Source organism: Ahaetulla prasina, chromosome 6 (genome assembly GCF_028640845.1).
Source record: "Ahaetulla prasina isolate Xishuangbanna chromosome 6, ASM2864084v1, whole genome shotgun sequence".
NCBI lineage: Eukaryota > Metazoa > Chordata > Lepidosauria > Squamata > Colubridae > Ahaetulla > Ahaetulla prasina.
Window position 1 is genome coordinate 24,159,630 of NC_080544.1, and position 144,179 is coordinate 24,303,808.

The 144,179-nt window shown below is 42.2% G+C and overlaps 2 protein-coding genes across 2 annotated transcripts; one reads left to right on the forward strand and one right to left on the reverse strand.

Annotated features, from left to right (window-relative positions):
• Positions 1-36,282: 36,282 nt before the first annotated feature.
• Positions 36,283-52,726, forward strand: PCBD1 (pterin-4 alpha-carbinolamine dehydratase 1). The gene is made up of 4 exons (XM_058187916.1): positions 36,283-36,433; positions 48,807-48,938; positions 50,235-50,315; positions 52,312-52,726. Exons 1-4 carry the CDS (start codon positions 36,431-36,433, stop codon positions 52,408-52,410), a joined length of 315 nt encoding a protein of 104 aa, XP_058043899.1. The 5' UTR covers positions 36,283-36,430; the 3' UTR covers positions 52,411-52,726.
• A 2,663-nt stretch (positions 52,727-55,389) lies between these two features.
• On the reverse strand, positions 55,390-118,819 carry SGPL1 (sphingosine-1-phosphate lyase 1). Its single transcript, XM_058187915.1, has 14 exons — positions 118,629-118,819; positions 100,568-100,733; positions 92,586-92,653; positions 85,119-85,266; positions 83,945-84,024; positions 81,692-81,820; positions 72,212-72,300; positions 68,722-68,827; positions 68,432-68,530; positions 65,770-65,919; positions 64,064-64,302; positions 62,701-62,847; positions 59,912-60,032; positions 55,390-57,826 (listed from the first exon to the last, which is right to left on the reverse strand). Exons 1-14 carry the CDS (start codon positions 118,629-118,631, stop codon positions 57,680-57,682), a joined length of 1,692 nt encoding a protein of 563 aa, XP_058043898.1. The 5' UTR covers positions 118,632-118,819; the 3' UTR covers positions 55,390-57,679.
• Positions 118,820-144,179: the final 25,360 nt, after the last annotated feature.

Below are 144,179 nucleotides of genomic sequence, written 5' to 3' on the forward strand. Positions count from 1 at the left end.
GGCAACAAAATGTGAAACCCAGCGCTGCAGTCCACCTTGTCTCCAAGATCATTGATTTGTTGAATTTAACCTTTGGGTAACACTTCCTCACCTGCTGAGAAAGCTCTAACTTCATTCCTCTCTGCCTTTAGACCCGTTATGGAGAACTTATGGCACGCGTGCCACAGGTGGCACACCGAGCCGTATCGGTGGGCACACGAGCTCAGCTCCTTTTCAGGCCTTCTGGGCCCACCGGAAGTAGGGAAACTGACTGTTTCCTGCCTCCGGGAAAGGGCCTGGGGTGTGTGAGGAATGTCCGTTTTTTGCTCTCCCCAGGCTCCAGAGCCTTTCTAGGAGTTTGGGGAGGGCGAAAATGGTCTTCCCCATCCCACTGGAGGCCCCCCAGAGGCCAGAAACAGCCCATTTTCCGACTTCCGGTGGGACTGGAAGTCAGCAAACAGACCATTTCCAACCTCCAGAGGGCCTCTGGGGGGATGGGGAAAGCCGTTTTCGCCCTCCTCAGGTTCCTAGAAAGGCTCTGGAGACTGGGGAGGGCGAAAAACAGACCTACTGGGCCCACCATGCCATCACGTGCAAAAAGTGGGGGGAGCGCGTGCATGTGGGAGATGGGGCACATAGAATTATGGGTGTGAGCAAGCGTTGCCCCCACTTGCACATGATGGCAAAAAGGTGCCACATCATGGCACATCATGGCAAAAAGCTTAGCCATCACTGATCTAGACAAAGCAGGTTAAACAGGGGGGAAATATGTGTTGTATGATACTGATTATTTGAAAGTGATTCCATTTTTGAAAGAAGTTGTTCATTGGCAGCTGAACAAAAATGGGAGGCAGACATCTGGCCCAGAGCCATCATTCAACCCCTCTCTGGTTCTGGACTCAGAGAGTTAATGAAGACAGATGAAGCCATCCTTACCGCTGACCTCTTGGTGCTAATGAAAATTATTTAATGGTCAAGCCCTGTCACTAGAAAAATAGATTAATTAGTGAAGGAAGCAAAGGGAAAGGCACTCTAATGTCTTCTTGGCTTCTAATAATAGAGTTGCAATCAAGTCAGGTAACCTATGAGCAAAGATGCTGATAGAAGAGGGCAACTTTGCAACTCACCTTCATCACCAGTCACAATGGCAGCAAATGCCCTCATCACCACCAGATGCTCTGCAGAGGGACTATGGCCAAAACAAATTGCTGTCTTCCCTGAAATTAAGTTTAGCCATATGGTTGGACACTTGAGCAAAAGATCTAGTAGAGGCATGCAAGGGGAGGGAGGGAGGGAGGGAGGGAGGGAGGGAGGGAAGGAAGGAAGGAAGGAAGGAAGGAAGGAAGGAAGGAAGGAAGGAAGGAAGGAAGGAAGGAAGGAAGGAAGGAAGGAAGGCTCTTTCCCAGAGCAGAAAAGGGGCATGAGGTGACTCGGGACAAGGCATAAAGGCCACACAACCAGCTGAGAGTTCAAACTCCCCTTTAGCGCTCCAACTTTCCCCCAAATGCTCCCATGTTATGCAAGTCCCGGAGCAAAGCGCTCATACACAAACACAGAGCAGCCTCTGGCTGCGAGTAGTCTGGCAAAACACTGTTAGCACAACAGCTTCAAAGCAAGAAGTCCAGCGAGGCAAAGGAACAAGGAAATGGAACCACGAAGCAAAGAATAAGGTAATGAGTCCACGAAGCAAGGAACAAGACAACGAGTCCACAAAGCAAGGAATAAAACAATGAGTCCATGAAGCAAGGAAAAATGCAAGCAGTTCTGCAAATGCCAGATATCGGCAACAGCACACAAAACAAATTCAGTGTTTGTTCCGACAAACGCCCCTCCCCGCAGCGTCTCCCTAAGTCTCAGTCCCCAGGTGTGCCTTGTGAAGAGAGGTGGAGCACTCTCCTCCTGAGTTGCCAGAGTGCTGTTCCTGCCTCCTGTCCAGGAGGGGGAGAGGCGGTCTTTGCTCATCGGCTGAGCTCCATCACTCCTCACTTCCACTACCTGCCCTCTCTCAGTCATCCTGCCCAGGGGTGAAATCTAAAAAATTTTCCCTACCGGTTCTGTGGGCTTGGCTTAATTGGTGGGCGTGGCTTGGCGGTCAGATGGCTTGGTGGGCATGGCCAATAACAATAAATAATAAAAATAATAAACAAAGTCTAAAAAAACAATGAGAGGTACCAAAAACCAACTTTCACACTTTAAACACACACAACACAACACAACTGACTCACACACAATGTAAAAGCAGCTGCACTTCACACTTCACATAGCCACAAAAAGCTCAAAAACCAACTTTCACACTTTACACACACACAACTAACACACACACACACACAATATGCCACATACAGCTTTCTGAGATTTTGTGTGTTTGTGTAGTTAGAGTGAAACACTACAGAAACACACCAAATCTCAGAAAGCTGCACAAATATTTTATTTTATTTTATTTTATTGTGGACTTTAAAACATGTTTTCTACAAGTAAGAGTACAAGTAAGGTTCTGCTGTTTTTTATTTTTAAAGGCCTGTTTCGGCTGAAGCAAAACCGGATTTTAAAAGTAAAAAAAAAAAACCCTCTGCAGATGGTGCGGCTCAGCAGAAGTAGGGGGGCGGGGCCAGGGATTTTTGCTACTGGTCCTCCGAACCAGCAGCCGCCATTGCTACCGGATCGCGCGATCCCGTCCGATCCGGGAGCATTTCACCCCTGATCCTGCCCCCATTCATCCCTGCTGGCAAGCCATTCCAAGCCTGAGGGGCCCAGGGTTGCCTTGTCCTCCTCCCCACATTCCTCCAAAGTCAATGAGGCTGCCCCCTCGATCACCGTCAGCCCCAGCTCTGCCTCGTCCTCCTCCGAGGATTCAGGTTCCAACGAGGGCATGATAGGACATTTGAATGGCCAATGCAAGGATGAAATGATGCACGAAATCCTTGCTGTATACAAACCAATGAGGCTCTGAGTCAACAGGAGTGACATGCAGATCGATAAAAATGTATTCCTTAATAATATCTGTAACAGAAAAACATAATTTCTGGAGGAAAGTCAATCCAGAATTTCTACTTTTTGCAGGGCATCACCTTTCTCAATCCCCAGGCCGCAGTCTCTTACCAGGAATCGGGCCATGCAATCAGAGTGAAGCAGGGGTGAAATGCTCCCAGTTCAGACTGGATCGGCCAATCCAGTAGCGATGGGGGCAGGTGGTTCGGAGAACCGGTAGCAAAAATCCCTCCCACCCACCCACCCATGCCCCCCCAATCGCCCAGTCACCAGGTTGCCCGCTTGCCACTTCTTTTAAAAAATGGTTTTAAAAGGTAAAAAAATGCTCTGATGATAACAGCTGAACTGTGCGATCATCAGAGCCTTTTGTTTACTTTTAAAAGCATTTTTACAACCTATTTGGCTGAATAGGTTGTAAAAAATGCTTTTAAAAAGTTAAAAAAGGCTCTGACGATCACAGCTGAGCCACATGATCGTCAGAGCCTTTTTTTGACTTTTAAAAGCATTTTTTACAACCTATTCGGCCGAATAGGTTGGAAAAAATGCTTTTAAAAGTAAAAAAAAAGATTTTGCACCACAGCTGATCACACCCTCTGTGCACTGTTCTTACCCCATGCTTCCTTTTGGCGTGCACTGCATGTGCGCACCTCGCATTTGGTGCATGATGCACACTGTGCATGTGTGCACACGCAGCACACATGCGCAGCCACCGAACCGGTAGTAAACCAGTTCAGATTTCACCACTGGAGCAAAGCTTCATCTATTCACGCGCAGAATCTAGGTTGCCTGTGAAACCATCCCTGTGAGAGGGGCTTTGGAGTCCTAATGGATGATCACTTGAATATGAGCCAGCCGTGTGCAGCAGCAGCCAAAAAAGCTAATACAATCCTGGGTTGTATAAACAGAGGCATAGAATCAAGCTCACGTGAAGTATTAGTGCCGCTTTACAAAACCCTAATAAGACCACACCTGGAATACTGCAACCAGTTTTGGTCATCATACTACAAAAAAAGATGTTGAGACTTTGGAAAAAGTTCAGAGAAGAGCAATTAAGATGATCAAAGGCCTGGAGCCTAAATCATATGAAGAACGGCTGCAGGATTTGAGTTTGGGTAACCTAAAGAAAAGAAGAATTAGGGGTGACATGATAGCAGTATCCCAGTATTTGAGGGACTGCCACAAAGAAGAGATGGGGGTCAAATTATTCTACAAATCACCAGAGGGCAGGACAAGAAACAATGGTTGGAAACTAATCAAAGAGAGAAGCAACCTGGAATTAAGGAGAAACTTCCTAAGAATGAGGACAATTAGTTTGCCTTCAGAAATTGTGGGTACTCCATCACTGGAGGTTTTTAAGAAGAGACTAAACACCCACTTATCTGAGATAAGTGATCTAAGAAATGATCTAAGTGCCAAAGCCCACTGCAACTACATAGCAAAAAAAGCTCTAAGAATTGTAAACCTAATTTTGCGTAGCTTCTTTTCCAAAAACGCCACACTACTAACCAGAGCATATAAAACATTTGCAAGACCAATTCTAGAATACAGCTCGTCAGTTTGGAACCCTCACCACATCTCTGACATCAATACAATTGAACGTGTCCAGAAATATTTTACAAGAAGAGTTCTCCATTCCTCTGAAAACAACAAAATACCTTATCCCACCAGACTTGAAATCCTAGGTTTAGAAAACTTGGAACTCCGTCGCCTTCGACAAGACCTAAGCTTAACTCACAGAATCATCTATTGTAATGTCCTTCCTGTTAAAGACTACTTCAGCTTTAATTGCAATAATACTAGAGCAACTAATAGATTTAAACTTAATGTCAACCGCTTTAATCTAGATTACAGAAAATATGACTTCTGTAACAGAATCATCAGTGCTTGGAATACTTTACCTGATTCTGTGGTCTCTTCCCATAATCCTAAAAGTTTTATCCAAAAACTTTCTACTATTGACCTCACCCCATTCCTAAGAGGACCATAAGGGGCGTGCATAAGCGCGCAAACGTGCCTACCATTCCTGTCCTATTGTTTTTTTCTTTTCTCCTTCCTATATATATGCTTATACCTCCTTATATTTACCCATATATAAATATGTTTATTTACTGTATAATCTTTTTGTATGATACCTACATATATTGTTGTGACAAAATAAATAAATAAATAAATAAATGAGATAATATAGGTTCTCCTGCTTGAGCAGGGGGCTGGACTAAAAGACCTCCAAGGTCCCTTCCAGCTCTATTTTATTCACCTTCACCATCCCCATCCCTGATCTACGGAAGACAATTTTTCTTCTGAAACCGGTCCCTGGTGCCAGAAAGGTTGGGGACCGTTCCTATAGATAGAAAATAAAGTTTTCCTTGAGTTAAGCCTGACAAGGAGATGACATGGACACATCCTTGCAGTTTTCTAGGTGACAGGGCAGGAATGGGGTGATTCTGGTTTCTTCTGCCATTTTTATTCAATTTTCCAGTCTAACCTACAATGTAGGGGCCAGTGGTGGGATTCAATTTTTTTTTTACTACCGGTTCTGTGGGCGTGGCTTGGTGGGCGTGGTATGGCTTGGTGGGTGTGGCTTGGTGGACATGGCAGGGGAAGGATACTGTAAAATCTCCATTCCCTCCCCACTCCAGGGGAAGGATACTGTAAAATTCCCATTCCCACCCCACTCCAGGGGAAGGATATTGCAAAATCCCCATTTTCTCCTGATCAGCTGGGACTCGGGAGAAAGAGAATAGATGGGGGAGGGCCCAGTCAGAGGTAGCATTTACCAGTTCTCCAAACTACTAAAAATTTCCGCTACCAGTTCTGCAGAACTGGCCAGAACCTGCCCATGTCTGGTTTTGGGGCGGGGGGTCCTAGTGGTTTCCCATCCTGGGATAAGCCAGGAGCAGTTTGATTTGTTTTAAATGTCAATTTCTATGAAAATGTATATTTTATCACTGCCGTGAATATATTATTTTTAAAATCCAGCTATTCCTAATGTATTCTTTTGGTATAGAATATTTTTCGGGTTATATTCTCTTTTCCAGTAGACGTTATTTAGTGCAGATTTCTGAGAGAGAATGATGGGGACCAGCAGCTTCATTCCCTGCTGCTATTAATGCTAATCTGTTTTGGCAAATTGCCCCAGACTATCCTTTTAAAAAAATCATGTGGGGATATATTTGCATCTCTTGGCTAATGATGGCTGCCCAGAAAAAAAAAATTGGGGTTGCAATGAAGAGGTGTACAATCTCTTCTTTCTACTGGAAAAGGCTAGATTTCATTTTAAGACTGTTGGAAGACCATGAGTTTATATACAAATCAGTAGCTATTGACTATGATGCTGATGTATTAACTCTCCTTCACACAGGCGATATGACTCTGAGTCCCAGTTGCTGCTGTACAATAAGTGGGAAAGAGCTACTCTACTCATATCTTGCTTGTGGGCTTCTTGGAGAACCTGCTCTCTGCTGTATGCTAAGAGCTATGTTGGATAGTTAGGGTTTGGTCTGCTCCAATAAGGCTACTCTTCCACTAAAGGAAACAAACCAAATATTTTATTCCTAATGTTCCCATTTCTGGAATAGTGTGATCCATTACATATTGCCAGCAAAGAAGAAATATACCAACCAAAAGAAGAGAGGAGATGAATCGGCATAAAACCTGCGTATGCCGCTATGTAGGTTGAGATACTCCATTAGATGTGTGTGTGTGTGTGTGTGTGTGTGTGTGTGTGTGTGTGTGTGTGTGTGTGTGTGTGTAGGTCTTGGCGTATTCAGGTCTTTTCCCGTGTAAGGTTGAGAGTATCTTGGCGACTTTTCGACGAGGTCTCACTCATCATCTTCAGGCTGCTGCTTACGGCTTCGTGCTTGTGCGAGCAAAGCAATTAAATTAATTTAGCCTTCCTCTTCCAATACTCTTCACCTTTGACCTCAGTTGCCTTGTGGTCATTTTATGGAAACTGGATGATCATTGGGTTGGTTGGTTGGTTGGTTGGTTGGTTTTATGTATCTTTCTGCATAACTGTAGTTCCCTGAGCACTTTCCTTTGATGCCCCAGTACATGAGAGATCACAACAGCAATTAACAGCAATAACCTTGAGTGGGAGAAAAATGTGTTATGTTTAAATAATTTTCAGTGAAAGATTGTGGAGAGAATTTAATAGCAGTGCTAACAAAGTTTTATTTATTTATTTATCCTGCCTTTATTACGTTAGAAATAACTCAAGGCAACAAACAACACTCTTTCGTCCTCCTCTTTTTCCACACGACAGCCCTCTGAGGTGGGTTCTGATGAGAGAGACAGAGAGAGAGAGACAGAGAGAGAGAGAAAGAAAGAAAGAGACAGAGAGACAGAGACAGAGACAGAGACAGAGAGACAGAGACAGAGAGAGAGAGAGACAGAGAGACAGAGACAGAGACAGAGAGACAGAGAGACAGAGAGACAGAGACAGAGACAGAGAGAGAGAGAGAGAGAGAAAGAGACAGAGAGACAGAGACAGAGACAGAGAAACAGAGAGAGAGAGAAAGAGACAGAGAGACAGAGACAGATAGACAGAGAGAAACACAGAGAGAGAAAGAGACAAAGAGACACAGAGAGAGACAGAGAGAGACAGAAAGAGAGAGAGAAAGAGAGAGACAGAGAGAGACAGAGAGAGACAGAGAGAGAGAAAGAGACAGAGATAGAGAAAGACAGAGAGACAGAGAGAAACAGAGAGACAGAATAGTCACTCAGCTGACCATCATTTCTAAGGCAAGACTAGAATTCACAGTCTCCTGCTTTTTAGATCAGCACCTGAACCGCTACAATCAAATAGGCTCTCAGTTTTAAGACTGCCAAGACAAAAGTCAAGTTCATTGGAACTAATGTACCATCTCACTCTCACCTAAAAAAATAGATTTTTTTTAATGTGATGCATCACCTGCATTTGAAAAGTCATCAGGTCAGCCGCATGATAAACCTTTCAATATATATCCCTATGGATTTCAGATTTTATTCTGTATTTGTTTGATTACTCAGGGGAGCTCACTCCATTTCTATCCGAGATGTCCTTTAAAAGCCAATAGCTGAAGAAAATCTGTTACTTGAAAAATCTATCAGATGCTATGCCAAGATTTCATCTGCACAGGTTTCAGAATAATTGCTGGGGATTTGTTCCTGGGTACTAATGATATATTTCTCATTAATAAACTGTGCCAAACACAGCTCCCAGTGAGGATTCGTGGAGAACTGGACTCCCTGAAGGCAAAGGGACAGCAAGAGGCAGAATTCCATCGGAAACAGCGGCTAGACCAGATGGATCATCAGGTTTTTATCGTAAATGTTTTGATGATGAACTTCTACAACCTTTACAAATCAAGGTGAACTCTATCTTACAGGGAGGAAATAGGCCAGAAAGTTGGAAAGAGAAATATATCATTAAGTCCTTGAGTGGCTCAGACTGCTAAGACAGTCTGTTTTTAACAGCAGCTGTTTGCAATTACTGCAGGTTCAAGTCCCACCAGGCCCAAGGTTGACTCAGCCTTCCATCCTTTATAAGGTAGGTAAAATGAGGACCCAGATTGTTGGGGGCAATAAGTTGACTTTGTATATAATATACAAATGGATGAAGACTATTGCTTGGCATAGTGTAAGCCACCCTCAGTCTTCAGAGAAGGGCGGGATATAAATGCAAATAAAAAAAAAATACCCAAAGAAGAATAAGGTTTGACTCAAATGTGAAACTACTGACTGATATTGTTGTTCAGTGCTGATTACAAGCAGGGGTGGGCTTCAGATCTTTTACCAATGGGTTCGCTGCCCCGTTTCTGAGTGGGCGTGGCCATGATGGGTGTGGCCTAGTTGACCGCCTGCACTATGGCAAGGGGGCTTTTTCGGCTTCCCCAGGCTCCGGAGGCTTTCCTTGAGCCTCCAGGAGGGCGGAAACAACTTCTCCTGGAGTCTGAAGGCTCTCTGGAGGCCAGAAACAGGCCCTTTTCCAAACTTCAAGAACTTCCGGTAGGCCCATTTTTTGCCCTCCCAGATTTACTTCCTGCACTTATTTTGAATGATGAACTGGCCGCGTGGAGATTCCTGGGAGGGGCGGGGAGGCATGGCCAGCCGGGGGGGCATATGGGGATTCATCGAACCCTGGCGATCCTTGGCTAGAGGATCGCCCGAACCCTGACAAACCCCCAGGAGCCCCTGACTACAAGTTGTTCACAACAATTCTAGCTGAGAGATTGAAAAAAACAATCTTCAGGAATTTATTCATGAGGATCGATGTGGCTTTTTACCTAAAAGAGATATAATTTTATCATATTTTATTTATCTATATATTAAATTATTGTATTTTATTCCAATTTTGTTTTAAATCGTATTTTATTCCAATTCTATTTTAAATTGTTTTTAAACAGATTTTAGTAATAATTTGTGTCTAGAACTCTGCACTTTGATATGGCCCAAGGGCTAATCAATAAAGCAAACAAACTAACTAACCTCAAAGACAGTTAAAAGATACAAAATGTGTTAGATATTTTGGAATATTTGGAGCAATACAATAAAAAAAATAATAAGCCACGTTGATTTTTTTTTTTTTTTAGAAGTAGAATTTGATCATTTGAACTGGGGTTCCTTGTTCAGAGTTTTGGAAGATCTAAATTTTGGAGAGAATTTTATAAAACAGGTAAGATACTTTATAGAAAGCACAAATAATGGTTAATGGAGACCTAATAAAATCAATGAGATACTGAAAATAATAAGCGCGGGATGACCACTATTTTCTGCCGTGTTTATTTTGGTTCCTAAAATACTGAATAAAGGTATAAAACAAGGATTGTGGAAGTAAAGATTTTAAAAGATTCTTTTAAGTTAAGGGTTTTGCTGGTGACTTGGTGCTGGGTTCAGTGATGAAATGTAAAATTTGTTACTACTGGTTCTGTGGGTGTGGCTTGGTGGGGGGATAATGTGACTGGGAGGGTGTGGCCAACTTTTTTTTTAACTTTTAAAAGCATTTTTTTTCTACAACCTCTTCGGCCGAAGAGGCTGTAAAAAATGCTTTTAAAAGGTTCTGACAATCCCAGCTGAGTTGCCTGATCGTCAGAGGCTTTTTTTAAAAAAACTTTTAAAAGCAGAAAAAATGCTTTTAAAAGTAAAAAAAAAAAAAAACCTCTGATGATCGTGCAGCTCAGCTGCGCATGCGAGCGAGGGGCAGGGATTTTTGCTACCGGTTCTCCGAACCACCTGCCACCATCGCTATCGTATTGGGCGATCCGGTCTGAACTGGGAGCATTTCACCCCTAGCTGGGTTCCAACCCTCTAAGGCGGGGGTGTCAAACTCAAGGCCTGCAGGCTAAATCCGGGCCGTGGAGTGCTTAGATCTGGTCTGCAGACTCACCCCGGAAACACCAGCCTGCAGTGCCTCTGCCAGTGAAAATGGAGCTTTGTTTTCGGCCACAACAGCCCCTTCCAACCATCTACCAGCAAAAAAGGAGCTTGGGGGAGCCGCACACAGCCCGTTGGCAGAGGGCTGCAGGAAGCCATTGCAGCCGAAAACGGAGCCTCAATGAGTGACGTTGAGCTGGCCACACCCACCCTGGCCATGCCCACCCAGCTCCCCAAGGTCAAATACAACCCTGATGCGTCCCTCAACGAAATCCAGTTTGACATCCCTGCTCTAAGGGAATTGCAGCATTAATGGGGAATTTTTTTAAAAAATGGATACATAAGCAGGTTTCACTCAGACTTCAAAACAGGGATGAAATCCTTGGGGGATTGTGGGCGTGGCTTGGGGGGGTCCTGTGACTGAGTGGGACTGTGAGTGATGTTGGTCACGCCCACTCAGTCACAGGACCCACCCACCACACCAAGCCACGCCCACAGAACCGGTAGGGAAAAATGTTTTAATATCATCATTGCTTCAAGAGGGCTCTGCCATGACAGCTCTGCCACAAGTGATAAGGAAGCCCCAAAGCAAAGTGTTGTGACCCAGGCCCAAGTAGGTAATAGGAAACTCAGTCTGTGAAAAAACAAACTTTATTCAAACAGTGAGAATTACTTCATTCCCAGTGTAGTTTAACTAAATTAAAGCAAATTCCTCCCAACACAAATTCTTCAGTCCTATCGCAAACATTCGTCTAATTAGGCAAACTGCCTTTCTTGGCAAATGTTCAGAAATCACCAAAAGAAAAATAAATGCAAGATGTAGATGGAGAAGACGACGAAGCAACTACGTTGTTTTCTGGCAAAGCCCAAACACCATTGCTGGTCTGTTTTAAGCTTTATGGGTGGGGCCAATCATCTCTTGGCCCTACTCCTGAGTCGTCCTCTTTGCTTGAGCTGTTCTTGCCTTCTGGCAGCTCTTCTCATACATGCATTAGGAACAGGCTCCTCCTGTTCCTCTGCCTCACTACTATCAGGCTCTGGAGGCTCTGGAGGCTCTGGAGTCCACACCTCACTCCCCAATGGCCCTGGCCCCACCTCTGCCTCATCGTTGTCCGACTCCGTTGCCAGCTCCGCAGGCTGCTGGCAGACCACAACACTAAGTATCTCTGACTAGAAGAAAAAAGATGTAACTTGGATTTCACACGCCGGCTCAATTGTCCTGCACAAATGTACACTAACTCTGAAGGCAGCATGGTCAACGTCTCCTTCTCCATCAGTATCAATATAGGAAAATATAGGAGAAATGCAAAGCTCTGTTAGGCGTCAATGCTGACCAGCACGAGGAAGCAGATCAGGTAAATAAAATCCCATGCAGAATTAAAGGGCGTGCATAAGTGCACCTCTGTGCCTACCGTCCCTGTCCTAATATTCCTTTTTAACTTACTCTTTTTATGTATCCAAATTATGCTTATACTTTTACCTGTTGTCTTATATATGATTGGCAAATAAATAAAAGAATAAAAATAAAAGAATAATTCTATTCGATATTTGCATTTGAAAGCTGGTACAATACTTAATGTTGGTGTTAGCATTTGAATGCATCACATTGTATTTATTAACAAACCCCCGAATGCTCGCTGTGAAGCTTCATTGCTTGACTTCTTATAATGATTCACTGAGTGTGTATTGTCATGCGCTGCCTACTTTGGGGAGATGATGAGATCATTAAGCATTTGGAAAAAGCTTTCAAGGATGCAAAGCACTTTTGCCTACATTATCTGAGTAATGTTTATTTGAAACCACCGGGTTACAATTATGCCATTGATGATAGAGGTTCAACTTCTCCCATCAGTTCCAACCAAAGTTATGGGAGAAGGAAAAACTTGATCCACACACAGTCCAGATCATCATCATCATCATTTAATGACCCCATAATCCCTTGCAGGGTGGAGTCTAGTCAACTGAATGGAGCTAGCACAGTGTTTAATGGCCGGATACCCTTCCTGTCGCCAACGTGGAACTCGGTTCAGCAGATATATTTGTTGTGGCCTGATAGTGGATCTGGCAGCAGAGTCAGATAGTAAGAAGGTTGGGGAAGAACATGGGCCAGTCCTGGAGTCTGGGAAAGGCACTGGTGAGGGCTCTGTGTCTGAGGCAGAGAGGGGGCCAGAGCCGTATGCTAGTTATCAGCTCCCTTTGGAGTCAGACATCAGTGAGGCAGATGAACAGCTGGAGCCTGTTCCCAGTGTGCACATTCGCAGAGTTGCCAGACGAAGGGAACAGCTAAAGAAGAAGGGTCAACTTGGAAGTAAGGCCACAGGTGGATGATGAATGGCCCCTCCCAGAGGGAATAAAAGAGTAGCGAAGGGGGAATGTAGTTTGTAGGAGACAATTAGTTCATTACTGCATTCTTGCCAAGTATTGTGGCCTCTGAAAGGTATTGTCCTGGCCACTCTCCAAGCCTGATAAAGGTCAGTAAGTGTGAACTATCTTGAAAGACTGTGGGAGAGGAAAGACTTTGCTGGAGAGGAATTCACTGTAAATTAAATAAAAGGGGCTTATTGGGACGAGGACTTCGTGCTGCTGGGGAAGCCTAGAACAATATTCTCATTGTGCCCAGAAAGAGAAATATCTGCCTCTACCTAGGATCGAACTCACAGCCTCCTGATTGTGAGGCGAGAGCTCCACCTCTAGGCCACCACACAAATCTACACAGTCCAGATGATTGGGCTGTAATGATATGCGTACTTGCCCAAGTGTCACTTACACTGTTTCATGTCCTTCTCAGTAGACTGACAACAGAATTGAGATCGTGTGAAGTGTTAGTACCACTGTATAATGCCTTGATATTATATGCATCCAGTTTTGGTGGCCGCAATACAAAAAAGATGTTGAGACTTTAGAAAGAGTGCAGAGAAGAGCAACACAAATGCTTAGGGGATTGGAGGGTAAAACATAAGAAGAACAGTTGCAGGAATTGAGTATGTCTAATTTAATGAGAAGGTGACATGATAGCAGCCTTCCAACTTTTGAGGAGCTCTCACAGAGAAGAGGGGGAGGGTCTCCAAAGCACCTGAAAGCAGGATAAGAAGCAACGGATGGAAACTTATGACAGAGAGATCCTAGAAATAAGGAGAAATTTCCTGACACTGAGAACAATTAATCAATGGAACAGCTTGCCTTCAGAAGTCGTGGGTGCTCCATCATTGGAAGTTTTTAAGAAGAGATTAGACAGCCATTTGTCTGAAATGGTACATGGTCTCCTGCTTGAATAGGGGGTTGGACTAGAAGATCTCCAAGATCAGGGGTGAAATCCAGCAGGTTCTGACAGGTTCTGGAGGACCGGTAGCGGAAATTTTGAGTAGTTTGGATAACCAGCAAATGCCACCTCTGGCTGGTCCCAGAGTGGGTTGGGAATGGAGATTTTGCAATATCCTTCCCTTGGAGTGGGGTGGGAATGGAGATTTTGCAGTATCCCTCCCCTGCCATGCCCACCAAGCCAAGCCACGCCCACAGAACCGATAGTAAATAAATTTGGATTTCACCACTGCTCCAAGATCCCTTCCAACTTTATTGTTCTTTTCTTTTCTGTTCTGTTCTGTTCTGTTCTCAGTTTATGTTGCCAGAAACAGGTTTAATGTCCCCTGGTTCTAATCCTACGTTAGGCATCAAGCCAGCTGCAGGGGTGAAATCCAGCAGGTTCTGACAGGTTCTGTAGAACCGATAGCAGAAATTTTGAGCAGTTTGGAGAACCGGCAAATACTACCTCTTGGCTGGACCCAGAGTGGGGTGGGAATGGAGATTTTGCAGTATCCTTCCCCTGCCATGCCCACCAAGCCACATCATGCCCACCAAGCCACGCCCAGAGAACTGGTAGTAAAAAAAATTTGGATTTCACCACTGGCCAGCTGGGTGGCCTTGAGCCAGTCATTCTTGCTCAGCCCTAGGAAGGAGGTAATAGCGACCCATTTGTGGAAAAATCTTACCAAGAAAACTGCAAGGACTTGTCCACGCAGTCATCTGTCTGTTGCAGTCATCACGCACTGACTCAAAGGCACGTACACCCATACACACCCAGCAAACAGGTTGAGACTTTGAAACTTTCCCTGCATCACGTAGCATATTCTCCCCCCGCTGAGTAAAAAAAATAAAAATAAATCAACATCTTATGAAACTTTTTACTTTTGAAATGTTCTATGCTTTCTGAAGTATCTGCAAGTCCTCATCTTAATATTGCTTTATTTAAAAAGTGCTTGCAAAGAGAAGGGGTATTTGTTCCAAGGACTTGCCTCACTAGAAATATGTTCGTATTTCCCCCCCCCCCAAAAAATTTTTTTTTTATTTGATCTTATAATAAACCTCTGTTTCTGTCTCCCATTTGGCTTCAGAGCAAAAATACTCAGGAATCAGGTTGGCAAGGTATTTATTCGAGAAAGTAATCAGGATCTTTTTAGGTTGCTAAAGTTTATTGCTTCCCCAAAGTGCTGATGAGAACGTTAGATAATATATCATGTCACTCCCCCACATCCCTAAAAGATATGTTGTAATACACTGACAGAAAGTTTGAATTGTAAAACAGAATTGCTTACCAACAATAATATTAATAATAATTTTGCTTTGGATTCCAGCTTGAACTGACCAGTGAATTGCTAATATTCACGCCTTTTCCCTTCATTCTCCTTTTATAGGAGATCCCACTATAACAAACTTCTCTAGCTTTTGACTGACCCCTTGTGGCAAAAAAATAGTGTTGCAACATATTCAGCAGGACAACCCCACACAATTTATGATCCATCAAGCCAAGCCACCGTCCATCAACTGTCTTGCAGTCTAACGGGTTCTTGAGTATTACCACCTCATTTTTGCGATCCCAAATAGGAAGCAAAATCAGACATGGAAATCATATATGCAATTATATGTGCCATGTATGGTTGTGAAAGTTGGACCCTAAGGAAGGCTGAACGCCAAAGAATTGAGGCCTTTGAACTCTGGTGCTGGAGAAGACTCCTGAGAGTCCCTTGGACTGCAAGGCGAACAAACAAGTCAGTCCTAGAGGAGATCAACCCTGACTGCTCTTTAGAAGGCCAGATCCTGAAGATGAAACTGAAATACTTTGGCCACCTAATGAGAAAGAAGGACTCACTGGAGAAGAGCCTAATGCTGGGAAAGATTGAGGGCAAAAGAAGAACAGGACGACAGAGAACGAGGTGGCTGGATGGAGTCAGCGAAGCAGTAGGCCTGAGTTTAAATGGACTCCAGAGGATGGTAGAGGACAGGAAGACCTGGAGGAACGTTGTCCATGGAGTCGCGATGGGTCGGACACGACTTTGCAACTAACAACAACATGTGCCATGTGGGGCTGCATTGGAGTTTAGGACAGTCTTCCCACCCACCGGTGTGGGCCCTGCAATTTCGACAATTCCCAGCTTGCTTGTTCCTGCCTACCAAGGCAGTACACAAACTGGTTGCCTTTGTCAGGATTTGGAAGTTAAGAGGGTTAAGCTAGAACTTTCCACTTTGCGGTCTGCGGTCTGCGACCATAAATTGAATAAATAAAAATGAAAGATGATGATGAGAGACCACTAAGGAGCGACAAGACTGTGGAGCACTTGTAAAGTTGCAAAGAATAGAATAGAATAGAATGGAATAGAATAGAATAGAATAGAATAGAATAGAATAGAATTCTTTATTGGCCAAGTGTGATTGGACACACAAGGAGTTTGTCTTGGTTCAGGGCCGGTTTAGCTCTGCCTGGTAAGGCCTGTTATTAAGAACACAAGGGAGACTGTTATATTTTCCAGCATAACTTTGCCCCATGCTGTTTAAAAAGCTATAAATTCCAGGAGAATTTGAACAGGAGCATTTCCCTACATCAGACCAACACCGTGTCGTAATTTGCATGTAAATTCTTATAAAGGCTTGGAAGATCTTCTGGATCAAGGATCTACTTCACAAATTAATATATTAAAATAAAAGGCATGGACACCTGACCTTCTTGCGATGAAAGGAAATAATGTGCAAATATGGCCTGATATTTTAACCCACTTATTATTCAGTGGAGAGAATTTCTACATCTGTTATATTCATAAGCATTAGGGTAACTACAGTTGCTGTGGCGGTTCTACAGGGTCATTTCAACAACATTACAGATCCTGTAAACCCGGATCTTATAATAAACCTCTGTTTCTGTCTCCCATTTGGCTTCAGAGCAAAAATACTCAGGAATCAGGTTGGCAAGGTATTTATCCGAGAAAGTAATCAGGATCTTTTTAGGTTGCTAAAGTTTATTGCTTCCCCAAAGTGCTGATGAGAACGTTAGATAATATATCATGTCACTCCCCCACATCCCTAAAAGATATGTTTTAATACACTGACAGAAAGTTTGAATTGTAAAACAGAATTGCTTACCAACAATAATATTAATAATAATTTTGCTTTGGATTCCAGCTTGAACTGACCAGTGAATTGCTAATATTCACACCTTTTCTCTTCATTCTCCTTTTATAGGAGATCCCACTATAACAAACTTCTCTAGCTTTTGACTGACCCCTTGTGGCAAAAAAATAGTGTTGCAACATATTCAGCAGGACAACCCCACACAATTTATGATCCATCAAGCCAAGCCACCGTCCATCAACTGTCTTGCAGTCTAACGGGTTCTTGAGTATTACCACCTCATTTTTGCGATCCCAAATAGGAAGCAAAATCAGACATGGAAATCATATATGCAATTATATGTGCCATGTATGGTTGTGAAAGTTGGACCCTAAGGAAGGCTGAACGCCAAAGAATTGAGGCCTTTGAACTCTGGTGCTGGAGAAGACTCCTGAGAGTCCCTTGGACTGCAAGGCGAACAAACAAGTCAGTCCTAGAGGAGATCAACCCTGACTGCTCTTTAGAAGGCCAGATCCTGAAGATGAAACTGAAATACTTTGGCCACCTAATGAGAAAGAAGGACTCACTGGAGAAGAGCCTAATGCTGGGAAAGATTGAGGGCAAAAGAAGAACAGGACGACAGAGAACGAGGTGGCTGGATGGAGTCAGCGAAGCAGTAGGCCTGAGTTTAAATGGACTCCAGAGGATGGTAGAGGACAGGAAGACCTGGAGGAACATTGTCCATGGAGTCGCGATGGGTCGGACACGACTTTGCAACTAACAACAACATGTGCCATGTGGTGCTGCATTGGAGTTTAGGACAGTCTTCCCACCCACCGGTGTGGGCCCTGCAATTTCGACAATTCCCAGCTTGCTTGTTCCTGCCTACCAAGGCAGTACACAAACTGGTTGCCTTTGTCAGGATTTGGAAGTTAAGAGGGTTAAGCTAGAACTTTCCACCTTGCGGTCTGCGACCATAAATTGAATAAATAAAAATGAAAGATGATGATGAGAGACCACTAAGGAGCGACAAGACTGTGGAGCACTTGTAAAGTTGCAAAGAATAGAATAGAATAGAATAGAATAGAATAGAATAGAATAGAATAGAATAGAATAGAATAGAATAGAATAGAATAGAAAACAAAAAAAAAAAATGTGCTCTCGGTGTACATAAAAGAAAATAATCAAGAGTCATAAGATACAACACTTAATGATAGTCATAGGGTACAAATAAGCAATCAGGAAACTCAATATCAATATAAATTGTAAAGATACCAGCAACAAAGTTACAGTCATACAGTCATAAGTGGAAGGAGATGGGTGATGGGAACGATGAGAAGATTAATAGTAATGCAGACTTAGTAACTACATAGTAACTAGTAACCATCATTTCCATGTTGTCTCTAAAAAATTTTTAAAAAAGGAAAAAGAAACAATGTCAGTGAAACTGCCATAAATATAGCTTAACTCAAGGGAGACTGTTATATTTTCCAGCATAACTTTGCCCCATGCTGTTTAAAAAGCTATAAATTCCAGGAGAATTTGAACAGGAGCATTTCCCTATATCAGACCAACACCGTGTCGTAATTTGCATGTAAATTCTTATAAAGGCTTGGAAGATCTTCTGGATCAAGGATCTACTTCACAAATTAATATATTAAAATAAAAGGCATGGACACCTGACCTTCTTGCGATGAAAGGAAATAATGTGCAAATATGGCCTGATATTTTAACCCACATTATTCAGTGGAGAGAATTTCTACATCTGTTATATTCATAAGCATTAGGGTAACTACAGTTGCTGTGGCGGTTCTACAGGGTCATTTCAACAACATTACAGATCCTGTAAACCCGGATCTTATAATAAAATGAGACACTGAAAATTCTGCACCTAAAGAAAAAATAACAGTGACAACTTCATAGAAAGACAAAACCCAAATCCTTTTGTCTTGAAATTTCTTACGGGATACCTTTGATTCAAGTTTCTGGGAAGCAAGAGCATATTTTTCCGCCTATTTTTTTCCTATCTAAAATGGACAGCTAAAACGTCATCAAGAAAGCACGACAAAGAATGTTCTTCCTGCGCCAACTCAAAAAGCTCAAACTGCCCAAGGAGCTGCTGATTCAGTTCTACAGAGGAATTACTGAGTCTGTCATCTGCATCTCTATAACTGTCTGGTTTGGTTCTGCAACCCAACAAGACAGACACAGACTTCAGAGGATCATTAGAACTGCAGAAAAAACAATGGCTACCAACCTGCCTTCCATTGAGGACCTGTATACTGCATGAGTCAAAAAGAGAGCTGTGAAAATATTTACAGACCCCTCACATCCTGGACAAAATCTGTTTCAACTCCTACCCTCAATGTTATAGAGCACTGCACATCAGAACAACTAGACACAAGAACAGTTTTTTCCCAAATGCCATCACTCTGCTAAACAAATAATTCCCACAACACTGTCGAACTATTTACTAAATCTACACTACTATTAATCTCATTGTTCCCATCACCCATCTCCTTCGACTTATGACTGTAATCTTGTTGCTTGTATCCTTACAATTTATATTGATATTGTTTCCTGTTTATTTGTACCCTATGACTATCATTAAGTATTGTACCTTAGGATTCTTGATGAACATATCTTTTCTTTTAGGTACACTGAGAGCATATGCACCAAAGACAAATTCCTTGTGTGTCCAATCACACTTGGCCAATAAAGAATTCTATTCTATTCTATTCTATTCTATTCTATTCTATTCTATTCTATTCTATTCTCTAATGTTATTCATGTAATGGTTGACTTGCTACACAGCCCTAGTTGCAACCAGACAATGGTAATGGTGGGGGGGGGAGGGAAGGCCTTGGAAGCTAAGGGAAGTTTGGGAAGAAAATTTGGAATGCAAGTCTACCAACTGGAAGCCTGAGACAGACCCAACACCTCCAGGTCACCAGCTGGGGAAGTCTGAGGCAGACAGACCATTTTCAAAACAAAGAGAATGCAAATGATTGGTGGGCAATGGCCAAAATAGGTATTTCAAAATATCTATGTTGAAATAAGTAAAGGTAAAGGTTTCCCTCGCACATATGTGCTAGTCGTTGCCGACTCTAGGGGGCGGTGCTCATCTCCGTTTCAAAGCCGAAGAGCCAGCACTGTCCAAAGATGTCTCCGTGGTCATGTGGCCGGCATGACTAAATGCCAAAGGCGCACGGAACGCTGTTACCTTCCCACCAAAGGTGGTCCCTATTTTTTCTAGGGATTTTTACGTGCTTTCGAAACTGCTAGGTTGGCAGAAGCTGGGACAAGTAACAGGAGCTCACCCCGTTACACGGCAGCAATAGGGATTCGAACCGCTGAGCTGCCGACCTTTCTATCAACAAGCTCAACGTCCTAGCCCCTGAGCCACCGTGTCCCTTCCTATTTTGAAATAGATATCTATAATTCTGTATTAGCAAATGTGCAATTAACACAAATCTGATTTTTTAATGATGTGCAGACAGACTTACTGGTACCTTATATTTTGCAACCACTACCAGGGGAGGGGAGAGAACGTTTTCCTATGCTGTTTTCGCGCAAAATAGTTAGAACTGGCTTTTCTACTTCTGTAACTATATGGAATTTTCCGTAAAGTTATACTCTTGGTAAAACAATGTCCTAGGAATTTCTTTTGCTATCTGTTACCAAGTGGGACCGTTGACAATTCTATTGTACTTTTGGGTGTGTTTTTTTACTTCTGATTTTGAAAATCAGAATCCAGAAGCAAGAAGAAATCAAAGCAGGGGTGAAATCCAGCAGGTTCTGACAGGTTCTGGAGAACCGGCAGCTGAAATTTTGAGTAGTTTGGAGAACTGGCAAATACCACCTCTGGCTGGCCCCAAGTGGGGTGGGAATGGAGATTTTGAAATATCCTTCCCCCAGGAGTGGGGAGGGAATAAGGATTTTGCAGTATCCTTCCCCTGGTGTGGGGTGGGAATGGGGATTTTGCAGTATCCTTCCCCTGGAGTGGGGTGGGAATGGGGATTTTGCAGTATTTTTCCCCTGGAGTGGGGAGGGAATGAGGATTTTGCAGTATCCTTCCCCTGGAGTGGGGTGGGAATGGGGATTTTGCAGTATCTTTCTCCTCCAGTGGGGAGGGGATGGGGATTTTGCAGTATCCTTCCCCTGGAGTGGGGTGGGAATGGGATTGTGCAGTATCCTTCCCCCTGGATTGGGGTGGGAATGGGAATTTTGCAGTATCCTTCCCCTGGAGTGGGGTGGGAATGGGGATTTTGCAGTATCCTTCCCCTGCCATGCCCACCAAGCCACACCCCGCTCACCAAGTCATACCCACAGAACCAGTAATAAAAAAAAATTGAATTTCACCACTGGATCAAAGTGTGGAAGCTCAAAGTATAGTTTACTTGATGTGTCCAGGAGTAGATTTATAATGCTATTTATAATGGAGCGGAAATTGAAGTTTCCTGAATCAAGTGAGGTCAAAAGCATAGAACAGCGTTCAGTTGAATAATACTTGGCTTATCCAAAATAATATATTCTGTAGTAGCACAGAAGCAGCATTTAAGCCAATAAAAGGCGGGCCATCTGCCTGAATGTTGATAGTTAGACAAGCAGAGCAGTCCTACATTTGAACGTGTTTTATAAATAAAGACCTTGCCAACATTTGTTTAAAGATATAAAGGTCTCGGGAGAAAGCATAATGCAAGTTTACTTGTCCACTGTCTAGCCCACTAAACTGAATGTCAGTGGCGGCTGTTATTTTGAAATAGACTTTTATAATTGTGCATGATCAAATGTGCATTTAATGCAAACCTGATTTTTTTTAATGATGTACAGTCAGTCTCATTGGTAGCCTTATATTTGGCAACCACTACCAAACCAGAAATTACTGACAGATCTACTATCGTCTATACAATTGATGATTACAAGGTTATTTACGTGTGATATGGCTGGTTTCAAATCACACCCTAATAATTAATTTTCTGTTTTCTTTACCCAATTCATTCTACTTGAATCTATATACAACTGCCTGGAAACAAATCCGCTATTTTCCATAAACTTTATTGTCCAAGGATGTAGAATTGGTGGACTTTCAGATATTGGTAAAGATCCTCCTTAGTGTTGCAACTAAATACCAACTAGGGGTCTCCAACCTTGCCAACTTTAAGACTTGTGGACTTCAACTCCCAGAATTCCTCAGCCAGCTGGCTGAAGAATTCTAGGAGTTGAAGTCCACAAGTCTTAAAGTTGCTATGGTTGGAGACCCCTGAACTAGAGGGCTAAAGATTGCCCATTCCTGTCCTTTGGTAAAGAGGTCATAAATATGAACCAGTTTTCAAGCATCTGAATTTTGATCACATGATCATATGACCACAAAGGTCATAACTGTGAAAAATGGTCATAAGTCACATTCTTCAGTGCCGGTCACTAAACAAACTGCTGTGTCAACGACTACCCATAATGGCTGAAAAGCTGTCACACTGAAGTTATAGCAGAGTTGTCTGATGCTGTTTTACAAGATAGGACTGAAAACAAGGGATAGAAAACAGATTCAATGCTATACTACAGTGGTAGCTGTCATGTGGAGCTTTATTTTTTTTTAAGGCTGACACATCTGGACTGCAAAACTCCATACTATCGAGAGGTGGCAGCCAATTGAATGAAGTTCTTTTTAATATCCTTTTGCTGCCATCTAGTGGTCTTCGACATTGCAGCGGACACAAATAATAGCCCTTTTTTTCTATACAGCACTGTTTTTAGGATTTATTTATGAAAAGACATGGATTACAATGGTGTGGGGAAATGACTTTGGGAGACAGGAGGAAGGGATGCTGGCTAGGGAATAGTCAGGAGCACTGAGTGTTGTACCTTAGAATTCTTGACGAGTGTATCTTGTCTTTTTAGGTACAGTGAAAGCCTATGCACCAAAGACAAATCCCTGTATGTCCAACCACATTTGGCCAAGAAAAATTCTAGTCTAGTCTAGTCTAGTCTAGTCTATAAGATGTGGGGAGCCCACAGCTGCATAATGGGTAGAAGAAGAAACCAGAGGTGAAATGCTCCCAGTTCAGACCAGATCGGCCGATCCGGTAGCAATGGCAATGGGTGGTTCGGAGAACCGGTAGCAAAAATCCCTGCCTCCCCCCCCCTCTGGCCCATGTCCAGCTGAGCCACATTGTCAGAGCCTTTTTTTAACTTTTAAAAGCATTTTTTATACAACCTCTTCGGCCAAATAGATTGTAAAAAAACCTTTTAAAAGGTAAAAAAAAGGCTCTGATGATCCCAGCTGAGTTGCCTGATTGTCAGAGCCTTTTTTTTTACCTTTTAAAAGCATTTTTTTTAAAGGTAAAAAAGCTGAAGCCTGCTAGGGAAAAAATGGGGGGGGGTTGTTTTTGAGAGAGAGAGAGGAAGGAAGGAAGGAAGGAAGGAAGGAAGGAAGGAAGGAAGGAAGGAAGGAAGGAAGGAAGGAAGGAAAGAAGGAAGGAAGGACTACAAACCTGGCACTAGACGCAGCTTCAGAGGATAATCCAGGGCTGGAAGGGACCTGAAGGTCATCTAGTCCAACCCTGCTCCAGCAAGACATTGTTAGTGAGTTTCTGTCATTTCATCCCCCCAGTCACATAGTTACATAGCCACGCCCACCCAGTCACATGACCCCACCAAGCATACCCACCAAGCCACACCCACAGAACTGGTAGGAAAGAAATTTAGATTTCACCGCTGGAAGAAACTCAGAAAGGAACCTCCCTAACTTACTAAGCTGTAAAAAGAGAGGCAAGAGATTTGTAACTATCAGATTTCACAGTTCTGTTAATGTTAGCCTTACAATAAAGTAGAATTAGCTCATCTGGTCTGTTTCCTGTCTTGTCTATCTGTTCTGAGCCAGCTTTAGCAGAAGCAAGAAACAGGCTCCTTGTCACGAAAAACACTTTTTTATTTACCTCTTGTGAATTAATGGCATTCATCCACTGAAAAGTCCAGGCGATAGTCCTTCAAGGAATTAACTGCAGTAACAGATCAGTTCCTTGCGATAATTAGAAGGCCCTGAGCTCCCAAACGAAAGGCTGCAAATTAAGTCCTGGCAAGCAGTCTTTGTGGCACAAAACACAATGAGCAAAATCTCCAGAAATACGAACTGTTGTCTCCTACGACAACCACTCCCCTTTCCTTCTATTTATTCCCCAGCCAGGGAGGGGCCATTCAGCATCCACATGTGCTTTGCTTCCCGAGTCGACTCCTTGTCCTCCTTTGTTCACCTCTCCTAACTGCTCTGCACATACGTGCATCTGGAACAAGCCCCAGCTGTTCTTCCTCCTCACTCATATCAGCCTCCAAAGGCAGCTTCCTCTCCAGTGGCTGGGAAATGTCAGACGGCCCTGGCTCTATCTCTGTGTCAGATGCAGAGCATCCATCAGAACCTTCCTCAGACTCCAGATCTGGCCCAAGTTCCTCCCCATCCTCCTCATTGTCCTAGGCAGGCCACAACACTATCTGAAAGGGCTGAAACTTATAACTGATATAGTATATAAACTCTATCAAGTTGCACTTTGTCCTGACAAGGCAGTCCCACCTTACAAGGTCCTTCCTAATCCCCTTTCTTTACTTTTCTCGAGACCCTCTATAATTTTCAGTCAGTTTTGTCCGGTCACTACCAAGACAAGGAAGAACAACCAATGGTAGATTTCAATTTTTTTTACTACCGGTTCTGTGGGTGTGGCTTGGTGGGCGTGGCATGGCTTGGTGGGCGTGGCAGGGAAAGGATACTGTAAAATCTCCATTCCCACCCCACTCCAGGGGAAGGTTACTGCAAAATCCCCATTTCCTCCCGATCAGCTGGGACTCGGGAGGCAGAGAATAGATGGGAGTGGGGCCAGTCAGAATTTTTACTATCGGTTCTCCGAACTACTCAAAATTTCTACTACCGGTTCTCCAGAACTGGTCAGAACCTGCTGAAACCCACCTCTGAGAACAACATATGTGAAGGAGATCATTAATGTCTGACTCCACTCAATTTCCTATAAATCGTTGAGTATGAAATAGAATAGCAGGGAATGGAAATGGTTGTTTTTTTTTTGGCTAAATGAATTTAATGCTCCTTCTTCCTTCATTTCCCTCAGGGATGGTCACAGATGCTTTTCCATTGGGGAACTCATCAAATTTGCAGATGACACTAAGCTGGCAGGAATAGCCAACACCTCCGGAGACAAGCTGAGGAGCCAAAAAGTTCTCGACAGACTTGAACAATGGGCTCTATCCAACAAAATGAAATTTAACGCGGAGAAATTTTTCTTCACACCTGGGAAGAAAAACAAAAACAAAGGTACAAGTACAGATTAGGCAAAACCTGGCTCAACCACACTAACTGTGAGAGGGACCTTGGAGTCCGAGTGGACGATGACTTAAGTCAGCCGTCAGCAGTAGCCAAAAAAGGTTAATACAATCCTTGGTTGTATAAACAGAGGCATAGAATTAAAATCACGTGAAGTGTTAGTACCGCTTTATAAAGCCTTGGTAAAACCACGCCTGGAATACTGCATTAAGCTTTAGTCATGTTACAAAAAATGATGTTGAGGCTTGGGGGGTGGGGAAATGTGCAAAGAAGAGCAATTAAGATGATTAAAGGCCTGGAGACTAAAACGTATGAAGAACAGTTGCAGGATTTGGGTTTGGCTAGTCTAGAGAAAAGAAGGACTAGGGGGGACATGATAGCAGTATTCCAGTATTTGAGAGGGGGTTCACAAAGAAGAGGGGGTCAATTTATTTTCCAAAGCACCAGAGAGCAGAACAAGAAACAATGGATGGAAACTAATCAAGGAGGCAAGCAACCTGGAATTAAGGAGAAACTTCCTAACAGTGAGGACAATTAACCAGTGGAACAGCTTGCCACCAGAAGTTGTGGGTGCTTCATCACTGGAAGTTTTTAAAAAGAGACTGGGACAGTCACTTGTCTGAAATGGTATAGGATCTCCTGCTTGAGCAGGGGGCTGGACTAGAAGACCTCTAAGGTCCCTTCCAGCTCTATTCTGATTCAGTTCATTGATTCAATGTTACACTAAGATCTAACAATTATCCCAGTGACTTCCTGTATTGTATTGGAATGGAATGGAAAGGGTACCATTCTGTCCTGCATCTCTTCTTGGTTCTTGCAGAGAGCATCAGATTCTATTTTAAATCCTAAAGCAATTAATAAGAAAAATAATCTGGAATCCTCATCAGGGCATATTTGGAACTTCAAGCTATTTCTTGCCAGCACAAACCCTATACCAGGAGGGAATTCTAAATGGAGAAAAAGCAGCCAGAGGAATAAACTGTATTAGGAGAAAATTGGCCATTGACACAGCATCCAGCTTCTCTCAAATCAGAATTTCTCCTGGAGCATTTCTCCTTAAAACCACTGTTGAATCAACAGAGAGGTTACGCGTTGTTTTCATTCACAGCTTCCTCTGCTCCTGAGTGAAACAAAGATATTAAAGCAGGGGCAGAGGTTTTTAATATATTCATTTATTTTAATCAGAACAACTACCAGCAGGCTGATAGAGAGCAAAGAGCTCCCAGAGTTAAGGAGTCAGACTGAATCTCTTATGCAAGCAAACATAAAGTAACCCAATTCAACATTATGACATGAAAACAACTCCCAAAAAATGTTTTCTAACAAGATAAATATTTTATGTACAATTTACACTGAACAAAATACATTACTAAGGAACTTTTTTTCTTCTTCTAAAAATACAAATGCTTCCCTCTGAGTGTATCTTAGTTCAGATGCAACCAGGAATCCCGTAGATGATTATCAGAGGGAAAAGATAAAAATGAGACAAGACATTATCTCTAAGCTTATTACCCAGGTTAGAAAACGAAGGTATGCTGGTTTTTATCCAAATGTGTAGCTAACAGGATTGATCAGATGGGAAGTCAGAGAGAGGGAGTAGAGGAAAGGCAAAAAAATCATGTGTAAATACCTTTTAAAGTTTTTATGCAAATTATATCAGATAGAAGAGGGAGGGAGGGAGACAGAGAGAGAGAGAGGTGAAAGGTGGGTGGGTGGATGGATGGATAGATGAATGGATGGATTAGATAGATAGATAGATAGATAGATAGATAGATAGATAGATAGATAGATAGATAGATAGATAGATAGATAGATAGATAGATAGATAGATACAGACAGACAGAGAGACAGACAGACAAATAATGGATAAATTAGAGGGAGGAATGGAGGGAGGGAGGGAAAGAGGGAGAGAGGGAGGGAAGGAAGGAAGGAAGGAAGGAAGAAAGAGAAAGAAAGAAAGAAAGAAAGAAAGAAAGAAAGAAAGAAAGAAAGAAAGAAAGAAAGAAGCAGAGATATGCCAGTTCTTATGCAATTTTTCAAGAAGGCTAATCACTGCTTCAGAGATAAGGAATTTGAAGACATTCTTTTTGATTGCCATTGTGGCAATCTTAGTCTTAGATATTCATCACTCATACATTCCTCAAACAACTCTTTTTTAATTTTATCGCTTTAATATAACAAAGGAAAAAAGTATGAGAAAAAACTATAAAATAAGCATAACTACATAAAATACAACAGACAACCATATAGGTTTAAACAAGGTGGAACAGCACAATTTTTCAGCAACAAATTAAGGCTTGACTAAGTAGAATTCAATTGCCCAGTCTTTACATTGCTTGACTAAATAGAATTCAGTTACCCAGTCTTTACACTGCAGTGATAAAGAACTAATTCAAAGTCTAAAAATACATTTTCCTGAAATATTCTTAATTCAATGTTGGCATGAAAACACTGGCTGTGTCTGCAAATCATCATTCATATTTACTGAATGTTGAGTGTTGAGTGTTTACTGAATCACAAATAGAACTTCGACTTTAAAAAGGTTTTGGAAACATGCAGTACTTTCAACTGTATCAAGTTGCAGCATAGTTTGGAAATTGGGGAAACGTATAGTAAATTCTCATTTCTGTGCAGGTTGATAGAAAATGCTTCTGCAATAGCAGTCATAATTCTGTTAAAATTCTGCTCATGGACCCTCAAGCCTTGCAATTTGTCAAAGAGTCAATAAGAAAGCAAACTTGAGCCACACCACAATCTGATACTATTTTAAATTCAAGAAGCACTTCACTAAAATGAAAAAAGAGTCTCAAGAGTCACTGATTATATTCCAGGATTGTAAAACTACTCAAGGTGTTGATTTCAACAGCTAAACATAATGCCGTCTGACATACCCAACGGCTGTCTGACACATTTTTCAATAATTGTGTTCCCATTTTCTTCGTACAATTCAGTGAAACATAAATACACAAAGGAACTTGATGAAAACACATATACTTGTTATAAAGAGATCTACATTTTTACAACTACTGTGTTTCCCCGAAAATAAGATCCTTTCTTATATTTTTTTTGAACCTTGAAATAAGCGCTTGGCCTTATTGCCATGTGCTCAAAAGCCCGACTGGGCTTATTATCAAGGGATGTCTTATTTTGGGAAAAACAGGGTATCAACTTGTCACGTTCAAGTCTTGGTGGTAACAATGAGCACCAAGAGTTTGTCTCACCATTTTGCTTGCAATACTGTGCCACTTAAGAGTTGCGTTCAATCATATAAAGAGATTGTATAATGTGTTGCTTGAAATAGATTCGGAAAAGGATTTGGTAAAGGATTGTATGATAAAATGGGCACAGAATATTCAGGAACCAATAATGTTGGAAACATGGGAGAAAATCTGGGTTAGAAATGTTAAGTTTACACAAGCACAGAATTTAAGGGAAAATTTTTATAAGATGTTTTATAGATGGCACTTAGATCCCAAAAAATTATCACGTATGTATCCTAATATCCAAGCGAAATGTTGGAGGTGTGATTGTGATGATGCTACATATTTTCATATTTGGTGGACTTGCAAGAAAATTAAGGTCTTTTGGATAAGAATTTGGTGGATTATTCAAAATGTACTGAAGAAGAAGATAAAGTTCCTGCCACAATTTTTCCTTTTGGGAATTATAACGGATTGTACAGGGATTGAGACTAAATTGATTCTGAATTTAATAACAGCAGCAAGACTGTTGATTGGACAATACTGGAAGAAAGAAGAGATACCTACAATAGAAGAATGGATATTGAAAGTTATTAATTTGGCTGAGATGGCTAAAATCTCAGCTTTTAAAAGACAATACGCAGGAAAGATATTTAATTGAATGGAAAAATGGATTGATTATCTACAAAACAGATATCAGATTAAGAAATATCAGATTGCCTTTGAATAATTAGAAAGTTATTTTATGTAATGGGGAGGGGGTTGGGAGACGAAAAGCTTTGGATGAGGTTATTTGGATTGGGAAGGGAAAACTTTATTCTATGTTTGGTTTATGTATAACAATACCTTGTGATTGACCCAGGAAGCCGGGGAAGGGAGGGGGAAGGGGGTTTTTAGGAGGAGGGGGAAAAAGGGGGGAAATGTTTTTGTTTTTTTTAAAACTCTTTCAATAAAAAAAAAAAGAGTTGCGTTCAAGGTTGCGTTGTCAATGTCCCTGGCTTGCGGTACGCAGGTTTTTGTATCTCTGCCACAATAGGCTAAGACCGTGATGACTAACCTTTCCCGGACCGAGTGCCCAAAGCGCGCACCGGAACCCCAAAATGCAATGCGTGCGTGGCCCCCCATATGTGGCTCACCCCCCCGTGCATGCATGGCAGAGACCTGAAGGCCAGCTGACCAGTGGGAGGCACACACGCATGCGTGGTGGAGCTGAGCTGGGGTGATGGCTCTGTCGTGTCCCACTCCTCCGCTGACGGCCGGGTCAGGGAAATCCGAATCAGGCATGCCTCTGCAGCTCTGCCAAAGTCCTAGCAAAGTTCTCAAGGCAGGCAGGAGACCAGAAAGTGACTTCAGCAATATAAGGTAGACTTTGCCTGACTCAGAGAATGCCAGAAAGCAGATCCTTTATATAGGCCATGGGGTGTGGCTCCATGACTCAGCACTTATCCAGGCCTGCCCCTCCCTTCCTTCTGTTGACGCCGCCTATCAATTCTCCTGAAGCGAGGGTCACTCCAGTCTCCAGCTGTTGGTAATTGACCTTCCTCAGGCTCACATGCTGTGGGGGAGGCGGAGGGGTCTAGTTGCGCCGTTTGCCTGGGCATGGAGCCAGGGCTGGGGGCTGGAGGCACTTCTTCTTCCTCGGCCTGTCTGGGCATGGTGCCAGGGCTGGGGCCTGGAGGCATGCCAGGATATTCCTCAGCGTCCGGAAGGAGATAAGAGGGGCCCGGCTGCGGGGAAAGCGAATGAGACACAACAGGCTCGCATGTCCACAGAGACGGCGCTGCGTGCCACCTCTGGCCTGCGTGCCATAGGTTCACCATCATGGGGCTAAGATGTTCTTTATAAAACTCATAAATTAAACAGTACCCAGGGACAAATTGGTCAAACACATTCCCACTGTAGCAACAATGGAGAAGAACTGATATTTCTTCCTGCAAAGACAATTCCTTCAACAATTAATGCGAAAACTTTTGTCTTCCTGGGAAATCAATTCTAAAACCATTCAGCTCAAAACACCTCCTTCATTTTTAATTGAACCATTCCTTTAAGTGTTTTTCCAGTGAGACCAGTCAATCAGTACAACCTGGTCTACCCAAATATGGGACGGAGGATACTGCTTCTGCTTCTGCCTTTCAGCCCCAATCCAGGAGCCTTTGCAGGCAGTCGCTTTCGCGACAAACTATTTTTGTGTTGGATTTATGTTTACTGACAAAGAAATAAAGGGAGACTAGTATAGATCTATTTCAAGCTAATTAGCTGTCATCAGCTAGCCAACCCCGTCTGGGATTCTGACCCAGGCTACTTTCATATTAGGTGTATTAACCTCTAAGCCGCAGGCTCTCCTCGCTTTGTCGGCTATACCAGGGGAGAGATAGTTTTTCCGGTGAGACTGGTCTATCGGGCAACCTGATGAGGGATGGGCTTCAAATATTTTAGCAAGGGGTTCTCTGCCCAGTTGCTGGGTGAACAGGGCCATGGTGGGCGTGGCCTAGTTGGCCTCCTGCACCATGGCTGGAGGGGCATTTTTCCCCTCCCTGGGCTCCAGAGGCTTTCTTCAAGCCTCCGGGGGGGTGAAAACGGCCTCCCCAAGCTCCAGAGGCCATCTGGAGGCCAGAAATGGGCCCATTTCTGGCTTTCCTGAACATTTGTTAGGTCTGTTTTTTGCCCACCCAAGCCTCTGCATGTGCCCTGCGCTTACCTGCATCCAAAACAGGCTGTGTGGGGACTCCTGGGATGGGCGGAGCGGGTGGGCTGTGCCCTGCACTTACCTGCGTCCAAAACAGGCTGTGTGGGGACTCCTGGGATGGGCGGAGCGGGTGGGCTGTGCCCTGCACTTACCTGCGTCCAAAACAGGCTGTGTGGGGACTCCTGGGATGGGCGGAGCGGGTGGGCTGTGCCCTGCACTTACCTGCGTCCAAAACAGGCTGTGTGGGGACTCCTGGGATGGGCGGAGCGGGTGGGCTGTGCCCTGCACTTACCTGCGTCCAAAACAGGCTGTGGGGACTCCTGGGATGGGCGGAGCGGGTGGGCTGTGCCCTGCACTTACCTGCGTCCAAAACAGGCTGTGTGGGGACTCCTGGGATGGGCGGAGCGGGTGGGCTGTGCCCTGCACTTACCTGCGTCCAAAACAGGCTGTGTGGGGACTCCTGGGATGGGCGGAGCGGGTGGGCTGGTCCATCCAGGAATGGGATTTGGAGGTTCTCCGAACTGCACAGAGTCTTAGCTAGAAGTTCTCCTGAACCGCTGCGAACCCCCAACAGCCCACCCCTGCATCTGGCCTACCCAATTATGGGACAGCGCATACTGTTTCTGCTTTCCAACCCCAATCTAGGAGCCTTCGCAGGCAGTCACTTCCACAACAAGCTATTTTTGTGTTTACCAACAAAGAAATAAAGGGAGACTAATATAGATCTATTTCCAGCTATTTAGTTCTCATCAGCTAGCCATGCCCTTCTGGGATTTGAGCTTAGAGGTTAATACATCTACCTAATATGCATGTAACCTGGGTTCATATCCCAGAAGGGTATGGTTAGCTAGCTGATGAGAACTAAATAGCTTGAAATGGATCTATATTAGCATTTGCATGCTTTCAAACTGCCAGGTGGGCAGGAGCTGGGGCAAGTAGCAGGGGCTCACCCCATCGCACAGCACTCGGGTCTTGAACCCGTGCTGTTGGCTTTTCAGCCAACAAGCTCAGCATGTTTAACTGCTGAGCCATCGCACCACACAAGATTAAGTATTGTAGACTAAATTCTGGGGTCATGGTTTCCAATTAGCTGCATGCAAGAGTTCAAAAAGGTTTCCTTCTTTGGGATTCATCCACTCACTTTCCAAGTGTCCAGATGGAGTAATTTTGTGGTGCTTTGTTCAAAGGTGAACCGGAGTAGCCATTTAACGGGATTTCTCTTTCCCAATTTCTTTAGGAACAACACTTCAATGGGCTAAAACTGTTACAGTTATGTGGGAAGGACCTTGGGAGACAGAAGGAACAGCTGCACACTGGTCACCTGGTGTAAAGATATCACAGCCCATAGAAGGAAGGAAAGCACCCTTCCTAGTTTCCAGGAAAGGGAGGGGAAAATGCTTGCAGCTTGCAAATTCTTAACATTAGTAGAACAGAACAGAACAGAATAACAGAGTTGGAAGGGACCTTGGAGATCTTCTAGTCCAACCCCCTGCTTAGGCAGGAAACCCTACACAACTTCAGACAAATGGTTATCCAACGTCTTCTTAAAAACTTCCAGTGTTGGAGCATTCATAGCTTCTGGAGGCAAGTTGTTCCACTGATTAATTGTTTTAACTGTCAGGAAATTTCTTCTTAGTTCTAAGTTGCTTCTCTCCTTGATTAGTTTCCACCCATTGCTTCTTGTTCTACCCTCAGGTGCTTTGGAGAATAGCTTGACTCCCTCTTCTTTGTGGCAGCCCCTGAGTTATTGGAACACTGCTATCATGTCTCCCCTAGTCCTCCTTTTCATTAAACCAGACATACCCAGTTCTTGCAACTGTTCTTCATATGTTTTAGCCTCCATTTCCCTATTACTCTTTCCTCAATTGTGAAATTCAAATTCTTTTACTACTGGTTTTGTGGGCATGGCCTGGTGGGCGTGGTGTGGCTTGGTAAGTGTTGCTTGATGGGCGTGGTTTGGTGGGCATGATTTGGTGGGCATGGCAGGGGAAGGATACTGCAAAATCTCTGTTCCCACTCCACTTCAGGAGAAGGATACAGCAAAATCTCCATTACCACCCCACTCCTGGGAGAAGGATACTGCAAAACCTCCATTCCCACCCTACTCTGGGGCCAGCCAAAGGTGGTATTTGCCAGTTCTCCAAACTGCTCAAAATTTCCGTATCCGGTTCTCCAGAACTTGTCAGAACCTGCTGGATTTTACCCCTGGTTTGAGCCTTCATTCTTCAGTCCCCTTCATTCTCTTACAATGAAGATAAGAGCTAGTACTCCTGGTTGTGCTTCTTATCTGGACTACCTCACAAAGTTTAAAAAAACAGAGCTTCCTTTGCCTGTTTGCAATCATTCCCAGCTACCATGTAGCCTTCACAGTCTGCATCAAACTTCTTCCACTTCCTGTACCCCTTGCAAGTGAACACAATCTCATTACTACTTGCATACTTTCCAGTGGCAACCAGCAAAGCCACACCCAGCATTTTCCAATGTGCTGAATTCCAACCTAGGATAAAGTTCCCACGAGGCTGGAATACACCGTGACTTGCCAAATTCTGTTGGGAGATTCTGGAGCGCTGGCTTTGATCCATAGAACTTTAATGTTTAGACTGAACAAGGTCACAAGGTCCAGACAGTATAATTTGCACATGCTTTGGGCAAGAGCATCCATACACAGCATTATTTTCTGCGCCCCATTCATCTTTGCAAATATCAGAATTCTGTCTCCCATGAAATGTTGCTTCTTGGCGTAGAGCATTTGAAGAAACTCCCTGGATACCTCTGTCACATCAGCCAGGGGCTTGTCCAAAAAAACAAAATCAGGAGAATGACTGCAAATATACAATTGAAATCCGGCCGACTGTTTAAATGTGCATTGCATGTATTGGAAGAAATGTCCTTCTGGGTTCAGTTCCAAGTGGTGAGAAAGACACTGGAAACATGGTGGCTGTTTGGAGAGATGTTGTTTAATGGTGGACAGGACCACATAGTTTGAGATCCTGGGCAAAATAGGCACATGGGAGAGAGAGAGAGAGGGAGGGGGTGGGGAGAGAGAGAGAGAGAGAGAGAGAGATTGATTTATACCATCCGTTGGGCTTTGAATTTGAGTTTGTATTCTGATTGGTTGTCAGACTCCCTTGGGGCCATGCAGGGGTAACTTTGTAGGTTGTCTTTTGAGTCCCCAAGGCTTGGTTGAGCCTTGCTGGGTGATGTAATCTCCCCAGGTGCCATGTAGTGAGTTCTGTTGCTAGATGGGTAGAGGGCTAATTCTACCTTTGTTGGATCTTGGGTGAGGGCATTTGCTTATGAATAGACCTAGCTATCTCTTTATCTCTTTAAGTGCTGACATCTGCTGTGGGCTCTTGAGGAGGGTGGGGGCTATTGAGAGTGAGTCTGTTTCCTGCCTTAAAAACATGTTTCTCCATTTCTCATCCAGGGAGGTATAATATTCTGCCTTTTTAATATTTCCTAGAACATCTATTTCCATTCTTCTGGAGAGGGGTGGATGCTAACTTCCTACACATGTTTTCTTGACTTTTTGAAAAAGCCCTGGGCATTCCTCTGAACTTCAGAATTTTTTGAGGATTTTTGATACTGGGTGGAACTGAACTAGATATCCAAGAAAGAAATGCTTGGGACCCAGCCAAGCTGCTCCAGTGCCCAGGACTGTTTGGGGATTTTTTTGTGTGTGGGCGCGGGGTTGTTTTCCATCAACAACTGCTTGGCTCAATCCCTGCACTTTTTGGGGTGTTTTTTTTTTGTAAGACATTAAAAGTGATTTGCAATCTTATCAAGATTGCAAATCACTTTTAATGTCTTACAAAAAAATAAATAAGTGATTTGATAAGATTGTAAAAATAAAACTTTTTTATAAAAAAAAAAAAGTGATTTGCCATTCCCTCTTTCTAGGGGCTGAGAAGGAATGACTGGCCCAGGGTCACCAGTCGGCTTCATGCCCAAAGCGGTTCCTATAGCCAGACCGCTTAACTACTAGTGACTCTATCTTCCTGCCTGGAAGAAAACGAGGACAATTCAAGCCCCTTTGGAACGGTTGCCAAAAAAAAAAAAAAAACACCCCAACCCACAAGAGTTGTTGAATTTGCCCCCTTCCTCTTTTGTGTTCTTTTTTTTAACTAAGTAAATCCTAATAGAATAGAATAGAATTCTTTATTGGCCAAGTGTGATTGGACACACAAGGAATTTGTCTTTGGTGCGTACACTCTCAATGTACATAAAAGAAAAGATACCTTCGTCAAGGTACAACACTTACAACACTTAATGATAGTCATAGGGTACAAATAAGTAGAATAGAATAGAATAGAATAGAATAGAATAGAATAGAATAGAATTTTATTGGCCAAGTGTGATTGGACACACAAGGAATTTGTCTTGGTGCATATGCTCTCAGTGTACATAAAAGAAAAGATACGTTCATCAAGGTACAACATTTACAACACAATTGATGATCAATATATCAATATAAATCATAAGGATTGCCAGCAACAAGTTATAGTCATACAGTCATAAGTGGAAAGAGATTGGTGATGGGAACTATGAAACGATTAATAGTAGTGCAGATTCAGTAAATAGTCTGACAGTGTTGAGGGAATTATTTGTTTAGCAGAGTGATGGCCTTTGGGATAAAACTGTTCTTGTGTCTAGTTGTTCTGGTGTGCAGTGCTCTATAGCGTCGTTTTGAGGGTAGGAGTTGAAACAGTTTATGTCCAGGATGCGAGGGATCTGCAAATATTTTCACGGCTCTCTTCTTGATTCGTGCAGTATACAGGTCCTCAATGGAAGGCAAGTTGGTAGCAATTATTTTTTCTGCAGTTCTAATTATCCTCTGAAGTCTGTGTTTTTCTTGTTGGGTTGCAGAACCGAACCAGACAGTTATAGAGGTGCAAATGACAGACTCAATAATTCCTCTGTAGAACTGGATCAGCAGCTCCTTGGGCAGTTTGAGCTTACTGAGTTGGCGCAGAAAGAACATTCTTTGTTGTCCTTTTTTAATGATGTTTTTGATGTTAGCTGTCCATTTGAGACATCAAAGTAATCAGGAAACGATCAAAATTGGCTCGATTCCGTTGGTATTTGTTTCATTATCATTTCATTATCATTAAGTGTTGTACCTTAGAATTCTTGATGATCTTTTCTTTTCTGTACACAGAGAGCCTATGCACCAAGCCAAATTCCTTGTGTGTCTATTCTATTCTATGCTATGCTATGCTATTCTGGCCAACAAAGGGAGAGTAGGTCTCAAAGCCCGTTGAGCGCTTTGATCTTCCCGCGATCCCTCGGGATTGCAAGATCCCTTCAGCATCCACAGGCGGAGACAGGCGGGGTGGGGGGCAACCTTCTCATCCCAGCACCCGCACGCGCACACACCCAGTGGTTCGGCCTCTCTTCTATGGAGTACCCGCCCCACCTCCGCTTGCTCCGCATTGGTCCGAGGGCGGCGCCCTCCGCCTTCCGAGTTGCGCTTGGAAATCACCGGCGCTTCTTGGCTCTTTGCGCGCTCCGCGGTTGCCAGCCATGGTGAGTTCCTGAAAAGCGCTGGCGGTGCTGCGGTGGGGAGAGAAAGTTGCAAGCCCCCCCCCTCCACGCCCTAGAGAGGCGATGGGGCTGGGTTTGAGGGTGGGGGTGGGGGGAAGAGTTAGAATGTTCGCAGTTCTGAGTTAATTCTTAATCCGAACTCAGCCCGCTTGAAAGGGAAAGTGATTTGAGATCGAGTTTGCGCTGGTCGCGTGCGCCTAGCCGTCTGTCTGTCTGTCTCTCTCTCTCTCTTCTTTGCTATCATTTCTGTCGGTCGGTTTCTATCTCTCCCTGCCCAAGCTTCGTGAGGTCTCTCGCAAGAGCGGCGCATCTCCCAACTACGACCTTACTCCGGTAAGGCAAGAGGGACGGAGGGGAGGGCCGACTAGCAAGCGTGGAAAACGCACCGGGAGGAAGCGTCCTATCAAATCGCAGCCGAGGAGATTAATTAATTTGGCAGGCAGGTCTAGGTTTTTTTATTAGTATTAGTATTATTTACTGTTTTCATTAAACATGAAACTCAAAGGCTACTGAACATTCAAAAAAGCATCACAAATACGATTAACTGGTGCTAATGGTTGATACGGGTTGCTGCCAGTATCCTAGGTATCAACCAAGTATAATTTTATATTATTATTATTATCATCTTTATTCATTAAACATGAAAGTCAAATGAACATTCAAAAAGGCATCACAAATATCATTGACTGTGCTAATGGTTGATACGGGTTGCTGCCAGCGTCTTAGGTATCAACCAAGTACCTTCTTAAGATGTACGGTGTTCCAAGTAGTGCAGTTTTTTTGCAGTTCCGCTGGTGTTATTGCAGGAAGATACAATTTGTTGATAAAAGATCATATAAAATTTCTGGACATGGTACCAAGTGCCCCGATGACAATGAGTGTCACTGTTACATGTTTCATCCAGAGCCATGTAGTTTTGATGGCCAGGTCGAATTATTATCATCATCATCATCATTGCAAAGGGTCTATGGAGATTCTCAGTCATCCAGGTCATGGTTGTCCCAAAAATGTCCCCCCCCAAAAAAAGACTTTTTTTTTTTTCAAAAGTCAACTGGACTTTCTGGCTTTTTCTTTGAAGACGTTTCGCTTCTCATCCAAGAAGCTTCTTCAACTCTGACTGGATGGTGAGGAATGGAAGGATTTATACTCTTTGCAGACAGCTGGACCACATTTTCAACAGGGAGGACAGCTGGTTTGATAGAGGGGCCAAAGAGGCCATCTATGTCAAAAATGAACAGCCCTCTCTCAACAGAAGCAGTGGGATACAACACCATCTATCTCCAGTCTACCACACAATCCTTTCAACAGTTCCAAGACCATTTGCACTACCCAGGCGATCCTGATGACATAGATAAACCTCAACAACTCACTAAAACAGGGGTCACCAACCTTTCGGACCTCAGGGACCACTAAATTCAAAATTTTAAATCCGGTGGACCACTAATATGATCTGCCTAATGACCGGCTGGGTGGGCATGGCAAGGTGACTGGGTGGACATGGCCAACTCAATGTCACTCACATCGAGGGGGATTTTGCCAGCCTCTACTCGCTACTCCTCACCTTCCCGCCCGGGCTCTTTAGGGCCCCAACGGGAAGCAGTTGTTGGAGCTAAGCAGCCACCATGAGAAAAGAGTTTGCAAAACAGCTGGCTCAGTTCAAATTGGATTGAGCGAGAAAGAGGCTCAGTAGAGGCACCTCACTGAGGACTACAAGCATAGGCTTTCTTTATTCAAAAAGTTTTTATTAGTCAAAAAAGGTTTATACAAATACATATCAGGTATGGTAAATTTTCAGTTTTCTTATCTAAAATAAGAATTTTACTCAAATTTTTTAACACATACAACAGCCATATGGCAAGCAGGTGACACGAAGTAGCTAAATTTACAAATTTTAAAAACGTAATAAAGAAGAGTCAAGAATAAACAGAATATCGTACAAAAGAGAATAAGGAAAACCAACACAATCCCAAATATCTTTATCACTTCCTAGTTTTGGATCTCAGAACTCTGGGTTCAGCCTGACCCAACTCCAGGGCCGCAACAGCGGCAGCCGCTTCCGCCCCATGATCTATAACCTCCTTCTTCAATTCCTGGGTCATCTGATTCCAGGAGGCTTTGTGTTCCTCCACATAGGCCGTAGCCTCCGCAATTGTACTGATTTTTTCGTAATGCCCTCCCGAAAATCATCAATCCTCTGGCATCAGCCATCTGAAGCCCACTCCTTCTGGTACAATTTGCTTGACAAAAATAATATTTCTTTCTTTTTCACGTACCTGTCTGGGAATCTGCCTCAGAATGGCTATCTCCTGCCCCTGTAAATCAGTGCCCCACTCCTATGTTTTCTAAGAATTTCATCTCGCCTCTTCTCACAAATTTGACATGAACCTCTCTGGGAACTGCATGCGTGCATATTGCAATTAACTCTATAAACTCGATCCACATCCCAATTCATGAAATCAACACCTCTCCCAAGAAATTCTCCCAACAATTTAGTCACAACATCTCTCAAGTCTTCTTGGTCCACTTCTTCCAAATTTTGAAACCTAAGGAAATAAGACATTTTATCCATCTGTAGTCCAAGCACAGCATTGCCTGTCGTCTCCTCTCTTTTCTGCACTGCTCGCATCTCACCCTCAAACCTTCCACTTTCTGCTTGTTTTCTGCTGAAACTTGTTGAGTATCCTTTAAATCCTTTTGGATAGTCACAATTTCTGCTCTTATTTCATCAATTTCTTGTCCATATTAGATAACTTTTCCAAAATTCTCTCCATCTCTCCAGCAGTTGGTCTCTGACCTTTTGCCATTAAGGAAAAAAAAATACAAAATCCTCAGGCAGGCACGGTATCCTTGTAATTTCCTCCGGATCCACCAGGGGGCACTCACAGGAGCAACGAGTCCAGAGTACAGTTAGTCAACCAGGAAGCCGAAGGGAAGTGATGTCATCAAAATTCTCATAGTGAAGGCGGAAGCTGGACGCCACCACTGTTCCCCAGAAGGAGGGGGGGCCTCAAACCTTCCCTCCTAAATTTCTCCATCACCTCTTCTCTCCAGAGCTCCACAAAACCGGTAATCTTCTTATTTTAAGTTCTCCTCTCTCCAGAATAACTCGTGCTCCTTCCAACCGCAGGGGAGAGAAAACCCCCCCGCACTCCGGAGCACTCCACTCACGTTTACCGATATTCCCTTCCTTCTCCTCCTCAATTCTTCTCCGTTCCTGTTCACCACCAGGCTGCTGCAGTTATAAATCAATGCCCGGTGTCACCGGGCACAGCGGCCCAGGCGACGACCAAAATAATGGCCGCGGCCTGTGGCCTCCGAACCCCGCCAAGCCTAGGACGCGCCAGCATCGGTCCCCACAGTCCTGTATGTCGGCTGGGAGACCCCTGGCGAGCCGTCCGTGCGGCAGGTGTCCTTTTCGGAACACCTGGCCCCTGAGGGCCTCGGCGGCGGCCGGATTCGGGCGCTGGAGGCAGGAGAAGCCTTCCAGACGTCCGTTGCCGCTGGACACCGGAAGTCGTCCTCCCAAGCATAGGCTTTCCAAGCAGAGGGAAGACTTGCGGGAATGCAAGGCCAGGTACCAGTGCCTGGAGGCTCAGTGGGTTGAGATGGTCAGCCAGTTCCAGGCCATGAGGCAGTCCCACTGGAACAAGACCCGCCGGCTCTTCGCCACCAGCAGCACTTCCCTCCAGCCTTCGCCCAAAGCCCCACACTAGGAGGCTGAAGCAGACCCCAAGTCGGAATTTCTGACCCCCTCTGCCCCATACAAAAAGATCCCGAAGGGGGAGACTCTCTGCAGCAACACAACCATTCATTGCACGTATCCGTCCCAGGAGCCATAGTTTGAGGACCCCTGATTTAGTGCAATATAAAAAAATGCAAATAATTTTTCTGTGGACCACCACGGATCACCAGTTGGTGACCGCTGCACTAAAAGAATGCAAATAACCAGCTGTCTGCAAGGAGTATAAATCCTTCCATTCCCCACCATCTGGTCAGAGCTGAAGAAGCTTCTTGGATGAAAAACAAAACTTCTTCAAAGAAAAAAACAAAAAACAGAAAGTCCAGTTGCCTCTTGAAAAAAAGCACCTTTAGGAGTTTTATTGCAAAGCTTCCAGGAAGAACCAGCTGTTTTCTAGGATGGGGTTGGGGGGGGGGGTCAGAGATATGTTCAGACCTACAGAGTTTAAGGGAGATTGGTAACATTAACGCTGCTCCCTCTGAAGCCAGAAAGGAGTTGCTATACTTTGGGTAAAATTCCAGTTGTTTTCTCCTGGATGCAGCAGCAGATGTTTTGGGCCTCTGTTGCTTTCCTCTCGGGGGTCTGGTACCTACAAAACTCTATCCAGTCTTGGAACTGGTCTCCTCCCTGCTTAACTCTTTTTCTGCAGCTTACTGTAATTGGTTGCATGAGTCCTTTTAAGCATCTGTGCAATATTTAGTGGCATGTGTTGTCATCAAAGGCACATATGGTGAAATGTTTCAGACTCTTTTTTTTCCAAAAAAAATAATAATAATATTGAAATCTTAACCAGGAAAACGGTGTTGGAAGAAATGTCCATCTGGGTTCAGTTCCAAGTGGAGAAAAAGACACTGGAAACATGGAGACTGCTTGGAAAGATGGTTTAATGGTGGACAGGATCACATGGTTTGAGTTCCTGAGCAGAAAAGGGGCTGAGATGCTGAGAGTGCCCTCTCTTGGGCTTTGAATTTGAGCTTGTATTCTGATTGGTTGTCAGACTCCCAGAGGGTGGGGGTCTTAGCTAGCCTTGCTGGCTGATGTAATCTTCCCAGGTGCCATGTGGTGAGTTTCTATTGCTAAATTTTGTTGCAAATGATGGTCCATTGGCAAAGGGGGGGGGGGAGAGGCAGGAAAGTGGGAGCTGCTTTGTCTTTAAAACATGTTTCTCCATTTCTCATCCAGGGAAATATATTCTGCCTTTTTAATATTTCCTAAAATATTTCATTCTTCTAGGAGAGGGGTGGGTGCTAACTTCCTACAATGGCAGCTGGATTGGATGGGGGGGGGAACTAGGTTGTGGCTATTAGCATGGGGCATAAAGCAGTTTTGTGATGAATTTTGAGTCTGCAAAAAAAAAAAAAAAGTAAAATACTTCTCATTTTGGGACCCCACGCAATTCAAATGCCTGTTCACTACATTTCTGGGATCAGGGATTGGCAACCTGGCGACAAAGGCTGTAGGCTTGTCAAAGGATGGCGGACTCGGCAAGCAAATTATAGCAGCCAGAAAACCTTTCACGTCCCAGAAGAAAAGACAAAAGAAGAAAAATGGAATTTCAGTCATTGTTCGTGCTGTATGGAGAATTGTGGGACAACCTTGGGTGGAATAACAGAGTCAGAAGGGACCTCGGAGGTCTTCTAGTCCAACCCCCTGCTCAAGCAGGAGACTCTATGTTGTTCATTGCCGAACTGAGGCGTGTGGAAATCTGATCACACAGTTGGCTTAGCAGCCCAGAATGGGAGCTTTACTCATTATGGGTTCCTAGCCCAAGTTTATATTGAGACTTGGGGGTGCCTTCCAGGTATCTTAGACCAGGAGTCCCCAACCTGTGGGCTGTGGGGGGTTGGCAACCGGGCCACAGAAACAGCCGGCAAACGCGCAAGCAGGCATACACATCCTCACTTGTGCAAGCAGCGAATGGAGTTGCACGCACACACTTGCTGACCGCTCATTCAGAACCATCCCTCCCCACCACCACCAGCACAGCCAGTTTGGTCCTTGGTAGACACCGAAGATAAAAAAGACTCGCTGATCCTATATTTAGGGCAGGGGTGTCAAACTCCATGGTTCGCAGGCTGGATCCGGCCTGGGGGATGCTTAGATCTGCCCTGGAGACAGCGAAGGACCAGCCCATGGTACCTGCTCTGCCACTGTGCGGCCCTCCTGAGCTCTGTTTTCGCTGGCGGAGGGTTGCAGGAGCCCGTTTTCACTGGCAGAGTGCTCGGACTGCCACAGGTGCCCCCGACACATGCCCCCCGCCCCTCCCATAGAACCATAGTAAAAACAAGCCATTTGCCAAGTGGGGAGCGGGTGCTGCAATGATCATGACAACTGGTTCTAAGTCAGTGATGGCTAACCTTTTCTGGACCGAGTGCCCACCGTGTGCACACACAAATGCAAGTGTGCCCAAACCCCCAAAATGCAATGCATGTGCAGCCCCGCGTATGCACCCAACATACCCCCACGCATGTGCATGTGGCCCCCTGCCCACATCATGCCTCCCCGTGCATGTGTGTGCAGCCCCCCACATATGCCCCATCTCCCCATGCAGCCCCCCGCACCCACTCCACCCCCATGCACGCATGGCAGAGACCCAAAGACCAGTTGGCTGGCAGGAGGCACATGCGCATGAGCAGCAGAGCTAAACTGGGGTGACGGCTCACGTGCCATCAGAGAGGGTGCTACACCCCAGTTCTAAGTCATGTTTGTCAATGCTGTAACTTGGGGGAGGGGGAATTGCTAAATGAACGGTTCTAAGGCGAGGACTACCTGCATTAAATTGCTTTAAAACTAATAAAACTGAGTCAAGAAAAAACTGCAGCATTTAATATGTGCAAAGATAAGATGACCAGGCTCAAATGGTTATATATGACTGTCTAGAAGGCAGTGACTTCAATCTTATTCTGAGCACGATTGTGAATGTGATCCATTCTTATAATATTAACTCTCCATTATTATTTTTTCCCCATTGCCCTGCTTTTAGTTATCCAGTAATAAAAGTGTGGGTGAGATCACTGGCGGACATAAACCTTGTCTGTCTCTAAAAGCCTTATCAGTGGTCGCTAAGATACCAGGAACACGTTTATCAGGTGATCTCAGTAAAAGGGCAGTGGCTGGAGGTTTATTGTGCTGCGCAGTGTTTACTCAGTGTGGCTTCAATTTGCTGAAGTGCTGCTGCATGTAGCATCCATTAAGCACGATGGAAGTGAGGTTTTAAGAGAAACATCCAAGGAATTCTTTTGGGGAACTCCCAGAATATTTTGTAGGACACTATAAAGTTAAAGGTTCCCCTCGCACATATGTGCTAGTCGTTCCCGACTCTAGGGGGCGGTGCTCATCTTAGTTTCAAAGCCGAAAAGCCAGCGCTGCCCGAAGATGTCTCCGTGGTCATGTGGCTGGCATGACTAAATGTCAAAGGCGCACGGAACGTTGTTACCTTCCCACCAAAGGTGGTCCCTATTTTTCTACTTGCATTTTTTTATGTGCTTTCGAACTGCTATGTTGGCAGAAGCTGTGACAAGTAACGGGAGCTCACCCCATTACGCGGCACTAGGGATTCGAACCACTGAACTGCCAACCTTTTTGATCAACAAGCTCAGCGGCTTAGCCACTGAGCCACTGCGTTCTCTGGGACACTATAGAATAGGTCAATAAAAGATTCCATAGAGGCCTTCTCTGAGAAATGTGAATGGAGCTTCTTCACTATAATTATGCATTGCTTTAAATCAGGGTTGTCAAACTCAAGGCCCGCGGGCCACATCTGGCCCACGGGGTGCTTAGATCTGACTTGCGGGGCCGCCCTGGAAACAGCGAAGGACTATCCTGCGGTGCCTGGCAGATGATTGCAGGAGGCTATCACAGCCAAAAGCCGAACTCAGGAACCTGTTTTCACTGGCAGAGGGTTGCAGGAGGTTGTCACAGCCGAAAACAAAGCTCAGGACCACAGCACCCCCCCCCTCCCTGACATGAGTGACATTGAGCTGGCCACACCCTCCCTGGCCACGCCCCCCCAGGTCAGACACAACCCTGATGCAGCCCTCAATGAACTCAAGTTTGATACCCCTGCTCTAAGTCTGCAGATGTTCCAAATGCCTATTGGTGCCTTACTATTACTTTGAAACCATATTTATGTTATATTAAGTATAATACAACATAATGTTATGTAATTGATACGATAGTGCAGGCAGTCCTCAACATACGACCACAACCGAGCCCAAAATTGACGTTGCTAAGTGAGAAGTTTGTTAAGGGCGTTTCGTCCCTGTTTATGACTTTTCTTGTCCCGTTCGTTAAGTGGAAGGCTCAAGTGGTTAAGTTAGTAACATTGTTGTTAAGTGAATCTGGCTTGCCCGTTGATTTTGCTTGTCAGAAGGTCGCAAGAGGGGATCACGTGACCCTGGGACGCTGCCACCATCATAAATATGAAGTCAAACATCCCAATGTTAATCACATGAAACATGGGAGATGCTGCAGTCGTAAGTGTAAAAAATGGCCGTCAGTCACTTTTTTCAGTGCCGTTATAATGTCGATCGGTCACTGAATGAACTGTTGTAAGTTGAGGACTACCTGTAATACAATATAACGTTGTACACACATACACAATTATTTTGCTAGGTGGGTTATAGTAGAGTGACTCTATGCCAGCTGCAAAGACCAAGATGGGAATAAAATCTTTTCAGCTGGAGATTCTCAGCTCCAGAATCCTCAGGGAAGAAGAAAGTCACATAATGTTGTGTTGGAGCCAGACTGAATTATTTTCCCTTCAATCCCATTTTCTTTGCTTTGCATTAGCAGTCATCCAAAAAGTTTTCCAAAACTGTTGCGCAATTGTCCTTCCAACTTGACGGTACGGAAACCAGTCGAGAGCTGCTGGCATATTCCTATTTGTCAGCATGTGCTCCTCCCAATATCCACAAAAGTTTAAAGGACGGGGATTAATGATGCAATAGCCTTTAACCATTAACTAAGAAAGAAGCTGCTTATTAAGATGTGGTTTCTGCCTTTTAGATAAATGTGGGTGTCTTCTACTTAGCCATTTCTCTGGGAGGAGCACTCTGCTTTTAATCAACGTTTTATTTAACATCCAAGTCCATTGCAGCCAACTTCCAAATTATATAAAATTATCAGTATAAATTATCACAGCTATTAATCATGAAGTTCCGGAGTTAGAATTTAGCATGGCCAGAGAAAGGTATTCTCTGTTGGTAGAATTGAGCAATGAACATGATTAGTCAATTATTTTTTTTCTGCTGCATGGGAAATTTAAACCTTCTACAGGTAGTCCTTGACTTACAACCGTTTGTTAAGCAGCCATTCAAAGTTACAACAGTACTGGGGGGGAAAAAGTGACTCGTAACCAATGCTTGGCCTTATGACTGTTGGGAGCATCCCCGCCCATCAAGTGAAGAAAATTTCGGTGGTTGACAACCAGCATGTATTTACGACGGCTGTCATGCAATCGCAACTTGGGACCTCCCCAGCTGGCTCCTGGCAAGCGAAGTCAGTGGGGGAAGATGGATTCATGAATGTCTGCATGATTCCCTTAACACAGTGGTTCTCAACCTTTATAGTGCTGCGACCCCTTTAATACAGGACGGAGGCATTAAAGAGGAGACTCCTCCCCTTTTAAGTTTATGGCGCCTGAAGCCAGATTAGGCTAGCGATTGGGATTGATTGCAGCTGGCTTGAGAGGGAGACATCAGAGCAAAGATTTCTCTCTTTTTTAGTTCATCGCCCCTGAAGCCGAATTCGGCTAGCGATTTGAAGAGCCTGCAGCTGGCTTGTGGAGTCAACCATTGGAGCGCGATTCTTCGACTCGCAAGTATACTTCCCATATTTCCAATGGTCTTAGGTGACCCCTGGCAAATCATCATTCGACCCCCAACGGGGTCGCGACCCATAGGTTGAGAACCGCTGCCTTAACAACTAAAAGGTAGTACAGTTGGATGTGATTCTCTTTAACAACTACCATGCTTAGCAACCAAAATTCTGGTTGCAATTGTGATAGCAAGTGAGTCGCGGTGGCGCAGTGGTTAGAGTGCAGTACTGCAGGCAACTTCCGCTAACTGCTAGCTGTCTTGGGCTGAAGCTACTGTTGAGGCAGGGTAAAAGAAAACAAGGCAGAGGTGTCATCTTTTGGAAAGCGAGTGATGAAAAGGCATTAAGATAGAATCTTCTTATGAGCCTCAGTGGTGAGAATGCAGTACTGCGGGCGACTTCTTCTGACTGCCGGCTGACTGCAATTTGGCAGTTCAAATCGCATTCAAGGTTGACTCAGCCTGCCATCCTTCCGAGGTGGGTAAAATGAGGACCCCAGATTGTTGGGGGCAATATGGTGACTCTGTAAACTGCTTAAAGAGGGCCGTAAAACACTATAAAGTGGTATATATAAGTGCTAAGCAAGTCAAAACCTATACTGAATGACATATTTGGCATCAAATTAGCAGCAGTGTTTATATCATGAAGAGACCCCCCCCTAACAAAGTTGTCTAGCACATAGTAACTGCTTCCAATAAAAGACTGTAAATTACGGGATGGTTTTAGCACTAACACAAACCACCTTGGATATATTGTTCTTCCCCGAAATAAGAAACTGCTTATGTTCTGCTTATAATAAATGTTATGGATAATAACGCAAATGGATAGCTGAACAAAACGGGACGTGGGTTCCCCCTAAATAGGAATGCAACAGTTTGGGTCATGTCAGCAAAGGAACACTTTAATGTGCCGATGTTTGTCACAACCTGCATTTAACTTGAACAAGAGTTGGAGGCAGCAAAATCAGGCCAGGATATGCAACATGCTGTGTGCAGCCAGTGCAGGAGGATAGCTTTTCCCCAACTTGTGCCTTCTCTGTGTGTTGGGACTACACCTCCCATCCTCTTCCCAAGCCAGTCATGGAACGTTGGAGTGCCGTAAGCTTGGCATGCTCTATATTTCTCTAAGTAGCTGTTTACAAGATTGACCTCTGAAGAATTTTTTTTAAAAAATAACCCCCACTAGATCTGATGCTTTAGATCAGGGGTGTCAAACTCAAGGGTCAGATCCAGTCCACGGGGTGTTTACATCTGGCCCACCCTGGAAACAGTGAAAGACTGGCCCACTGTGTCTCTGCCAGCAAAAATAGACCTTGTGTTGTGTCCTCCTCGCCTCCGTCCGAACGATGGCTTAATTAGCCGGCTCTTATCAGCTCTGGCAGCAGAAGAATCAGCGTCTGCAAAGAGCCCTCGATAGCTGCCAAGACGCTGGCGAGTCACAGCCTTCAGCTCTAGTCAATCCGTGGATTTGCCTGATACAAAGGGACACACCAGCTCTTGCTGCCTTTTATATTATCCTGTGGGGTGTGGCTCCATGACTCAGCACTTCCTAAGCCTGCCCCTCCCCTGCTTCTGTTGTTCTCTTCTCTCCTGCCTACCAAACGATTGAGCCAAGCCTGATTGCTGTCAGCTGGGTCTGCAGGCACGGCCTGTTTGGCCTGCTTCTGGCTCCTGGAGCTGATCCAGGGAGGCCGGTGCTTCCGAGTTAAGTCCTGATGGCCCTTCCCCCTCACTGTCCACGTCACTTTCTGGCAGCAGGCCTGGCTCTGAGTCACTTTCTGGCAGTAGGCCCTGCTCCAAGGCACTTTCGGGCATGGGGCCAGGTTCGGGGGCCCTCCCACCTTGGGAGGGCCGTGCGCAGCTCTCCAGCCTCCGTTTTTGGCTGGGACAGCCACCTGCAACACTCTGCCAGCAAAAACAGAGCTGGGCGGGGAGGCAAGTGAGGGCTGCAGGAGTCTGTTCCAGCCAAAACCGAGGGCCAGGAGGCCATGTATGCTGGCCCCCGAGCTCCATTTTTGCTGGCAGAGGGCTGCAGGAGGCCGTCACGGCCAAAAATGCACGTGGCCCCTGAGCTTCATTTTCACTGGCAGAGGGCCACGTCCAGCCGAAGCCGAGTCACGCCCACTCCTAGGTCAGACACAACCCTGATTTGGCCCTCAATGAAATTGAGTTTGACATCCCTGCTCTAGATTCATCTGAAAATACCGTATTTTTGGGAGTATAAAACGCACCTTTTCCCCCCCAAAAAAGGGTGAAAATCTGGGTGCGTCTTATACTCCGAATGTAGCCCCACCCAGCTTCTCAAAGGGAGGTTTCAGAGGCTGAAAAAAGCATCAGAAAAGAAGCTTCAGAAAAGAAGCCTCCAAACAGAGCTTCAGAAAAAAAGCCCCCAAACAGAGCTTCAGAAAAGAAGCCCCAAACAGTTCAGAGGCTTTTTTTCTGAAGCTGTTTCGGAGCTTTCAGAGGAAGAAATAAAGTTTTTTCTGAAATAGAGTTTCAGAAGTTTCAGAGGCCAAAAAAAAAAAAGCCAAAAAAAGCAAAACACAGAGCTCACAACCAAGGAACCCTGTTGCTAAAATTCACCTCTGGGAACAGCTGATTGGGGGTATTCCAGGAGGCCAATCCACCTGCCAATCAGCTTTTTTCTTATTTTCCTCCCCAAAATCTAAGGTACGTCTTATACTCCAGTGCATCTTATACTCCAAAAAATACGGTAGCTTCTTCGTAGACGTGTTGTACATGCTTAAGAGATAAGTTTATCTAGATGTTTGCTACAGAGGCTTTCTCCATTTTCTCCTAGGCAGGAAAAGCTCACCGACTGAGCGGCGAAGAGAGAGAACAGCTCCTGCCAAATCTAAGGGCAGTAGGATGGAATGAGGTGGAAGGCAGAGATGCTATCTACAAGGAGTTCCATTTCAAGGACTTTAATCGGGTAAAAAAAGCACTTATCTATATTTTATTTTGAGAAAGTCAGGCTTAGGCATGGGTTGGGAACAATGATGGTCAGACCTGCATCTCTATACACTGATTAAACAGTAGGCTCAGTTAAGATGCAAATCCCTGGACACGACAAGCGGCAAAGATACTCAATTTCCTAACCCTGCAGTGGCTTACTTGGTTTTTTGGTTTGAAAAGGTTTTGCTTCTCATCCAAGAAAAATCTTCAGAACATTTTGGGAACAACTATGACCTGGATGATTTGAGAATCTGCATAGACATTCTTTATGTGGGATACCAAGATTGCTTCAGTCCTCGTGTGGTAGAATAAACGGGAGCATAGCTCTGCCTGTTGGTGCTACAATAGCTTTGTAGAGAAAGGAGCTGCAAAGAGTGGCTCTGAAATCCAACTGCATTCGCTGTCTGAATGTTCCTTGGATGCCAATGCGAATAGCCTCGCATCCAGCACTAATTATTTTTCCACTCCATCCCCCAAAAGTTGGAGAGGATACCAATGCTTAGAATCAAGAAAGTTGCATGGATTTTCCATTTTTCTGCCCTGCTTGTCAGGAAAAGACCAACTCAAAACATCTGCTTGTGTCTGGCAGTCTCATCACTTAACTTGTTTGCCTTTTCCCAGTAGTGGAATTCAATTTTTTTTTACAGTCACTTCTGTGGGCATTGCTCGGTGGGCGTGGCACCGAGGGTATTGCAAAATTTCCATTCCCTCCCCACTCCAGGGGAAGGATACAGCAAAATCCCCATTCCCACCCCACTCTAGGGCCAGCCAGAGGTGGTATTTGCCGGTTCTCCGAACTACTCACAATTTCCCCTACCGGTTCTCCAGAACCTGTCAGAACCTGCTGGATTTCACCCCTGCCTTTTCCTTGACAAGCATGGACGTAATAATTGCATAGCATGAATTTTCCTTTGGAGATGAGGAGAAAAGGATTGAACTCCTCCCTATACCAACTGCGATCCTAAGAAGCAGCACTCTGGCAGAACTGCAGATGTTACGGAACTATAACTCCCAGCTGCCCACATCAATGGCCATGGAAGCTGGGGGTTTCACTTAATCCTAAACCTGTCTTTCTGCATTTTTGCATAAAACATGAGAAACTAAATGCTGTCCTTGGAGAATGTATTGAGGTATATCGATAGACCCTTAATTATGTGATTTGTGCTGTGTACCTTTCAGTTGTGGCAATATTGACAAGTAGCTTATATGCCTTATTTGTGGAGTCTGTGTGGAGTTTGTCTTTTTCTAAAATCTTCTTTCATCTTCTGAATAGGCCTTTGGATTTATGACCAGAGTAGCTCTACAAGCAGAAAAACTGGATCATCATCCTGAATGGTTTAATGTTTACAACAAAGTAAGAGATAAGAGTTGTTCAAGCCATTTTTATTTTTTATTTTTTGCCTTTGATTGATTCTTGCAATTTTCTTGATAATTTTGCTTGGAAGTAGAGTGGTGCGGTGGCCCAGAGGCGGAGCTCTCGCCTGACAATCAGGAGGCTGTGAGTTTGATCCTAGGTAGAGGCAGATATTCCTCTCTCTGGACACACTGAGAATATATCTGCTGAACAAAAGTCCGCATTGGTGACAGAAAGGGCATCCGGCCAGTAAAACATGCTGCTTGCTCCATTCAGTTGCCCAGACTCCACACCGCAGGGGATTATGGGGTCACTAAATAGAGATGATGATTGTTTGGAAGTTTTCCATTGCCTTCTTCCTAGGTCTGAAAGAGAATGACTAGCTCCAAGTTGGTTCTGGTCTCCCCAACTTCTTGTCTGATGTTTTATCAAAACCCCAGCCTGGCTCTCTGTTCAAGCTTAGATAAAGTTATGTTCACTATATAAGGCAATTGTAACATAAAGCCCATTAAATCTATAGTGTTTTGCGCCTTTCTACGTGCCCAGGACCTAAGGAGCACCTAGAAAGGTGTCCTATAGGGACGGGGTGGCTCAGTGACTAAGACGCTGAGCTTGTCGATTGAAAGGTCGGCAGTTCAGCGGTTCAAATCCCTAGTGCTGCCCTGTAACGGGGTGAGCTCCCGTTACTTGTCCCAACTTCTGCCAACCTAGCAGTTCGAAAGCATGTAAAAAGTGCAAGTAAAAAAATAGGGACCACCTTTGGTGAGAAGAAAACAGTGTTCCGTGCGCCTTTGGCATTTACTCATGCCGGCCACATGACCACGGAGACATCTTCAGACAGCGCTGGCTCTTTGGCTTTGAAACGCAGATGAGCACCGCCCCCTAGAGTCGGGAACTAGGACATATGTGCGAGGGGAACATTTACTTTTAGGTGCCCAAACCTATAGCAGATATTACATTTGTGCAAACAGCTGGTGTGGTGTCTGTGGGGGATATTTAAGCCTTATCAGAAGTTGCTTATTCTGATACAATGATAAATATGATTAAGCAACTACCAGTCTTATAATGCGGCAAGAGGAGGAGAAGGGTATAGATTATAGATTGATAGATGGGTGATAGATGGAGCCCCTCGTGGCTCCCGCATGACACCCATCCTGCGCAGACTGCACTGGCTACCTGTGGCCTTCCGGGTGCGCTTCAAGGTTTTGGTGACCACCTTTAAAGCGCTCCATGGCATTGGGCTGGGTTATTTACGGGACCGCCTACTGCTACCGAATACCTCTCACCGACCCGTGCGCTCTCATAGAGAGGGTCTCCTCAGGGTGCCGTCAGCGAGGCAATGTCGTCTGGCGACGCCCAGGGGAAGGGCCTTCTCTGTGGGGGCTCCCACCCTCTGGAACGAACTACCCCCCGGACTTCGTCAGCTTTCGGACCTTCGGACCTTCCGCCGCGGGCTTAAAACATACCTATTTAATTGTGCAGGACTGAGCTAGATTTTAAATTTATGGGTTTTAATTGGGTTTTATTTTTATATTTTAATAACGGGCTTATAGAATAAGTTTTTTAATTGTTTTTATATTGTATTTATGTGTTTATGTGTTTTTTAAGTGCCTGTAAACCGCCCTGAGTCCTTCGGGAGATAGGGCGGTATATAAATATGATTAAATAAATAAATAAATAAATAGATTGGCTCCCAGTTGATATGGAAGTTCGTAGTAGTGTCTCAATCTAGCAATTGCAATGTAACTTTTTTTTTTTTTTAAAAAAAACCTCTTCTACACCAAAGTGACCGACTTTCCTAACACTGATGGGACAGAGTGTTTTAAATTTCACTGCTAAGCACTGAGGCCAGCAGTGAATGACGATACTGAAAACATCTATTATTCCAGATTTTTTTAAAAATGATCTTTTAGCTCTTTCAAGTACTTGCTGCTATGCGTTCTCATAACTGCTGTTATTAACTGGGCATGTTGTGTTTTTTTTTTTTTTTTCCCAGGTTCACATAACCTTAAGCACGCACGAGTGTGCTGGCTTATCTGAACGGGACATCAACTTGGCCAGTTTTATAGAGCAAGTTGCAAACACACTGGCCTAAAGTGCTCATCTCATCTTTGTCTGTAAAGGTAGCTCCTGCATCTTAACCTGTCGGAAAGTATCGCAACAAATTTAATCTAGCCTCTGTATCCAGCTAATATGGGAGAGCCCATCTTTTTTTTAAAAGCTTCACACATAGGGTCACACATTGCAATGGGCACCAGTGCTGTGAATTCATCTGTTATCCATGATAAATCTGTCTTGTGTCAATAGCTGTCTCTAGGGTTCTTTCTGTAACCCTGTTTAGCAGTATTAAGTAGGTGCAGAGAAGTCCGCCTCTGGTTGTCAGTTTTAATAAAGCCTCCTCTCATACACAATCTATTGGAAATTTTTTCCGTGTGCATTTCTCTTCTGCGCTGTTTCTTGCATTGCCTGACTTCATGGAAAGGGTAGACAGGGAAATGCTGGAATCGCTTAATCTTCTTTTAAAGGGACACGGTGCCTCAGGGACTAAGATGCTGAGCTTGTCGATCGAAAGGTCGGCAGTTCAGCGGTTCGAATCCCTAGAGCTCCCGTTACTTGTCCCACAGGGTGAGCTCCCATTACTTGTCCCAGCTTCTGCCAACCTAGCAGTTCAAAAGCACGTAAAAAATGCAAGTAGAAAAATAGGGATCACCTTTGGTGGGAAGGTAACAGCGTTCCGTGCGCCTTTGGTGTTTAGTCATGCTGGCCACATGACCACAGAGACGTCTTCGGACAACGCTGGCTCTTTGGCTTTAAAACGGAGATGAGCACCGACCCATAGAATCAGGAACGACTAGCACATATGTGCGAAGGGAACCTTTACCTTTACCTTTTAGGCAAAACTTTGGATTGGCAATGTAGAAGCCTGTATACTACAGATTGCAAATCATGGCTGTTTTTCTTCCTTAGGATAGCTTTGCCCTTCATGCAGTACAAAACCACACCCAGTTTAACCTAGGCTAGTACAGCAGAAGATAGGAAATTAAAATCACTCACATGTTCTGTCAATCAACATTTTTAAAAGAAAGTTAGGTTTTCATTTGTCAACATACCAGACAGCATGTGATAGGGTCATCCCTTCGGTGTGGTGGGCTCAAAAACTTCAAGATGGCAGCTGTGTCTCTGCCATGCCTCCTTTTTACATTCATTATCCTTGTACAATAATGGATTTCAGTCAGAATTGAAATTACTCCAAAGATTCTTGAGAGTTGTTAAGTGAAGGGAAGTGTTGTGACTCTGCCCCCTGAGCCTGTCCTCATGGAGGAGAGTGACTTGGAGAGTGAGGGAGAGGAGCCAGCAAGGCCTCCCTCGCCAGGACCCTCCTCGCTGGCACCGCCCCAAGTTCCAGCTGCAGGCCAGGAGGAGGAGCTGACAAGGCCTCCCTCTCCCGCACCCTCCTTCTCCCTGGCAACGCCTCAAGTCCCAGCTGCTGATGATCAATCCTGGATTGATCCGAGGTAGCGACGAAAAGATAAGCGTGTGCAGCAGAGGAAAAGGTGTGGCAGGCTCAGAGATTGCTGAGTCACTGAGCCACACCCCACAGGGTATAAAAGTGGGTGGAGCTGCCATGTGGCCCTTGTGATGGACAAAAAAAGCTACCAAGGGTGCACTGTAGCTCGGTTGCTGGAGGGTTAAAGGACTTTGTCAGTGAATTTTGGCAACGGATCTTGGACATGAGATAACGGACTCAGAACTTGGCAGGCCTTTGCACGGTCACTGCCAAGTATTTCCTCAACTGAAGAAAATCAGGTCTGTAGCAAATAAAAAGACTGGGAGACACGCGTCTTTGCGTTTGCTCTGTGAAGTGGGGAGGGGGAACAGAACATCAAGTAAAATTCTTACAATAAAAGAACTTTGGTACAGTAGTGACCAAAATTGTGGAAACTTTTTGGTAAAAGTGTATTTTTGAGATTTGAAGGCTAATAACACCACCTTTTTTTTTGAGTAGTCCATAAAATTATATAGCAATGGAAAGATAATTTAATCAAGAATGTAATGTTTTTCAACCTTTGTTTGAGAGATAAAAGTGGCCTTTTTTTTGGTGGAATTCTAGATTTTAGGCCAAATTCCTGCAGTCTGTGCCAAACAGTTCTTGCACTCAACTTCACATTCCATTGCGCTATTTCATCTTGTATACACCCAAATGATTTTCTTCTGTCACATAGGCACAGCCTCTTAATTCTTCTATCATCATTTGCTGTTGTCCACCTTTTCCTGCCTTTACCAGGTTTTGTAGTTATACGTCTTCAAAAACTGAGAAATGCCACCTTTGGTTAAGTTTCCACCAATTTTTCTTCTAATTTCTTTATAACTGTAGCCTTGTTCACTTAATAATACTATTTTACATCGCTTTCTGTGTGACCAGTCAACTCTTTGCACCATTACTTTAATTTTATTACATTTTACAAGCTCACTAGATGAAAGAACAAAAAAAAAAAACCCAACCAACTTGATAGCGATCACACAACACACTGACAAAATGTCCTCCTCTCAGCTTCAATACATGACATCAATAACTGAATCCTACTGTGATCTGATTGGCTCATTCCCAAAACAAGATGACACCCGATTGGCTCTCTAAACACTCATGTTCATTGGATACAATCAGATGAAGGAAAGCCACCTGGTATCAACCTAAGCAAGTTGTGCTTCCTTTTTCTGGTTATTTGGCTATAACTTTTTATAAAATACAGATAATTGAACAAACTTTGTCGCATTGCATTCTTGATTAAATATCTTTCCATTGATATATAATTTTATGGTACTACTCCAAAAAAAAAGGGGAGTGTTATTAGCCATCAAACCTCAAAAATACACTTTTCCCAAAAGGTTTCCACAATTTGGGCCACTATTGTAAGTTCTTTTATTGCCACTTTGATTTTTTTTTTTTTTAGCCATCTCAGTGCTCCTAGCTTGCCAGAAATTTCAGAGATGGAGTTCCTAATCATCTTGGTGGCTAAGGTAAATTTGATCAGTGAAGTCGGCTTTCCAATAAACAAACTCTTTAAGACAGGAAAAAGCTACCTTCCAATATTTTAAACCTGGAAGTTGAGGAAGAAAATAATATTTATTTTAAACCCGAAAACATGTACAAGATGCATGACAAAGTATACATGGGTTAAGTGTTGAAACAAAGCAGTTTTGAACATGTATCAGGATTAAACTGAAATTAAGATCTTACAAAATTAACATTCCGTTCTAGAACATGAATGAAAACAGTTCCTTAAATTACATAGGTACGAGGGATGCAATCGAGTTTTCCTTTCTTAATGTAATTTGGAAACGGTATCTGTGTATCCGTTCAAACTAGTCAATACAGATACTCATCTTAGGCAATTAACCATCAAATTATTTTGTATTCACTCCATTCAAAATTGAAATAGAAAGATAAGCCTTGAAGAGATAGATAGATGATTAATCCAAAGATTCACAAAAACGTAGACCCTTGAAATCATGAAGTCACAAAGGATTGTACAATAATAACTGAAAGGAACATGAGTCTATACCACTAAAATATTATATTCTATGCTTTTTTTTTATTCAGAGAACTACTGCTGACTGAATGTAATGGGACCTTGACTGATCTAGCAAAGTACCTACTTATCTATAGAGGAAGTTTAAGGCAGAATGGAACTCTTCTCCATTCACCTCTGTAAATCTAGGCTGGTGAACCTAGCTTTACACCTCAAACCTTAGAATAAAAAGTTAATGTGCCTGCCATTTGGCCCACTGAATGGCTCGCTGATGCCACAGTTCCTTCTAAAAGCAAACTAAACAATGGGATAGAAGCAGTATTAGAGGTCTAATACCCAGTAGAAGTCAAGCATCTAGACCAGTGGTGAAATGCAGCTAGTTCTATCCGGTTCGGGTGAACCGGTAGCACCTGCGGCAGGAAACTCCACCCATCCGCCCAGATGTCGTCATGACCCGTTTTCGATGCTCTGCGCATGTGCAGAAGGTCCTGCGTATGCACAGAGGTGTTGTGCGCAAGCAAAGCGAGTGCGCACACGGCTCCCATTTGCGAACGGGTAGCGAAGGTAAGTGGATTGATTAGTGTTCTAGACCAGGGGTCTCCAACCTTGGCGACTTTAAGCCTGGCGGACTTCAACTCCCAAAAATCTGGGAGTTGAAGTCCGCCAGGCTTAAAAGTCGCCAAGGTTGGAGACCCCTGGTCTAGATAATAGGTATCCCCATTGCAGTTGCAAAGTGCTATCTACAGGTGGACTGAACTGAGACGTCATGAAACACTGAAGAAGAGGATTATATGATACCTGAGGTTGAGATTATTTTCAGTGGTAGTACCATAACGGAGGTGATCATCTGCTGACTGGATCATCTGCTTGGCTTCTTGAGTAGAGATGCTCTCAGCCTTTAAGGCAAATCTGTGTGTGTGTGTGTGTGCTCTCTTGAGAATGGGTCTGATAAATCGGTGCAACGCCTGGAAAGGAGCACCGAGTCCTACAAATAATTACATTCTGTGTCACCGGTTCTTTTTTGAGTCCATAAAGGCGCTTAACAAAATGACAGAACTAGGAACTGGAACAAGTTGAAGAAGCTGAACTTCTCGAACCGTGACGCTGAAAGAAATGCAGTTTGCCTGGCCCTACTGTAGCTAACACAGAATGTAGGACAAAACATGTGGAAGAACCGTTTTATCCTTAGTACCTTCATGGATCTCCATGGCTCAAAGACTAAAGGCGGGGGGGGGGGATGTTGTTGTTGTCACAGTAAAAAAAAAAATTCTAGGGAAACAGAAAAGCACCCCGAAGGTACAAGGAAAGAAGAACGTGCCCATTTTTCCCTTTGATCCATTTCCTCTCATTCGGAACAAATTCCCACTGAGTGAACCAAACAGTCACCCTGACTTTATCCTATCATCAGTGAAGGATGCGCAACCTTTTGTTGAATTCACTGCTCAGTGTGAACGTCAACCAAGAGATCTGTATCCACTGAAGTAATTTGAAACACCCGAGCATAAGCAAAGATGGAACAGACGCGTGCTGCCCTGAAGCCTGCCGTTTCTTGGACGACTAGAAGCAGCAGTGAGTCGTCATTAGAAATACAAATAATTATCAGAAGTTAAGGGAGAAAAAGAGAGAGAGTATTCCTGAAGTTTTCACAGATCTGAACAGCCAATCTAAGCTAGGGGGTTGAACCTGGGTTTAACCTAAGGGGGGAATGTTATGCCAACAGATCAAACTGCCTTGTGAGCTGTATCTGCAGAAGAAAGGCTTCCAAGTGATATTACCTTTCCTTTGAATTGTTTAGTGTGTCTTCATCCAACAACTGAGATAGCTGACTAAAAATCAGTGGGGGCTTGGAGAACCATTCATGTGCGTATCAGTCAAGGGGGACTCCACACCTGTGCTATAGAGGCTGTCCAAATAACCACCAACAATTTCCGAAACCAGGTTTCTGTCAGGAATGGTTTGTGCCAGACCATAGATTGCACTCTATAAATTGAAAAGGGAAAAAAAAAAAAAAAACAGAACACCAGGATCAGCTAAAGTTTATCCCATGCAACATTACTTCTGAAATGTGTTACTTGCATTTGCATAAATAATGCCCAGATTAGGTAATGATAAAATCCAATGCTTATGAAATAAAACAACCACAAGCCATATAAAAATCAGGAGCAGATTAAAATGAAAGCCCATTTAAAAACATTAATTCATTTTTTTTTTAATTTTAATTTTTAATTAAAATTAAAAAGATGAAGAAGTGATAGGAAAAGTTTTAGAAGGTGTCAAAATGGACAAGTTAACAAAAGAAATTAAAGAGAAAGAAGAGACAGATTACTATATAATCTGGAACAAATGGTCTGAATGGCTTGAGATTAGAAATAAAGGGAAAAAAAATAAAGGGGAGAGATTAGAAATTTACAATATGTCAATAATAAATATGTAAGAATCTAGAAAAATAAAGCTATTATTATTAGATAATTTAATGTAAATAAAGAAAATGAAATAAGAAAGAAAATAAAATAATAAATGAGATATGGGGGGAAAGGTATAAAAGCGAAAGACCACTAAGAAACATTGTTTAAAAATAGAGAAATTATATGTTATATGCTGGGTGTTTGTCATATTGTGTATCACAATAAAACAATAAAAAAGCTTTTTTAAAAAAAAAACATTAAAATCGAGCAGATTATCTTAGTTATCAAATCCCTAGGTATAAAGGGGTTGTGTAGTAAGGCCAGGCCACCTACAGCAGGGTTGTCCAAACTTGGCAACTTTAAGACTTGTGGACTTTAACTTCCAACTCTGGGAGTTGAAGTCCACAAGTCTTAAAGTTGCCAAGGTTGGAGACCTCTGACCTACAGAAATTCTAAAGAAAGCTGAAACATAAAGATATAGCAGAAAATGACAAGTGAGATGCTTATACACAGAGATAATCTGAAAAAAGCCCTTTATTGAATTTTCATCCAGTGCGCACCAGATTGTAGCGCACCCAGATAAAGACTTCTCTGAAAAACCTCCAGGCTAACACTAAAGAAGGAAGTTCCCCCAACTTGTTTATATTCAAATTATTTATTTCTTTAATCAATTGCATGATTCGTACCTGGAAGGGAAGGGCAGCCCAAGTCACTATGCTAAGCAAAGAAATATTCTGCGTCCAAACTAGTCCTGGTCAATAGCTTAGTATTCACTGGGCATATTCAACTATAAGCTAAAGTAAATGCAGTGCAATTACCTTATTTTTCGGACTATAAGACGCACCGGACTATAAGACGCACCAAGATTTTCAAAGAGGTAAACGAGAAAAAGAAAAGTTTTTGCCCTCCCCGGCCCCCAGGAGCACTCTTGCAGGCCCTACCAAACCCTCTGCACGTCCCGTTTTTGCGAAAAATATTTTTCGCAAAAACGGGGCCTGCAGAGGGTTTGGGGGGCCTGCAGATTGCTCTTGGGGGCTGGGGAGAACAAAAAAGCTGTTTTCTCAAAAAAACAGGCTCGTTTTTGGCCTTCCAAACACCCCACGTCACGTTTTTGCCCTCCCCAGCCCCCAGGAGCACTCTGCAGGCCTCCCAAACCCTCTACAGGCCCCGTTTTTTTGGCCTTAAACCCTCTAAAGACCTGTTTTTTGGTGAAAACAGGATGCACAGGGTGGGGTTTCAGGGGGCCAAAAATGGCTGTATTCGGTGTATAAAACACACCAACATTTCCAGCCTCTTTTGGGGGGGGGGGAAGAGTGCGTCTTATACTCTGAAAAGTACGGTAATTAGTAAACTAATTAAGATGTAATAAAGGAATGTGTGAATTACAATCTGACCTGACATCTCTTTGAATGAATCTAGCAGGCTCGCCAGCCTCGACTAAATAAAAATACTTGGCCCCTGGCTGAAATATAGGTATTACAGGATCTTTGGTGTCAACTTAGCAAATATCCCCAAACTTCCCCAATCTGATTTTTCAGGCTGTGTCTAGGGTTTAAGTCATGTTCTCTGATTTGCTTTCTACCAACTGTAAGTGTCTTTGTCTCTCTCTGTTTCCATAATAGGGAACGTCCAAAACAAATATGCAAAATTTCTTTTTTACCATGCCAGTGGTCTTTTCCTTTGGATTCTTCATGATCTCAGAGACACACTCTCTGATATCCTTCACCAGTTGTTCAGCCACCCCAGGTTCTGTTTGTAGCAACGTTACGCAAAAATGGATGCTTGGAAAGAGATGGAGAAAAGTAAAACGTTAACTTTTCTTCAAAATCGGAACCTTTTGTTTCTTGATCAGAACTGGGAAGAGCATGAGAAATCATGTTGATTCACTAGCTGCATATCACATGCTTATTACAAATTAACTAAAGGTTCTCTATTTTTGCAACATCTGAACACACACTTAAGTTATTGCTTACCATCTTTCTTTCCTGTATTATAATGAAGTGTGTACTTTCTGTAGGGAGTGGATATTTTCTTTCTGCATTTATTATGCAAATTATACACAGGAGACCCTGTGAAGGTTTTAAATAGTAACATCATTGGCCCATTATATTATGATACTATAATTTCAGCTTTCTGGAAAGCCTGTTTCAATTCATGTCATCTTAAACCCTTAGCCAGGGTTCTGACCCAGCCTTAGCAAAAGCAAGAAACAGATTCCTTTTCCTGAAAAACCCTTCTTTATTTACCTGCTGTGAATTAATTGCATTCACCCACCGAAAAGTCCAGGCAATAGTCCTTTAAGGAGTTAACTGCAGTACAGACCTTATCAGTTCCTTGCGATAATTGCAAGGCCATGAGCTCCCAGACGAAAGGCTACAAAGTAAGTTCTGTCAAGCAGTCTTTGTGGCACGAAACACAATGAGCAAAAACTTCAGAAATACGAACGGTTGTCTCCTACGACAACCACTCCCCTTTCCTTCTATTTATTCCCCAGCGAGGGAGGGGCCATTCAGCATTAACGTGTACTTTGCTTCCCGAGTCGACTCCTTGTCCTCCTTTGTTTACCTCTCCTAACTGCTCTGCACATACATGCATCTGGAACAAGCCCCAGCTGTTCTTCCTCCTCACTCATATCAGCCTCCAAAGGCAGCTTCCTCTCCCGTAGCTGGGAAATGTCGGATGGCCCTGGCTCTATCTCTGTGTCAGATGCAGAGCATCCATCAGAGCCTTCCCCAGACTCCAGAACTGGCCCAAGTTCCTACCCAACCTCTTCATTGTCTGAGTCTGCCGCCAGTTCCACTGGAAGCTGGCGGGCCACAACAGGTTGGGCATAAAAGAAATTTCATAATTCTCCAACAAATTTATAGGCAAAGTGGAAGCAGAGACACAATTTCTTGTCAACAATTTCTTAAGGGCAAGATCTCTCTTATTGGTAAACTAACAGCACTGTTGCTAAAAAAAAGCACAATACCCGAATTCTTTGTATCTTCTGTTGAGTGTTCACTGAATTAGGGGAAATCAGAGAGAAGCTGCAGACTATTGGAGAGATAACTGTACAATGAACCACAGGCCGTTCATAAATAACCCTTGGCTATTCTCAACAGGTGTCACAATACCAAACATCATCCACAAGAACTTCTTAACAATAATATTCTCGCTTGAAATGATTTCTAAAGCCAATTCTCTTTCAATATGTTTGAAATTGACTTTAAATTTAAACTGAAATTTGACCAAGTTCAATATAGGTAATCCTCAATTTATGACAAGTTGCTTAAGACAGGGGGCTTCAACCAGTGAGCCACGAGGGGTTTGCAACTAAGCCGTGTAAACCAGGGGTGAAATCCAGCAGGTTCTGACAGGTTCTGGAGAACCGGTAGTGGAAATTTTGAGCAGTTCGGAGAACCGGTAGTGGAAATTTTGAGTAGTTTAGAGACCTGGCAAATACCACCTCTGGCTGGCCCCAGAGTGGAGTGGGAATGGAGATTTTGCAATATCCTTCCCCCTAGGAGTTGGGAGGGAATGGGGATTTTGCAGTATCTTTCCCCTGGAGTGGAGTGGGAATGGAGATTTTGCAATATCCTTTCCCCAGGAGTGGGGAGGGAATGGAGATTTTGCAGTATCCTTCCCCTGGAGTGGGGTGGGAGTGCAGATTTTGCAGTATCCTTTCCCTGCCACGCCCACCAAGCCACACCACACCCATCAAGCCACACCCACAGAACCGGTAGTAAAAAAAATTTGGATTTCACCACTGGTGTAAACGCCCGATGAGTACACATGCATGTCCTCACTTGTGCTCCATTTAAGTGAACGGCAGGCGCACATATGTATGCTGCTCATGCCAATGGAGCTGCACACGCGTGCTTGCTGGCCACTTATGTCAACCATCCCCTCCACCCTCCCCTGGTCTGCAAAATTGTAATTCTGAATGAGAAACCACGCAAAATAGCTAAAGCTAATGGGAGAATGTATCTCTCTTTTCTTTTGCATGGTTTTTCAAAAACTGATAAATTCAATATATGTCCTATAAGGATAGATGTGGGAAAGGCATTTCCTGATACGGAGAAAAATTTCCCCCTCCCTTTCTAATAATTATGGAAGCCCTGTCTAGATCCAGTGGAAGCCCACCAACATAACTGTAAAACAAATTAAGACAAAATCATGGAGGATTAAGGCTCTCGAAGCTATGTATGCTTGACAGATGTGTATCCGCCCAAGATCAGAAACAATCGATCTCTGAATTCCAGCTACTGAGATGCAACAAAACATGGAAGTTTTGTCTTGAACCCCTCCTTGTGAGTTTCCACAGACTTCTGACTGGCCACTGGGGGGACAAGTGGTCCAGATTAGCCATGAGTCTGCTCAATCCAAGAATTTTAGGTGCTTGACCAGTGCTCTGCTTCCCTCAGCTGAAAGTGGTAGAGGAAAAAAAAATAAATCCCAGAAACTCACCTTCGAGGGAACTGCAAAATATTAAGATTCCATCCTCTGGCTATTAACAGGGTTGACAATCGGTAAATGTCAAATGAATCAGACTTGAAAGCGAAGACAGAAACCTCTGGTTTGCCAAGGATACAGATGTGCTCCATTTTCCGCAACCTTAAACAGAAACATATTAAAAATATGTTCGATTTAGTCCATGGTCCTCTAAGTTACATTCAGTGCTGTAATTTATGCCACTATCAAAAGTTGTAATTTTAGCATCTGTCCCTTTTTTGACCCAGGAATCAGTTAGTCTTAACAGAGAAAATTGGGCGACTGAGGGCAGGTTGTTTTCTTTATTATTATTATTATTTTCTTTCTTTACAAAATATGTACCTGGACCTGTGGTTCTGCGTATGTATCCACAGAACAAGAGAACAAAACATTGTCCAAAACAACATGAAATATTATCACTTTATAAAACAACTTGACTTTAAATGAAGAGTTTGCAAGAAGAGGCCACAATTAAGCGCAGGGGCCACATCCGAATACAGAATGTCATCTCATAATTTAATTCAATGTAAACAAAAAAAAATAAAAAAAAAAAATCTTAAGTACTGAGCCACCACGTCGCACACAGTCCTGGCCAAATGTACCATATAACCCTTTAGCAATTTAGTTAGTTGATATTTGATTAAAAATAAATTCCACTTTTAATTAAAATATTACTTCATGGAGCTTTGTTGAGAGATATTCCAAATCTCATCTTTCTTCTAAATATGAAAAATGTCTTGGAAAAAAGGAGATGGAAGGAGTAAGCGTGAAAGTCTTCTGAACTGTACATATCTAATTTCTACTCTTTCAGTCAATACGGCTCTTCTTTCTACCAACCACAAACAGAGAGCCATGTAAGAGTTATCTTTAAAAAGTTAAAAGTTCCCCTCGCACATATGTGCTAGTTGTTCCCGACTCTAGGGGGCGGTGCTCATCTCTGTTTCAAAGCCGAAGAGCCAGCACTGTCCGAAGATGCCTCCGTGGTCATGTGGCCAGCATGACTAAACGCCAAAGGCGCACGGAACGCTGTTACCTTCCCACCAAAGGTGGTTCCTATTTTTCTACTTGCATTTTTGATGTGCTTTCGAACTGCTAGGTTGGCAGAAACTGGGACAAGTAACGGGAGTTCACCCTGTTACGCAGCACCAGGGATTCGGGGAAAATAAAGTTCAAAAATACTCAGCTCAAAAAAGGACTGGTTTTTCACTAATGTTCCTAAAGGAGAAGGAAGGGAAGCAAAGCTGGCTGAGGGACTCTGGGAGTTGAAGTCCACGGGTCTTAAAGGGACCAAGGTTGGAGATCCCTGATATAGAGAATAAATAGGAAATCGTATACGTACTCAGATACGATGAACCGTGTCGTTGAGATGATCTTCCTGGTGGCTTCCACATAACCTTGTTCTCCTAAGTGCACCATTGTTGCCCAGCAAGCTGCAATAAGGCATCCAGGTCTGGAACCAGCAATAGTGGGCGAGGGGTAAATTCCTCCTTGCCAATCAGGAGCAACGAAGAACTGGTGCTGTCGGTATTTCACATCGCTGTACAGTATCACTGAGGAACCCTTTGGAGCGTAGCCGTACTGTAAAGAAAGGGCCAATATTCAAGTTGCAAAATAATCCCCCACCAAAATCACCCTTGACAGCTTCTAAGACCCTTTTAACAGGAATTAGAAGATTTGCTAAATTAAATCATTCTCTATTGATTTATCAAATAAGAGATGTGCTGTTATCACTGTTCGCGAAGCCTTACCACTGGTTTTTGGTTTTTTTTTAATTAAGAGGTATTCAGAATTCTTCCAAAGAGTAATTCTAAAGAGTAAAGTCATGGAAACAAATTGTGTCTTGCGCCAAAGGTGGAGAATCCCACATGCTCTCAATAGCAGACAAGTATTTGATGTTTAACAGGAATCATTCTCATTGATGTACTTTGGTGTAGGGCTGCAATTTTAAACAAACTGTCATGATCTATTTAATTCTCTGGGGGCTTTTTTGTGTGTGTATTTCATTTATTCTATTGTTTAAGCTGCCTCGAGTCGCCCCAAAGGTGCTTTTTTCCAAAAGGCAACTAGACTTTCTTGGGTTGTTGTTTTTTTGTTGTTGTTGTTTTGAATAAGTTTCACTTCTCATCCAAGAAGATTCTTCAGTTCTAACTAAAAGTTCAAACTGAAGAAGCTTCTTGGATGCAAAACAAAATATTTTCAAAGAAGAACAAGAAAGCCCAGTTCTTTATCATCATCATCATCCTTTTAACAACCCCATAATCCCTTGCGGGGTTGAGTCTGGGCAACTGAATGTTTACTGGCCGGATGCCCTTCCTGTTGCCAATGCGGAGTTTTTGTTCAGCAGATAAATTCTCAGTGTGCCCAGAGGGAGAAATATCTGCCTCCACCTAGGATCGAACTCACAGCCTCCTGATTGTGAGGCGAGAGCTTCATCTCTAGGTCACTCACAAGAAAGTCCAGCTGCCTTTGGAAAATTTACCTTTGGGGCAACAATGGCCTGGATGATTAAGAATCCCCATAGATATTCTGCTTAGAGTCACATAAAAGTGAGATGGGTGCCTATATAAATCAAATGAAGAAACATTTTTTTTAAAAGAAATGAAACTGTTTTGGAAACAATTTATAGAGGAAATATGCCTGATTCAGTTTAGCACAGTTTCAAAGCAACTCCAGTCAGAATCATAATCATAATCATAATCATAATCATAATCATAATCATAATCATAATAATAATAATTTTATTTGTATACCGCCCTTCTCCCGAAGGACTCAGGGCGGTGAACAACCAAATAAAATACAAAAACAAACACATACAATATTAAGAACAACCCTTAAAAAACTTATTCAATTGGCCAAAAATTTAAAATACAATTACACCCTATAAAATTACAGAAATTTAAAACCCATTAAATTAAATTAAAATTTTAAAAATCAAGCCAGTCCAGCAATACGAAATAAATAGGTTTTAAGTTCGCGGCGAAAGGTCCTAAGGTTAGGCAATTGTCGAAGTTCAGGGGAAGCTCATACAAATCTTCCTTGGCTCACCTTGTGCGTATCTGCAGAAATGCTTGTGACTCCTTTCACTCGGAAATCAAAACGCTTCTCTAAAGGAAACCCGGCCTTCTCCATGAAGACGATGAGAAAGCCTCCCAGGCAGGCATCCACATGGAAGGGAATATCGTATTTCAGGGCAAGCTGCATCAGGACAGAAGGAGAACTTAAGTCATTTTTTTCCTGGGTCGCAGAAGTGAACTACCAGTAGAGCTTGATGCTTGCTAAAACATATTCCTTACAGATAGTGCTTGGCATTCGGGCACAATTGAGCTCGAAATTTCTGTAATTGTTAAGTGAGTTTTGCCCAGTGGTGAAATCCAAATTTTTTTACTACCAGTTCTGTGGGTGTGGCGTGGCTTGGTAGGCATGGCAGGGGAAGGATACTGCAAAATCTCCATTCCCACCCCACTCCGGGGCCAGCCAGAGGTAGTATTTGCCGGTTCTCCAAACTACTCAAAATTTCCACTACCGGTTCTCCGAACTACTCAAAATTTCCACTACCGGTTCTCCAAACTACTCAAAATTTCCCCTACCAGTTCTCCGAACTACTCAAAATTTCCGCTATCGGTTCTCCAAACTACTCAAAATTTCTGCTACTGGTTTTCTAAACTACTCAAAATTTCCACCAACGGTTCTCCAGAACATGCTGGATTTCACCCCTGGTTTGGCCCCATTTTATGATTTTTCTTGTCACATTTGTTAAGTGAATCACTGCAGTTGTTAAAGTTAGCAACATTAAGTGAATCTGGCTTCCCCGTTGACTTTGCTCGTCAGGTCGCTAAAGATCGGGACACTGCAACCGTCATAAATACATGCCCAGTTCCCAAACGTCTGAAATTTTGATCACATGACCAAGAGGATTCTACAACAATGTTCCTAAGCGTGAACAATGGTCATAGGTCACTTTTTTCAGTGCCTTTTTAACTCTGAATGGTCACTAAGTAAATGGCAGTAAGTCAAAGGATTACCTGTATTTAGGCAATTTCAGGTATTGTCTAGAAAAATCTATTCAATGCCATCACCTTTTAAATTAGCACAACCCAGACTTTTGGCCATGGCTAACAAGAGTTGGAAGGTCATCTAGTCCAAACCCTTCTGCCCAAGCAGGAGACCCTACACTATTTGTGACAGGTGGCAATCCAGTCTCTTCTTGAAAGTTTCCAGTGATGAAGCTCCCACAACTTCTGACGGCAACTTCTGTTCCACTGGTTGATTTGTTTCTCACTGTGAGAAATTTTCTCCTTATTTCCAGGTTGAATCTCTCCTTGTTCAGTTTCCATCCATTATTCCTTATCTGGCCTTCAGGTGCTTTGGAAAATACCTTGACCCCCTTCTCTGTGTGTCAGCCTCTCAAATATTGGAACACTGCTATCATGTCTTCCCTGGTCCTTCTCTTCACTAGACTAGCCATGACCAGTATTAAAGTGAAATATTATTTCATGTGAATAAAGTCATTTACCAGCATTTATCTTTGGAACTCAAAGATAAGAGCGAAACAGAATATTATGAAATCTGGAATAAAGTTGAAAGATTAGAAATCTGTAGGTTAGTTCTCTGTGAGCATTAGCGAGAGATTGGAATGAAACTGTAACTGATGTAATTTTCACAGATAAAAGAATTTACGTGTTTGAATTGTGATAGATAGTATATATACTTGTATAGTAAAAAGGAACTGTATTTATCACAAGGTGTAACTTGATGGAAATGTAAAAAACGTATATCAGTATACCGTATTTTTCAGAGTATAAAACACACCTTAGTTTTGGGGGAGGAAAATAGGAAAAAAAAATCCGCCTATCAGATATTCATCTGGCTAGCATCCTTAGCCTGATCAGCTTCAGCACATTAGTTGGTTTTGAGGTTGGGGCTGGTTGGGGCTAAAAAACAGCTGCTAAAGAACAGCTGATTGTCGGAGGGAGCAGCAATTAGAAAAGCAGGCAAAGCAGGGAAGATCACTTAGCTCAGGTTGGGGCTGAAAAACAGTTTTAAAAGCACAGCTGATCATTGGAAGAAGTTCCAGCGGGAAGGGTAAGAAAGCAGCAGCTGTTCCAGGTAGCCATTTTGGGCACTGCACATCGTGTTTTCAGCCTTGAAAATGTGTCACGTTTTCGGGTGGCGATCAGCGGTGATGTGCTTTGGCGATCCCCACAGCCTTGAAGGGCTCTCAAACAGAGCGTTTGGAGGCTGAAAACACGACGCGTGGAGCCCAAAAACACAAGCCATTGTTGGTGGCAATCTCTGCAGCCAGGAAGAAGACATGAAGAGATTAAGGGGGCAAGGGGTGGCAGGTGGGTGGGGTTACATTCGGAGTATAAGATGCACCCAAATTCTCAGCCTCTTTTAGGAGAGAAAAAAGTGTGTCTTATACTCCGAAAAATACGGTAAGTCTAAGTGCTATTGCTATTGTCCTGGGATCATGTCATTGCCATTTATAACCTTTCCACCTGGTTTCTGATGAGCAAAGTCAACAGGGGAAAAGCCAGATTCAGTTAACAGCTGCATGATCCACTTAACATAGTGATTTACTTAACAACTGTGGGAAAAGAAAAGGTTGTAAAACTCACTTAACAACTGTCATGCTTAGGCAACGGAAATTTTGGGCTCAACTCCGGTCGGAATTACAGCATCTTTGTTATCAATGCAAAAATATTACCTTTGCTACTTCCTCAATGGAGTCAACACTTCCATGAGGAAATTGTGGGGCTGAACAGACCATCATGGCTGTATTCTTGGTAATGGCTTTCTTCATTGCCTAAAAAAAATTAGGACAAAGTCATTAGGAATCCACATAAAAACCTGTGTACAAACCAAGGGATTAAAAGTGAATCATGTGAAGAACTCCTTGTATTAATTTACTTCCTTCCACCCACCCATCTCTCGCAAAGTTCCATCATTCCGTTCAACTCAAATGTATTGAAAATGCCAGTGAGGGTGGGTGATTACCTTCACATCCACCTGCATCGATTCTGTCAACGGAATATGTACAATCTTAATCCTGAAATAATGGGCAGCCTTGTGAAATGCTGCATGGGCACTTAGTGGCAGCAACCTGAAAGACAAAACCAACACCGAAAAATAATACATTTCAGGAAAAATTAGCCGCACGCCAGACCAAACTCCTTTCCTTTCTTTTCTGGACTGGTAGAGATGAGACTAATGGAGAAGAGGAAAAATCTAAATTAATAGGCACGCCCAGTGGTAGAATTCAAATAATTTAACAACCGGTTTTCTGCCCTAATGACTGGCTGTGTGGGCGTGGCCATGGTAGGCGTGGCCAGGGGATGTGACAGGCAGCACTCGGCCTCCTGTGCCCCCCTGGGAGCAAAAACAGGCTGTGGGGGGAAGGGTGCACTGTCCCCCCTCATGCCCCATTTTGGGCCAAGTAGGCCTCCCTGCAGCCACCTTGGAGCAAAAACAGGCTGAGGGGGAGAGCCCGTTTTGGGCCTAGAAGGCTTCCCTGCACTTACCTGGGAGTCAAAATGGCGTGCGTGGGAACTCTTGGAAGGGGCGGGGAGAGGGGCGGGGCCTGTCAGCAATTTAACAACCAGTTCGCTTGAACCGGCCTGAACTGGCTAAATTAGGCCCACCCCCATAGAATCTCCAAGACGAGTTCCATCTTTCTGCCTTTAATCTTTAAGCTACATCTTTAATAATATTATTGATGGAACCAACAGGCAGATAATATCTCAAATCAAGAGTCACTTTTCCCAACACAATCCCCTCAGTCTGTATTGGACAATAATGCCTATTATCTTCAGCCTTCTGGCATTCTACAACATTGCAAATTTCACCCTGCCCATCTGCAGCAAAAGCTAAAGATTTCCTGGCAAGAGTTTACTCATTGTAAACCATGTTTACTAGGTTTGCAAATGTTAACTTTTGCTGGAGGAAGTCACCAAAGTGAGATAACAAACAGAATTCCTGGATAGAATTCCTAAATGTTTGGGTGAATCCAGAGAAAGCTTCAGACTGTGGCTTGTAATATTTGCCCACCTATAATGATTATTATTGTTGTGGCAAATTAAAAAAACAGGGACAGTAATAAAAACAAGCAGAACCACCCAAACGGTTGGCCTCACTTCAGCTGTTGTGTTGAGGACCAAAAATTGTAGATATCTTGTAATTCTTAAGATAACTAGTAAATGGCATGGCCAGAAACATTATTATATTTTCATGACATTGCTTTTCCATTTTGGCATAAAAAGAAATTATCCCGTGTCAATTACTCACATAAAATAACAACAACAAAAAAGTACACTCCACAAATTATCTTCCTTCAAGAACGCGAATTAAAACTGACAAGAGCATTTATTTTAGAGGTTGAGTACTAGCTACAATGTTCTTGAGAAAATTAAAACTAGGGATTAAAGAATAAAGCAAGGTTTATTTGATCGAGATTAAAATTGATAAACTGACCTCTGGTAACCCTTATGGACTTTTGCTGATCAGGGCTGAAACAATGAGGCTTTAAGATTTTGTTTATAGATAAGAGATGGGATATGGGAAAAAGAGATTATTTAAGAAAAGGTGATCAGTCCCTAAAATTGTTTGAATTATGATAGTGAAAGGGGAAGTCATTTTCTTTTTCTTACTGTATTCTTTTTCTTCCTATTCTTCATTCCATTTTTTCTTTTTCCCAGAAAAGACATTGGATCCAAAGAATTTCATAACTATCAGTAAGATCAATAAGACTTGATCTTATATTTTGGGGTGCTCCAAAATAAGCACAAGGACTTATTTTCGGGGAAACATGATTTCAGGGTGATTAGCCAGAACTGGGCACTTCCCCCGCCCCCTGGCGCAGGCACAAGAAGCAAGAGTGCAGGGACCGATGGTATCTGTCAGCAGCTGCAACTGGCCAGCCCCTTGGCCGGCGCACTCTGGGGTTGCATAGCCCATACAGTGCAGGTGAGCTGATTCCCTGTCAGACAGCAGACAGAGGAAGAGAAGTAGAGTGGGGGGGAGAGGCCGGCGAACCGGACACTCTATGGGAAAGCTGAGAGTTGGTGGGCCGGAGCAGGTGGACAGCTCGTCTTCTCACGATGGCACCGGCAGTAGATGGAGGCAGAGGTGACGGACAGAAGGCAGGCTGCCTCTCGCGGCTACCTGACCGCTCCAGCCCACCAACTCTTGGCTTTCCCAAGGCCCGCACAGCACGTCCGGATTGCCTGCCTCCCCCGGCCTCTGCCTCCATCTGCTGCTTGGACAGGTAATCAATTCACCTGCGCTGCGCAAGTTGTGGCTGCTGCCGGATACCCTCGGCCCATGTACTCTCACACCTTCTGAGCTGGCCACACCCACCCCATTCATCTAGGGCTTATTTTTGGGACAGGACTTATATTAGTTGCACACTTAAAAATCAGGCTTGAGTTTATTTTCGAGGTAGGTCCTATTTTCGGAAAAACACAGTAGTTCACTGTACTGAGATTCACAAGACAGTAGTCTTCAGAGAATTAGAAACCAACTTTGAAAATCAAAAGTATTTCCATACTTTATATTTTGCATACTTTATAGCAAAATATAGTGCCTATTCAAAGGCACAGAGAAGTTCTTTAGATTTATAGACACCTCAAAGAGACTTTGTCCATCTGAAATTATTTTTATAAAAGTAAACTAATGAAATTTTAAGAGCCAGATTCACAGTGACAGAGAAAATATGGAAAAGGATTTAGTATCTGATAAATTCACGGACTCCTCACTTCCCTCTTCTTGTATGGCATTATTGCAAGAAGACAGAATGCTTTCACTTCTCTATAACTCAGGGTGCTTTCCAACTTTAAATTGTCACTAAACGTAATGATGGTTTGAGGCAAGTCAGCCTCATAATCTATACCAGTGATGGCTAACCTTTTTGCCATCGCATGCCAAAAGCGGGAGGAGCGGGGAGGTTGCTCGCATGCGTGCTCACACCCATAATTCAATGCACCCCCCTGCATACGAACCCCTCCCCACAGTCCCCCCACTTTTGGTACACAACGGCACGGTGGGCCTGGTAGGCCCGTTTTTTACCCTACCCAGGCTCCAGAGACTTTCTAGGAGCCTGGGGAGGTGAAAAAACGGGCCTTCCCCACTTTCCCAGAGGCCCTCTGGAGACCAGAAACAGCCTGTTTCCCGACTTCTGGTGGGCCTGGAAGGCCCAAAAACCAGCTGGCCGGCACGCGCATGGGCGCAGGAGCTGAGGCAGGGCAATGCTCGCGTGCCCACCAATATGGCTCCGCGTGCCACCTGTGGCACGTGTGCCATAGGTTCGCCATCATGGATCTATACTTTCCAATTGGCTTGTTTTAAACTCTTGGTTATAATAATTTGTTTCTGTTTCTGTTTTCTTGAGGTCATGCCAGAAAAAAAAGCAAGGAATGTGCTACTTAAAAATAAAACTAGTTCCCGTCATAATAAACCCACTGCGACAGCCAAAGAGACAAGAGGAACATACATTTCTGGATTTTTAATCCCTTTTTCAAAAGCCAAATCTCTGTAGGCTTTACAGGCCAGCAGGATGCTCTCTGTTCCTCCAGATGTCATCTATAACAGAAGAAATAAAAACACAAGTGACCACAGGAAAGCCATAATAGAACATACACTTAGTTAGTCTCTATTTTTAAAAAAACTTTTAAAATGTAAATTTTTTTAAAACATAATTTTAAAAAGAAACTTAAAAAAATAAAACTGACCAACACAGATTGGATCCTGCAACATTACCCTGGTATATATATATATTTTCCTTTGTTCATAAAACCTTTTTATCTGTTTTTTTCTCACACTGGGCAACTTTAAGAGGCATGGGCTTCAACACCCTGCATGCTGGCTAGGGAATTCTGAGAACTGGAAGTCCACACCCCTTAAAGTTGCCAAATTCTTCTAATTAAGTAGTTAACATCAGTGTAGAGTATATTTATGGAACTCTTTAATCTTTACATGTTACAGCAATCCTAATAAATCTTAACAAATGATCTCTTGTGTCCTAAGAACTCTTCTAATTCAAACTGAAGATGCGTTTAAATATTGGGTAGCAAACATTTTAAGCAAAGTTTTGTTCTTGTTGCTGGACTGATTCAATAGACAAATACTGACAGACAGTGAATTATTATAATAATTAAAGAATTTATTTTTATTTATTTATTTATTTATTTGATTTTTATACCGCCCTTCTCCCGAAGGACTCAGGGCGGTGTACAGGCAAAAATAAAACAGATAATACAATGTACAATTTAAAATGCAATTAAAAAAACTTATTTTAAAATTAGCCTGAGAAGTAAAAATATACAATAAACTAAAAACCCCATTTAAAATTAATTAATAAAAATTTAAAATTAATAAAAATTCAATTTAAGTCAGCCCCGCGCGAATGAAAAGATGTGTCTTCAGTTCGCGACGAAATGTCCGAAGGTCAGGTATTTGGCGTAAACCCGGGGGAAGCTCGTTCCAGAGTGTGGGAGCCCCCACAGAGAAGGACCTTCCCCTGGGGGCTGCCAGATGACATTGCTTGGCGGACGGCACCCTGAGAAGTCCCTCTCTGTGAGAGTGTACGGGTCAGTGGGAGGCATGTGGTAACAGCAGGCGGTCCCGTAAGTACCCAGGCCCTAAGCCATGGAGCGCTTTAAAGGTAGTAACCAAAACCTTAAAGTGCACTCGAAAGGCCACAGGTAGCCAGTGCAGTCTGCGCAGGAGCGATGTTATATGGGAGCTACGCGTAGCTCCCTCTATCACCCGCGCAGCTGCATTCTGGACTAACTGAAGCCTCCGAGTGCACCTCAAGGGGAGCCCCATGTAGAGAGCATTACAATAATCCAAGCGAGAGGTAACGAGCGCATGAGTGACTGTGCACAAGGCATCCCGATCAAGGAAGGGGCGCAACTGCCGAACCAGGCGAACCTGGTGGAAGGCCCACCTGGAGACGGCCGTCAAATGATCTTCAAACGACAGCTGTTCATCCAGGAGGACACCTAAGTTGCGCACCCTATCCTTTGGGGCCAATAACTCGCCTCCAACAGTCAGCCGCAGCTGCAGCTGACTGAATCGGGGTGCCGGCATCCACAGCCACTCCGTCTTGGAGGGATTAATGCCCTCAGCCATTCTGCTTCACAGGGCTGTTGATTTGGAGGAAAAATAAGAACAGAAATAGAATAGAATTTATTGGCCAAGTGTGATTGGACACACAAGGAATTTGTCTTGGTGCATATGCTCTCAGTGTACATAAAAGAAAAGATACGTTCATCAAGGTACAACATTTACAACACAATTGATGATCAATATATCAATATAAATCATAAGGATTGCCAGCAACAAGTTATAGTCATACAGTCATAAGTGGAAAGAGATTGGTGATGGGAACTATGAAACGATTAATAGTAGTGCAGATTCAGTAAATAGTCTGACAGTGTTGAGGGAATTATTTGTTTAGCAGAGTGATGGCCTTCGGGAAAAAACTGTTCTTGTGTCTAGTTGTTCTGGTGTGCAGTGCTCTATAGGTTGCATTTGAGGGTAGGAGTTGAAACAGTTTATGTCCAGGATGCGAGGGATCTGCAAATATTTTCACGGCCCTCTTCTTGATTCGTGCAGTATACAGGTCCTCAATGGAAGGCAAGTTGGTAGCAATTATTTTTTCTGCAGTTCTAATTATCCTCTGAAGTCTGTGTTTTTCTTGTTGGGTTGCAGAACCGAACCAGACAGTTATAGAGGTACAAATGACAGACTCAATAATTCCTCTGTAGAATTGGATCAGCAGCTTCTTGGGCAGTTTGAGCTTACTGAGTTGGCGCAGAAAGTGTTATTTGTTACCACCCTGAACTCCGGAAGAAATGGATGGATGAGTAGGCATAGTAATTGGGACAATATTACAGCTATCTGGTTTAGATATTTTTTATTTATTTATTTTATTTATTTATTTTGTCACAACAGTATATATAAGCATAAGCATGAAAATAACTATATAATATATAAGCATATATATGAGCATAAGTACGTAATAACTATATTAATTGGATATAATGAAAGGAAACAATAGGACAGAAACGGTAGGCACGTTTGTGCTCTTATGCACGCCCCTTACAGACCTCTTAGGAATGGGGTGAGGTCAATAGTAGACAGTTTTTGGTTAAAACTTTGGGGATTTTGAGAAGAGACCACAGAGTCAGGTAGTGTGTTCCAAGTATTAATAACTCTGTTACAGAAGTCATATTTTCTGCAATCAAGATTGAAGCGATTAACATTAAGTTTAAATCTATTGTTTGCTCTTGTATTGTTGTGATTGAAGCTGAAGTAGTCTTTAACAGGAAGGACATTGCAATAGATGATTCTTTGAATTAAACACAGGTCCTGTCGAAGGCGGCAGAGTTCTAAGTTTTCTAAACCCAAGATTTCAAGTCTGGTGGCATAAGGTATTTTGTTGTATTCAGAGGAGTGGAGAACTCTTCTTGTAAAATATTTCTGGACACGTTCAATTGTATTGATGTCTGAAATGTGGTAGGGGTTCCAGACAGGCGAGCTGTATTCAAGAATTGGTCTGACAAATGTTTTATATGCTCTGGTTAGTAATATATAATATTATATATACATATATATATACATATACATATATATATATATATATATACACACACACACACACACATACATATACATACATACATACATACATACATACATACATACATACATATCTGTCTGTCTGTCTTTGGTTATTAGGGTTTTCTCCCGCGTAAAATTGGAAAACCAGGAAGGAAAAGTCCATTAGAGTTATTTTATTAAAGGGTCTGATTTTTTTTTCTTTCTTTAAACCACATCCGTTGCTGGGCAACAAGATAGGCACATTATTAAGCCAAGGAAATTGAGGCTCGATATAAAACAGGGGTCAAGACTCTTTCTAATGCCTGCTAAAAACCTTTTGTTTTGCAAATGACTTGTCACCTACTTGGGAGCACATGAATCATTCTCACAAGACAGGTTTTTTGTATCTTTTTTGCTGATTATTGCAGGACACTGGGCATCCAGCCAAAGCCAGTTGACTCATGAGTAGCTTACAGTTTTTTCAAACACAGACGTCTGATTCTTTCAACTAATACCCAGATTAAAAGGTGTTGGAAGAAATATCCATCTGGGTTCAGTTCCAAGTGGGGACAAAGACACTGGAAACATGGAGACTGCTTGGAAAGATGGTTTAATGGTGGTCAGGATCACATGGCTTGAGATCCTGAACAGAAAAGGGCGAGATCCTGTGTGCTCCCTGGCTTTATGCTTTTTCTGAGCTTTGACCTTTCTGGGGCACAGGAAGAGTATCCTGATTGGCTGTCAGACTCCCAGGGGGTGGGAGTCTTAGCTAACATTGTAGGTTGTCCCTCAAGCTTGCCTGAGCCTTGCTGGCTGATGTAATCTTCCCAGGTGCCATGTGGTGAAATGGGTAGAGGCTAATCCTATCATGTCCTGAGGGCCATGTCTTAATCCCATCACCCTGGAGCTGAAGGTCTTCTGTGTTGTAGATAAGATGTCTTTTGTCTTTCTGGGGCTATTAACAAAGGTGGGGGCCGCTTTCCAAGAGCATGTTTCTCCTTTTCTCATCCAGGAAGGTATAATATTCTGCTTTTTAAAATATTTCCTAGAATATTTCATTCTTCTAGGAGGGGGGTGGGTGCTAAATTCCTACAAAGGAAAACCCAATATATAAGCAAAAAAAGACAGACAGGGGGAAGTTGCTTTAACACAGAACATCAAAAGCCCATGAGAAACCTAAAGAGAAGGGTGACACATAGCAGGTCTGTCTTAAAACTGAATGGAGAAAATGGCACTGTATGTCCTTAAAAAGAAGAATAAACAGGCATAGAGAACAAAAACTCCCTTTGGTGTCTTTTTCTCTCTCTTTCTCTGGTTGGGTTACATTCAACATCATACACGAAATCCATGAAATTTACTTTCTCCCCCCCTCCCCTCCCGGCACTACTAATTTCCAATTTTATTTTTTTTCCAAAATTACTGGAATTTTATTTGCCTCAGGCTTATGAATTGCAACCAAAGACACTGTGCAAAGAAAGCAAAGATTAAGTACACTTTGAGGAAATTCTTGATGCAATTTCCAATTCTTGATGCACTGAATAGAAATAGAAACAGAAACAGAAACAGAAATAGAATGGAATGGAAAGGAAAGGAAAGGAAAGGAAAGGAAAGGAAAGGAAAGGAAAGGAATGGAATAGAATAGGGTATGGGAATGGGAATGGGAATGGGAACGGGAACGGGAATGGGATAGAATAGAATAGAATAGAATAGAATAGAATAGAATAGAATAGAATAGAATAGAATAGAATAGAATTCTTTATTGGCCAACTGTGATTGGACACCCAAGGAATTTGTCTTTGGTGTATATGCCAAAGACGCATGTATATGTATGAGAATAAAATACATTCATCAAGAATAAAAAGATATAACACTTAGTGATAGTCAAGGTTACTAATAAGCTATCAATTCGTACTTTTGTTTAGCAAATTTTATGCCAACCCCTTCAACAACAAAATAGAAGGTAGAGACAGGATCAGTTTTGGACAATGAACAGGACGCTTTGTTGTCCCCATTGCTAGGACTATGTTTTGGTCCTATGATACCAGTACTTTATTGAAAAGTTTGCCTACAAGAAGAGATTTTGCTTCATATGTAGCTTTGAGTGGTAGCTCTTTGGGATTATGGACAAGCATCTCTTGTTTTTACATCCTTTTTGTGGTTTCAGTTTTTCAGTATTCTTAGTATAAATATTAAAAAATATATCTTCATCTAAAGACTTTCACACAGTATACTTGAGAACTTTGGCAAATCTCCCATTAAGAACTTCAGAACATTATGCTTGGCTCTGAGAAAGACTTTTAGATTTACAGTATACCTAAAACAGATCTATTTTAACATTTTGTAATATTGTGTTAGCAATCCTAGCTTTTAGTTATCATTTATCTCTGGTAAGTTTCAGTGATATTATTGAAAAGGGTGCTATTTTTCTTGCTTGTATTTTATACTGGTTAATGATTGACATAAAGATTTGAACTGAATATATTATATATAAAAACCAAAAATTCACCTAAAGTTTATGGGGAGCAGCTATATCATTATACTATATACAGTATACAAGTAAAGCATAACCAAGAATGGTCACATATATTACAAAATTCTTATGAATTTTGGATTTCAGGCCTTATGAGCCTTACACTCTGCAAATATTATTCAGTAAGCACGAAAGAGCAAAATTATATTGATCCATTTCTCTATATAAATAATTTTAGGAAACTTAATTCCTCATCAAACTCAGATGAAAAATCACACTATTTTGTTCCCCTCAATAATAATAATAACAGAGTTGGAAGGGACCTTGGAGGTCTTCTAGTCCAACTTTTTCTGTCTTTTGGGGGGGGGGGAGCATAGTTGAAACAAGATAATAACATGTCATTCCCAATCTTATCATCTTGCACAAATATGTTTTGACGTTACCTATGTCACTGTTAGCAGAAGAATCGCAACCATTGTGAAAATACTGACAGAAAACAAGAAGTTGCTAAAGTCATCATCCAATTAACCCAATGCTGACAATTCTTCTCCTCACAATGGAGTGAAGTGTTGGATCATTACAGTATTGCATGCTTGTTGAAAGATAAAGGCAGGCTTTCTTTGAAAGGAGAAAAAATAAAAAGCCATTTCCCTCCCACAGCATAGCCCGAGTTTCATCATGTACAATGGAATTCTGTTTTGCTGCTTTGTTGGGTTTAAGAAAACAACTTGATCTGTAATCTTCATACCAGACTTTTCCACAGGGCCTCCTCAGATGACTGGTACTATCGTTCCCATAAACCCCGCAGGACATAACTGATGACTGGAGATCAGTTGTGGGTTGCCCCCCGTTTGCACCAGTTCTATAGAACCGGTAGTAAAACTGGCAGGAGGCTCCGCCCACTGACCCAAACGTCATAAAAAGTACTCTGCGCACGCGCAGAAGAGCGTGTGCACGATGCGAACCAGTAGTAAAGATAAGTAGAACCCACCCCTGCTGGAAATGGTAGAACTTATCTTTGTTGGAGCAGGCCCCTTGTAAGAAGAAATTTGTCACAAAGAGTAAGCTGTGGTTTTAGACCAGGGCTCTGTAACTTTAAACACTCAAAGAGCCATTTGGACCTGTTTCCCACAGAAAAGAAAACACCGGGAGCCACAAAACCCTTCCCGTGCCTGACTATTTCTTGAGCTGCCACAAAACTAACATATGTAGTTGAATTAAATGTTCTGTTTTCTTCTGAAACTTTTCTTTTCTTGGATTTATCCATGGTTGGCCTACTGGGGTTGAAAAGCTCAATAAATCGCGTGCCAGCAGGTGTTGCACATTGTTGGTTGTGACGCATATTTTGAGTGACAGGGAGCTGCAGCAGAGGGGTGAAAGAGCCACATGCCGCTCCAGAGCCACAGGTTGCTGACTCCTGTTTTAGACCAGAACTCCAGGTATATTGAACCATTACCCAAGACAAGTTCTTGTATACAAGTAGAATTGAAAATAGGGAAAAGTCAAATCCAAGAGCCACTGGCAGGAGGAAAAAACACTTGCATCTCTTTCATTTCTTTCCTCAGCATTATTCTAGGTCAGATTATTTTGAATTCTTCCTTTTTTTGCGTTATTACCCAGCTAGGAAGATGAGATAATGGAAAATTGAACAATGAGAGAAAAAGACAATGAGAAGAACAGAAGTTGATGGACCGGTTTTTTAAGCTCACTTTGGTCGAAAACAATTTGGAAAGAGGCGAGTACAGAAAAATAGGATGTTCGACCTGCAACTATAGGGCAAGTGGAGACAGTGAAAAGCAAAAGATAAGTGTTCATGTGGGAAGAGCTACAAGGACCAAGACAAATGGAGTTGACCTTGACCAACAAAAGTTTGGGCAACAATATTTGGGCTATAAGGAACCATGTTATTTACTATCGTAAAAGATTAACAGCCTTCTGGAAATCAAGAACAAGTAATTTCCTGAGAACAGGAAGAAATAATAAACTAGAAGGCAAATTTGACCAGCGTGGACAGCCATGTCCTATACTCTCACCTCTGCCATGAGTTAGCTCTGCTAATACACAGAGTTGGCTTCTTCTCTTCTATAAGTAAAAATTGTAAGCAGCTGTTCTTGCACTTATGAAAGCCAATATTATTTGAAATCAGATAACTACAGCGTAAGCATGTACTGTAAGTCTCCTGAAGTCTTACATGATAATCTTTTATCCTATGATTTACTGATTTTATTGCAATTGCTTTGTTTGATAGTTGTTAGCTGTCCAGTCATTGTGTCAGGGCAAGTTCAGTCACTTATATAATATTATTATAATTATGTCACATTGATGAGTACAGCATAGATACACTATACCAGCAGAGTAAAGTAAGTTTTTGATTTGAACTTTGCATGCATGTCCCTTTTGGCACTGACAAGCTTTTATTTTTTTACTCACTATTTTGCTGACTCCCAAGATACTTTACACTGAAACTATATATATGTTATCTGTGGGATGGGAATATGAATGAGGGTTCTACTGGGACTGAATCTTCTTAATCTTTGCCTGCTCACTCAATCTAGGCTCATTTATGAAGATGAAAGCACAAAGAAATTTGATCAGTGAAAGATAATCTCATTTAATTGCAAGATGTTATTAATAACAGGACAAAGATAACATCTCTTGAGTCCCTTACTACATAGTGCTCTTTTCGATTTAATTGGTTTCAGAAAATCCTGAGATAACCATTGCAGCAATAAAAGATTACAAAAACAAAGGAATAGTGTACTGAGGCATTTGACCAAATTTGAAAAACCCTTTTAACATGCAATAAAGATCATTTCTTAGGCAAGGTTTATAAACTTCAAATGAAGAATCCGAACAAGTCAATGACTGACTGCATGGTTAAATGGATGAGGAATACAATGCATCCAAGGGAATTTCAATGGAAGAATATCATAGTCATTTTGAACATTTTATTTTAAATTATATTATTTGGTATCGTGGTTAAGGCATCTGTCTAGAAATCAGGAAATTATGAGTTCTGATCCCACCTTAGTCCAGGGGTCAGCAACCCGCGGCTCTGGAGCCACATGTGGCTCTTTCATCCCTCTGCTGCGGCTCCCTGACGCCTGTCGGCTCCACAGTTGATAGGGCTTTCGGTTAGGACAGGTAGAAGAAAAAGGATGCCGTGCTAGGGGGAGACTCTATGGTAGGGGAACCGGACTTCCGGTCGGCAGAGGAAAAAAGGATGCCACACTAGGAGGAGACTCTATGGTGGGGGAACCGGACTTCCGGTCGGCTCCAGAATTCAATGGAGGGCTTCCAGTTAGGACCTTGGTGGCTCTTTGAGTGTTTAAGATTGCCAATTCCTGCCTTAGTCCAAAGCCAGTTGATTGTCCTTGGGCCAGACACTTACTCTCAGCCCTAGGAAGGAGGCAAGGACAAACCATTTCTGAAAACACTGGCAAAGAAAATTCAACTGCCAATTCTGTCTAGAAAGCACACACACTCCTGAAAAAAAGGACACTAACTAGGTCAGCAGTTTGTAGCTTGGAAGAGACAACAAATAACATTCCTGCATATCCACAGGAATCAAGTTACTTTTATGTTTTGGCATTCTTTTCCCCAATCCTTTAGTTACAACAATAGTTTGCATGGAAATATGGTGCACAACCAGTTTGTTAGAGAATGTTTCCAAAAGTAGGTTTCTATAATGCCTAGCAGGAAGCGTTGTATCAGTTCACGCAGCTAAACCAACTCAGGACACAAATGGCAGAAATTTTTTAGGATACTTTGAAAACAAATCCTGGAAAATAGGCAAACGTCTATGGACTGTTTGACATATAAATGTAAATAAAAGCTGTAGCTGCCTTAAAGATAAATGGACAAGGCTACAATGGTAACATTTGTCCTCTTACTTACTGTTCCACATGATTTAGGTCCACCATGAAAAAGCGTGCAAGCCATTCTCACAACCTCTGCTTCCATCTTCCTCACACCTGGGAATACATCTGGATGAAGTGGATTAGTCCATGCAAATTCCTCATAAACCTTGAAGAAAAAGAAAAATAGTCCCTTGAAACTACGCTGCCATCTACGTTCCTTCCTTCTGTAACTCCTTTCCCTTCATAAAGATGTTATTGTCCACTTATTCGTAGAATGCAGCAACCTCTTTCCATTTTCAGTTCACAGAGACAGGTGGGTAGTCCTCGACTTGCAACCGCAATAGAGGCCAAAATCTCTGTTGCGAAGCAAGGCAGTTGTTAAATGAGTTTTGCTCCATTTTGCAACCTTTAGTTAAGTGAATCGTTGCAGTGGTTAAGTTAGTAACATGGTTGTTAAATGAATCTGGCTTCCCCCATTGACTTTGCTCGTCAGAACGTCACGAAAGGTGATCACATGATTCTAGGCCAGTGATGGCTAACCTTTTTCTCGTTGTGTGCCGAAAGCGCGTGACAACACGTGTGCCTGCTGGCACCCATAATGCAATGCACCACCCCTGCACATGTGCGCACAACCCCCCCAACCCGTTTTAGGCCTCACAGGCCTCCCTGCAACTTGCTGGGACCAAAAACGGGCCGTAGGGGGGTACCGCACCCCCGCACCCCGTTTTGGACCTAGCAGGTCATCCAAAATCGGATGATGGGTGGGCACACCGCATCCCGCCCCATGCTTCCCCCGCCCCTGCGTATGCGCGAACCCCCCCCCGCACATGCACCTGCATCTTCCACATGCACCCCGCCCCCCGCACATCCCAAAAATCAGCTGTCTGGAGGCGCGCGCATGCATGCATGGTGGAGCTGAACTGGGCGACAGCTCATGTGCCTAAAGAGAGGGCTCTGCGTGCCAGCTATGGGTTGGATTTGCCATCACGGCTCTAGGACAAGGAACAGTCATAAATGAGAATTTTAGCATCTGAATTTTAATCACATGACCATGGGGACGCTGCCCTTGTTAGTATGTCCCAAGCACTCCTGGGGAAGAAGTATTTTTAGAGGACCTTGAATCAACTAGCAGAAAAACTAAACTCTCCTCCTCTTGACCCTTCACTACTTAAAGAACCAGTTCCCAAAGTCTTTAAATTTTTAAAACCCACCAAAATTTTGTTGACATTATAAGCATATGGAACTGAACCTTAACAAAATGGTCATTTATTGTTATCTGGATCTTTACACCACAATTGTGGCCTCAGCTTCCTTTCTCAGATTTTACCTGCTATTACAAAGCTGAAATAATACACTATTACTTAAGCATTTTAGGATGAGGAAAAATTGCAGTCCTTCAATGATTGTTCGACAGCAACACTCATCTGATGGGGTTGCTGGATTCCAACAGCCTCTGGAGGGCTGCAGTTCCTCATCCCTAACCCTCAATTTTATGCAAGGAAGGATCATTATTTTAACCAACCCGAAGATATGAAACATTAACTTAAAAAATGTAAACGGCACAAAAATACATGAAGGTCCCTTTCTAGTTTTCATACTGCTTTTCAGGATGAGGGAATGTTGTTGTTGTTGTTTTGTATCCTATACCAACTTCAAATAAGAGAATACAGATTCTCAAGACGAAATAATTAGAAAAATGATGGAATGTGCAGAGATGAGTAAGTTAACATTTGAAATCAGAGAGCAAGAAGATAAGCAATACTATAAAATATGGGATTTATTTTATAATTGGTTAGATAGAAAGATATGTCAGTAACGATAAATATAAGATATATGTATGAAAAAAAAGAGAATACAGTTTATACTCATGTCACTAAACATATAAAGTAGTTAAATATTCAGCACTATTGTTTTATTTACATCTATTGTTGACTTTAATGAAAATAAACTCTGAATAAATCTAAGAAAAGAACTAACATTCTTTTACAGAATTCTATACTGTATGGTTTCTATTTTCTTTTACTTTCCTGGTGTTTCATTTCAATTATTTTGTACCTCCTAGCTTGGAGTTTTAAGACTGTTATTTTATCAGCATTTTTAGCCATACCGTGGAGAGTGTTACTATTTTTTCTACATTAGGTATCAAATAAGCCATCAAGAATTATTGGATTGCAATGGAACGTCATTGCAATCAACCAATCAATCTCATCTGGAATGCACATGATACAAGCTTTTAAGTATACACACACATCACAAAAGGCAATTCTCCAAGAGTTTCATGCTATATTACCTTAACAAGCAGATTAACGAGTTTTTCATCCCCACTGTACACTGTCCCAGATACTTTGCAGTCTTCCCAACGTACGTTACCTAAGAATACAAGGGGGGGGAAATGTTGACTCATTACATGAAAGCTCTTTTGAAAATCAAAGCCATACTTCGTTTCTGGTTCACATTATCTTAAGTTTTTAACTGCCAGTCAGTTTGGCACACTGATGCTTCCTATATTTGCAAAAGAAGCAGCTTAATCCTAGATAAACCAATTTAACATATATGCATTTCTGAAAGAGTTGCCAAATACTGGTTGAAACAGTAAGCTGGTCTTCTGTGTTCTAATTCTAACTAATTAGATTAGTTAATTAGTTAACTAAGTCTTCTAATTACGGGTACTGCTTGACTTACAACAGTTCATTTAGTGACCATTCAAAGTTACAACGGTACTGAAAAAGTGACTTATGACCATTTTTCACAGTTACGACCTTGGCAGCATCCCCATGGCCACGTAATCGAAATTCAGATGCTTGGCAACTGGTTCATACTTATGACGGTCGCAGTGTACTGCGGTCATATGATCCCCTTTTGCGACCTTCTGACAAGCGAACTCAATGGGAAAGCTGGATTCACTTAACAACGGTGGCAAGAAACGTTATAAACTGGGGGCAAAGCTCACTTAACAAATGTCTCATTTAACCACAGAAATGTTGGGCTCCATTGTGGTCGTTGAGGACTACTTCTATAGTTAAGCACAGAATGCCCAGCCATGTTTAAAGGGGGAAGCTTGAATTCATAACTTTGGGAGCAAATTTCTGCAGGACCTACCTAACATCTTCAGCATGCAACTAACAGGGTTAATTTTTACAATTGGCATTGGGGGAAGGCAAGGTAAGGTAATCCATTTTTACATTCTGGAGCACTTAAAACAATGATAGATCACTTTCAGAAGGTATCAGACACAACTAAAGATTTATCCAACCAAGGAGATTTATTATAAGTTGGGAGAATCAGAGATGGTAGTCAATGGCACAATGGAAGCAGATCAGATCTTAAATTTGTTTGACCTCTTTAACGGCTTCTATATCAGTTATTAGATGACACCATATCTTTCCTCATATTCAGCTCTATAGTCATAGGATTAGCTAAGGAACAGATTTTTTTCACATTCCTGTAGATCCTCAAAGTCATACCCAAAGTGCTGTACTCTTTCAACTTCTTCAACAACTCTGGCTGGCTGAGACCTGTTGGTGGTAGGCTCCTGAGGTAATTTTTCTTGTCTTGCAAAAAGGGCAGTTTGTCAGACATCTCATCCAAAGTCTTGTTTACCTGTTGCTGGATCTATAAATGACAAAGAGCACGTGTAAAACTATTAATAAAGTTGTTGTGTCTGTGTCCCCCGAGCCGGGCCTCTTGCCAGAAAGTGTCTTGGAGCCGGGCCTGCTGCCAGAAAGTGACTTGGAAAGTGAGGGGGAAAGGCCGTCAGAACTTACCTCCAGAGCACCGGCTTCCCTGGCTCAGCTCCAGGAGCCAGAAGCAGGCCAGGTGGAAGAAATAACGAGGCCTCCGTCCCCTGACTCTTCCCCCTCACAGGCCACGCCTGCAGACCCAGCTGACGGCAATCAGGCTTGGTTGGATTCTAGGTTTCGTAGGCAGGAGAGGAGGGAACAACAGAAGCAAGGGTGGGGCAGGCCTAGGAAGTGCTGAGTCATGGAGCCACACCCCACAGGATATAAAAGACAGCGAGAGCTGCTGTGTCTCTTTGTAACAGGCAAATCCACTGATTAAGAGCTGAAGTTTGTTTATGAGTGACTCACCAGCGTCGTGGAAGATAACAGAGCTCTTGGCAGACGCTGGCTATTCTGCTGCCAGAGCTGATAGTGCTGGCTAATTAAGCCATCACTCAGACGGAGGCGAGGAAGGATACAACAAAAGTGGAATTTTTAAAAATCAAAGGCACTGTTTAGCTGCAGATTTTTTATTACAAACAACAATCCCAAGGCTTGTTTGCTCTGTTAGCATATCTGTGGCCTAAACGTCACATAATTCCAAGCTATAATAGCTACTGGCCATCTTGACAGAGATTTATGGGAACTGTAGTCCAGCCGTAGTTCAGCTTGTAAAGACTATCTCAATGAACATATCACTACAGAACTTGGGATTTTAGTCTTTAGGATTTTTTGTTAACTCTTTATCAAATTCACTTACAGGTACAACCAATTCAGTGATAGTCTGAACTTAAAACGGCACTGAAAAAAGTTACTTATGACCGTTTTTCACTCTTACGACTGTTGCAGCATCCCCATGGTCACGTGATCAAAATTCAGGCGCTTGGCAACTGGCATGTAGCCCAGTCTTCAAAGCAAAGTCAATAGGGGAAGCTGGAATCACTTAACAACCGTATGATTCACTTAACAACTGCAGTGATTTGCTTCTCAACTGTGGCAAATAAGGGTCATAAAGTGGGGCAAAACTCACAACTGCAACAGAAATTTTGTGCTTGGTTGTGGTCATAAGTCAAGGACTACGTGGATAAGGATGCGGTAGATCATATACTCAGCTTGAGCGAGATTGCTCAAATTGATTATAAATAACGACACAGCACAGGTGCCAAAATGATTCTCTGGAACATCTCTAAAAATGATTATGTTCCAGTAACGAAAGATTAGGGCAGGTGTCTGCAAACTTGGCTCTTTTAAGACTCGTGGACTTATCAAAGCTGGCTGAGGAACTCTGGGAGTTGAAGTCCACAAGTCTTAAAACAGCCAAGTTTGCAGACCCCTGGATTAGGGGAAGAGTCAAAACTGAACACATTAAAATGTTGTGGGATTTCCGAATACAAATTGTCTTGGCTCACAATATACCAGATTTTACTGTGATTAAAAAGAAGAAAAGTATGGGTAATTGATGTGGCCATCAATAGCAGAATAGAAGACAAAGATTTAGAGAAAGTCACGAAGTATTAAGATGTGAAACTGAAAGATTGAAAGAAATTGAAAGCATAAACTGATAGTGATGATGCTAGTGCTATCAGCACACTGGGTGCCACACCCCCAAAAAACTTGGGACACACCTTAGAAAATCTGTGCATAGACAAAATTTCCATGATGCAAAGGGATACACTGCTTGCATCTGCACATATACTACCTTAATACATTACGACATCCTAGATTTTAGGGAAGAAGTCAATGCCTATGAAGGTCAACATGAGCTAAAGAACTGTGATTTCACATTGCAGTGAAGCAATTATAACAATAAATTTATATGTCACCTGACTCTCAGCAATCCTGGACATGTCAAACGTTAATGCCCTTTACACCTGTAGACTCTACACCTGTAGAGTTTGCAATCAGAATTTTAATCTCAGGGAAGATTCTACATATATAGTTAAAGAGGCACAAATCCCTATGACTTTGTGGTCCTTAAGAATAAGGACCATAATCTCAGTCATGTGTTCAATTGTTGCATTTTGATTAACTACAATTGTATATACATTTTAATAAAAATAAAAATGTTTTTGAGTAATGTATTGAATTTTTTCTCTGGTAGCATTAGATTTTTCGTATTGTTTCTTGATAAAGCAGAAGCATACATTGAATCTACTACTGGTAGAAGACGTTTTGCTTCTCATCCAAGAAATTTTTTCAGTTCTAAGATGAGTTAGTATGACTATGAGTATAAAGTAAACATAATTATTTTTGTTATCCTGTTTCCCCCAAAATAAGACATCCCCTGATAATAAGCCCAAATGGGCTTTTGAGCGCATGGCAATAAGGCCAAGCGCTTATTTCAGGGTTCAAAAAAATATAAGACAGGGTCTTATTTTCAGGAAAACACGGTATTATAATTATGATTTTTACTATTACTATTATTATCAGAAGATTGTGTTTTTTGCCTGTTAAACGAAATGGACCCAGACAATACACTGTTTTCAAAGTATATGTGTATAATTAAAATATAAGATATTAGATCTATTTGGAGATAGATAGATAGATATGAACTTCTTCAGTTCTGACTGAAGTTTCTTGGATGAGAAATGAAACATCTTCAAAGGAAAAAACAAAACAAAATTCAATTGCCTTTTGACGAAGCACCTTGGGGACCTAGATGACTGAAAATCTCCATTGACATGAATCTATTAGAGCAACCTGAAATGTAAGCCAAACACTCTTACATATCCATGTATTTCCTTGGCTGCAGTTCAATAGAGAAAATCTGTCCAACAGATATAATCATCTCTAGTCCATTTTTTTTAAAGAAAAATATTGTTTCCATTATTATTCCTTTAAAGCAGACCAAAATTATTTCTTAGCATGGAAGATGGAAATAACCTTCAGATCCTCAGCAATTCCAGCATATACTCCACCTGGTCTTCAGCATGCTTCCTTCAAGAGTTTTCTAAGGCTTAGAATTCTTGACCTTGGAAAGTTCCCCCTCCTCCCCAAGAACAGAGTCCTGTTTCAGCTGAAGAATGAAGAGTGAGGAATCTGACATCTTTTTGAATGCTGTCGGAAGAATCCAAGAATTTTACGGTCTAAACCCATAAAATAAAAGCATCCTTTTGCTTTACGGCAACATTGACAGGTTCCATTGAAGCTTTTTATTCCTTCTGCAAGTCACGATTTCCCCAAATCATTTTAAGGGGGAAAAAGCCTCTCTGTTTCAAACTAAACAACTACATTAAACATTACACCTTTACTGTAGTATATTTTGTTTACAATGTTGACATAAATGTGCTTGCTTTCCTTGATGTTGAAAAGTTTAAGCATTGTAGCAATGAAATTACATAGTAATTTTGGCTACTATGTACAGATTCAGCGAAATTAATCATGGATTTCACAGCTGATTAATTTTGAAAGAAAATTATATTCTGCAGAATTCCTACCTTCCGAGAATTCTTGTCTCGTTCTTTTTCTCCCTTTTTTCCTGTGCACTGAATCAATAAAAGTTTTTTAAAAATGCTGATCAATCATTACCTCACAGAAAAACATGAAATGTAAAATGGAATGAAATTTCTATTTATTGCAGTCTTTGACCAGCATGGAGTGTGCTTTCAATGAGCTGGTCCAAATGCAAATATTAGAATAGAATAGAATTTTTTATTGGCCAAGTGTGGTTGGACACACAAGGAATTTGTTTTGGTGCATATGCTCTCAGTGTACATAAAAGAAAAGATACGTTCATCAAGGTACAACATTTACAACACAATTGATGATCAATATATCAATATAAATCATAAGGATTGCCAGCAACAAGTTATAGTCATACAGTCATAAGTGGAAAGAGATTGGCGATGGGAACTATGAAACGATTAATAGTAGTGCAGATTCAGTAAATAGTCTGAATTAGCAGAATAAATAAATAAATAATAAATAATATTAAATAAATAAATAAATAATAAATAAAAATAATAAATAATAAATAATAAATAAATAAATAGATAGATAGATAGATAGATAGATAGATAGATAGATAGATAGATAGATAGATAGATAGATTGATTGATTCAGTAAATAGTCTGAATTAGCAGCAGTTAGCAGAAGCAAACCTAGATATTCCTAGTTGTCACTGATTATTCAGATGCATTTCAGATGCATTTCAGGACAGATCACCACACAAAAAAGAACTATGGTTGCCTTGATGGACGATCTGTTGAAGGGATGCAAAAGGGATGTTCCTTGTGTTTCTGGATTCCACGGCAGCTCTTGATGTCATCCATCAAGGTTATCCTCTTAGATCAGAGTTTCCTGCGACGGTCATGCGAGGGGGGCCCCCGAAGTCCCACAATGCTCATGCAAGGGGGGTCACGAGCCCCTATGACACTCCCACAAGTGGTGCTGTGCGCATGCACACCAGCCAGCCACTCACGTGGCCCGGTTACAAATAGGCCGCAGACCTGTAGTGGGCTGCGGCCTACAGGTTGGGGACAGTTAAGATCACATGGGAGAGCTGTCACTGTTAACATGACAGGTTTTTTGGATATTATGCTGTACACCACAGAATATTATTCCAAATTTTTCAATACCTGTACGAAGCCATTGGGAGCAATCTTCAAACAGGGTGAAACTGTGTGACCATGGTAGAGAGGCTGCTAAGAAAATTACAGGCATGTGGCTGCCTTTCTCCCTTCCTATTTGAGCCCCTTCCCCGGTGTCAGAATTGGTTAACTTAACCATGAAGCAGCTGGAGAGACGTGTATTTTTGAAGCTTAATGGCAGCAAGAACCGAAACCAGACAAATAAAAAGAAGTTGTCTTCACAGAGATGGACGGATTCGGAAGAAAAGGAAAGAGGCACAGCAAAGTCAAATGGAAAAGTGGAAAGATGCCAGTGCTTTGCCTTAATAAAGGAGACAACAACAAGGGAAGAAATTCCAGAGAGAGAGGATTTAAAGACAGAGCAGGCTCTTAAGGGTAAAACAATGCTGCATATTTGCAATAGTAATATTATAGTAGCAACGATAATAGATAGTAGATAATAGACTCCAGGGTAGAAAATGGGAGACTGGAAGGTTGTTGTTTTTTTAATTTGCATTTATATCCTGCCCTTCTCCGAAGACTCAGGGCGGCTTACACTATGTCAAGCAATAGTCTTCATCCATTTGTATATTATATACAAAGTCAACTTATTGCCCCCAACAATCTGGGTCCTCATTTTACCTACCTTATAAAGGATGGAAGGCTGAGTCAACCTTGGGCCTGGTGGGGCTTGAACCTGCAGTAATTGCAAGCAGCTGCTGTTAATAACAGACTGTCTTACCAGTTTGAGCCACAGAGCCCTAGTTCTAGTCTAGACTAGTCATGAAAGCTAGACTAGTCTAGTCTAGACTAGTCATGACTAGAGTTCTAGTCATGAAAGCCAGGGGGAGTGATTTTGGGCCAATCACTCACTCTCAGCCCAACTCACCTCACAAGATTGTTGTGGGGAAAATGGGAGGAGGAAGAAGTGTTGAATATGTTCACCACCTTCAGTTGTTTTTAATAACAATGAAGGCGGGATACAAATAGAAATAAATAAATATTAGATATTAATAGTAGAAATAGTGTAATATAGCAATGACGTGCAAGCAATAGTAGAGTGTAGTAGAATAATAGTTGAATGTGGTATAGAGAACATTTATTTATTTATTTATTTTATTTTATTTGATTTTTATACCGCCCTTCTCCCGAAGGACTCAGGGCGGTGTACAGGCAGAAGTAAAAAAGACAATACAATGTACAATTTAAAATGTAAATTAAAAAACTTATTATAATTAGCCCGAAACTTTAAAATATATAAAAAACTAAAATCCCATTTAAAATTGATATTAAAAATTTAAGAAATTTAAAAGACCAATAAAATTCAAGCCAGCCCCGCGCGAATGAAAAGATGTGTCTTAGATATTAATGTATATCAGTAAGAAGAAATACAGAAATACAGAATAAAGCAATAGGCATCGAAAGAATTCGCGCATATATGTTTGTATACTTCACTTTTGCAACTTGGGTATTTTTCCAAAATAAAACAACTTGTAATTACATCATAAAGGATTCATGGAGTCCCTCCTTCGTGATATAATGTGGAAACCATTCCATTAGGTACCCAAGACACAAGCCATAAAGGAATCTATGCATTAAATCAATGTTAAGTTTGGCCTTCAAAAATTGTGAAACCAGTCCAGCTGAGCCAGAACAAGTATCACAAGGAACACCCGTCAGAAACCTGACCACAGCATTCTGGACCCATTGCAATGTTCTTATTTCCTTCAATGACATCCTCACAGAAAGTGGATTACAATAATCTTTTTGGAAAGCAATTGTGGTATGACCCATGGAGGGCAGAGCAGTCCTATTCAGAAAAGGGGAATGTAATTCAGCTAGAAGAAGATGTCACTCATGCTTAGGAACCACCTGAACTTTCAGAGAAAATGTGAAATTGAGAAAACACCTCCAAGAGGTGAATCTGCTCTTTCAGAGGGAGGGTGATCCTTTCTAGAGCTGTTAACTCTCTTCCAATTGGATAGTGTCATCAATCAAAGTCCTCTGACCTGCCTAAATTCAGCTTGGAACTATTATACCTCATCCTGACCACAATCAGGCCAAGCAGAAGTTAACTATGAAGGCTGACCCACTGGAAGAAGATGGAAAAAAACATGTAAAGTCGGAATTGGTTCTTTTAAAACTATATCCAATTTGATGGACTCAAGCACAAGAGATCTCCCAAAAGTACTTTGACAGTTGGATTTTTATACCACTCTACAAGTTGTTTACATGTTATACCATGTGGTATAAATTTGACACTCAATCGATAAGCAAGTCTGTGTTCCTTCTTTTGCCATCTTCTGTATTAAATATTTAGGGATCTTCAAGGATCCCTCAAAGATCCCTCCTTCATTTACCAATGAAGCAAATCATATGAAGATAAAGACACTCGCTAAGTACTCCATTGTTTAGTGAGGCTATTAAGGAGAAAGAAAAGAATCAATGGTGAATTGAATTTTGTTTGGTTTTAAACTGGCTACGAATTTGTGCTTAAAGTGGAATGCTATCGCATTTGAGCTAAGCATTCATATGACATTATGTTTTCAAAATTGTTATTTTGCTTCATTAAGCACTGATAAATCCACTCATGTCCAAGCCATTCTCAAAATACCTTAAATTTATTAAGCAGCTTAAAACTTACAATACGACCAATGATGGGCAGCTTGCGTATAAGTCTGAAGAACCATTTTTTAAATCGTGATGTTAAACCTAAGGGGAAGGGAAAAAAACAAGAAAAAAATTTTTAAAGGAAAAATTATCAAAAAACAGCTCTGAGATACACAACATACACACATTTACAAAAACGTGTAAAACTTTCATAGAAAAGGTAGAAAGGCAGATTTGTAGGTATCTAGAAAATGAGGCTTACATTTTAAATCTTCTGTGGATACTATTAAAATTAGATTGACAAGAGCAGACAAGAATATTCCACTATCATGTAAATGTCTATGGAGATTCTCAGTCATCCAGGTTATGGTTGTCCTAAAGGTGCTTTTTCAAGAGGCAACTGGACTTTCTTTGTTTTTGCTTGAAGACATTTCGCCTCTCATCCAAGAAGCTTCTTGGATGAGAAGTGAAACAACTTCAAAGAAAAACAAGTTCAGCTGCCTCCTAAAAAAACACCTTTAGGACCATCCTGTAAATCAGAGGTCTTCAAACTTGGCAGCTTTAAGATTTGTGGACTTCGACTCCCAGAATTCTCCAGCCAGCTGGAGTCGAAGTCCACAAGTCTTAAAGCGGCCAAGTCTTCAAACTTGGCAGCTTTAGGACTTGTGACTTCGAATCCCAGAATTCTCCAGCCAGCTGGAGTCGAAGTCCACAAGTCTTAAAGCTGCCAAGTTTGAAGACCTCTGCTGTAAACTGATGACCAGGTAGTCCTCTACTTATAACCATTTGTTTGGCAACCATTCAAAGTGATTGAAAAAACTGACTCATGACCAATCCTCACACTTACGACTGTTGCAGCCTCCCCACAGTCATGGATCAAAACTCAAGTGCTTGAAAACTTTTCGTTTGTTACAGTACCCCTGGGGTCCTTATGTTGATCTTTCCAGCTGGCTTCCGATAAGCAAAGCCAAATTCACTTCATGACATGATTCATTTAACAACCGCCGTGATCCACTTAACAATGGAAACCAAGGATGTTAAATCATGTGGGACTCACTTAGCAAGCTACCTTGCTTAGCAACGGAAATTCCGGTCCCAGTTATGGTCATAGGTTGAGGACTGTCTGTAGTACATCCTGTAAATCTACAAACCCTTCTATCACTTTTCAAAATAAAAAAAACGTTTTTTTAAAAAAAGATTCTCCAAGAAAATGATACAAGTTTAGGATTTTCCAAATTTCCTTGGCTTAGCCATGAGATTGAAACAGTTTTAAGATGATCTCAAGGGAGCTGAAGGCAATTAATGGAATTTGCCACTGTTGCTAAGTGCAAAATTTAATTTAAAACAATCAAGTTGGGGCCACTTTCTGATCCTTTTTAATAGGTAGCTCCATCATATCCTCTTGGAGAAAAAGGAAAGTAACTGAAGACTTCATGTGCTCACACACATAAGTTTGCATTTACATTACAGTAGTGGCCAAACTTGTGGAAACCTTCTGGGAAAAGTGTATTTTCTAAAACTAGCTAATAACACCACTTTTTTATGAGAATACCATAAAATTATATATCAATGGAAAGATAATTTAATCAAGCATGTAATGCAATAACTTTTATGAAGGATTTGCTATTAGAATAGCAGTTAAAATATACAGAATAAAAGTGAAATACATCGAAAAAATGAGATAAACAAAAATGATCACCATAGAAAAAAATGAGATATACAAAAATTATCACCATGTCAGTTAATACTTAGTTGGGTAACCTTTAGCATGAATCACGGCCTTACAACGTCTTCCCATGGAGTGAACCAAGTTCTGCAGCTGTTCTAATGTGAAACCAAGATTGAATGATTGCTTCTATTAACTGGGTTTTATTGCTGGGTCGTTTCTGACTAACAAGTTTCTTTAGTCAGCTCCATAGATTTTCAATTGGGTTAAGGTCTGGGCTATTCCCAGGCCATTCGAGCAGTGGAACAGGATTATCCTGAAACTCCCCCCCAAAAAGAAAAAGTAGTGTTATTAGCCATCAAACCTCTAAAATACAACTTTCCCAAAAGGTTTCCACAATTTTGGCCACTATGGTATCTATCCTGCAAAACTCAATTTACAAAAGGAATTCTTTGAAGACTTTCAAATTCCAATTAGCAGAAAGAAACTACACAGCAATGGAACAATTTACCTTTTTAAAAAAAAAAAAGAACAACAACTTGTCCAGAAAAATAATGAACTAGAGCAGGTATGGAAAATTATTTTCTATAAAATATGACAGCAAAACCAATACACATCCATCCAGAGTCTAAATTAATAGGTTCGTTTGTTAAATACTCCCAAAGTATTGCAAATACTTTCCGACCCGGTTACAGCACTGAGATGGCTTTGGTCGCGTTGGTGGATGATCTCTGGAGGGCCAGGGATAGGGGTTGTTCCTCTGCCTTGGTCCTATTAGACCTCTCAGCGGCTTTTGATACCATCGACCATGGTATCCTGCTGCACCGGTTGGAGGGATTGGGAGTGGGAGGCACCGTTTATCGGTGGTTCTCCTCCTATCTCTCCGATCGGTCGCAGACGGTGTTGACGGGGGGGCAGAGGTCGGCCCCAAGGCGCCTCACTTGTGGGGTGCCTCAGGGGTCGATTCTCTCGCCCCTCTTGTTCAACATCTATATGAAGCCGCTGGGTGAGATCATCAGTGGTTTCGGTGTGAGGTACCAGCTGTACGCTGATGACACCCAGCTGTACTTTTCCACACCGGACCACCCCAGCGAAGCTATCGAGGTGCTGTCCCGGTGTCTGGAAGCCGTACGGGTCTGGATGGGGAGAAACAGGCTCAAGCTCAATCCCTCCAAGACGGAGTGGCTGTGGATGCCGGCATCCCGGTACAGTCAGCTGCAGCCTCGGCTGACTGTTGGGGGCGAGTCATTGGCCCCAATGGAGAGGGTACGCAACTTGGGGGTTCTCCTGGATGGACGGCTGTCTTTCGAAGATCATTTGACGGCCGTCTCCAGGAGAGCTTTTTACCAGGTTCGCCTGGTCCGCCAGTTGCGCCCCTTTCTAGACCGGGATGCCTTATGCACGGTCACTCATGCTCTCGTGACATCTCATCTGGACTACTGCAATGCTCTCTACATGGGGCTCCCCTTGAGGAGCACCCAGAGACTCCAGGTAGTTCAAAATGTGGCTGCGCGGGTGATAGAGGGAGCCCCTCGTGGCTCCCATGTAACACCTCTCCTGCGCAGACTGCACTGGCTACCTGTGGTTTTCCGGGTGCGCTTCAAGGTTTTGGTAATGATCTTTAAAGCGCTCCATGGCATAGGGCCGGGTTACTTACGGGACCGCCTACTGCCACCGACTGCCTCCCACCGACCCGTGCGCTCCCACAGGGAGGGACTCCTCAAGGTGCCGTCAGCTAGGCAGTGCCGACTGGCGACGCCCAGGGGAAGAGCCTTTTCTGTGGGGGCTCCCACCCTCTGGAACGAGCTTCCCCCAGGACTTTGTCAACTTCCTGACCTTCGGACCTTCCGCCGCGAGCTTAAGGCACATCTATTTATTTGCGTAGGACTGGACTAGATTTTTAAATTTTAATTGTTTAAATTTTAGATTTGGTTTTAACTTGGGGTTTTATTATTTATGTCTATTTTAAATATTCGGCCTATTTAATAAGTTTTTTAGATTAATGTTTTACTTTGTATATTTATGTTGCTTTTAGATGGCTGTACACCGCCCTGAGTCCCTAGGGAGATAGGGCGGTATAAAAATATGAATAAATAAAAATAAATAAGTTCATGTTTTATTTTTTTTTAAGCCAAAAGCTCCCTGCTCTCTCTTGACAATGTTTATTGTGCACCATCAAGCCAGTATCAACTCTTTAGCAATCACACAGATGGATTTTGTCTCCGAGGTTCTGCATCTAACCTGATATTTCAGATCTTCTGTTGGTGCGGTCGCTAACACTTTCACTGAGTCCATCCACCTTCTTGTTGCTCATCCTCTTCTTTTTCTTTCTACCTTTCCCAGCATTTATAGCCTTCTCCAGTGAGGTAGGTGGTCACAAAATGTGCCCAGGATAAGGTAACTTGAGCCTTCTCATTTATGCTCCCAGTGAGAACTCTGAATTGATTTGTTCAATGATCAATTTATTTATTAATTTATTTATTTGGCTCTCCACAATATTCTCAGAAGTCTTCTCCAATATCCAGGTTCCAAAAGGTCAATATTCTTCCTACGTCAAGGGTCACCAACCTTTCAGACCTCAGGGATCACTAAATTCGTAATTTTAAATCCCACAGACCACTAATATGATCTGCCTAATAACTGGGTGGGTAGGCGTGGCTAGGTGGTTATGTGACTGGGAGGGCGTGGCCAACTCGATGTCACTCACCTCGAGAGGCACCTCGGCAGCCTCTACTTACCCCTCCCCTCCCAGCCACTCCTCCCCTCCCCTTCCGGGCTCCTTAGAGCCCCAACCTGAAGCAGTTGTTGGAGCTAAGCAGCCACCATGAGAAAGAGTGAGCAAAACAGCTCAGTTCAAATTGGACCTGACCGAGAAGGAGGCTCAGTAGAAGCACTTCACTGAGGACTATGAGCATAGGCTTTCCAAGCAGAGGGAAGACCTGCGGAAGTGCAAGGCCAGGTACATGTGCCTGGAGACTCAGCAGGCTGAGATGGTCAGCCAGTTCCAGGCCATGATGCAGTCCCACTGGAACAAGGTCCTCCGGCTCTTTGCCATCAGCAGCACTTCCCTCCAGCCTTCACCCAAAGCCCTGCACCAGGAGGCCGAAGACCCCAAGTCGGAATTTCTGTCCCCCTCCAACCCACACAAAAAGACCTTAAAGGGGGAGACTCTCTGCAGCAACACAAATGTTCATTGCATGTATCCATCCCAGGGGCCGTAGTTTGAGGACCCCTGATTTAGTGCAGTATAAAAAATGCAAATAATTTTTCTGTGGACCACCAAAATTTTCTTGTGGACCACCAGTGGTCCACGGACCACCAGTTGGTGACCGCTGTCCTATGTGGCTTCTTCAAACATTCACTTCCCTAAGTGCCACAGAGACTACCATGGCTTGCACTGTTCTGATATTCGTAGATAGACACATCACACGACCATCTTTTTTCCACGGTTTTCTTGCCTAGTCCTGGTCTGCGGGATATTTCTTGACTATCGTTTCTTTGTTATTGATGGTTAGTCCTAAAAGAAAGAAGCTACCTATTGCTTCAGTATCTTCATTACGACCTGACCAGTTCAAAGTTGACTCAGTCTTCCATCCTTCTGAGTTCGGTCAAATGAGGACCCAGATTGTTGGGGACAATATGCTGACCTTGTAAGCTGCTTAGATGGGGCTGCAAAGCACTATGAAGCAGTATATATGTCTAAGTGCTACTGCTATTATTAAGGTTGATTGTTATAAAGGAAAACAGGCTGACAAAACAGTCCAATTTTTTTTCACTACTTCACTTTTTCATTATGCTCTCTAACTTGTATGACTAGATGCTGCAGTGCTCTGCATTTTCAGCTATAAGACTTCAGTCATCAACATAGCACAGGTTATTGATACTTATTCTTCTAATTTCAAAACCACATTTCAACTTCTTCCAATCCAGTTTTCCTTAATATATATTCAACATATAACATAATAACAACAGAGTTGGAAGGGACCTTGGAGGTCTTCTAGTCCAACCCCCTGCCCAGGCAAGAAACTCTACACCATTTCAGACAAATAGCTATCCAACATTTTCTTTAAAATTTCCAGTGTTGGAGCATTCACAACTTCTGTAGGCAAGTTGTTTCACTTATTGATTGTTCTAACTGTCAGGAAATTTCTTCTTAGTTCTAAGTTGCTTTTCTCCTTGATTAGTTTCCACCCATTGCTTCTTGTTCTACCCTCAGGTGCTTTGGAGAATAGGTTGACTCTCTCTTCTTTGTGGCAACCCCTGAGATATTGGAACACTGCTATCATGTCTCCCCTAGGCTTTCTTTTCATTAAACTAGACATACCGAGTTCCTGCAACTGTTCTTCATATGTTTTAGCCTCCAGTCCCCTAATCATCTTTGTTGCTCTTCTTTGCATTCATTCTAGAGTCTCAACATCTTTTTTACATCATGGTGACCAAAACTGAATGCAATATTCCAAGTGTGGCCTTACCAAGGCATTATAAAGTGGTATAAACATTCACGTGATCTTGATTCTATCCCTCTGTTTAGCAGCCCAGAACTGTGTTGGCTTTTTTGGCAGCTGCTGCACACTGCTGGCTCATATCTAAATGGTTGTCACTAGGACTCCAAGATCCCTCTCACAGTTACTACTATGGAGTAAGGTACCACATATCCGGTACCTGTGCATTTGGTTTTTTTTGCCTAAATGTAGAACCTTACTTTTTTCGCTGTTGAATTTCATTTTGTTAGTTAGCGCCCAATGTTCAAGTCTGTCAAGATCCTTCTGTATCTTGAATCTATATAGGTTGAATAAGTAAGGAGAGAGTATACAGCCTTGTCTCACTCTTTTCGTGTGTGTGTCTGTCTCATGAGGACAATGAGATGAACTTGGATTTCCCACTTCTCTAAGCACGTTTTCCATGACTGACCCATTTGACGGTCCTTCTATAATCACTGAAGCATATAGTGCAGTGATGGCTAACCTTTTTGCCGTAGTGTGCCAAAAGCAGGGGGGAGCGTGGGGGATGGGGGTCACGCGCGTGTGCCCACACCCATAATTCAATATGCCCCACCCCACACACATATGTGTGAAACTCCCCTGCATTCCCCCTGCTTTTGGCATGTGATGGCATGGTGGGCCTGGTAGGCCCATTTTTCACCCTCCCCAGTCACCAGAGTCTTTCTTGGGGGGGTGGGACTAGAAGTCAGGAAACAGGCCATTTCTGGCCTCCAGGGGCGTGTGGGGAAGGCTGTTTTCACCCTACCCAGGCTCCTAGAAAGCCTCTGGAGCCTGGGGAGAGCGAAAAATGGGTCTTCCCCACACACACCCAGAGGCCCTCCGGACCAAGGAAACAGTCTGTTTTCTGACTTCCAATGGGCCTGAAAGGCACAAAAATCAGCTGGCTGATGCACGCATGCGCGCCAGAGCTGATTTAGGGCAACGCTCGCGTGCCTACCGATATGGCTCCATGTGCCACCTGTGGCACGCGTGCCATAGGTTCGCCATTACAGATATAGTGACTTATTTTTGATATTCTTTGGCTTTCTCAATTATCCAGCTTGCATCAGAAACGAAGTCTCATGTTCCCAGCCTTCATCTAAAGCTAGCTTGAATATCTGGCATCTCTTTTTTTCATGCATGTTGGATGATGCCAAATATCATTTTGCCAGAACGTGAAATTATTGATATTGTATGGTAGTTTGCATGTTCTGTTAATTGTGTGTATGTGTGTGTGTACTTGACTGTCAATTAAAGTTTCCCAATCTCTTGTCCCCTGTATCATTTCCATAGATTTGTTGGCACAACCTGGTTTAAGAACCTTGACTGATTCCGTGATCTTTAAATCTATTACTGTCTGTGCATAATGGGCCTTTAGAATGCCAATTTGAGGTTGGAACCTCCTGAGTTCAGAGATTTTTTTTTTAAAGACCTTTCTTGATTATTTTTGTCTGTTTCTATCCTCAGTAAGGGACGTGGTGGCTCAGCGGCTAAGATGCTGAAAGCCGAAGAGCTAGCGCTGTCTGAAGATGTCTCCGTGGTCATGCGGCTGGTATGACTAAATGCCAAAGGCACACAGAACGCTGTGACCTTCCCACCAAAGGTAGTCCCTATTTTTCTACTTGCATTTTTTATGTGCTTTCAAACTGCTAGGTTGGCAGAAGCTGGGACAAGTAACGGGAGCTCACCCTGGTACGTGGCGCTAAGGATTTGAACCGCCGAACTGCCGACTTTTCTGATCGACAAGCTCAGCTTCTTAGCCACTGAGCCACCACATCTATTACACTACTATACTTTTATACACCATTACATACTCCCAAAGCATTGCGAATTGTTGGATTCCTCACATGAAGGAGATGTGACACTTACTTTCTGCCTGGAAAAGAAACAAGTGTAACTTCACAATCAGCAAGACAGCAGCAGCTGTTGATGCGATGACTTGCCATGGTTCCATCCCAGAGCATTTTTCATTCACCACATTTCTTGTTTGGTTTAAGTATTGCAGGAAGATATGGTGGTATACAGTAAGAGTCTCCTGGAGAAGAAAGCAGACAAACCACAAAACAGAATGAAACCAAATGTCAATGAATAAACTTTACATCTTCACTTTTTTTTTTTTTTGACAACATTTTTATCTGACTTCCCTAGACAAGTTTAAAAAAAAGAAGACGACTGCACAAAAACAGAAAGTGATCTGGCGAGAGTAACAATTTGTCCCAGACAAAAGACACTTCAAACAAATAAAAGCTCACATGGTGGTTATGCTGGGGAATTTCTGAGGAACTTAAATACCTTAAATATGTGGTTCCAAACTATTAACGAAAACTTGTGTGGTGCCGGAATTGCAACAAAAGCCTGCAAAGCTTTAAGAATCTTTGTATCACATCCCTTTGAAAGAATTTTCGTAAGGGAAAATATGCTTTCTTTTGTCTTTATAAAGCAAGGCCCTTAAATTAAACTTAACTTGACAAAATAAGTTCAGTCTTCTGGTGTCAAAAATACAATTTACTGTTCAAACCCCAACTTTGAGAGTGCGCACTCCTTCTACTTCCCCTCTTTTAACCTAATTTTCTCTTGTTCAGTCTTGTAATGATTTATATTGATAAGAAGCCCACGTGACTTTGTCAAAGGTTTCTAGTGTCACCAAGTCAGAACTAAAAGCAGGTTTGCAGGTCTGCTTTAGGTATTACAGTATTGTGATCAGCATTAGTATCATGCCCCCTTCAGAGTCTGAATCTGAATCTGAAGCGGGTGATTGAGGGAGCACCACGTTGCTCCCGAGTAACACCACTCCTGCGCAGTCTGCACTGGCTACCTGTGATCTTCCGGGTGCGCTTCAAGGTTTTGGTTACCACCTTTAAAGCGCTCCATGGCTTAGGGCCCGGGTACTTACGGGACCGCCTGCTGTTACCACATGCCTCCCACCAACCCGTGCGCTCTCACAGAGAGGGTCTTCTCAGGGTGCCGTCCGCCAAGCAGTGTCGGCTGGCGGCCCCCAGGGGAAGGGCCTTCTCTGTGGGAGCACCTACTCTCTGGAACGAACTTCCCCCCCGGTTTACGACAATTGCCTGACCTTTGGACCTTTCGCCGGGAACTGAAAACTTATTTATTTATCCAAACGGGACTGGCCTGATTTTTAAATTTTTCAATTTTAAATTTTTCAATTTTAATATTTTATTGGGTATTTTATATGGTCAATTTAATTTCGGCCTTTATTGAATAAGTTTTTTAATTGTTATTTTAGTGTGTATATAAATTGTTTTAATGTAGGCTGTACACCGCCCTGAGTCCTTCGGGAGAAGGGCGGTATAAAAGTTTAATTAATTAATTAATTAATTAATTAAATAAATAAATAAATACATACATACATACATACATACATACATACATACATACATACATACATACATACATACATAAATAAATAAATAAATAAATAAATAAGCCGGAGCCAAGGACGATCAAGGGAGTGGCTTCACTGGCTTTGGAGGAACGTGGGGAGGAGCAGGTCAGGACAGCCCTGGGCCTCTCAGGATTGGGACAGTCAAGCAGTGAACATGAGGAGCAACAGAGTTCAGGCGATGAGCAAGGACCGCCCCCTCCTGATCCCCAAGCACAGAGAGTGGTGAGAAGGCGGGACTAGCGCAGGCTGACACGACGACTCAGGAGGAGAGCACCCTGCCCCTCTTCACAAGGCACAGAGATTTAAGGAGACTGAGATTTAAGGAGACGCTGTGGGGAGGGGCTTTTGTCGGGAACAAACGCTGAATTGGGAGAGTTTGGTGTGCCGGTACAGACATTTGGAGTTTGTAGGACTGCTTGCTTCTTTCTGACTTCATGGACTCAGTACCTTGTTCCCTACTTTGTGGATTCATTGTTTGTTCCTTGTTTCGTGGACTCATTCTCCTGTTCTTGTTTTGCTGGACTGGGTGCCGCCAGAGGCTGCCGTGTGTGTGTGTGTGTGTGTGTGTGTGTGTGTGTGTGTGTGTGTGTGTGCACTTTGTTCTGGGACTTGCGAAGAATGTGGGAGTGTTTGGGGGGAAATTTGAAGTATTAAAAGGGAGTTTGAACTCTCAGCTGGCTGTGTGACCTTCATGCTTTGTCCTGGGTCATCAAAACCAGGCATCTTATACAAGTCAACATGAAGGCTTGTTTTTAATAACTCTTTCTTGTTATGTTGCTTCCTGAAGGACACAATGGCACTTAATCTGAAAGCTCCATACAATCCTCAAGACAAATGGCCATTAATAGGTCTGTTCTCCTTCATGCACTGGTCAGGCTCTTTAAAGTGCTTGTCCATTGAGTAAACCAGGGAAAAAAACGGAATTCTTAGCCAAGGAATCCTCAAGGAAATACCTTAGTACAGTGTTTTTCAACCTTAGCAACTTTAAGACATGTGGACTTCAACTCCCAGAATTCTCCTGCCAGCATATTGGAGTATTAGGAGCTGTAGTGGCACAATGGTTAGAATGCAATATTGCAGGCTAACTCTGCCCACAACCAGGAGTTCAATCCTGACCGGCTCAATGAATTTGGCCTTCCATTTTTCTGAGATCGGAAAAAGATTGTTGGGGGCAATATGCTGACATTGTAAACCGCTTAGAGCAGGGGTGTCAAACTTGCGGCCCACAGGATGCGTCACACGCTGGCCACGCCCACTCCCAGGTTAGCGAAGGGACAAAAAGTCACAATACATCATGTGACAACACTATGAAGTGGTGAGTTTGACACCCCTAGCTTATAGAGTGCTGTAAAGCACTATGAAGCAATATATAAGTCTAAGTGCTATTTTATAATAGTTGCCTTCATTCGTCTAAGTGCTATTGCTAGACTGGAATTATGGGAATTGCAGTCCACAGATCTTAAAAGTTGCTGAGGTTGAGAAACACTGCCCTAATAAATAGGAGTATAGAATCAAAAGCAGCTCACTGAAGCATCAGAAAATAGATGTATTTATCAAAGTGCTCCCTCTTCAAGGCAAAAGGTACAATAAAACGATCGTGTTAGAGATAAGCAAAAGTTGTACCATTCATCTAAAGATAAATTTAAAAGTGACAATATATTTAAAAGTAGTATCTTCTTTAAGTTTAACTTACTTTTTGATAACTTCAAGGATACTATATATATATATCCACCCATGTAATTTTCTTGAGAATATGTAAGTGGTTTAACATGTCTTTGCGGGAACCAAACAGTCTTGGATTAGAGTTGAAACGAATAGGGAGATCGTATCAGCTCTCTTGGAAAGGACTTCAGCTGGGGTGTTGCTACTTAAAAGGTGCCTTGGATATCCATCAACCTAGCCTCTTTCAATATGAAAGATTTGCAAAAATTTCCAATTATGATTGCCAAGTAGAGACACATTCACTACAAAGCAATTCCTTGCATCAGTTCTCCTTGAAAAGCTGGTTTGAGGATTTCAAATCCTTGAATAATTCATCATACCCGCAAACAAGCTTTGAAAGCATCGGAGGGCATTAAATCATCAACTTTATTATGTTCCTGATTTAAGTGGTACCTGGAACAAGCCTCTGGAAAATACTAAATGCACTACAACTTTCCTCAACTGGGTACTTTCCAGACATATAGAAGTAGAGACCAACTTTGGTGAAAATGATAAATATGGAGCCTCAATACATTTGAAAAGCAGGTAGTTGGAGACAGCTAGAAATACTTTTTTTGTGTGAGAATATAAGCAGGCTATCAAAAAGTGTAATCTGTCACCAAAATGAGCATTAATCTAAACAGCCTTAATGTTCTTAGCAGAAAGTGGTTGCATCCACCCTTCAATTTTTTTAATATTTAAAACTGTATAAGAATGAACTTTCCCCATGGAAATATGCCTCCAGTTTTCATAAATACTGTACAAATGACTGCAATCTAGATAACATCAACATGCAATGCAAGATGTTTTGCATGATGACCTTGAGAGTCAACACAATTTAGTTTCTGATTTACTATCATTATAATCTGTGAGCAAAATGAAACCAATACTCTACTGCAAGAACTGCGCTAAAAGAAAATTATTTTTAAGATCATTTTAAGAACATCATGAGCTGCAATAAAAGCAGATCCATAATTTTCTATTTCTATAGCTTTTTATGATTACACAGTACTCCCTAAGCTTTGGCAATGAAGTCTATTTTATCCAGCTCTCAGGAAAGTTTTGCTCCAGAAACACACATTAGTGTTGGTGCATTCTACTCTTCAAACCTGTTCTACAACTTCCAGCTGACTTAAGCTCATTTTAGAGCAGGTCTTACCAAGGTGTGGTATTTTGCTTTAATTGGGATCTGCACAAGAAAATGCATAAGCAACTTTTTCCAAATGCATGCTCTTCAAATGTGTTGAAACAAGGATTTGCAACATTTCCATACAACATGGGCAGCACTTGAGAATGATAGGAAGTGTAATACAATGCTTCTAGAACAGGGGTGTCAACCTCAAGGCCCACGGGACAGATCCGGCCCACGGGATGCTTAGATCTGGCCCGCGGGGTCCCCCCTGGGAAACAATTAAGGACTGGCCCACGGAGCTCCGTTTTCACTGGCAGAGAGTTGCAGGAGGCTGTCCCAGTCGAAAACGGCACTTAGGAGCCTATTTTCGCTGGCAGAGCGCTCAGGCCACCACAGGTGCCCACGACACGAGTGACGTCAAGCTGGCCACGCCCCCACTCCCGAGGTCAAACACAACCCTGATGCGGCCCTCAAGTTTGACACCCCTGATCTAGAAGGAATCAAAAGTAGGATGGCTGTCCAGAGTTCTACTCCATGCAACTTCAAGCTTAATTCCTGTATTATGAATATTCCATGTCAACTATTCAATTTTAAACCTGTTAGACTAGGAGTGTCCAACCTTGGCAATTTTAAGATTTGTGGATTTCAACTCCCAGAATTCGTCAGCTAGCAATTAAATTAGATGAGACAGTGGACAAATATTTCTGATTAGGGAAAGGGCTATTAATGTCAGTATTTACATAAACAAATGAGGCTTCATTCAATTTTGTTTTACTGATGTAGTGTTGTTCATCGTATAATAATTCTAATTTAAACTTGTACGTTGTCTGACTCTCAACAACTCTGAAATCCCGTCTAGGAATTTGTTTAGTTGAATTGTTTAAAGTCACCTTGAGGCTTACAGCCCTCTTTATTCATTCTATTTATTTAATTCAATAACACATATTGCTTTTCCCATAGTCTAGTGAGTTCCTAGATTTTTATTGCTTGTTTTAAAGCTATGAAAAATATAATTTAAAACTTTTTGACCTTGATGAATCAAGACAATTAGGAAGAGAGAGCAAGAAGTGCGCTAAAACCTGGACTGTGGCACTTTAAAGTCAATCAAAACCCTATACTGACACTACCAATCAATGGACAAGACTACCGTATTTTTCGGAATATAAGACGCACCTTTCCCCCCCTCCCAAAATGAGGGTGAAAATCTGTGTGCGATTATACTCCGAATGTAACCCCACCCAGCTTCTCAAACAGAGGTTTCAGAGGCTGAAAAAAAGCTTCAGAAAACAAAGCTTCATCTTATACTCTGAAAAATATGGTAAATTAGACCGGTGGACTTGATATTTACTTGTTCTATTTAGACAGTGGTCCAAATTACTTAAGGAAAAAGGCACAATGCAGGAAGTCCTTGACTTACGATTGCAATTGAGGCCAACGTTTCTGTTGCTAAACAAGGTAGTCATTAAGTGAATTTTGCTCCATTTTACCACTTTTCTTACCACTTTGTTAAGTGAATCACTGCAGTTGCTAAGTTATTAACACATTTGTTAAGTGAATCTGGCTTCCCTATTGATTTTGCTAGTCAGAAGGTCTCAAAAGGGCATCACATGACCCCAGGACATTGTGACTGTCATAAATATGAGTCAGTTGCCAATTGGCCAAATTTTGATCACGTGACCATGGGGATCCTGCAATGTTCATAAGGGTGAAAACAGTCATTAGTCACGTTTTTCAGTGCCATTGTTAACTTTAAATGGTCACTAAATTAATGGTTGTATGTTGAGGACTATCTGTGTCAAAACGAGCTGAAAGCAATAACATTCCTTTAGGGCAGGGGTCTGCAAACTTGGCTCCTTTAAGACTTGTGGACTTCAACTCCCAGAGTTCCTCAGCCAGCAAAGCTCTGGGAGTTGAACACAAGTCTTAAAGAAGCCAAGTTTGCAGAACCCTGCTTTAGAGCTAACTGGAACTTCTACAACCAACCGTGCCTTCATCCCTTGGCTTGTCCCCATGCCATTCATTTTCTTTCCTTCCAAATTCGGCTTGAATACATTTATATTTCTTCTACATTTCTATGTTTTTCTAGCAACACTTGTAGACCAATCTGCTTTGTCTGCAGCAGTAAAAAAAAACACCTGCATATCTTTGATGTTCCTTAAAAGGCAATTTCAACAGAATTATCTAGAAAGCCAGCCAGTAAATCTGTCTTGTTTTGTGCACAGGCACCTTTTATCTAAAACCGCCTGTCTTTTTTCCTTTTAGAGAGGTTCAAAGTCCCACCTGCTGCTTATTAGGCGGTTTACCCAGATCTAATCAGTAAATCATGCTAAGGTCATACCTTCAACCAGATTACCTAAGATAGCAAATCTCTGACTTGCACTCTGGCGCCATAATTAGCCCCACGTATATTATATTGCCAAATCTTTTTACAGGCAATTTTGCACAATATAAAACAGATACAGAGAGGCAAGGATTCCATCTGCCCTGATTTAGCCTTCCAATCTGTCCTTCTTGCACTTTTTAACAAGCAATCATTCCAATATGACTACAGTCACTTTGAACTGGATTCTTTCTACCTGTTAAATCTTATTTACCCTTCCCAGAAAGAACGATCATTTTTAATTCATTAGTGCATCTTGGAGAATCAGTTTGTCCCAGCATGTAAAGAACTGAGCTATGCAATCAATAGCTTTAAGAAATGCAGCTTCAAGCTCCCATCTCTGCTATAGACTTAATAAGCTTGACTCATCTGCATCACACCAAGCTATGTTGTCCATCCCGGTCTAGGCTAAGCCATCAGAAAGTGAACAAGTTGTAACTGGTTTAAGCATAGGAATGTGATTCAAACAACTGGGAAGACAGGTACAACACTCAATCAAGCCTACAAGCTTCAGGAGAAATACAGGGATCGTGAGATTTTGCCTAGTAGCCCAGAGTACAGCATAAAGAGCTCAGAGACCCAGTGGTCCACAGAATCTAAACAAGAGTTGGAACTGAAAGAAGTAGGACTAGAAGGTGGACAGCCAATGGCAAATGTCTAGGAAAATAGGCAATGCAATGGCAGAAACCCACGGGGGAGTCTTTACAATGGAGACAAGGTCCTGACAGCTGTTCCACCTAAATCCAGGATGTGATCCCATGAGACAAGATTATCCTGGTTTCCCAAGGAGCTAAGCAGATAGCAACTCGCAGCTCTGGAGCCGCATGTGGCTCTTTCATCCCTCTGCTGCGGCTCCGTTGCTCAGAATATGCATCTCAACCGCCAATGTGTGACAGCCGCCGGCACGCGATTTATTGAGCTTATAGACTCCCAGTAGGCCAACCGTGGATAAATCCAAGAAAAGAAAAGTTACAGAAGGAAACAGAATGTTTAATTCAACTATATATGCTAGTTTTGCTCAGGAAATAGTCAGGCACGGGAAGGGTTTTGTGGCTCTTGGTGTTTTGTTTTCTGTGGGAAACAGGTATGAATGGCTCTTTGAGTGTTTAAGGTTGCTGACCCCTGAGATAGCTCTATCCTTCAAAGTTGCTAGTACAGTCCGGTAGCTAGGTGCCCTGAGAACATCTGAACTCTCATTATCTGAATCTTAAGATAGTGCTTACCTTCTACTTGTTGGATGAGTCCTTTGGCCTGACTCAGAGGACACCATAACTCAGTCAGTCTGTCTGTCTGTCTATATACCTACCTATGTATTTATCTACCTACCTGACCCAAAACATTAGACCCAACAAGCCACAGTTGAAAAATTGGGCTTAATGTTGCAAAAAAAATATGTGTATGACCTTTAATAAGATTCTTTGCTTCACCTGGGAAATGGGACTAATATTCACTGACGGCTAAATGATCACTAGTAGAAACTCTTTAAAGTAGCAGAAATTCTAAAATTTGGTGTGAATGAAATATTTTTTGTTCCAACATCCAAATACCAAATTTGGGAGTGTATCTTCTTTACAAATAACAATGAGTTTGTAATTAAGAAGCATAAGAAAAAAATCATGTTAGAGATGGGTAGCACGGCACCTCACAGCTATTGTGGATGGGAATGCAGAACATTTCAGCAACCCCCTGGCCTAGATCTATTCCTATCACCACTACAATATACCTATCTTCAGTTTTTTCATCTTAATTTTTCAGTTTTTCATTTTAATTCTTAATACAAAACTCTACTTCAAAAAGAACTCAAACTTCCATGACCAAAGTCAAAATCTGAATATCTGTTTAATGAACGATAGTTAAACCAAAGGACCTGCAAGTCAGAAAGGAGGTGTCAGAATTATATATTTTAAGGACACAAATACATTTAGCAGATTTGAGACAGTTATTAAGGTACATACTCTGGAGACTATCTTAAAAGTCCTTTCTCTTCAAATGCTGATCCTTTTACTTTTTTTTTTCATCTTCAAACTACCCACTATACTCAACTTATTATTATAATTGAACCCAGGATTAGGATCCTAAGTTACGACAATTGTTAAACGGGTCACTATGTGACGACGTCTGATTTTACAACCTTTTTTGCATCAGATGTTAAAACAAACACTGTGGCTGTTTATGCTGATTTCTGACAAAAACCATACATAGCATCACGTGACTGAGGGCACTGCAAACAGTTGCGGGTGCCCAATGAGGCGCCTTTGAAATATCTAACATGGGTTATAAGTAGCCACGGAAGGAGGTGTCCATTTTAACTCTGAACGGCCGCTAAGCGCTCGGTCTTAAGTTGAGGATTACCTGCATAACCTAGCACATGGTTTGTCGATATCAAACTCTATTATGCAGTTGATGGCTACATAAATAGGGAGAAGATGGGGTTTGAATTTTTCCCAATGTGGGCACCCCCAGAGGAAGCAAAACAAAGTAAATTTCAACACAAGCACAATATCCACCACAAAAATGCTGTAATTTACATGCTTGCATCAGACATCAAGATAAAAATTGGGGGAGGGGGAAGCTTTATCTGCACACTGACATCATGATGGAATGCAAAAATTTTAGGGCCTGTCAAATTTTTAAACTTTCAATTTCCAAACATTAGGGGGTATCGAAAGTTGTGACAGGTCTCGGGGATTGTAAAAGTATTTCAGTTACTCTAATATAATTTAGATGTGCTCGGTAAGTAATCACATAAATATCATAACTTTTTAATATTTCGTTTGTTTCCTATATGCCATTATTTTAATGTCACTGTGATTTGCAAAAGTTCCTTACGTTTTCCAGAATATTATTTTTTATGCAGAAATAAAAAGACTCTGTACACCACGTGACTGACATTTTATCCTCACAGTGAGAAACTGCTAAATGTAAATGAAGTCCTATTTTAGTTTGCTTCTTTACAACATACATTTCAAAAGACTTGTTGCATTATTGAACTAGTCTGTCCAGACTCACAAGGCTGGTCAAGTCTGCAGAAAAAGAATGTCAAAAATCTGTAATTCCAGAAACAAACCATATTGCGCATACTCAATCAAACAAACTGAAGCTAGACGGTTCTGTGAATTTTGTAAAATTTTTGGTCTAAAGCAGAGGTGGGTAACCATGGCCTTGTCGCTTCCCACTTATTAATATAACCATGTTGCTTGTATCTTTCAATTTACTGTATTTTTCGGAGTATAAGACACACCTTAGTTTTTGGGGAGGAAAATAAGAAAAAAGCTGATTGGCAGGTGGATCGGCCTCTCCGAATACCCCCAATCAGCTGTTCCCAGAGGGGAATTTTAGCAACAGGTTCCTTGGTTGTGGGCTCTATGCCTTGCTTTTTTTTCTGCCTCTGAAAGCCTCCAAAACAGAGCTTCAGAAAAAAAGCCTCTGAAGCTCTGTTTGGGAGCTTCTTTTCTGAAGCTCAGTTTGGGGTTTTTTTTTCTAAGCTCCATTTGGGACTTTTTTTCTGAAGCTCTATTTGGAGTATAAAACGCACCCAGATTTTCACCCTCTTTTGGGGGGGGGGAATATGTATCCATATCCAAAAAATACGGTATATTTTTTTTATTTGTTTCCTAATATGATTTGATAGCTTATTAGTAACCTTGACTATCATAAGTGTTGTATCTTTTTATTCTTGATGAATGTATTTTATTCTCATACATAAACATATGTCTTTGGCATATACACCAAAGACAAATTCCTTGTGTGTCCAATCACACTTGACCAATAAAGAATTCTGTTCTGTTCTGTTCTGTTCTGTTCTGTTCTGTTCTGTTCTGTTCTGTTCTGTTCTCTTCTCTTCTCTTCTCTTCTCTTCTCTTCTCTTCTATTCTATTCTATTCTCTTCTATTCTGGACTTCAACTCTCAGAATTTCTGAGCCAGCATGGAATTCTGGGAGCTGAAGTCCACAAGTCATAAAAGGTCCATCATTCCCCACCCCACTGCCTGAATAGCCTCTACCTACACATTTACAACAAACCCTAGTGAGAGAGAGAGAGAGCTTGCTTGAGTAAAAGATATTTCCATTTTTTTTTAAAAAATCCACACAAAGTATCAATTGTATGCATGCACAAACTTTGCAAAAAACACTAATTAGAGAGTAGACTCAGAAATGTTACTCATGCTCTTTTGAAGAATATGCAGTTGGGAAGAAGTTGGATCCTACTTGCTTTTATGATGTAAAGTACTGATACTATGCTGGGTAAGGACAGCTATTGTCCTTGGTTAACGCTGTGAAGATCATGTATTCCAATTATTATTCACAGAAGTATATCACTGCAGAATTTTTTAGAAATCTGGACTGCATACACTAGATTATAAATTTAATTTCCTATTGATACGTAAAGTGACTTCAGTGTTAAAGTGACTTCTTCAATTGTAAAATGAGACATAAAAATGCATGTAAGTCTTAGTATTAAAAGGTAAAGGTAAAGGTTCCCCTCGCCCATATGTGCTAGTCGTTCCCGATTCTAGGGGGCGGTGCTCATCTCCATTTCAAAGCCGAAGAGCCAAGGCTGTCCGAAGACGTCTCCGTGGTCATATGGCTGGCATGACTAAATGCCAAAGGGGCACAGAACGCTGTTACTTTCCCACCAAAGGTGGTTCCTATTTTTTCTACTTGCATTTTTTACGTGCTTTCAAACTGCTAGGTTGGCAGAAGCTGGGACAAATAACGGGAGCTCACCCCATTACGCGGCACTAGGGATTCGAACTGCTGAACTGCCGACGTTTCGATCGACAAGCTCAGTGTCTTAGCCACTGAGCCACCGCGTCCCTGTAAGACTTGGTATTACAGAGGGGCAATACCTTTTTCTATATTTTTTCTTTTTATTTATTTTCTCTTTTTATATGAACCAGTAAACAACACTCAAAAAAGTATGTCTTTGGTTCATATCCTGATGCTCATCATGCTTCACAACACTATCCACATATATTCTGAAAGCTTAAATTATCATTGTGCTAACAGTTTAGTTTTTTAAAATGAAAAATCAGAGTCATATGATGGCCTGTCACGCAGACGTTAATGAAAAACTGTCTCCTATCATATAATTTTTCAGCACTTTTAGAAACAAATTACCATGATGAGAAACATAATTGTGCAACTGAAAGGCAACGTTTACATAGCTAATTAGCAAAGTATATCATATTTTATTTGGAGCCGCCTTATTCAGCCTGTGTGCCCTCTAAATGGCTTAAGACAGCTTTGCTGCAGAAGATTTTCAACAAGTATCAGGAACACAACAGGACTGGGCAACACTTAAATGTTTTGCTGTGCAACACACTGCATTACCGCAAGAATCTGGACATTCAATGGTACAACACACTTTCTTCAGCCTAATTCTGAGAACAGCTCTGCAGTGATAGCCACTTTCCTATACAGTACTATGGAGAATTTACCAACGTCTTTCAGTTTTGTGTACCGTCAAGTGTTGTTTGTTTGTCTGTGTTTATTTTATTTGCCGCCCATCTTGCTGTGAGGCAACTTTGGGCAGTTTACAATACAATCTATTAATTGTTATACAGGTAATCTCCGGGTTACGAGCGTTCCCTTAGCGAACGTTCCAAGTTACGTGATAAGCACCCTATAGCATTTATGAAGAAGTCCCAAAACTATGAATCTTGGAGCTCCACGGCAGTTGTTCTCCCTTACAAACAACCGCAGAGGCTCTTTCAACATTCGTTCTGCATGTTGCCAGCTGAAATAGAGTTTCTGAGGGGCAGATGTGTTTGGGTCTCCAGAGACCTCAGCTGGCAACATGCCAGGCGAGACCTCTGGAAACCCAAACGGAACTTCTGAGGGGCGGATCCACCTCTCAGAAGCTTCATTTCAGCCGGCAATGTGCCAGGGAAGGAGGAAGCCCGAACGGAGCATCAGAGGAGCGCACACGGGTGAGAGATAAGACCACTTGCTACATCTTCATAAGGTAATTGACCCAGCGTGGCAGGTTGGGGAGGGAAAGCAATTGTGGGGAGCATGAGTTATTTCAGTGGGTCAGGGAGACCTTTAGTGGTCTTAGGCAGGTGGCCTGTTCCATCATCACTAGGCCCCCTATGGCCTTCCCCGCCCTGAAATAGCTTGTGTGCATTTAACGAGTCTTGCATTTGATTAGCAAATGCATAGGCGAAAGGAGGGAGTGATCCCGTTCAAGGTACAAGATTCACTCCCACGAATCCTCGGGTTACGAATGGAATGGGCAGGCTCCATTACATTCCTAACTCGAGGAATACCTGTACCTCTTTAATCACCAAACTAACTCTGAATGCACATGCCAATTTGGTGGGAAAGTGCAACAGACCAAGCACACATCTCAAACCATGTACTTTGATCCACCTATATCTAACCTATTCTTCGTCATGGATCGCGAGGAAGTTATACATGATTTTCTAATAGTTCCCCACAGAAGGACTAAAACAAGACCCCAAACCTTAACCCTAATCTGTAGTTAAATACCTTCCTAATATATCAGCTTCTCTCCAGGAAACTCAAGTTAAACTGTGCTCTCTGTATTCTATCAACACTAAGCATTTACAAGGCTTACTCACTTGGAGAAACAGCAGTGTGGCATAAAACAGCTGTACGCAATTACTTTTCACTGGGATTTCAAAATGCTGATACAAGTAGTTTTCAACTTAACAACCACAATTGAGCCCAGCATTTCTGTTGCTAAACAGGACAGTTAAGTGCCACATTTTATGATCTTTCTTGCCACAGTTCTTAAGTAAAAAGGTAAAGGTTCCCCTCGCACTTATGTCTAGTGGTTCCTGACTCTAGGAGGCGGTGCTCATCTCCGTTTCAAAGCCAAAGAACCAGTGCTGTCCGAAGACGTCTCCGTGGTCATGTGGCTGGCATGACTCAACACCAAAGGCGCACGGAACGCTGTTACCTTCCCACCAAAGGTGGTCCCTATTTTTCCACTTGCATTTTTTACGTGCTTTCGAACTGCTAGGTTGGCAGAAGCTGGGACAAGGAACGGGAGCTCACCCCATTATGCGGCATTCAGGATTCGAACCGCTGAACTGCCGACCTTTCGATCGACAAGCTCAGCGTTTTATTCACTGAGCCACCACGTCCCTTACGGTTCTTAAGTAAATCACTGCAATTGTTAAGTTAGTAACCCGGTGGTTAAGTGAATCTGGTTTCCTCATTGACTTTGCTTGTCAAAGGGTCACAAAAGGTGATCACGTGACCTCGGGACACTAAAATCTTTGTAAATATGAACCAGTTGCCCAGTGTCTATATTTTGGTCATGTGACCATGGGGATACAGTGTGAAGAGGGTCACTTTTTTCAATGCCATTGTAACTTCAAATGGTCACAAAAGGAACAGTTATAAGTTGAAGAATATCTATAATATGGGGAGAAAATTTAAGAATAAAGGAAGGAATAAGACCAGTTTCTATGTTTTTCACATCCCTATGGAAAAAGAAACATACCAAGATACAGATCCACAATTATTAAGCTAATCAGAACAGTTTTTGTAATGTATCTGATTTTTGGAGGGAACTTTTGGAGGGAAAATGCACGTTAACGATTGGCTGGTGCCTCAGCCAGAATAGAATATAAGGAGAGCTTCTCCTATGGATCTTTTGCTAGGTTCACACCATATAATAAAGCGCTGTTGTTTCACACGACTTGTCTCCTGCCTCCACAATCTCCCGACACAACAGTTTTCTAATTAAGTAAAGATGACTTTCGATACCATGTGAACTGATATTTTTTCTAGGCAAATTAATCTGATGGATGTAGGTATTATTCAGTACGCAACTGGAAAAATATGCATCTCAATACAATTAGCCAAAACTGCCAAAGGTGCACAATAATGTATTTATAATTAGCATCCATTAGTTACGAAAGAACTTCTGAAATGAGAAACCTTCTGTATTGAAAAACGTTCCACCCCATTGCCTTGGAATTTCCCCGTGAAGTTCCTCTCGACTTTTCAACCAAACGTCTAGAGCAGGGGTCTGCAAAACTTGGCTCTTTTAAGACTTGTGGACTTCAACTCCCAGAGTCCCTCAGCCAGCAAAGCTGGCTGAGGAACTCTGGGAGTTGAAGTCCACAAGTCTTAAAAGAGCCAAGTTTGCAGACCCCTGCTCTAGAGGGAGGAATGTCAATTTACAGTACTGCAAAATTGTGTGTTGACATCACATTCACCACAACGTTTAACAAAAATGAATGTATTTCAAGGATTTTTCTCAATCTCTCCATTTCGTGGTTAGCCAAAGACCTCTGCTTCTTGTTTCACAAGTGGTGAAACACGAAACAGGAAGTACCAGGTTGTTCCTCAGCCACAGCAAAAACTGCATTATCTGAGAGTGGAGGAGGAGCCCCGTTTAAATCCAATCTTTTTAAACACAGAAATGAGTCTGGACAACTTTCCAATATTGAGATTTTAGGTTGTTAGTGGGATTCAATTCAATTCATTACAGTCGTAGACCAGAGACGAGAACAAATAAAAACCACTCAATAAATATACAATTAAAAATTCTGGAATAGAATAATAAATAACAGATAAACTCTCATCATAAAATCCAGTCTGTCAATTACACATGGTCTAACGATACTAAAATTTTACAATTCATAATCTGTGCGTAGTCAGTTTAATACTAAAAGGGAAAGGAATAAGCAGTGCAAAGGGTTTGCCGCATTTGTTGTATAAAATAGTTATGGTGGATTAGATATGTGTTTCTGACGAATCCCTGGTGCTGCTGTGCAGAATCTCGTCACCTGTGCTGTAGTTATGGACTGTTCATTCTTAAGCAGCCACTGGAGATAAGCAGTGTCGGAACGGCCAGGATATTTAGCAATTATTGGAAGGATATATTTTTTTTTCTGTGTAAAAGGAACAACGGAGTATGTGACCCACGTCTCCTGAGCCATAGGAATAGAGTCTTTCAGTCAATGGCATCTTTTTATACTTGCCGTACAGGACGGCTGACGGAAGCACATGGAAACGTGCAAGTGAAAATCCTTTCCGATGGTTTGCCAATGCCAACTGGCCAAGATAACTGGCAGCAGTAACAACATATCTAATGGTGTCTGAAGCCAAAAACAGCGGAGTTTTCCCGAAGTCTGTTTGCCTTTCAATGTTACTAAAGATTATTAGTGAATTTCCCTTGGGGAAACCTGGCTTTGAAATAATATACTGTTTAAAGGGATAAATATAAAGGAAAAAAATTACAGGCAGTCTTCAACTTACAACAACTGAGCCCAAAATTTCTGTTGCTAAGTGAGACAGTTGTTAAGTGAATTTTGCCCCAATTTATGACCGTTCTTGCTACAGTTGTTAAGTGAATCACGGTAGCTTTTAAGTTAGTAAACAGGGTCGTTAAGTGAATCTGGCTTTCCCATTGACTTTGCTTGTCCCAAAAAAAAAAAAAAATCACAAAAAGTGATCCCATGGCCCTGGGACATTGCAACCGTCATAAATACAAATCAGTTGCCCAGCATCCAAAGTTTGATCATGTGTCCATTGGGGATGCTGTCATGGTTGTCTAAGTGTGAAAAAATGGTCACAAAAGTCACTTTTTTCAATTGTTACTTTAAATAGTCATAAATGAACCGTTGCAAATCGAGGACCATCTGTAAAGAAAACCGTGGAGAGTAAGGCAAGGTGGGAGAAAACATTTTAGGATAGAAGAGAAATCCCGAGCTACAAAGCCTGAACCATCAACCAAATCCAAAAGGATTCGCGCTTAAAATCCCCCATTTAATTTGGGGAAAAGCAACAGGATTCCTTCCACGCTATTTAGAATAAAATTCTTTATTGGCCAAGTGTGATTGGACACACAAGGAATTTGTCTTTGGTGCATACGCTCTCCGTGTACATAAAGAAAAAATAAAATGCATTCGTCAAGAATCATAAGATACAACACTTAGTGACGGTCATAGGTTACTAAATAAGCAATCAACAAAAATCATACTGTACTAGCAAACTAAATAAAACAATATAAATCGTAATGATGCAAGCAACAAGTTTACAGTCATAAGTGGGAGGAGATAGGTAATAGGAAGGATGAGAAGAACAATAGTAATACAGTTTTAGTAAATTATTTGAGTGTTGTGGGAATTAGTTGTTAAGCAGAATGATGGCATTCTGGGGAAAATGTCCTTATGTCTAGTTGTTCTGGTGTGCAGTGCCCTATAGCATCGTTTTAAGAGTAGAAGTTGAAACAATTGATGTACAGGATGTGAGGGGTCTGTAGATGTTTTCACAGCCCTCTTATTAAATAGTTTAAGTGTTGTGAGAATTAGTTGTTTAGCAGAGTGATGGCATTCGGGGGGAAAAACTATTCTTGTGTCTAATTGTTCTGGTGTGCAGTGCTCTGTAGTGTCATTTTGAGGGTAGAAGTTGAAACCATTTATGTCCAGGATGTGAGGGGTCTGTAGATGTTTTCACAGCCCTCTTATTAAATAAGTTTGAGTGTTGTGGGAATTAGTTGCTTAGCAAAGTGACAGCATTGGGGGGCGGGGGGGACAACTGTCCTTGTGTCTAGTTGTTCTGGTGTGCAGTGCCCTGTGGCATTTTTTTTTCATTTGACTCAAGGAAGTAGACAAATAAACTAATAAGTAATAATATAATATATAATATAATAATAATAATAAGGGGGGAAAGGATAGAAAGCAAAACAGTCGCAGATAAACTGAATTTATTGGATATATTATTTTTATTATTTACTTTATTCATTAAAAATGAAACTCAGTCAACTGAACATTCAAAAATACATCCAGTCAACGCTATTTGTGATGTATTTTTGAAGGTTCAGTTGACCTGAGTTTCATTTTTAATGAATAAAGTAAATAATAATAAAATAGTAAGTCCAATAAATTCAGTTTATCTGACCCAGGAAGAGCGACTATTTTGCTTTCTATCCCATTTTTTTTTTCCGGGGTGGGGGTAGGGAAAAAAAAAAGAAAACCCCCAGAGATCCGGGACCGATTAAGCGTTCGGTCCCTCTAAACCAGGGGTCTCCAACCATGGCAACTTTAAGCCTGGCGGACTTCAACTCCCAGAATCCCCCAGCCACCAAAGCTGGCTGGGGGAATTCTGGGAGTTGAAGTCCGCCAGGCTTAAAGTTGCCAAGGTTGGAGACCCCTGCTCTAAACCCCCCCACACCGCTAGCCATCCTCGCGTGCCGGATTGCAAGCTCCGCGCAAACCCCACCGCGGTGCAAACAAGGTCCCGCTCCCGCGGCATCGCCGCTCCACCCAACCGGGCTCAAAGCAGTGCAAAGTCGAAATCAAAGTCTTGGGGCTGCTGGAGGAACTCACCATGGCGCCCCAGATCACCCCCGTCCTCCTCCTCCTCCTCCTTCCGTGGCGTAGCCCGAGAGCGGGGTCGGCGGTCGATGGCGGCTCCCGTCCCCAAAGCGTCCGACCCGGGCCTGCCCGATTCTACCTTCCTCGCGGCCGCCCAACGAGAGCGCCTGGGTCTCTGAGACGGCGGAGCTGAGCGGGGCGGTGGGGGGGGGGAATTTGGAATGGAATGAACAGGGGAGGGGGGCGGGGCTGGAAGGGCGAAGGAAAAAAAAGTCTCCCGCGGACGGCTCCGCCCCTCTTCAAATCCTCGCGGGCGATTGGACGGAATAGAGAGAGAGAGAGAGAGAGAGAGAGAGAGAGAGAGAGGGCGGGCCCTGAGGTAAGGGCTCACCTCAGCCGGGCTGAGATTTGACGATTGCAGGGCTCGCAGCCGGCCGGCCCGGGGAAGGAAAAAAAAAAAAGGCGCAGGCGCACTTCCTAAAGTGCGAGTCCTCCTCCTCCTCCTCCTCCCTCCCGCCGCACATCCTTGGGTCGGGAGCGGCAGCGCCCCCTGGCTATACAGCTCGAGAACTGTACCGGTCTGCGTCTATAAGGCTGCTTGGTCGGTCAGCCGTTCGGCGGGAGAAGCGGAGGGTCCGGAAAGACTTGAGGCAAAAGAGAGAAGCCTCCCGGGACTTTCCCCGTTGCAGAGGAGTTAGGCGTCCCGGTGGGTGGTCCTGGCATAGGAGTGTAAAGCGTGGGGTGAAATCACCCCGTGGTTTCCTTTTTTTTTAACCCCACCGGAGGCAATCTAGCCTGGATTTCTATTCATATCAATTTTCTTTTCTTTTTTTAAGATTAATCACCACACACACACTCTTTCCAATGCAGGTAATTCCCGATTTACAACTGTTCACTGAGACTGACCATTCAAAGTTTACAAGGGCACTGGACAAAGGGGCTTATTGACTCTGTCATCTGCATCTCTGTAACTGTCTGGTTTGGTCCTGCAATCCAACAAGACAGACAAAAGTCTTCAGAGGATAATTAGAACTGCAGAAAAAACAATGGCTACCAACCTGCCTTCCATTGAGGACCTGTATACTGAAAGAGTCAAAAAGAGGGCTGTGAAAATATTTACAGACCCCTCACATCCTGGACATCAACTCCTACCCTCAAAACGATGCTATAGAGCACTGCACACAACTAGACACAAGAACAGTTTTTTCCCAACCGCCATCACTCTGCTAAACAAATAATTCCCTCAACACTGTCAAACTATTTACAAGTCTGCAGTACTATTAATCTTCTCATCATTCCCATCACCCATCTCCTTCCACTTATGACTTTATGACTGCAACTTTGTTGCTTGTATCCTTACAATTTATATTGATATTGTTTCCTGATTGCTTATTTGTACCCTATGATTATCATTAAGTATTGTATCATTAAGTGTTAAATTTGTACCCTATGACTATCATTAAGTGTTGTAAGTGTTGTACCTTGATGAAGGTATCTTTTATGTACACTGGGAGCATATGCACCAAGACAACTTCCTTGTGTGTCCAATCCCACTTGGCCAATTAAAAAAAAATCTATTCTATGACTAGTAGAATAGAATAGAATAGAATAGAATAGAATAGAATAGAATAGAATAGAATAGAATAGAATAGAATAGAATAGAATTTTTTATTGGCCAAGTGGGATTGGACACACAAGGAATTTGTCTTGGTGCATGTGCTCTCAGTGTGCATAAAAGAAAAGATATGTTCATCAAGGTACAACATTTACAACAATTGATGGTCAATATATCAATATAAATCATAAGGATTGCCAACAACAAAGTTACAGTCATACAGTCATAAGTGGAAAGAAATTGGTGATGGTAACGATGAGAAGATTAATAGTAGTGCAGATTTAGTAAATAGTTTGACAGTGTTGAGGGAATTATTTGTTTAGCAGAGTGATGGCCTTTGGGAAAAAACTGTTCTTGTGTCTAGTTGTTCTGGTGTGCAGTGCTCTATAGCGTCGTTTTGAGGGTAGGAGTTGAAACAGTTTATGTCCTGGATGTGAGGGATCTGTAAATATTTTCACGGCCCTCTTCTTGATTCGTGCAGTATACAGGTCCTCAATGGAAGGCAGGTTGGTAGCAATTATTTTTTCTGCAGTTCTAATTATCCTCTGAAGTCTGTGTCTTTCTTGTTGGGTTGCAGAACCGAACCAGAAAGTTATAGAGGTGCAAATGACAGACTCAATAATTCCTCTATAGAACTGAATCAGCAGCTCCTTGGGCAGTTTGAGCTTGGCGCAGAAAGAACATTCTGTGGTGGGATTCAAGTAATTTAACAACCGGGTCTCTGCCCTAATGATTTCTTCCAACAACCAAGTTTGCAAAACTGCTCAGAAAGTTAACAACCAGTTCTCCTGAAGTGGTGCGAACTGGCTGAATCCCACCACTGTTTGTGACCCGTTTTTCACACTTGTGATTTTTGCAGCACCCCGATGATTATGTGATCAAATTTCAGATGCTTGGCAATGGACTCATGTTTCTGATTGGTGCTGTATCCCAAGTTTTGCGACCTTCTGATAAGCAAAGTCAATGGGGAAGCCAGATTCACTTAACAACCGGGTTACTAACTGATCAATTGCTGCGATTCACTTAACAATTGTGCAGGAAAGGTTATAAAATTGGCCAAAGTTCACTTAACAAATGTCTCACTTAACAACAGAAATGTTGGGCTCAGTTGCAGTCATAAATTGAGGATTGACTACCTCTAATACCAGGGGCTAAGAAATAAATCAGTGCAATTTCAATGAAGTCTTTAAAACTTTGCATAAAGGTTGGCTAGCCGTGTATCCTGGGATGAAAGACAGGCATTATCCTCCTAGCCGATTTACAAAAGTGCCCCTGGAAGTAGAACTGCCCAGTCCTGTAAACAGAAAGTTGGATTTAGCAAGATCATAATTTCCTCCACCCACTCAGGAGAGCAGGTTTCAGTGGCTGAAGCCACTGTTTCTCTTGGGATGGTCACTTGAATTCCTGGGTTTTGAAATCCCACGCTTCCTGTTTTTACCTGCAGGAGCTTGCTGATTTGCATCATTTTTAAGCTTGACTGCAGCCTACTTAAATGGCAGGTATAATAAGAGATGGGTGGATGGATTACATTGATGGGTGGACTTAAATTTAGGCATTTAAATTTAATAAATAAATAAAATGGATGGATTACAAGCCGTCAAGTCATGGTTGACTCTTGGTAACTGTAGGGATGGATTTCCTCCATGACATCTGTCCTTAATGGTCTTCTGACCATTAACTGAGCCCATCCACCTTGTTGCTGGTCAACCTCTTCTTTTCTTTCTTCTCCAGAGTGCTGGGTCATCATGTAAGCTGTCCAAAGTAGGAAAATTTTGAACCTGGTGATTTGTGCCTTGCTTGAAAACTCTGGGTTGATTTGTTCGATGATCCATTGGTTTGCTTTCTTGGTTGTCCTTCGTTTTCTCAGGAGTCTTCTCCAACACCAGTGTTCAAAAAAGAATCGAGAGTTTTCATATCCTGCTTCTTCCAAGTCCAGTAATAACAGAAGCTAAATGTAAATGCTAAATCCCAGGAGGTAGAAAGATCATCTAATTCCCTTCCCCACCCCATGCGTAAATCTAGTAAGGCACCTTTCAGCACATAAAAATGTCTTTAATAAAAATAGGTGTCTACCAGTGGTGGGTTTAAAAAAATGTTACTACCGTTTCTGTGGGTGTGGCTTGGTGGGCGTGGCATGGCATGGCTTGGTGGGCGTGGCAGGGGAAGGATACTTTAAAATCTCCATTCCCTCCCCACTCCAGTGGAAGGTTACTGCAAAATCCCCATTTCCTCCAATCATCTGGGACTCGGAAGGCAGAGAATAGATGGGGGCGGAGCCAGTCAGAGGTGGTATTTACCGGTTCTCCGAACAACTCAAAATTTCCGCTATCAGTTCGCCAGAACTGGTCAGAACCTGCTGAATACCACCTTTGGTGGCTACTTTAGTAACAGCACGGGTTCTTTGATAGACTGTTTAAGAAGGCCTTAAGATATGAAAAGGTGACAAAAGTCACTGTTATATGTATTCAACAGTCACAAAGTGCACGACATATTAAGACAAAAACAATGTCCATTGGGAACAACTGCATCCATCCAAAAGGTTTATTTATGGAACCTTAGAAAGAGAGGCATTCTAAAATCTCAGGTGTAGGATTGTGACAGGGAATGAAATAGATCACAGGAAGGTTCTTTGTTTCTTTTTTATTATTTTATTCCTATGTATTATTTTATTATCCTTTTTTATTAATGTGAAATTGTATTGTGAGGTGTGCCTCATCATGGCTTTAATATATTCTGAGTGAAATGTGAAATGTTTTAAAGGGCAAATACTTTTATGATAGTAGATTTTAGAAGAAGCTCTATTCTATTCTACCACCTCTTGCAATATTAAGCAACACACAGTATCAACAGCAGAAACCTTCAGGTTTCTAGGTTCCATTATCTCCAAGATCTTGAAATGGACACCTAACATTAGAACCGTCTTTAAAAAGGTACAACAAAGAATGTTCTTCCTGCGTCAACTCAGAAAGCTCAGATTGCCCAACGGATCTGCTGATGCAGTTCTACAGAGGAATTATTGAGTCTGTCATTTGTACCTCAGTAACTGTCAGGTTTGGGACAGCGTCCAAACAGGACAGGTACAGACTTCAGTGGCTAGTTAGGACTGGGGGGGAAAAAACAACAGCTGTCTTCCATTGAAGATCTGTATACTAAACGAACCAGAAAGAGGGCTGAGTATATATCTACAGACCAGGGGTAAAATGCTGGTTCGGACCGGATCACCTGATCCGGTAGTGATGGCGGCGGGTGGTTCGGAGAACTGGTAGCAAAAATCCCTGCCCCCCCCCATGCCGAGCTGAGCCGTGTGATCATCAGAGGTTGTTGTTTTTACTTTTAAAAGCATTTTTTCTTCGGTGGAAAAAAGCCTCTGATGATGGTGTGAGTCAGCTGGGATCATCAGAGCCTTTTTAAAGCATTTTTTCTGCAACCTCTTCTGCCAAAGAGGTTGTAAAAAAATGCGTTTAAAAGGGTCTGGCGATCCCAGCTGAGTTGCCTGATCGTCACAGCCTTTTAAAAGCATTTTTTTACAACCTCTTCGACCAAAGAGGTTGTAGAAAAAAATGCTCTTAAAAGTAAAAAAAAAAAAGTTGGCCATACCCACCCAGTTACATTACACCCCCCCACCAAGCCACACCCACAGAACCAGTAGTAACAAATTTTACATTTCACCACTGCTACAGACCCTTCACATCCCAGACATAATCTATTTCAACTCTTCCCCTCAGGATGCTGTTCTAGAGCATTGCATACCAAAACAACCAGACATATAGTTTTTTCTCCCATGCCATCACTCTGCTGAATATTTAATTCCTACATTCCTCTCATTTCTCATCATCTTTTCTACTATCTTCTCCTGTTGGTTTCTTACAATTTATCAATTGTTGTTTATGATTAATTATTGTAACCAGTGGTGGCATTCAGACGGTTCTATTCGGCTCGGGCGAACTGGTAGTGGCTGCTGCAGGAGTCTCCGCCCACCTGCCCAGACATTATCACATCCCGTTTTTGATGATCTGCGCATGTGCAGAAGTCCCTATGCATGCGTGGAGGTGCGCGTGCTCTCACATTTGCGAACCGGTAGCGAAGCTAAGTGAATAAGCCCCTGATTGTAACTATGATTTATGACCGTTGAACCTCTTACTTGCTGTTTATATGTACATTTGTGCACTGGAGACAAATTCCTTGTGTGTGCAATCACACTTGGCCAATAAAGGATTTGGTTCGGTTCTATTCTATTCTAAAAAAAATAAATGTAGCATGTGAAAACAAAGCCGGAATTTCAACCCTTTGTGGGCAGAAGACACCAATTTTGCTGAGTGTGTTATGAGATAATTGCATTGAATGAAGGATGTTGTTTTTGATTTTAATGGAAGAAGTCAGGATATGTGTGAGAGAAGGATTATAATTGTATTAGATTTTAAAAATTTAATGTATGATTGTTTAATGAACTATACCTTGTGTTTGCTCCGGGAAGTCGGGGAGGGAGTTGAGTTTTGGAGGGGAGGGGGAAGGAGGGGAGGGGAGGGGAAAAAATTTAATTGTTGTTGTAAAACTCTTTCAATTAAAAAAAAAGAGATAATTGCATTATTTTAATAAGGGAAATGCTGGACTTTCCTTGTTCTTACATAATACAGCAAAATCCACTTATGCAAAGCTGATGTGTACAAGTAAGCAACCTCCATCGTGACATGCATTTTTGTGGTTAATGATTACGGCATTAAAATCTTCCCGTTTATTCATTTAGATTATAATTTAATTACTAGATTTTTATCCCACCCTTAATTATTTTACAAATAACTCAAGGCAGCAAACATGCCTAACATTCTTTACTCCTATTTTCCCCATAACAACAACTTTGGGAGATGGATAAGGCTGAGACAGAGTGACTGGCCCAAAATCACCAGGCCGGCTTTTGTGCCTAAGGCAGGATTAGAACTCATGTCCCCTGGTTTAAACATTTTCTAAAACTACAGGTGAAAAACGTTTGATTATAAAGCAGCATCAGGAAAAGCACTTTTTGAACTTGTTAAAACACACAAAAGTTATTAAACCACCGTAAGCCTCTCCCTTCTATCTATTCAGCAGTTTATTTGAGTCTTATGTTTAATAGGTAGGTTGGGTGTGGGTGTATGTGTACGTATATATGCAATATATATGTATATGTGCATGTGTATATATTTATGTTGATGAATGAATGATCTCTCTCTCTCTCTCTCTCTCTCTCTCTCACACACACACACACACACACACACACATATATGTTTTCTGAGGTTTTCGCGGGTGTTTGTATGTAGGTCTTTGGTTATTCGGGTTTTCTCCCGCGTAAAATTGTAATTTTACACGGGAGAAAACAATTTTACGCGGGAGAAAACCCGAATAACCAAAGACCTACATACATACATACATACATACATACATACATACATACATATATATTCGTAGGTTTTCACGGGTATAGGTATGTAGGTCTTGGCATATTCAGGTCTTTTCCCGTGTAAGGTTGAGAGTATCTTGGCAACGTTTCGATGAAGTCTCACTCATCATCTTCAGGCTGGTGCTTTCAGCTTCGTGCTTGTGCGAGCAAAGCGTGGTCGGAACTGCCGTCTCTCTATAAATATTGGTGGGGAGGTGGGGAGTGTTGCTGTCAGCGGGTTGGTTGGCTGTGTGGTTGCATCTTGATTGGTAGATGGAGTGGGTGTTTGCAGATTGGTCAGCTGTTTCGTAGCATCCTGTGTGGGTGTGGTCCAAGTCTTTTGTGTTATAACGACCTAGTTAATGGGCTGTGTGGAAACATCCTGAATTCTGGGAATGTGACCTCCTGTAGTGGTAATGGGCTTCCTGGAAATGTCCTGAGTTCTGGGATCCTTGCTGCTGTTATTACATATATAATCAAGTAAATATTTTCTTTACTAATTTTCTCTTGGAGAATACCCAATAGAAACAGCTCCGTTTTTAAATCAATATGTTGTTGTGTCATTTCTTCTAACCATGTCTTAATTTTATTCCAATAGTTTTTAGCTTCTGGGCATGTCCACCACATATGATAATAAGATCCTGGGAACTGGTGACATTTCCAACATTTAGCTGATTTATCTTTAAACATTTTTGCCAGTTTCTCAGGGGCCATTATAGTGATTTTCCTGGTGGGGCAATTTTGAGTGTTGAAGTCCACACATCTTAAAGTTGCCAGTTTTGAAAAAGGTTTAGATAACAGTAAAGAAGTTCTGTCAGAATAATTAAAGAAAAATAAGTGGCAACTTATTTGTCCTGGGACAAATATTGCTAGTTAGTCCTAAGAAAGGATAAGGCATGAAAAAGAAACTCAAAATAATCTGATCTTGAGTTTGTTTGGTGCAAAAGAGGGCAGAAGAAAATTTGGTAGGTTTTCAAGATTTTATTATTATACACAAGAACAATAAAATAGCATTCCTTGTGTTGTCTATTCGTTGGCTTTCCTGAAAAGGTCGGCATTATAAAGAAAACGAGACATACACACAGCACCTTTGAATACTTCTTACTTCAAGAGTCAGACATTTCTGCTTAAATAAAATTGTCTGGCATTTTGGAGATTCTATATCCTGTATGTTTCTTAGAATTTAGCATAATCTGCAAACTCAAGTCAATTGTAGCTCATTCATGATCAAATAAAGTTTTTTATGGTGGGTGGAACTTGTTAACCATGAAATACCAGCTTCTGTTCAGAAAGTTATTATTGAACTAGTTGCATAAGAAGTCAGTGGGGAAATAGCAGTGTATCTGCATTCCTCCTTTTTATCGTGCCAACATGTTGAATTAAATGCTTTTTCTTACAGAGACATATAGAGAGGTTAAAATGTGTTTCCAAATACCATTCTAGAAAGTTAGCACTCACCCCACTCCTAGAAGAATGAAATATTTTGGATTGTGTTTCCCTGGATGAAAAATGGAGAAACCTGTTTTAAAGACAAAGCAGCTTCCTGCCTCCTCACACCTTTGTCAATGGGCCATTAAGGCCTCAGCCAAGCTCACTCATTCCCCCCCCCCGCCTTTGTCAATGGACCATCATCTGCAACACAATAGGACCCATCTAGCAACAGAAACTCACCACATGGCAAGGCTCAAGCAAGCTTGAGAGACAACCTACAGGGTTAGCCAAGACCCCTAGACCACCTGGAAGTTTGACAACCAATCAGGGTACATTTCTTATACAGGAACAGGAAACACTAAGGTGGGGCCCCACAGAGAATATAAACTCGGGCACTCAGCATCTTGTCTTTCTCTTTTGCCATTCTTCTTCTCTTCTCCTTTCCTCTCTGGTTCTTCACCCAACACCTTGAAACATGTTATCACCTTTTCTACTCAGGAACGCAAGCCATGTGCTCCTGTTCAGGAACTCAAGCTATGTAATTCCTGCCCACCATTAAATCATCTTTCCAAGCAGTCTCCATGTTTCCAGTGTCTTTTTCCCCACTTGGAACTGAACCCAGATGGACATTTCTTCCAACACCATCAAACGGCATCATACCATTATTCTAATTTTAAAAGGTAGACATTGCCATCAGAGAACCAAGCAGGATGGGAGACAGGATCACTATAGAAAAATTACCCTATTCCACTGCTCTAATTTTAATCAGGTTTTATCCTTCCATCTCAAGGTGAGTACAGGAGAAAAGTCAAAAAGGATTGCCACCCAGTAATTGAAACTCCACAGCTGCTTTCTATGTGATAGACAGATTAAAAAGGGGCAGGCCTTCAAGTGAATTACCACCATCTTCACTTCTTTGCAAAAGAACCTCTGTGCATCACTGTACTCAGTCCCTGTACGCTGACACCACTGTAGATACCTCTGAAATCCTACGAATCAAATTTGCAGGAAAAGAGTCCCAAAATGTCCTCTAGAGCAGGGGTCTCCAACCTTGGTCCCTTTAAGACTTGTGGACTTCAACTCCCAGAGTTCCTCAGCCAGCTTTGCTGGCTGAGGGACTCTGGGAGTTGAAGTCCACAAGTCTTAAAGGGACCAAGGTTGGAGACCCCTGCTATAGAACAGGCTTCCAAGAAATAGAAGACAAGATTGATTAGAAAGAAAAAACCCTGAATTAGAAAAGGAAAAAAAACAACAGATGAAGAGTGGAAAGGGGATAAAAGAAATGTGCTTGGCTTTTGTCAAGCCAATGTCAACAAACATTACCTAGCAACTTTAACACAAAACAGAACAAAACAGACAGATTAGAAGGTATTTTGCCATTAGTCAAACAAAAGGACATAAAATTGACTCAAGTCCTTATAACTGTAGCAGCAATGTAAATGGCAATTAGCTTCTTAAATTTTGACTAAGAAACATCTAATAGTTTTTGTCCAAATGCTATTGCTGCAGGCTACACGACCTTTAAAAATAACATTTCTTAGAAAATCAGGAGCAGTCTCCTAGGATCTTCTGAAATAGACCAGTGTTATTAAAATTCAAAAAGTTTTCACAAGTTGTTTCTAGATCAATGGTGAAATCCAAATTTTTTTAATACCGGTTCTGTGGGCGTGGCGGTGGGTGTGGTGTGGCTTTGTGGGCATGGATTTGCGGGCGTGGCAGGGAAAGGATTCTGCATTCCCCATTCCCTCCATTCTCACCCCACTCCAGGGGAAGGATATTGCAAAATCTCCATTCCCACCCCACTCTGGGGCCAGCCAGAGGTGGTATTTGCCGGTTCTCCAAACTACTCAAAATTTCCACTACCGGTTCTTCAAACTGCTGAAATTTTCCGCTACCGGTTCTCCAGAACCTGTCAGAACCCGATGGATTTCACCCCTGTTCTGGACCCTTCAGGTATTATAGAGTGACTGGACCAATGTAGGGTTTACAATGGATGAGATGTGTGAAAAGAAAAAAAAAGAAAGACTGGTTGGTTGTACAGATGCAGAAATTACAGAAACTGGCAAGCAGAAACGCTTTTACACATTTCAGTGTAAATTGCAATTTTATGCAAAGGTTTTTATACTGACTCACTGACACACACTTTGCAAACTTATTGTCAGGCTGCCTCTGATTATATTGTAGGAATTTAGCACCCACCCCCCTCCTAGAAGAATGAAATATTTTAGAAAATATTTAAAAGGCAGAATATATTTCCCTGAATGAGAAATGAAGAAACATGTTTTAAAGTCAAAGCAACTTCCTGCCACCCCCCACCTTTGTCAATGGGCCATTAAAAGCCTCAGCTAAGCTCACTCATTCTCCCCACCTTTGTCAATGGGCAATTAAGGCTTCAGCCAAGCTCACTCAATCCCCCCCACCTTTGTCAATGACCATCTTTTGCAACACAATAGAACAGAAACTCACCACATGGCAAGGCTCAGGCAAGCTTGAGAGACAACCTACAAGGCTAGCTAAGACCCCCACCCCCTGGGAGTCTGACAGCCAATCAGGATACTCTTCCTGTGCCCCAGAAAGTTCAAAGCTCAGAAAAAGCATAAAACCAGGGAGCACACAGGATCTCACCCCTTTTCTGTTCAGGAACTCAAGCCATGTGATCCTGACCACCATTAAACCATCTTTCCAAGCAGCCTCCATGTTTCCAGTGTCTTTGTCCCCACTTGGAACTGAACCCAGATGGATATTTCTTCCAACAATATTTAGGAAAGAATACACCTTGACTTCATTTGCAAATAAAGCAAAGTACTTTTACTAAATACATCCGGACTGCAGCAGTATAAAGTTGGATCTGAGACAAATATGGCTAACATTCCATATCCCCCCATTAGTCCCTCCTCTCCTCAGGAGGTCAGGCTGGTCTGGTCCAATGCCAGCTCCTTCTAGGCCCCCGTGATAATCTTCTTCCGCCGGTCTCTAGCTGTTAATCATCTCAGGAATGCAGTCTCTGTTGAAAAGCCTCTAACATTCTTGCTGATTTCAACCGTTAATCCCCCTCCCTTTCTGTTATGTCAGCCGACACTCTTAAAGGGCCCTCTTCCCTTACCCTGAATAGGACAGTAATACATCTTACATCCTTAAACTATTTTACATTACACAAAGAACCCATTACATTCTAACTACTGAATATAAATTGTACAAAAATACCCAGATTGTTGGGGAGGCAATAAGTTGACTTTGTATATAAATATACAAAATAGGATGAGACTATTGCCTTACACAATGTAAGCCGCCCTGAGTCTTCGGAGAAGGGCGGGATATAAATGTAAAAAGAAATAAAAATGTGAGGATTGGAGTGGAGGCTGACACTTATCAACAAATTATTTTGCACAATAAATATGGCCAGTGACTGGGGATCACTTTTCTTCCCAAATGCTGATGTGCGTTTTGTCACTCTTTCTAAAACAGAATAGAATAGATTTTTTTTATTAGCCAAGTGTAATTGGAAACACAAGGAATTTGTTTTGGTGCATATACTCTCAGTGTACATAAAAGAAAAGATACCTTCATCAAGCATCATAAGGCACAAGGCTTAATGATAGTTATAGGGTACAAATAAGCAATCAGGAAACAATATTAATATAAACTGTAAGGATACAAGCAACAAAGTTACAGTCATACAGTCATAAATGGAAGGATTTGGGTGATGGGAACTATGAGAAGATTAATAGTAGTGCAGATTCAGTAAATAGTTTGACAGTGTTGATGGAATTATTTGTTTAGCAGAGTGATGGCGTTCGGGAAGAAACTGTTCTTGTGTCTAGTTGTTCTGATGTGCAGTGCTCTATAACATCGTTTTGAGGGTCGGAGTTGAAACAGTTTATGTCCAGGATGTGAGGGGTCTGTAAATATTTTCACAGCCCTCTTTTTGACTCGTGCAGTATACAGGTCCTCAATGGAAGGCAGGTTGGTAATAATAGTTTTTTCTGCTGTTCTAATAATCCTCTGAAGTCTGTCTTGTTGGGTTGCAGAACCAAACCATTGTATAACATTTCGGAAAGGTCCTGTTCAATGTTAGCCGCTATTCAGCTTTATAAAATCAGATCAGCTCTTCAACTACTGTAGGATTGAGATGACCAGTTCAGATCCTTGGTGATATCTTCTATGAATGTGTTTGAAGAGGTATTGATTTTATTCAAAATGTTTTTTTACTCTGCCAAAAAGCTTTCAAGAGCATCATGCAAGGATTATAACTGGACATGCAATCTAAAAAAATATGATGAATTAAGGAAAAATAAATAGAAACATGAGTGTCCATGGGGAAGTGGGATAACCAAGATGGTCACAAATATGCAATCAAAGGCCCACTCTTTTTTTTTAATCTACCGCACAACGTACCTGAAAAGTAGGCAAGACTTTGATCTCATTATTGTGGCTGCCATCTTGCCTTTTGGACTACCACTTCCCAGAAACTCCTAAAGGTGCTTTTTCTTTTAATAACCATTCGGATAGCCAGGAGAAAGAGGCCAGATAGCCTGATGGACTGCTGTTTAATGACAGATGAAAAAGGAACCAAAAGTAGTTTGCTCACCAGCAGCTTTTATTTTTTTCCTCATCTTCTGTGATTTCATAGGCATACAAATATGGTAAGCCTTTGAAGAAAATTACCCCTCTCCTAGAGGAATGAAATGTTCTAGGAAATATTAAAAAGGCGTAATATTATATTTCCCTGGATGAGAAAAGGAGAAACATGGTTTTTAAAGGCAAAGCAGCTGCTTGCCCCCAGCAGATATTTGATGCACATTAAGACTGGGCCATCCAATCTACAAGACAAAAAAACTCGGCTCCAGGGTGATAGGATTTAGACAGACCCTCCAGGACATAATAGGATTATCTGTCAGCAGAGCTCACCACATGGCACAATTAAGCCCCTACATTACATCACCCAGCAAGGTTCCACCAAACTTGATTCAAACAAACATGACTCCACATGGGAGTCTGACTGCAACCAATAGGATACATGCCTTCGCCACAGGAACAGGAAGCTCAGGTTCAAAGCCAATGAGAGGGTATATATACATATGCATATGCATATATATATACATTTACATATACATTTACATATAAATACATACATATACATACATATATACATATGTAGGTCTTTGGTTATTTGGATTTTCTCCCGCGTAAAACTGGAAGTGTCTTGGCAACATTTCGACAAAGTCTCATTCGTCATCTTCAGGCTTCAGCTTCGTGCTTCTGGGAGCAATGTGTGATTGCAGCTGTTTCTTCCTTTTTAACTGCTATTGGGGGTTTGAACTGATTGGGTGGGAGCTTGGCTGTGCTCTGATTGGATGGGGGTTTTTTTGTGCTCTGATTGGCTGGGGGTGTGTCCTGTTTGGGTGGGGGCTTGGTTGTGCTCAGATTAGTCTGAGTTGCAGGGGGATTTGAGCTGGTGAGCTGCATTGCTGTTGTTTGGCTTTGTGGTCGTGGTCGTGCTACATCTTCATAGTGGGTGTCAGTCTGCTGCATGTATGGATTGGAGGGGTTTGAAATGGCTAATGTTGCAGCTGCGGTCTGGCTTCTGGTCCTTGGTCATGCTTCATGATCAGTGTGGGTTTGGGTCTGCTTTCTGGGTGGATGTGTGGTGGTGACATCCTGTGTGGACCTCGTGAGTGTGGGTCTGGTGTCATTCCTCGTGTTAGGGAGTCGTTTGTCAATAAGGGCGGGTTTCCAAATGGCTGGTAGGTGGGAGGTATCCCACCCAATCAGTTCAAACCCCCACTAGCAGTTAAAAAGGAAGAAACAGCTGCAATCACACATTGCTCAAAGAAGCACGAAGCTGAAGCCTGAAGATGACGAATGAGACTTCGTCAAAACGTCGCCAAGACACTTCCAATTTTACGTGGGAGAAAACCCGAATAACCAAAGACCTACATACAAACACCTGCGAAAACCTCAGAAAACATATATACATATGCATATACATAGCCATATACATATATACATATACATATACATATACATATACATATACATATACATATACATATACATATACATATACATATACATATACATATATTTAGAGCTTCGTGCTTCTAGGAGAAAATAAAAAATTTTCTCCTAGAAGCATGAAGTTGTAAACACCTAGCCTGAAGATGACGAATGGGATTTCGCCGAAACGTTGCCAAGACACTTCTAATTTTACGCGGGAGAAAACCCAAATAACCAAAGACCTACATACAAACACCCGCAAAAACCTCAGAATATATATTCTGAGGTTTTCACGGGTGTTTGTATATAGGTCTTTGGTTGTTCGGGTTTTCTCCCGTGTAAAATTGGAAGTGTCTTGGCGACGTTTCGACGAAGTCTCATTCGTCATCTTCAGGCTTCAGCTTCGTGCTTCTGGGAGCAATGTGTGATCGCAGCTGTTTCTTCCTTTTAACTGCTAGTGGGGATTTGAACTGATTGGGTGGGAGCTTGGCTGTGCTCTGATTGGATGGGGGGGGGTTTGTGCTCTGATTGGCTGGGGGTGTGTCCTGTGTTGGTGGGGGCTTGTTTGTGCTCAGTTTAGTCTGTGTTGCAGGGGGATTTGAGCTGGTGAGCTGCATAGCTGTTGTTTGGCTTTGTGGTCGTGCTACATCTTCATAGTGGGTGTCAGTCTGCTGCATGTATGGATTGGAGGGGTTTGAAATGGCTAATGTTGCAGCTGCGGTCTGGCTTCTGGTCCTTGGTCGTGCTTCATGATCAGTGTGGGTTTGGGTCTGCTTTCTGGGTGGATGTGCAGTGGTGACATCCTGTGTGGACCTCGTGAGTGTGGGTCTGGTGTCATTCCTCGTGTTAGGGACTCGTTTGTCAATAAGAGCGGGTTTCCAAATGGCTGGTAGGCGGGAGGTGTCATCTCGTTTGTTCATGCTGTGTGGGCGTTTTTCTATCTCAATGGCTTCTCTGATTATTCTGTTGTTAAAGTGTTCAGTTTTGGCGATAGTTCTGGTCTTTTTAAAGTCAATATCGTGTCCTGTGACTTTAAAGTGTTGGACCAGGGAAGAAGTTGGTTCCTCTTTTTTGAATGAGTTCTTGTGTTCTTCAATGCGTGCACTTATTCTTCTGTTGGTTTGTCCAATGTATGTGGTGGGGCAGGCGGTGCATGGGATTTCATATACTCCTTGATTTTCTAACTCAATTTTGTCTTTGGGGTTTCTTAGGATGGTGGATATTTTTCTGTTTGTGCAGAATGCTGTCTTGATGTTGTGTTTGTGGAGGATCTTGCTGATTCTGTCTGTGGTGCCTTTTATATATGGGAGGAGGGCTGTGCCGTTTTCTTGTTCTCTGTCTTGGATTTTAGTGGGGGGTTCTTTTGGATTAGCTTGGTAATCTTATTTGTTTGGAATCCATTGGATGTTAGTACGTTAGTGAGAGTGTCTAGTTCGGGTTTTAGGTGTTGTTCATCAGCTAAGCATTTTGTTCTGGAGATGAGTGTCTTGGCTACGGAGTTGATCTGTGCTGGGTGGTGGTGTGAGAGTGCGTGCAGATAGCGGTGTGTGTGTGTTTTCTTCTGGTAGATGGTGTGTCCTAGGAGCCATTGGGTTTCTGTAGACTAAGACATCCAGGAAGGAAGTTGGTTATTAACTTCTGTTTCCATGGTGAACTGTATTTTGGGGTGTAGGCTATTCAGGTGTGTGAGGAAGTTGTCAAGTTTTTCTTTCCGTGTGGCCAGATTATGAAGGTGTCGTCTACATATCTGAGCCAGAGTTTGGGTTGTGATCAGATTTTCTAGAGCTTGGGTTTCAAAGTGTTCCATGTAGAGATTGGCAATGACAGGTGAGAGGGGTGATCCCATGGGTGCTCCTTCTACTTGTTTGTATTTTTGTCCATTATAGATGAAGTATGTGTTGGATAGGCAGTGGTTGGTCAGATCTAGGATGTGCTTGGGGGGGTTATATTTGTTTTGGATAGCTGTCAAGGCTTCTTTGATTGGCACTTGGGTGAAGAGGGATATGACATCAAAGCTCACGAGTAGGTCGCTGGGCTGTAAGTTTTGTTTCTTTATGATCTCTATGAACTGGAATGAGTTTTTTACGTGTGAGGTGATGGATTCTGCATAGGGCTGTAGTTGTTTGGCGAGAAATTTGGCTAGGTTTTGTAGAGGTGAGCCTATGGAGCTGACTATGGGTCTGAGTGGGGTTCCTTCTTTGTGTATCTTGGGGAGGCCATAGAGCTTAGGACATCTGGTGGATGGATTCCAAACAAATAAGATTACCAAGCTAATCCAAAAAGAACCCCCCACTAAAATCCAAGACAGAGAACAAGAAAACGGCACAGCCCTCCTCCCATATATAAAAGGCACCACAGACAGAATCAGCAAGATCCTCCACAAACACAACATCAAGACAGCATTCTGCACAAACAGAAAAATATCCACCATCGTAAGAAACCCCAAAGACAAAATTGAGTTAGAAAATCAAGGAGTATATGAAATCCCATGCACCGCCTGCCCCACCACATACATTGGACAAACCAACAGAAGAATAAGTGCACGCATTGAAGAACACAAGAACTCATTCAAAAGAGGAACCAACTTCTTCCTGGTCCAACACTTTAAAGTCACAGGACACGATATTGACTTTAAAAGACCAGAACTATCGCCAAAACTGAACACTTTAACAACAGAATAATCAGAGAAGCCATTGAGATAGAAAAACGCCCACACAGCATGAACAAACGAGATGACACCTCCCGCCTACCAGCCATTTGGAAACCCGCCCTTATTGACAAACGAGTCCCTAACACGAGGAATGACACCAGACCCACACTCACGAGGTCCACACAGGATGTCACCACTGCACATCCACCCAGAAAGCAGACCCAAACCCACACTGATCATGAAGCACGACCAAGGACCAGAAGCCAGACCGCAGCTGCAACATTAGCCATTTCAAACCCCTCCAATCCATACATGCAGCAGACTGACACCCACTATGAAGATGTAGCACGACCACAAAGCCAAACAACAGCTATGCAGCTCACCAGCTCAAATCCCCCTGCAACACAGATTAAACTGAGCACAAACAAGCCCCCACCAACACAGGACACCCCCCCAGCCAATCAGAGCACAAAACCCCACCCATCCAATCAGAGCACAGCCAAGCTCCCACCCAATCAGCTCAAATCCCCACTAGCAGTTAAAAGGAAGAAACAGCTGTGATCACACACTGCTCCCAGAAGCACGAAGCTGAAGCCTGAAGATGACGAATGAGACTTCGTCGAAACGTCGCCAAGACACTTCCAATTTTACATGGGAGAAAACCCGAACAACCAAAGACATATATATATATATATATATATATATATATATATATATATATATATATATATATATATATATATTCTCCATGTGTTCAGCTACCCAGGACTTCAAACCCATGTGGTCCTGTTCACCATTAAACCATCCTTCCAATCAGCCTCCATATTTCCATTGTCTTTCTCCCCACTTGGAACTGAACCCAGATGGACATTTCTTCCAAGACCTTTATAACAGGAACTTTAACAAAAACAGATATCAATAGGAATGCTTCCATGCAATCCATTTACCGTATCAAACAATCTTGATATTGGTATAGACAGCTTACAACATTTGTTCTCCAGAAATAGGATATTTATTCCCTGTTGGCCTTCCCCCCCACCCCCTGCCAACTTTAACCTCACGGATTTAATCCTTTTCACACAATAGAAGCTGTACAAGCGCCAACTGTGTAACAGCTTCATCTCCAAGTCAGGTCATGATGAGCTGTGCATTCCTCACAGTCAGTGCAATGTTTTAGTGTCCTGTTCTCTCATTTTGAAACCAAACCCACAGAACCAATATGAGGCAGATATAATGCTTCAGTGATTCCCCACAAAGCTACCAGTTTGACTTTTGCCAATTATTGTCAATTATTTTAATGTTGCGGAGATAGCAAAGATCCAAGAAGAATTTTGCAAATCTTCAGAATATGATTTCAGTGGTAAATAAGGTCATCAATCAAAATGGTGAAAAGTATCATGAGCTGTCATTTTTTGGGAACTGAGGGTGTTATGTGTACAAAGGTTCCAGCTTTGTACAACTAGAATTACCCATAAAACCACAGCAAACTTTTGTGATTTAAGATCTTTACACAGAAGCGTTCAGACTGTTCATTTTCCTACAACATTGAAATAACCTCCAGTCCTTTCCTCTAGGTAAGTACAAGTTTTAGAAATACAACCTTTGTCTGGGGGAGGATGAGAAAAATTAAAATAATGCAGTTATTTTCTAAATGGGAAATTCTATCAGGTTGCCTGAATTCCATGGCATAGAAATGAATAAATAATAATAATATGGCACAATAAGTTACCTATAAAGTAATAAAGGTAGGATGAAAAACGCTAATAAATAAATGCATGAAAAGGGTCTGATTAAGAACAATTTCATATTTCTTTTCAAAATTGATTTCAAAGAGAAAGAACAGAAATGCATTAAACGTGTCATTAAAATTAAAATTATAGGGTTTAGACATAGCTGAATCATGCTGATTTTATGTTTGCATACTTTTGAGTATAGAATGCGGTAAACCCTGAGGACTATATCATTATTCAATACAATTTCACTTTAAGACCAAGAGTCGGCAATCCATAAACCACACAATCTTGGAAGAAGCCCATGCAGATTGCCAAAATCAAAATGTTAATCTGAGTTGCTGCTAAACCTCAGCGGCAAACCTCATGGAAATCAGTGACCACTTGGCTTACAGAAACTAAAATTTAGATTTCTGTCGGATCATAGAATATTACAACCCTGTTATTATTTGTTTTAATTCAAGAACTGAGTCTATGGAGACTAAAGGGGAAATGCAGAAGATTCCGGTTACTGATAATATTGTCTCCTTAACTGAGAAGCTGGAACAAATCTCCTTAGATTGTGCTGGCCAGTCCAATGTTCAGTGGTTGAAGACCCATTTGAAAACCTCCTCTCAATTTGGTAATCTCAGACAGCATCCTTCGACCAACTCTCACCAAATAATCCAAATCCAAGGTAAGTATTTCAAAGCATCCCTGTCCTATGAACATCTGCCTCAAACTTTGGGCATATTTTTATTCTCTGTATTTTATAATGTTGTTGTTGTTGTTAGTTGCGAAGTTGTGTCTGACCCATCATGATCCCATGGGCAACGTTGTTCCAGGCCTTCCTGTCCTCTACCATCCTCTGGAGTCCATTTAAGCTGATGCTGACTGTTTCCGTGACTCCATCCAGCCTCATTCTCTGACGTCTCCTTCTTCAATCTTTCCCAGCATTAGGCTCTTCTCCAGTGAGTCCTTCCTTCTCATTAGGTGGCCAAAGTATTTGAGTTTCATCTTCAGGATCTTGCCTTCTAAAGAGCAGTCAATGTTGATCTCCTCTAGGACTGATTTGTTTCTTCACCTTGCAGTCCAAGGGACTCTCAGGAATCTTCTCCAGCACCATTTTATAATAGAGCTGTAACTTAATAGAAAAACACTTAAGTGGTAGCGTCTAGCTCATCTTGTTTGGCCTTGAAAGCTAAGCACATGTTGACTTGGTTAGCATTTTGGTGAGAGACAGATGCGGAACACCAGGACTGTTAGACTAAACTGGAAAAATCAAAATATTTCCTCTAGGAAAGCAGAGTTAAACCACTTCTGTATTATTTTCAGGAAAACCTGAAGCCAAACAACTTGAAGAGCATTTAATTTAAAAAAACAAAGAAAACAATCATTGTACATTTTTGCGGTGCCTTTGAAGAATTGCGTATTGACAAGGCGCTTTTCATTGGAGCAAAATAGGATAGAGCAAAGGTCTCCAACCTTGGTCCCTTTAAGACTTGTGGACTTCAACTCCCAGAGTTCCTCAGCCAGCTTTGCTGGCTGAGGGACTCTGGGAGTTGAAGCCCACAAGTCTTAAAGGGACCAAGGTTGGAGACCCCTGGGATAGTGTGTGTGTTTTTTTAAAAAAATGTACACCAGTGTTTCCACATGTTGCAGCTTATGAGGAAAAATGCTAGGTTAGTAAGCAATGGAGCTTAGAGAAGTGGAGAAGGATTCAAGGCCATCCTTTATCTATTTTTCCCCTCTAAACATGTGGGAATACCAGAATCCTCTTTCTGAAAAGTCCCAAATTGGAGAAAACCATCAGATTCAACTTTACGAATGTATGCCTGCAATTCACTTATGGGAGAAATAAGGAAAAGTGGAGAGGGGGTGGGGGCTGTTTTAAGGATAGCAACATTTAAACACAATTTTATTTTTCTTCACTGATGGCTTCTAGCCGTACCAATACAGAGACTACCTCGAGTGGTTTTTGAAAATTGAGATTCTATGCCAGGGGTGTCACTCAATTTCATTGAGGACTGCATTAGGATTGTGTTTCACCTCGGAGGGCCAAGGTGGGTGTGGCCAGGGTTGGCATGGCCAGCTTGACGTCACTTGTGTCGGGGGCGCTTGTGGTGGCCTGAGTGCTCTACCAGTGAAAACAGGCTCCCAACCTCTGTTTTCAGCTGTGTGTCAGGCCTGGAAACCATACTAGACTTTAGGGTTCCAGACGCTGCCACATTTTTCCCCTGAGGGGAAGAAGGGGGGCTAAGGGGTATGTTAACATTCTTCAAGCGGTCAAGGTCGGATGGTGTTCACATCTGCAGGAAGAGTGGCAAGAAGATATTCGAATGAACTGGGAGAACGTGGGACCATGTGACCATCAAAGGGGTCAGGGGGGTGGGACTCTTGGGGTTTGTATAACTGGGGAAAGAATCCGGAAATTGAATAATGTCAAGGTTCCAGAAAAACCTCTTCTGCAATAAAAAAACTCAGAAGCCATTGTTTTTTCAGAGTTCTTTACTAGCATGAGGAAACTGGCACACGATGAGTGAAATTCCAAAACTGAATTTCCGGATTCTTTTCCCATGGTCCCACGTTCTCCCAGTTCATTTGAATATCTTCTTGCCACTCTTCCTGCAGATGTGAACACCATCCGACCTTGACCGCTTGAAAAATGTTACCATACCCCTCAGCCCCCCTTCTTCCCCTCAGGGGAAAAATGTGGCAGTGTCTGGAACCCTAAAGTCTAGTATGGTTTCCAGGCCTGACACTGTGACAGCCTCCTGCAGCCCTCTGCCAGCAAAAACAGAGCTCAGGAGAGCGGAACGTTGCCCTCCCAAGCTCCATTTACACTGGCAGAGGCATCACGGGCTGGTCCTTCGCTGTTTCCAGGGTGGCCCATGGGCCAGAACTAAACACCCAATGGGCCAGATTCGGCCCCTGGGCCTTGAGTTTGACACAGGGGTGAAATGCTACCGGTTCTGGCTGGTTCGCCCGAACCGGTAGTAAAAAATGCTACTGGTTCACCCAACCAGTAGTAAAAAATGCTACTGGTTCACTGATCCAGTAGTAAAAAAAGTAAAAAAAAAAAAAGTTTCTGAACATCAGCTGAGCGACACATGATCATCGGAAATTTTTTAAAAAACTTTTTAAAAACTTTTTAAAGCATTTTTTTTTATGTTTTTAAAAAACATACTTTTATTCTTGTAGCACAGGTAGCCCTGAAGTTACCATACATGTGCTTTTAAACTACCCTGATGACCAGAGCAGCCAACCATTCTTTTTTTTTATTGAAAAAGTTTTAAAAAAACAAAAACATTTTCCCCCTTTTTCCCCCCTCCCTCCCCAAAAAAAAAAACACCACCCCTTCCCCCCCCCCCGGCTTCCTGGGTCAATCACAAGGTATTGTTATACATAAACCAAACATAGAATAAAATTTTCCTTTCCAATCCAAATAAAGCATTTTTAACTACCAGTTCCAGAGAACTGCTTCTTAAAAAGTAAAAAAAAAAAAAAGTTCCAACGATCGCGCGTCACTCAGCTTATCTTCAGAACTTTTTTTTTTTACTTTTTAAGCATTTTTTTTACTATCGATTCTCCAGAACCGGTAGTAAAAAAAGTTTTAAAAAGGTAAAAAAAAAGGTTTCGATGATCACAGCTATGGCACGTGAGCTTGGAACCTTTTAAAAAACTTTTTAAAAGCATTTTTTTACCACTGGTTCTCTGGAACCAGTAGTTAAAAATGCTTTTAAAAAGTAAAAAAAAAAGGTTCCGATGATCATGCACCACAGCTGTGATTGTCGGAACCTTCTTTTTACCTTTTAAAAGCATTTTTTATTACCCGTTCCGGAGAAAAAGTTAAAAAAGTTAACAAAAGGTTGCCAAGCTCGCGCGCCACAGCTGATTCCCCCCGTCATTGTGTACTTACCTTCCCAAGCCTCCTTTTGGTGCGTATTGTGCATGCACATATGCAGCATGTGTTAGGTGCGCCCTGCGCATGCACAGCAAGCAAACCAGTGGCAAACCAGTTCAGATTTCCCCACTAGTTTGACACCCCTGTTCTATGCCAAACAATGGACTGCAAACTAACCAGTTTTGTTGTATACATGATGTACAGTGACAATAAAGGCTATTATTATTCTAGAACAGTGGTAGTCAACCTGGTCCCTACCGCCCACTACTGGGCGTTCCAGCTTTCATGGTGTGCGGTAGGGGTTTTGTCCAATACTGAAGCACTTTCCTTTTTTTAAATTTTATTGACTTTTTAAAAAAAATTCATAGCATTATTTAAAAACATTTTCATCAGGTTTTCATAAAATTCCCCGTGACAATTTAAATTTCTGAAAATATACTATTTGTATTGCCTGCGCATAAGTTTAGTTCACGTTACGTACATGAAACTAAATGGCGCTATAGTGCAACTGCAAACAAAAGAGCCTTTTCCCAGAATACCTCGCGCATCTCCCCCCACACCACCCAGCTGTAACAGACAAGCAGAGCTGGTAGCCGGTGACACCCTCACCCCAATCCATGATGCACAAGAGGCATGCGCGGACGACGATACACAGTGCATTACTGTGGAACCGGTGGGCAATTAGAAAATTTTACTACTAATAGAGATACAAAAGTGGGCAGTAGGTATAAAAAGGTTGACTACCCCTGTTCTAGAATCTATCATGCATCATTCTGAAGGTCACCATTATGAAATACAGCAACAACAACAACAAATTCAGGAGTTGGCATCTTTTCTAGTTAACTAATTTTATGAAAAGACATGAACTTCTGGCAGTCGCAGTTCCAAGCCTTTTCATAAAATTTGCTAGGGGGAAAAATGCTACCATACTCTCAATGTTTTTTGCCATTATAGACCAACACAGATCTCCTGTGACACTAAGAAGTAGGATTTTCTGAACACATGAAGAGAATTCTGTCTCCCTTGACATATAACCTGTATCCGGATAATCAAACATTTGTTAGATGAAAAATGTATTAACAGGTTTATTCATACAACAAATATTGGGATGATTATCTAGAACTTATTGGATTTGTTTCAAAAGTAAATTCAGGTCTTTTGTAAATCCAAGTTGTTTGTTTGTTTGTTTATTTATTTATTTATTTATTCATATTTTTATACCGCCCTTCTCCGAAGACTCAGGGCGGTGTACAGCCAATAAAACAACAAAAATCCTAAACAAATTAAAATACTATAACAAGTTTAAAAATCTGATTCGACCGCTGTGTACTTAAAATATTAGCTAAAATTTTTCAGAAGCTAAAACCCTATTAAAAAACTTGCTAAAAAACCCCATATTAAAATCAATCAGGCCAGCCCCGCTTGGTGAAAAAAGAAAGTCTTGAGCTCGCGTTTAAAGGTCCAGAGATCAGGGAGGAGACAGAGTCCCACCGGCAGCTCATTCCATAGAGCCGGGGCCCCCACAGAGAATGCTCTTCCCCTGGGGGCCGCCAGCCGACATTGGCTAGCCGACGGCACCCTAAGAAGGCCCTCCCTATGAGCGCGCACTGGACGTACCGGACAATGGGAGGTAACTGTCGGCAGCAGGCGGTCCCGTAAATATCCCGGTCCAATGCCATGGCGCGCTTTAAAGGTGATAACCAACACCTTGAAGCGCACCCGGAAGACCACTGGCAACCAGTGCAGCCTGCGCAGGAGAGGTGTTACATGGGAGCTACGAGGAGCTCCCTCAATCCCCCTCAAGTTGTTGAGTTGCAACTTGTGTTAGCCTCAGCTAACAATAGGCAACTTTTTTCATAAATTAAGCAAACAACACACAAATTAAATCAGGGCAGGAATATCTTGTCACACCTAACTACTGCTTTGTTTGTAGTCACTATTTATCAGTAATTCTTTTTCTCTCATATCTTTACTCTCTTTCTCCTCCTCCCTTCTTTCCATTAAATTGCTGGGTATACATATAAGACCATCAGATGAAGCAAGGTATCATCCAGTGGTGAAATCCAAATTTTTTTACTACTGGTTCTATGGGCGTGGCTTGGTGGACGTGGCTTGGTAGGCGTGGCAAGGGAAGGATACTGCAAAATCCCCATTCCCTCCCCACTCCTGGGGGAAGGATATTGCAAAATCTCCATTCCCACCCCACTCTGGGGCCAGCCAGAGGTGGTATTTGTCGGTTCTCCGAACTACTCAAAATTTCCACCACTGGTTCTCCAGAACCTGTCAGAACCTGCTGGATTTTACCCCTACTATCATCCATGGAATTTTATGGAATTTTAAATCCACCAGACTTTTTGACATTTTGTTTGGAGACGTGTTTGTTTGTTTGTTTCTTTGTTTTGCAGCTTTGAATGATGCTCTTGGCTGCATAATTAACAATGAACAGTCAGAGAAGGCAATGATAAAAACTCATCTTAAAACTCGTATTTCAAAGATGCCTGGAGTCCAAATGCCAATTGGTGACCCACTGCCTTTTCCAGTCCCCAAGCTTTCAGTAGGTTAGTATGGAAACCTTTATGCTTTGTTTAGGGATTGATAGGGTATAATCCAGTGATGGGTAACCTTTTCCGAATCGAGTGGCCAAAGTGTGTGCGCGCAAGCAAATGTGTGTGTGCCTAAACCCCCAAAATGCAACGCGCACATAGCCCCTTTGCATGCACCCCGCCCTTTGCATGCATGCACCACCCCTTACATGTGCCCCATTCCCGTGCATGCACACATACCCCCTGCACACCCCTGGCCCTCGTGCATGGCCCCTCCTGCACACATCCCACCCCCCGTGCA

Excerpts from the sequence above, each read along its gene's own strand:
- SGPL1 (XM_058187915.1), bottom strand. Across the intron at positions 72,301-81,691 it reads GACCTAAATCATGTGGAACA|ATGACATCTGGAGGAACAGA; the intron begins GTAAGTAAGAGG and ends CTTCTGTTATAG. Across the intron at positions 65,920-68,431 it reads CCATTGAGGAAGTAGCAAAG|CTTGCCCTGAAATACGATAT; the intron begins GTAATATTTTTG and ends GTCCTGATGCAG.
- PCBD1 (XM_058187916.1), top strand. Across the intron at positions 48,939-50,234 it reads ATTTCAAGGACTTTAATCGG|GCCTTTGGATTTATGACCAG; the intron begins GTAAAAAAAGCA and ends TCTTCTGAATAG. Across the intron at positions 50,316-52,311 it reads GGTTTAATGTTTACAACAAA|GTTCACATAACCTTAAGCAC; the intron begins GTAAGAGATAAG and ends TTTTTTTCCCAG.